This window comes from Sturnira hondurensis, unplaced genomic scaffold, assembly GCF_014824575.4.
Source record: "Sturnira hondurensis isolate 20B ecotype Veracruz unplaced genomic scaffold, ASM1482457v3 Scaffold0014430, whole genome shotgun sequence".
NCBI lineage: Eukaryota > Metazoa > Chordata > Mammalia > Chiroptera > Phyllostomidae > Sturnira > Sturnira hondurensis.
The window spans coordinates 1,771,648-1,909,595 of record NW_028087061.1 but is presented as its reverse complement, the minus strand read 5'-3'; the positions used below and the strand labels follow the sequence as shown (position 1 = coordinate 1,909,595).

Genomic DNA, 137,948 nt, shown 5'->3' with positions numbered 1-137,948 from the left:
CATGACATTTCCTTTCATGGAAGACACACCAGTTTATGTTCTTACCAACAACATATGAAAGTGTTTTCCTACATCCTTTACACAGCAAGTTATTTTTAAGTTCAGCAATTGAATAATTACATTGTAGTTTTATTTTTTATTTCTTTTATTGTAAGTCAAGATAAACATTTTTCACATTTTTAAAAAATATATTTTATTGATTATACCATTACAGTTGTTCTATTCCCCTCCTTCATTCCCCTCCACCCTGCACACCCCCTCCCCTACAATTCCCCCCATTAGTTTATGACGTATCTCAAGTTCTTTAGATTCTATATTTCCCCTACTATTCTTGCCTTCCCCCTATCTATTTTCTACCTACTGTCTATGCTATTTTCTGTACCTTCTCCCCCCTTCTCCTCCTCCCACTCCCCTGTTGCTAACCCTCCATGTGTTCTTCATTTCTATGGTTCTGCTCCTGATCTAGTTGTCCTCTTGGTTTGCTTTTGTTTTAGGTGTGGTTTTTAATAACTCTGAGTTTGCTGTCCTTTCACTGTTCATATTTTTTATGTTCTTTTTCTTAGATAAGTCCCTTTACCATTTCTTATAATAAGGGCTTGGTGATGATGAAATCTTTGAATTTGATCTTATCTGAGAAGCACTTTATCTGCCCTTCCATTCTAAATGAAAGCTTTGCTGGATAGCGCAGTCTTGGATGTAGGTCTTTGGATTTCATGACTCAGAACATTTCCTTCCAGCTCCTTCTTGCCTGTAAGTTCTCTTTTGAGAAATCAGCTGACAGTCTGATGGGAACTCCTTTGTAGATAACTGTCCCCTTATCTCTTGCTGCTTCTAGGATTCTCTCCTTCATTTTAATCTTGGCTAATGTAATTCTGATGTGCCTTAGTGTGTTCCTTCTTGGGTCCAACTTCTTTGGGACTCTCTGAGCTTCCTGGATTTCCTGGAAGTCTATTTCCTTTGCCAGACTGGGGAAGTTCTCCTTTATCATTTGTTCCAATAAGTTTTCCACTCGTGGCTGTTTCTTTCCCCCTTCTGGTACCCCTATAATCCAGATGGTGGAACGTTTCAAGATGTCCTGAAGGTTCCTAGGCCTCTCCTCATTTTTTTGAATTCTTGTAACTTCACTTTTTTCTGTTTGGTCATTTCTTTCTTCCTTCTGATCCACCCCTTTAATTTGAATTGATACTTTTTCTTTTTCTTTTTAAAATTGTGTTTATTTATTTTTAGAGAGAGGGGAAGAGAGGGAAAAAGAGAGAGAAACATCAATGAGTGATTGCCTCTTGCTCACCACCTACCAGTGACCTGGCTGGGAATTGAACCAGCCACCCTTTGGTTTGTAGGCCAGCACTCATTCCACTAAGCCACACTAGCCAGGGTCAATCGATATTCTTTCTCCATGAATTTTTTGTCTATTCATACATGATGCCAGTGTTTCATGATGCATTACTAGCTTCTCACTGATCTGTAGGAATTTGTGGTATGAATTCCTATTTTTTGTGACATGAATTTCCTTTCAGTTTCTTTGCCTTTTGATTTGTTAACAGTGACTTTTTTGTTATTCAGTTGTTTTATATTGTTCATTTAAAATTTCCATATAGTTAAGTGTCCTAATCTTTTCTTTTATGGCTTCTAATGCTTTATGATATGCCAAGAAAGGATGTACCTGCTCCAGGATTATTTAGAAATTACCCCATGAGTCCTTATGGCATTTGTTCAAACACAGCAAATAGAGAGAGAATACAATGAGCCAGTGGTTCCCCACCAACTGCAACAGTAATCAGAACGGGGCCAGGCCAGTATTATTTCATCTATGCCCCACTCATTCTTCCATCCCTCAATTATTTTGAAGTAAATCCCAAACAATGTAATTGTATAATTTAAAAAATTATTTATTTATTTTTAGAGAGAGGGAAAAGAGAAAGAGAAGGAGAGAAACATCAATGTGTGGTTGCCTCTCCCACGCCCCCAACTGGGGACCTGGCCTGCAACCCAGGCATGTGCCCTGATTGGGAATCGAACCGACAACACTTTGGTTTGCAGGCCAGTACTCCATCCACTGAGCCACACTAGCCAGGGCTAATTGTATAACGTTTTAATGCTTACATTTTTGACCCACATGAAATTATTTTGGAGTTAAAGCTCCAAAATTTTTTGCAAATACATAATCCATTCTCCCAATGGTTTATTGAGTAGACCATCTTTTCCACTGATTTGAAATGCTACCTTTATTATACGCTAAATTATCATGTACATATTTAAGTTTATTCCTGTCTGTTCTTTATTCTGTCCCATTGACGCATCTATTTATATTCATGCTTCAATACCACACTGTTCTGATAGTTGTGGCTCTACAATGTATTTTGGCATTAGGTTAGACTATTCTCTAAAAGATGATTTAGATGTAAGCCTTCCTTGATGTTTCAGGACACTGCCTAAGAATGAGCACCTGAGGTAAGGCATGGCGTGCAGTTTTACAGCCAGCGATAGCTATAACTGTGCCTATCAACACCTTGGCTGGCATAAGGCATTGCATCACCATAGCAACCAGAGAGTAGGGTCCAATTTCTGGCTTTGCCATTGAGGGCTGGATGACCTTGGGCAGTCCACCTCACCCTTTGGAGCCTCTGCTTAGAAGGACTTTCCTCCCAGCTGCAGCATTCTCCAGTTCCAGGATTCTAGGGCGAGGGGGCCTCGGGAAAACCATACAAAATTGTGAAAGGATAAGCAGTGGCCACTTCTACAGGAAGTCTCAGAAATTAACACAGGAGATTGGCTCGCTGGGGAACGGAAGAATGATTAAGCAAGAGACAAGACTGTTAACAGTTCCAGAGCTAGTGGGCTTCTGAACGGGCAGGTCCAGGAGAGCGGGCTGCACGCACGGCTGGAGTCTTTGAGAGGTGGGAGCTCCCCTGGGTTGCAATGCTTATTTTCTTTGGAGAGATGGGGATGGGGAAGGCAGCAGTGGCCCTCATGCAGCTCCTATGACGAGGGTGCAAAGGGCCAAGTTCTCTTTTCTTGTGAATTTGGGGCTCTCTGCATGATGTAATGGAGGGCAATGGGGGCAGGAGATTTGGGTACATTACCTGCCCTTAAATGGTCATGTGACCTTGGGCAAGTCACCTGGCTTCTCAGAGCCTCTGTTTGCCTATCAGGTTAGTGAGGGTAGAGAAGTGAGTAAACTGAAACAAGGCGGGAGGTGGGCCCTCAGACCCCTCAACTTGGACAATTTGGGTTGTGTGACTATCGCTATTATGGGCAGTTATTGGAGTAAGTGGGTTGAGAGCCCACCCAGTGCCTCACCCCTTTGGTGAGAAAAGGATGGGAGTGGGGGAGGCTCTATGGCACCTGCAGTCCCTGTGATGTCCCCTGCTGCCGTCCCCACCCTGTCCTCACACAGCTCTCCACTTCCTGACTGAAAGCCCAAGGTGCTCGTTCCCCTGAGGAATCGCAGCAGGGAGCTGATTCCTATGGACGCTTGGGAGTGGGATTCGTTTGCTCTCATCTGGCTTCAAACTTTGTACGACTTCTGGGGCAAGGACTGTGAGAAGGGGTTGTGCTCCGTGTGTGTGTGTGTACGTGTTTTGAGGGGGTTGTGACCAGTGAAGGTGTGCGGTAGCGGTGATCTAGGAAGGGGGATGCGGCGGGGGTGGGGGTGCTGACGGAGGGCGCCCCTGCTGTCTGACTCTAAGGCATGCTGTTCCCAGTGAACGGGTGGCAGGGACATTTGTACACGGGCTGTGAGGGTGCTCGTTATGACTGAATGGAAGCTGGCTGAGGGGGGACAGTGTGTGTGTGTGTGCACATGCATGTACACCCATGTAAGGACTGACGGAAGGCTGTCCCCACTGTGTCTGAATGGCCATGCCTGTAAGTGGGTCACAGATGCCTGCTGGAGCCGGCATGGGTGGGACAGGGGGCGGTAGGGCTGTGAGGGGCAAACACTGGCTCTGACTGATGGTGACAGGCACTCTGAGGCAGTGCTGGCTGCTGGGTACCTGTGGCCTCTCTGTCCCAGGCCTCCTGACAGGCAAGTGGAGGCCACTGAGTGGACTCCAGGGAAAAAAGATGGACTGGCTCAGAGGGCTAATGCTGGGGACTGTGGCAGAGCGGAGGCTGGGGGCTTCTTTTCTATAAATGCCTCCTGAAAAGGGGTTGTGGAGGTGCAGCTGAGCTCCTTCCCGAAAGAGACACTAAGAATGTCCTATGACCTGGAATGTGGCCACAAGGAATGTATTTCAGGATTCTAATCTCTTTAGGGATCCTGACAGACGTGGCACTGTGGCACCCACATCACAGTAGACTCTTCCCCCACTTACCAGTTCGAGAAGCTTCCGTCATGGGAATCTTATCTTGCTGCCTCAAGTGTGTGTTATCTCCATCAACGGAAGTGCGTGTGAAACTTAATTTTCCAAGTCTCACAACCCCGAGTAAAGCCTGACCTCCTTCCCTGCTCCGCGAACCCTGTCCCACTTATGCCTGCTGTGGTGGGCGCCTGTGACCCACAGACAGGCCTTCTGCCACCAAAAAGTGGCCTTGGGTGAAATCCATCCCATGACCAACACGTTCTGCTGCTGATGTCTCTGAGGCTGAGAGCTTCCCTCCCTCAGTTTCCTCATCTGTCAAATAGGGACAAATCATATCTGTCCAGTACCTGGCTTTTATGAAGCTCGAATGTCACCCTCACCCATGTTGTCACCACCATTGTCATTGCCACCTTTGCCAGCCGTCACTGTGTGCTGGGCACAGCTGTGAGTGCTTTACGTGGAGTATAGACTCAGCCAATGGTTGCGGAGTGCAGATTGTACGTGAGGCGCTGTTCTAGGGATCCGGGTTGGAGCAGTGAGCAAGAGTCAGCTCCCGACTCACGGGAGGCTTGTATTTCAGTGAGAGGAGATGGAAACTTTACAAAATAATTGAGTGAAAGAGTATTCTGGTCAGGTGACAAGTGCTAAGAGGAAGTAAAGCCAGAATTGGGGGGTGGCAATTCAACTTTAATTTTGTCGCCCCTGTGTGGTAAATATTTCTCCTTTCATGTCCAGTGAGGAAACTGAGGTACAAGGAAGTTAAGTGACTTGCCCAAGGTCAGACAGTTAGCAAGCGGCAGGACTGGGAGAGGCAGAGTCTGACTTCAAAGCACTGTGCATAGAAGTCACCTCCTTTCTTGGGCCTCCTTTTCCATGTCTATGGGTTCAAGGTCGGGGTAAACTGCCACGGGGCAAGGGCTTCTATTCCTAAGGGAAGCGCCTGCACGCATGCTTGCCACTCTGCCGACCTTCGGCTGGTACTCAGCGAATGCTGGTCACGCAAATGCGCGCCAGATCTTGGGAGGCACTGGGCAGAAAGGAGTCTTCTCAGAAGAGGCGGACTTGTAACTGCTCTGTGGGAGGAAAAAGCCCTGGTTTGTCCCCTTTGCTAAGCTGCATGGAGTGAATACTCCCACAGTGTCTGAGTAGAGCCACTGGGTGAGGAAGGGAGGAGCATGACTGGCTCTAGCGCTCACTCCCTCCGGAGCCTGGCTTGGCTCCAGCGCACCGCTGCTGGTTGACGTCTGTGATCGGGAAGCAGCACCGGAAACAGACTTTGAAGGTCCCAAGAGTGACAGGCAAAGAGACAGATGGATGGGATGGAGAGACAGAAGAGGAAAAGCAGAGACTACTTTAGTTTCAAGTTTGGGGGCCTCGTCAAGGGGGAACTGCTTCTTTCAAGATCTATGCTTTCTGTGGGAGGGAATTTGCCCAAGGCGAGGCTGGGCCAGTGGCTCTAGGCCCCTGGAGTGAGCTCATCATCCCTGAGGCAGAGCCCCCTGATCCTTCCACTCAGCCTGTCTGTTACCTTTGGCCCCAACAGAGAAAGGCCAGAGGTAGTGTGTTGTTCTGTTGCCTCGGTTCCTTTGCACATGCTGTCCACTGCTTCTAAACCCTACCCGCCTCCTTGAGAGCTTGACTCAAGTACCACGGCCCACAGGAAGCTGCCTGACCCTGTGCACATGAAGCCCCTCCCAGCCCATACAGTTCTGTGTACCCCAGACTTAGTCCCCCCAGGGCAGGTCCCCGAATGCCCCTTCCAAACTCCAGCCTCCCTTTCTCCTACCCTGGGGCCTCATCTGGACAAAGCCTTATCCATCAAAATCCTTGTTAATTGACTGGCTGACCTAAGACCTTCAGTGACAGATGAAAGGACCTCAGTTCATGAATTGGACAGCCCTTACTTGAGTACCTACTATGTGCCAAGGAGCTGGAAACAATGTGAACCAAGGTGCACAGTGACATCCATAGGGGAGCCCAGGGCATCATGGAGCCACAGACAAGGGGGTCCTGAACCTTACTTGAAGTTGAGGGTAGAAGGCTTCTTGGAGGAGGCAGACCCTCAGCTGAGGGAGGAAGAGGCACCAGCTAGGTACGGGGGCAAGAAAGTAGGGAGGTTTGGGCAGAGGGAGCAAGGGAGGGAGGAATCTGGCCTCCTAAATGTGGGAAGTGGTTGAGAAGTCTGCTGTGGACTGCCAGGGGTGGGACGGGGGAGGGAAGGATGGGCACATCCCGCAAGGCCACCACGGGGCAGCTCCTGACCCTTGTTGGTGTGTGGAAAGAGCAGAGAAATGGTGTTGAGGAGGAAAAAAAGCTGGAGGTGAAGAGAAACTGAGAGAGGGAGGAGGTAACTCTGGAGGGATCCTCCCCAGAAGGTGAGGTGTGAGGAAATGGGCTGGAGGAGCAGCAGGAGAGACGGCTTGCAAGGTGCTCCCAGGCTCCAGACAGCGAGACTCTGGGTGGCCCTGTATAACCAGCCCGAAGCCCTGAACAGAACCTACCCTGCACTAGGGGCTCTTTTACAGAACAGCCAGAGGAGGCCGGACAGTTGACGTGAGATGTGAAGAAGATGAAGGCACGTGGATAGCTCGGGGAAGGGTATTCCAGGCAGAGGGAAGAGAAAGGCCAAAGGTTCTGGGCAGGGTGTGCTTGAGGCCATGAGGTCAGAGAGGCCAGCAGGGGTCCAGTCAGGCAGGGCTGCATCACCCAAGGTGGGTTTTCTCCAGGGGTCATGGGGAGCCATGGGAGGGATTTCAGCAGGCAGTGACTGTGCTGCAGCCCAGTGCCCCTCACTATTCTTGGTCTCCAGGCCAGAGCAGCATGGAGCCTGGACAGAGAGTGATCCGAAAAGGCCGGAAACTGGGCTCTAGCCGCCGGCGGCAGATTCGAGAGCCCACTGATGGCCAGGATGCCCCTGTGGCTCCAGGGCCAGAGTCCTGGTCCTCCCAGGCAGCTGCAGAACTGCAGACCTTCTTCCAGGCCTGTGGTGCCAAGGAAAGGGGCTTTGTCACCCGTGAGGACCTGGAGGTGAGTTGAAGACCTCGTCCCATCCCCTGAATCCCTTTTCAAGACTTGCCCTCCTGGGAACACAAGGCTTTCCTGCTCTGTCCTCATTCTCTCATCTAAATTTGATCTCAAAAAAGCCTAGAAATTTGTTTATGCTAATGTGTGAATGACTGATAAGGCTTCATGTGTAACCCTCTTTCAGAAACGTTTACATTAAAACATAAACACAAACATAAATATACCTGTCTGGTGTGGCTCAGTGGATTGAGTGCCAGCCTGTGAACCAAAGAGTCACCAGTTCGATTCCCAGTCAGGGCACATGCCTGGGTAGCGAGACAAGTCCCCAGTTGATGGTGTGTGAGTAGCAACCACACATTGAAGTTTCTCTCCCTTTCTTCCTCCCTTCCCCTCTCTTTACAAATAAATAAATAAATAAAATCTTTAAAACTAGATAGATAGATAGATAGATAGATAGATTTGAGAGAGAGAGAGGAAGGGAGAGAGAGAAATAGCAATGTGAGAGTGCAACATCAATCGGTTGCCACCCACACGTGCTCTGACTGGGGATTGAACCCCCAACCTAGGTATGTGCCCTGACGAGGTATCGAATCCATGACCTTTCAGTGTATAGGATGCTGCTCCAACCAAGTGAGTCACGCTGACCAAGGAAGAAACATTTACATTTTAACAACAAAAAGGACTTTAAGCCAAAGAGGTAACTTGTAGATGATATCATTTTAGGCCCACTGAATAGGGAAGTCTACCTTGGGAAGCGGTCAGAGGTCTGGAAATCAAACCATGTCGATGACTGTAAGCTTGAATGAACATAAATCAGCCATGCTGTGTGTCCCAGTAAGGAGTCTTTGGCTGTGGCCTACATCAGACTGACTGATTTTTCTTGGTTTTTCCTTGTTCTCTGCAAAGGGCCTTATGTGGGTTGCTAGAGTCTCACTGGCCTGCCGTCTCCTTCTGATACTGCTCCATGCTCCAGATTTTGTCCTTCTCCCCACAAAACTGACCTTTCCTATAATGCAGCTTCAGGGCCACAACAAGGTATGGATGGTTGATATTAAAATATCATTTTCAAAAGGGTTAAAAAAAGAGTTTCAAGTAAATATAAAATCAGCACTTATCAAAGGTCTTACCTAACTGTTATTAATTAATGAGGGAACCAGTAAGATATTATGATGGGTTTAAAGAACATTTTAGCCCTGGCTGCTGTGGCTCAGTTGGTTGGAGCATCATCCTGTACACCAAAAGGTTGTGAGTTCGATTCCCAGTCAGGGTACATACAGAGTTGGAGGTTTGACCCCAGCTAGGGAACGTATAAGAAGGCAGCCATTCAATGTTCTTTCACACCAATGTTTCTCGATCTCTCTTTCTCCCCTCTCTCCTCCTTCCTCTCTCTATAAAAACAATGAAAAAATGTCACTGGGTGAAGATTAAATAGAAAGAAAGAAAGAAAGAAAGAAAGAAAGAAAGAAAGAAAGAAAGAAAGATAGATTTGAGAAACTAGGATTTTTATAGGCAATTTGACAGAGTGTTATGATAAGGTGGCTTAGTTCAATTTTAAAAATGACTCATGTCCAACATCCCATAAATCTTTGGGGTTATCTGTTCTGCTAGGAAGAAACTGTTTTCTTCTCTCTGGGACAAAAATCTGCAAGTTAACAAGTAACTTCAGTAAGTCTGGGACTTTTAATTTAAGGCAAACAATGAGATGAACTAAGTGCATTTTTCTAGTCTATACATTGCTTGAAAGGACATGCTATCCACCCTATTTCCAAGTTTCAGACTTGAAAACTCTCTCATCTGCTCTGCTGTCTCGAGTAACTGTCTGTCTGTCTCATCTGCCTGGGACTTGAAGGGCATCTGGGATGGGGCACTTTCAGTGCTGAAGCCGACCCCCTATCTATCCCAAGGCTGGGAAACCAACCGGACTCTCTTCCCACCAGCTTTTACCTGCAGCCCCTAGAAATGTGAGGGACTGCCTGCCTTCTTCAGGTTCCCATGTTCTAAGGTGGCTCTCTGTCCAGAAGTGGCCTTCCTTGTCATCTGGCTCCTGGGAGGGTTTGGCAGGCGTTGTCTCCACGTTCCTTACAGAGGACTTGTCACACCTGATTGAAAGAGAATCATTCTCCAATATGACACTACAGTTGCACAACCGATTTACTAGCTGTATCTCAGCAAAAAGGAGGACGGATTCTCACTGAACCTGTGTCAGTGACTACTCTGCCATGGAAAGTAAGGAGATTTGGTAAAAGCATTGGTTTCTGAATCAGGATGGGGTCGGTGAGATGCAGATACCATTTAATATGTTTAATTTCAGTTTACCCAAGCTGTAATCTACTAAACTGAAGGTTAGAGACAACTCAAGAAGACAGAGAAAGAACTTTCTCATAGATCTATAAAAACAAATTAACAAAAATAATACCAATTATATTTCCAACACAGAACCACAACTAGGTTTCCTTGAGCCATTCATTCAGTTCCATGGAAGTAATCAATTCTTGTTCTGCTGGATCTTGGGCAAGCTGGCTGCTTGTGGAATCAAAAGAGCCCTAGAAATTGTCAGCCCACAAGCTCAGTCTGAGGGGTGATTAATGTCAGGGCAGCCTCCTGTCCCCGAGAGAAGCACCAGTAGTTCTGAGAACCTGGTGCGGTGCTTCTCCACCGCTTGTGAGTCTGTCCTTGGTGGAAGACACAACCCATGGCCTGCAGCTTTTAACAGAGCCTCCAGGCAAAGCAGGAACTTATTTAGTGATGAGTTTAAAGGGCTGTGGTTATTAGTGACAGTAACTAATCAGGTCAGAGTGGAGAGAGTCACGTTCTCCCCCGGGGTACCACATGTAACTATTTCACAAGGGTTTGGCCAGGGTTTCCCCCGAAGGTAAGGACACATGGTAAACAGCAAAGGCATTGGGAAACCTCCATGGCCATCCCACAAAGCATGCAACCTCTGAAATGGTCCTATTAATAGCATTTCACCTGTGTAAACTTAGCCTGGGAAAGGCTGAGCATCTCTTCTGAGTTGACAGTTCTTCCTATGATGCCCCTCTTTTCTGCGTCCAAGCCATATTAAACATCAGATCTTGTTACACGTTAAAGCCTCAGTTTTTATTTTCTTCTACGTATGACAAATATTACACTATTTTTCTTTTAAAAAAATATATTTTATTGATTATGCCATTACAGTTGTCCCATTCCCCCTCTTCACTCCCATCCACCTTGCACACCCCTCCCCCACCATTCCCCTCTTTTGTTCATGTCCACGTGTCACAAGTTCTTTAGATTCTGTATTTCCCATAGTATTTCTGCCCTCCCCGCTGTCTATTTTCCACCTACCATCTATGCTACTTATTCTCTGTACCTTCTTCCCCCTTCTCTTCCTCCCACTCTCCTGTTGCTAACCCTCCATGTGTTCTTCATTTCTATGGTTCCGCTCCTGATCTAGCTGTCCTCTTGGTTTGCTTTTGTTTTAGGTGTGGTTGTTAATAACTCTGAGTTTGCTGTCCTTTCACTGTTCATATTTTTTATCTTCTTTTTCTCAGATAAGTCCCTTTACCATTTCATATAATAAGGGCTTGGTGATGATGAAATCTTTGAATTTGATCTTATCTGAGAAGCACTTTATCTGCCCTTCCATTCTAAATGAAAGCTTTGCTGGATAGAGCAATCTTGGATGTAGGTCTTTGGATTTCATGACTTGGAATACTTCCTTCCAGCTCCTTCTTGCCTGTAAGTTCTCTTTTGAGAAATCAGCTGACAGTCTGATGGGCACTCCTTTGTAGATAACTGTCCCCTTATCTCTTGATGCTTCTAGGATTCTCTCCTTCATTTTAGTCTTGGCTAATGTAATTATGCCTTGGTGTGTTCCTTCTTGGGTCCAACTTCTTTGGGACTCTCTGAGCTTCCTGGATTTCTTGGAAGTCTATTTCCTTTGCCAGACTGGGGAGTTCTCCTTTATTACTTGTTCAGGTTTTTCACTTGTTGCTGTTCCTCTTCCCCTTCTGGTACCCCTATAATTCGGCTGTTGGAACGTATAAAGATGTCCTGGAGGTTCCTAAGCCTGTCCTAATTTTTTTGAATTCTTGTTTCTTCCTTCTTTTCTGTTTGGTTGTTTCTTTCTCCCTTCTGGTCCAGTCCCTTGATTTGAGTCTGAGTTTCCTTTCCATCCCTATTGGTTTCCTGTGCATTTCCCTTCATTTCAATCAGTTTAGCCTTCATATGTTCCTCTAATTTGTGACTAAAATCAACCAGTTCTGTGAGCATCCTGATCACCAGTATTTTGAACTGTGCATCTGAAAGGTTGGCTATTTCTTGGTCACTTAGAATTATAGGCTCTGGTGCTTTGAGCTGTTCTTGAGTCATAATGTTTTGCTCTGTTTGTTCCTGTTATGTACGAGGGGCGGAGCCTTAGGTGTTCACCAGGGTGGGGCGACCCAGTCGCTGGGTTGTGACGCTGTCTGGCTGGGTAGTTTGTTGTCAGACTTCCATGCAGTTCAATTTTCGCTGCTGTGGCTGCATTTTTGTTACTAAAACTTCGCTGTCTTTAAATTTAGTTGTGGGAAGGAGCAGTGTTTCCACCTATGCCTCCATCTTGGCCAGAAGTCACTCCTATTTTTCTTTATTGATGATGATCAACTTATTGAAGGAGGTGTTAAACACAACTGTATTAACTAATGTCAGTGAACTTAAAAATGTATTTTTAAAATTATTTATTTATTTATCTTTAGAGGGGAAGGGAAGGAGAGAGGGAGAGAAATATCAATGTATGGTTGCCTCTCATGCTTCCACTGCTGGACGCATGAGAGGCAACTGAGGCATGTGCCCTGACTGGGAATTGAACCGTGATCATCTAGCTCGCAGGCCCACACTCAATCCACTGAGCTACACCAGCCAGGGACAAAAATGTATTTTTTAAATATATGTATACATCACATCTTTATCCATTCATCCATCAGTGGATATTTAGGTTATTTCTGTGTCTTGGCTGTTGTACATAATGCTGCGATGGACATGGGGGAGGATATATCTTTTCACATTAGTGTTTTCATTTTTTTTCAGATAAATACCCAGATGTGAAATTGCTGGATCATACAGTAGTTTTGTTTTTAATTGTTTTGAAGAACCTCTATACCATTTTCCATAGTGGCTGCACCAACCACATTCCCACCACAAGTGCACAGGGCTCCCTTCTCTGCAGGTCTGCGCCAACACTCGGTATTTCTTGCCCGTGGTGCTCTTACAATAGTGGTGAAGTATTTAATGAATATAGAGAAAGATATCCCGAAGGGCTTTTTCACCTAAATTTACTATCTGATATTGGAAAGGCAATATCAAAAGAGCTATTAGAGAAATTTGGCCTCTAGATTAAGATAGGATCATGGGAGCCTGAGAAATAGTACTTGGTCACCTATTTAATCAAAATGGCAACAAAATACAATATTTTGAAGTGAACATAGGAGGAGTAACACAACTGCAAGGGTATTTAACTCTTTCACAAGAGAGGTAGCTTGGAGTTTTTTCTTTTAGAAAAAGTTAGAAAACAAGAAAGTCAAAATATAGATTTATTCTGTTGAGAAATGGGATCGGTTTTCTGGGCAACTTACAAAAAAGATAACTAGAACCTCTTTTTGACCCTTGTTAAGAACTCTAACACCAATTTATCACTTTAATAAAGATGGAACTCAACTCTCATTCTGCATTAATATAACACAGGGCAGTCAAAATTTCACAAATTTTGTTTTCAATTTGGTTTTAAACCCATCAAAATGGAGGCAAATTTGGCAAAATGTCAACATATTTCATAGCTTATTTTCAGACTCAGGTATTATAAATCAAGGCAAATAAGATTTCCTTTCAGAAAACCCTTTACAACTCTCTATACCTATTCAGGTTTTGCCTTTTATATTTTTTCATGTTTTGGAACAACCAAATGCTTCAAGACAAAACCACTTCCTTTGTCCCTTGGGAAGCAAAAACACAGCCCATTTTCCCTGCAGACACACCGGATTCCTCTGTCACCATTTCTAGTATCTCAGACACCTATAGTGACTATAACTGTTAACCAAAGTAATTAACCTCCATTTTACAGAATGAACTTGGGGTAAATAACAGAACAATCTGTCTTATATAAGCATTTCTTTTTTTAAATATATTTTATTGATTATACCATTACAGTTGTTCTATTCCCCCCTTCATTCCCCTCCATCCCCACACTCCCTCCCCCACCATCTCCCCTTTTAGCTTATAACCACGTGTCTCAAGTTCTTTAGATTCTATATTTCCCCTACTATTCTTGCCCTCCCCCCTATCTATTTTCTACCTACTGTCTATGTTATTTTCTGTACCTTCTCCCCCCTTCTCCTCCTCCCACTCCCCTGCTGCTAACCCTCCATGTTTTCTTCATTTCTATGGTTCCACTCCTGATCTAGCTGTCCTCTTGGTTTGCTTTTGTTTTAGGTGTGGTTTTTAATAACTGTGAGTTTGCTGTCCTTTCACTGTTCATATTTTTCATCTTCTTTTTCTTATATAAGTCCCTTCAGCATTTCATATAATAAGGGCTTGGTGATGATGAACTCCTTGAACTTGGCCTTATCTGAGAAGCACTTTATCTGCCCTTCCATTCTAAATGAAAGTTTTGCTGGATAAAGCAATCTTGGCTGTAGGTCTTTGGATTTCATGACTTGGAATACTTCTTTCCAGCCCTTTCTTGCCTGTAAGGTCTCTTTTGAGAAATCAGCTGACAGTCTGATAGGTACTCCTTTGTAGATGACTGTCCCCTTATCTCTTGCTGCTTCTAGGATTCTCTCCTTCATTTTAATCTTGGCTAATGTAATTATGAGGTGCCTTGGTGTGTTCCTTCTTGGGTCCAACTTCTTTGGCACTCTCTGAGCTTCCTGGATTTCCTGGAAGTCTATGTCCTTTGCCAGACTGGGGAAGTTCTCCTTTATTTGTTCAAATACGTTTTCCACTCGTGGCTGTTTCTTTCCCCCTTCTGGTACCCCTATAATCCGGATGTTGGAACGTTTAAAGATGTCCTGGAGGTTCCTAAGCCTTTCCTTATTTTTTTGAATTCTCATTTCTTTATTCTTTTCTGGTTGGATGTTTTGTTCTTCCTTCTGGTCCATTCCATTGATTTGAGTCCGAGTTTCCTTTCCATCACTATTAGTTTCCTGTGCATCTCCCTTCATTTCAATTAGTTTAGCCTTCATATGTTCCTCTAATTTGTGACTATAATCAACCAGTTCCGTGAGCATCCTGATAAACAGTGTCTTGAACTGTGCTTCTGAGAGGCTGGCAATCTCTCAGTCGCTTAGAGTTATCGCTCTGGGACTTTGAGTTCTTCTTGCGCCATCTTTTGGGCTGTTCATGCCTGTTACGTAGCAGGATCGGAGCCCTAGGTGTTCACCAGAGCAGGGCAACTCAGTCGCTGGGTTGTGACTCTGTATGTGGGGGCGGGGTCAACGAGGAGCAATGGCGTCCCGTCTGCCGCCTCCCACCGAGGCCCCCACAGGTGCGGCAGCTGCCACCGTCACCGGGGCCTGCGCGTTTCGTCCCACTGCACGTGAGTGTGCCACCACCGTCAGCCCTCGCCCCCTGGGGCCTGTGTGGTCCGTCTCACTGTGCGCAAATGTGCCACCGAGGTCAGTCTGCCCCACACCCTGACTGGGTCCAGGCCACTTGCAAGCCTAGGTCTGGGGATCCTTCCTGCCCGACCCTGCTCCGCTGCTGGTTCCGCCTCTTTTACCATCCTGGTTCAACGGTTCGTTGTTGTCAGACTTTCGTATAATTCAATTTTCGGTTCTTTGGCTGTGTCTTTGTTCTCCAAAACTTTGTTGTATTCAAACTTGGTTGTGGGAGAAGGCACAGTGTTCCCACCTATGCCTCCATCTTGGCAGAAGTCCTGTCTTATATAAGCATTTCAGTAGACAAGCAAAGCTCTTAAGTACACCGTAACATGACTTTCTATAGTCATACATACCCCTTGTACGACTTTTTAAAAATTGTGTTGAAAAATACCTAGCATAAAACTTACCACTTTAACCACTTTTATGTGTGGTGATATTAAATAATTCACATTGTTGTGCAATCATCACCAGCATCCCATCCAGAACCTCTTCATCTTCCCCAGCTAAAGCTCTACACCCATTAAACAATGACTCCCGTCCTCCTACCTCCCCGATGCTACCTTCTCTGTCTATGATTTGACTCCTGTGGGTCCCTCAGGTAGTCAGCATAATGTCCTCAAGGTTCATCTATGATGAAACACATATCAGAATTTCCTTCTTTTTTAAAAACTGAATGATATTTCGTTGTGTGTATCTACCACATTTCATCTATTTGAGTTGCTTCCGTATTTTAGCTATTGTGACTACTGTTGCTGTGACCACAAGTGTACAAACACCTACTTGGGTTCTGCTTTCCTGTGCATGATTATTGAAAATGCCCGGATGGATTTACTCATTAACATGACCCAAAGATATAGCTGCTCTCCAGCACCTAAACGCAAGAAGCAAAAAGATATGAACTTAAAATTATGCTTAGCATTTAAAGTTTTAGTGGTATATTTTTCTTAATTAACTTGATATTAATTTGGGTTTTTCAAGTTACTAAAGATCTTCAAAACTGTATTTAAAGTGACATACTACAAAATATAAGAACTGTTAGTATAACATTTGTTAGAATAATGAACCAATTTAGTTGAGTACAAATTTAAATTTTTATAATATTAAACATTATATACAGATAATGTTGGCATATTTGACCAATGAGACAAAATAAGAAGTGTAGGACATTCAGGTTAACTAGTTTCTTTACAAAAAATAAACCCAGATGTTATAAAAAATAAAATGTAAGCTTGTATTATATTTTAAAAAATTATATTTTGTTGATCATGCTGTTAAAGTTGTCCTGATTTTTCTCCCCTTTCCCCCCTCCATCCGACACCTCCCACTCCCTGAGGCAGTCCCATGCCATTGTTCATGCTCATGGGTCATGCATGTAAATTCTTTAGCTACTCCATTTCCTACTCTGTAACTACCTATTTGTACTCCTTAATCCCCTCACCTTTCACCCATACCCCCACAAGCCCCTCCCATCTGGCCACCATCCAAATGCTCTCTGTATCCATGATTCTGTCTCTGTTCTTCTTTGCTTAGTTTGTTTTTTAGATTCAATTGTTGAAAGACATGTATTTATTGACATTTTATAGTTCATAGTTTCGAACTTCTTCTTTTTCTTAGATAAGTCCCTTTAACATTTCATATAATATTGGTTTGGTGATGATAAACTCATTTAGCTTTTTCTTGTCTGAGAAGTTCTATACCTGCCCTTTGATTCTAAATGATAGCTTTGCTGAATAGAGCAATCTTGGCTGTAGGTCCCTGCTTTTCATGACTTGGAATATTTCTTGCCAATTCCTTTTAGCCTGCAAAGTTTCTTTTGAGAAATCAAATAGTCTTATGGGAACTCCCCTGTAAGTAACTAACTGCTTTTCTCTAGCTGCTTTTAAGAGTCTCTCTTTATGTTTAATCTTTGGTCTTTTAATTATGGTGTGTCTTGGAGTGGGATGCTTTGAGTACATCTTGTTTTGTACTATCTGTGCTTCCTGGATTTGTATGTCTATTTCCTTCACCAAATTAGGGAAGTTTTCTTTCATTATTTTTCAAATAGATTTCCATTTTCTCACTCTTTCTCTTCTCCTTCTGGCACCCCCATGATGCAAATGTTGAACCTCTTGAAGTTGTCCCAGAGGCTGCTTACAGTATCCTTGTTTTTTATTTATTTATTTATTTATTTATTTATTTTTGGAGAGAGGGAAAGGGAAGGAGAAAGAGAAGGAGAGAAATATCAGTGTGTGGTTGCCTCTTGCACTGCTCCTACTGGGGACCTGGCCTGCAACCCAGGCAGGTGCCCTGATTGGGAATTGAACCAGTGATCCTTTGGTTCACAGCTCATGCTCAATCCACTGAGCTACACCAGTCAGGGCCCTTCAGGTTTTTTACGGATTCTTTTTCCTTCTTCTCGTTTTATGTGGTTGTTTTTTGCTTCCTTATGTTCCAAATCATTGATTTGACTCTTGGCTCCATCCACTCTACTGTTGTTTTCCCGTAAATTGTTCTTTATTTCAATTAGTGTATCCTTTATTTCTGACTGGAACTTGTTTATGCTGTTGAGGTCCTCAATAAGTTCCTGGAGCATCCTTATAAACAGTGTTTTGAACTCTGCATCTGATAGATTGCTTATCTCCCTCTGTTTAGCTCTTTTTTTTGGAGTTCTGATCTGTCCTTTCATTTGGGCCACGTTTCTTTGTCTCCTCATTTTGGCAGTCTCCCTGCACTTGTTTCTATGTATTAGGTAGAGTGGCTATAACTCCCTGTCTTGGTAGTGTGGTCTAATGTAGTAGGTGTCCCGTAGGGTCCAGTGGCCCAGCCTCCCTTATCACCCCAGTTAGGTACTTGAGGTGTGCCTTTTGAGTGGGCTGAGTACATTTTCCTCTTATAGTTGAGCTTTGATTGTTGTTGTCAGGTCAATGGGAGGGATTTATCCAGGCCAGTCAGCTGCAAGGACTGGCTGTGACCACTGGCCACCAACCTCTTCCCTCTGTGGAGGATCAGCTGTGCGGGGCCAGGATGGTGGTGCTCCAACATGGTCTGTAATTGTCCACTGGGTGCATAGGCTCTGGGGTTTCTTGTGTGGTTCAGGACAATGTCAGCCCCCCACCCCTCAAGTGTTTTAACCTGCTCAGGGCCACTCTGCCTGAGCTATAAAGCAATCCGAGATGGCTGCTACTTGTGTTGGGCTTGGAGATTACCAGGCAAGCCAAGCTGTGAACCTAAACTGGCTTCTGTTAATGCCAGGCCTGAGGCCACTTAGCAAGAGTTATGGGGCTGGAGGCTCACTAAGATTGGCTGTTGCTTGTTTGAGAGGATTTAGGAAGCAATGAAGCATGAGCCAAGACCAGCCATTCATATGGAAAAGCAGTTTGTGTGGGCCTGCTGGTTGGGTGAGACTGAGTTTCTGGGGATCTCCACGGTGGGGCAAACAGTGTTAGACAGATTGATAGAGTCTCATATATAGCACCAGCTTCCTGACTCTGTGGTTCTTGGGGACAGAGGCAGGTTAAGAAAAAGGACAAGGGCCCCTGCCTGCATTTCTGTCTGGGAGAAAGCTGTCCCCTAGCTCTCGCCTTGATGTTAGATACTTCAGTCCCTCTCTATATGCCACTGGTGCCTTTCAAGCTGCTACCCTAGTGCTGGAGCTCAGAGGGAGTGAGTCTAAGTAGGTGAGACCATGTGAAGGTTCTTTAAGAGAATGGGACTCCAGAGATTTCTTTCACCGACTCAATCGCTGCTGGTTTTTGCAGCCAGAAGTTGTGGGGACTTATCTTCCTGTGCTGGGGGGCCTGGTGTGTGTCTGGGACTCCTCGATCCCAAGATCTCCCTCCCGAATTTTTATCACCCACATGTGGATGTGGGATCAGCCTGATCTACATCTCCACGCCTCCTATCAGTCTGGATGGATGTGGTTTCTTTAATTCCATAGTTGTCAGACTTCCATTCAACTCGATTTCTGACAGTTCTGAGTGATGGTCGTTCTATATTTCAGTTGTAATTTTAATGTAGTTTTGTGAGGAGGTGAGCAGTGTTTAACTGTGCCACCATCTTGACTCTTGTATTATATTTAATATAAAGCAAACAGATAACTACTGTTTGTGTCTTGTAAACCAAAATTCTTAAACTAATCTAATTTGTCCAAAAATTCACCTTAATTATGTGAACCCTGCTCCTTAAAAGTTTTCTGAGAAAAAAAATATTCCGAGCTAATAATTTCTTCTAAGAGGGACTTAAACAATTAGCGCATTTAAAGCATTCTTTATTTTCTGTGACTTTGGGAAACACTGGACTTACGTAAGCACTTGCTTGTCTCTACAAACCCATCAAGGCAGAGCCCCCAGAAGAGGCACAGGACTGGTAAATTACTGATGCCCTCCAGATGTAGAGAACTGTTCCACATGCACAGTGAGTTAAAGCCCTTTCTGAATTACAGACATGTAGACACACAGACAAAGCGGGAGTCTGGCTTTGTTTCTGTAACTCCAGACATAGCAGGTCAAAAGTCAACACCGAGACGAAACAACTCACCAGTCCAGATCTCAAAGAGCTGTTCTCCTTCCCAGGGGGTACAAAATTCTTAACTAATTGGAGGTCACATGTAGAAAAACAAACAGTACCACACCAACAAAAGATTAGCGAATCAGATTTTCTGTTGTTTTTCAACCAACAGACACTAGGTTTCCAGCACGTAGGCCAAGGAGATCACAGAATAATCAGTCCATAAAATCACTGCTGCCAGCAAAACCCAAAACACAAATTCAACAAAAAGAAAAAGAAAAAAAAGAAACTAGAGAAACAGAGTCAGCAAACTTGAAGTCCTATCACACTTAGGATTCCCTCCAAGGCCGAGAAGGGCTTGGGTTCACTTCTCCCCAGTGTAGTTTATTCAGTCCTGACAGCTGAGTTCACTGGGTCATCTCCATGGAGCCTTCAAAACTATTAAAATATAATTTCCAAAAAGGTAAAAATCATGACCCTTAGGCAAAAATAAAACAAATTAATATCAAAGATTTCATTTAACTCATTAATTAATGAGAGATGTTATGAATGGTTGAAACGGTACTTTAAAGGCCAGGTAAGTTAACAAAGAAATGTCAGAACTAGAGTAGGGAGATTTTTAAAAGCTGGTTAAGGCCCAGCAGGCCATAAATCTTTGGGGTTATCTGTTCCATCAGACAAAAATTGTTTACATCTCGCCTGGACAAAACCTACAAGTTCACCTGTGACTTTATTTAGTCTGAGGCCTTTCATCAGCCCCATGGATGAATTACGAGCATTCCTAGAGTCTAGAAGACCCTCAGGTGGTTTTTGCCCCTGCAGAATACTGCAAGGATGTGCTGCCCACCTTTTGGGATTACTTTCAAGTTCCAGATAGTTTTTGGACACTGATACACACAACCTGGGGAGGATTTGTTACTGCTGTCCTTTATTAGGGTCCTAAGGGGATGAGACTCAGAACAGGTCATTGTTGGTGATGGATGGAAGAAGGGAAAAGGTGTGGAGGAAGTTCAAGGCTCTTCTGAGAGCACTGTCTCAGATGGAGTCCAGGAGTCTCAAGGGCAGACTGTGGCTCAGGTAGGCTATGGGACTCCAAGATTGTGGCAAGGAGAAGTGAGGGGGACTGAAAACAAACACCTTCCATTTTTTGAGGGTGGCCCAGAGCCTTCTCTAGTGAAAATAGTACCCAACCCACTCCTTCCTTGCAGGTGGCCAAGTTCAGCTTCCTGAGTAGGGAGGAGCAGCCGGAGATGATCTTTGACTGGGTGGATGTGGAGCAGAAGGGACACCTCTCCCTCGAAGAATTCAGTTCCGGGTTCAGTATGTCTGCCCTGGGAGGGACTCTGGGGGCATGCAACACAGCCAGGCACCCCCCGTGTGGGGCGTCCAGCATGGGGCAAGGCTGGGCTGACAGGAGGGCAGCAGTGACATCTTACCAACCAGGGGACACTCACAACACCCAAGAGAGAGTTCAGGGTGTGGATGATGGTCCTGATTACTGCGGAGGCAACGATGCTAAGCCTGGGTGGGAAGGCAGATGGTTTGAACCTTATGACTCTAGCCCAGGAGATCTGATCACTTCCCCTCCCACCAGCCAGAGCAGTTCATTGGCTGGGGGCTCCCCTGAGCATTTCCTTCCTCTAAAGAGGTCTCCAGGCTTGCTTGCTGATGCCTCCCTTGTCTTCTCCCCAACAAAAGTCTTCCCTTGAGCAAGACATTACGCACCTCCCATTCTTGAGACCAGGGGCCTTGTTCCTGTCTGTGGAAGCTCACATTCTGGTGTTGGTTAAGGGAATTCTAGGTCCCACGGAGCAGCAAAGGGTGATATTTTTAGTGGGTGGGGGCTTCCCAGGTCCTTAATCCTCACTGGGCAGGGCTACTTCAACACCTGCTCCTTGAGACAGGCCCAAAGAACCTCAAGAACAAGACCAGTGGAAACAATATTCCTGCTGATCTTCTCAGTGGGAAAGACCTTGTGACTCAGGGAATGGAAGGTGTGGTGTCTTTGCAGGGACCCTGCAAAGCCCAGCCCAGCCCAGCCTTACATTAATGAAAACCCATCTAAAGATCTCAGGTCTGCCGAATTCCCAAAAGTTTGGGGGACAACAGGGAGGGAGGCCAGGAATCTGCATTTATGGGGTGGGGCTGCCCAGGAGGTGGTTACTCTGGTTCTGGTGATTGAGAAACTGGGAGAAGGGAGGAAGAATTGGGGCCTGGAATTGGGGGTGGGGGCAGAGGGAACATGGTTGTCCATGCACCCCCTGCAGGGGCCATCTTCGTATCTGTGTCCGATCACGCCCCCTGCACCAGGGACTTCCCAATGCCTGTGGAACAAAATGCAAACCCCTTCCTGGGGCCCACAGGGCAGCACCACCAGATTCTGCTAGCCTCTTGGGCTCGCTCAAGTGCCGCTTGCCTCCTCCAGTGTGCCAGTCTGTTTCCTACCTCAGGGCCTTTGTACCTGCTGCTCTCTCTGCCTAGAATATGCTTCCTTAGGAACCCACATGGCTTGATCCTTCTAGTTATTCTCATCTCTGTTTCAACGTCACTTCCTCGGGGTATTCCTGGCCACTCACTCTAAAGTACTCCCTGTCCGGTTTCTCAATAGAAATACCCTGTTTATTCCTTTAGCCCACTTAGCAAATTTACTTTTAAAAATGTATTCTTTTCAGCACTCACAGTAATAGCTGTTCTACTAGGGCAGGGATTTTGGCCCATTTTATCCCCAGCACACAGTAGGTGCTCAGTAAATATTCTGGGTGAATGAAAAAATGTGTTCACCACTCCAGAGCTGCTGTGTGACTTCCAGGAGGTCTTCTGGCTTCTCTGGGCCTCACACGGCTATCTGTACAATGGATGCAGTGCCTGCCTTCAGTAGACTCCCAGGGTTGACATGAGGCATGTGTGAACATGGCCCTGTGTAAATGTGACCGAAACAGATGTAATTATCTCCCCAAGGGCTGGAGGAGGGCGAGGTGGGAGGTCAGGGACTGAGCCTACCCCCACTCTGCTCCTTTCTGTCCCCTTCTCTCCCACAGAGAGCATCTTTGGCTCCAGCCCAAGCACCCACAGGCTCCACAGAAGGAAGCCACTGTCCTCCAAGCGAGGATCTGCAGTCAGCAGCTTCCCAGTGCTGGAGGAGGCTGAGGCAGAAGAGAAGGAGGCGTTCTTCGCCTTCATGGAGCAGCTGGGGGCTGGCCACTCACTTTCTGAGTAAGGCCTGCTCAGCGTGTGTGTGGAGAGAAGCAGAACAGGCCCTGTGGGTCAGTGTAGGCAAGGACTGAGGACTCGCCTGGAAGAGGTGTCAAGGCTGGAGGTTCGAGGCAGAGCCGCGTGGGAATTCTGGTTTGGCCACTCGTTAACTCTGTGACCTGGGGCAAGTGGCCTAACCTCTGACCTCTGGTTTCCTGGCTGCAGAGTAAACAGAACAGTTGTGGGCTGGATGAAGCAGTGCATGGGATGCCTGCTCAGGAGGCCTGTACCGGCAGCCACCCCCCCGAAGTCCTGCCCTGTATGATCCCTCCTCAGGAGGATCATCAAGTGGGGTGTCAGCCTCCTGAGGGTACTCCCATTCTGAGGGTGCCTTTCTTAACCCCCCAAAAGGTTGATGTCAGGATGTTGATGTCCTGGATTGGGTACCTTTGGAGACAGGAAGGCATTTTCCCCAAACGGTCTCAGGCTCTGGGTTTGTGGGGTTCATTTGTGCTCAGAGAAGAGGGGCCCTGCCTAAAAATGCCCTTCCCCCACACCCCATCTTCCACTGGGACTGTGGGAGCCAGCAAGATGAATCGCACACCCACAGGACTCTGTGAGGCAAGCTCTCAGAGGGCAGGGCCCAGTGTTGTGGGACAGGCAGGGTGGGACGTAGGGGACAGGCTGGCGGGGCGGGTGTGGTGGGGCCATTTACCTACTTGGCAGCTTGGCTTGGGCTCAGCCCTCTGGCATCTACCTTCACGACTTAATTAAACCCGTGTGAAAGCCATCCATGTGCCAGGCCCCAAGAGGGTGCTTTCACTGGGTGTGTCTCATTCTCTGGAGAACTTGCTTGGCAGGTTATCAGCCTCCCTATTTTACAAATAAGCCCAGAGAGGGCATGGTACTTTCCAAAGGTCACACAGCTACAGAGTGGGAGAAGAGAGAAGGCAGATGAAAGCCCTGGGCCGGCAGGCTCCCAAGTGCCCCTCTCCACAGTTAATTACCCACTCACAGGGACACAGAGTCTTGGTGGGAGTTCAGGAAGGGAGTGGGCACATCTGGGAAAGATTCCTGGAGGAGGTGGCATTTGATTGTACCTGCAGGGGTCAATATATTTTTGTAGCTCAGGTGCCCAAGTTTCTTGGAGTGTTGCCATTCATACAGAGAACTGGGGTCCCCTCTGCTTCCTGGTCCCCCTCCTATCTAATCTCTGGCTCTCCTCCCCTCCCCAGGCAGACAGAGCTCTGGCAGTTGTGGGGGAAGCTGAGGCAGGAGGAGCCCCAGTTGGCAGGCAACCTGGAGGGCTTCCTGGCCAAGATGACCAGCCGCCTGCAGGAGGCACGGGCCGACAAGGAGGTTCTGGAGCTGACCCTGCAGAAGTGAGTGGGGGCTGCTGGTTCTCGCCCACTCGAAGCCTGGCATGTAGCGGGAGCTCTTCACATTTTAGTTGATTCTTAATTGAGTTCTGGAAGAAGGAGTGACTTAGGGGACTCCAGGGAGGACAGAGATGGGCCTTTATCGAGAGTCGGAATGCCCAATGCGTCTTGGAGCAGGGCCACTGTTGCGCCCCGCTCTGGGAGCACGGCTCATGTAGATGACAACGCAGGTGGTGACCTGGGGCTGGCATGGGCGCAGCCCTGCAGGAGGTCTGAGCTATGGAGGGAGGGGCATGGTGACAGTAGAAAGTGGGGACAGAGGGTGAAATGATGGGGACCAGGCGACAGGGCCAGGGGAACTAATATCTTGGCGATGGTTACGGGAGTCAGCATGACAGGATTGGGGTGACCAGCATCAGGGGCTCATGGGTCAGGGTGACTGTGACAGGGGTCAGTGGTCTCTGACCGAGTGAGATGAGCCATAGAATGGACTCCAAACCAGGTCCAGACCACCTCTCCAAACCAGGTGGGCCAGGCGCTGATGGGCCGCCTGGCCCACCTCCCACCCCTTCCAGGCGAGACTCAGACCACCGTCGTGAGGTCCAGCAGCTGTACGAGGAGATGGAGCAGCAGATCCGCCAGGAGAAGCAGCAGCTGCAGGCCGAGGTGGGCTCCCTGGCGGCCTGCCCTTCCCCTGCTGGCCTGGCCGTGGGGCTGGTGACCGGCCAGTGTGGGGTAGCAGAAGGTTGCTGGGAGTGGATCCTCTCACTCCCCTGACCAGGGAGGCAGGGGAGGAGTGCCGAGCTCCCTGTCTCTTTCTGCCAGAGCTGGCTGTATCCCCTGGAACTAGTCCCTCTGCTCTCTGGGCCTCAGTTTCCTTGTGGCCACAACCCAGGCCTGAGCCAGGGAAGTTGTGCTGAGGGCCCTCCTTCCTGAGACCCTGCACCCAGGCCCAGGTGGAGGTGAAGTGTGGGGAGGGCTGGCCCTGCTTGGCTGTGTCTTAGATTCTGCATCGCAGGGTCTGAGACCTCTCTGCTCCTCAGAGCGACTCCCGGGATGTGGCCCTCAGCTCCCAGATGCAGGAGGTCCTGGAGGCCAAGGAGCGTGAGGTGCAGCAGCTGACTGAGGGCCAGAGGGAGGTGAGTGACAGGGCCTCCCGAGAGCCGAGTTTCTGAGGATTCAGAGTCTGACAGCCCTCCTCTGAGGATGCCCTGGGTTGGTTGGGCTTCCACATGAGAGGAAGCCCCTGGGAAAGAGGTGTCTTGGGCCCTTTTCTGAGATGAGGCCCGGTAGGGCAGTGGGAGCGCTGAGACAAGAGCCAGACAGCCCAGGTTCAAATCCCTATGGTTCCAATGAAGAGTCTTGCAAACTTGAGGAAATAACTTTGCTTGTCTTGGCCTTAGTTTCTCCATCTGTAAAATAGGACTAGCCTTACCCAGTGCACCTGCCAGGCCGGTGTGCACAATGAGGCAATAAAGGGGAAGTGCTGAGCAACAGGAAAGTGCCGGACAACCCGAGGTCTCCATGCTGGAGAGGTGTGGTGCTATGGTGGTGCTCAGCTCTCATTTGCATTGTCAGCTGAGGGACCTTGGCAGGTTCTCAGCCCCCCTGAGCCTTAGTTCCCTCATCAGAGAAGTGGCGCTCAGAATTCTTGCCTTAGAAAACTGCTGTGACGGTTAGAGGTACTAAGCGGCACCCGGAGGGCCTGCGATGGGGGCGGGTGCCTTGCACAGCACGGTTGTTACTGTCTCTGAATCTGACCTGGCTTTCTGGTCAGAATACCTGCTGCTGTGACCTCCCAGGTCTGGTAGCCTGTGGTCCTTTCCAGCTGGCACTGTGGCTAAAAGTCTGGGTCTGAGACCCCACCCTACGGCTTCTTCCCTCTCAACTTCCAAAGCACTGACCTCGGTAAAACTGCCATCTGTGGTAACCAGGACACCAGCATCCCTTCCACACGGGGTAGGTTCCCAGAGGCTTCGCTGCCGTTGCCTGGGCTGTCCTGTCACCTGGTCTCACCCTCCCGACCTGGGTTGGCATCCCAGGTGCCTCTGAAGCAGCTGCTCTTTGGAAACCAAGGCAGGCCCCTTCTGCTGAGAGAGGAGGCTGGACTTCCCACACGGGGCCATTTTGTCCTGTCCCCTGGGGACCTGAAGCTTTTCCCCCCAGGCCCTTCATTCCTTCAGCCGACCACTCTTTAGGATGCACCTACTACACACCAGGCTCAGTCTGGGTTCTGAGGAACATGACAGACACAAGCCTCTGCCCGTGGAGTCACTGTCTAGTCAGGGAGACAGTGAGACATAAAGCAAGTAAAATCCACAGCATATTAGATAACAAAAGCACTAAGGAGAATAAAGCGAAGCAGGGCTGGGGGACAGAAGGGTGTTGATCGGGCATCAAGGAAGGCCTCACTGAGATGATGACATTACAGTAAAGACCGGAAGGAGGTGAGGGGTGGGCCCTGTGCTGTGTGAGGGAAGAGCTGTGTAGCCGAGGGAACTGTGAGTGCAAAGGCCCCAAGGCAGCACATGCTGCGAGTGTTCCAGGAACGGCAAGGAGCTCTGTGGGCTGGCGTGGAGGAAAGAGAGAGTAGTGATGAGAGGAGGCCAGAGGTGTAACAGGGGTGGCTGGGGGAGTTTGTGCAGGGCCCTGGAGGCACAGTGAGGGCTTTGCCTCCCACTCCGAGTGGTCAGGCAGCCCCCCATCTTGAAGTCGTGGGACTGACTGCTGGCTCAAGAGCTCCCTGCAGACCAGACGGGGCTCAGAGGCAAGCAGCCCTGGGGGAGCTTTCAGCAGAGGAGGCTGTGACTCCGTTTGTTTGTGTGTCCGGCCCCGTGGTGCTGGCAGTTTGTGTTTCTCACACACTCCCCTCTCTCCTCCCCAACCCAACAATTCAAACGTCTCTCTCCGGGCACGGGGGGGGGCGGGGGCGGCACAGAGCTAATTAGGCCAGTGATGAAACCCTTCCAGTCGTGTGTTAAGCTGGCTCTCCAGAGGCCTGGAGTCTGTGCCCCACGATGGCCTTGGGAGGCTGTTTGTTGCCCTGGAGGGCAGCTGGGCTTCTTTCCTCCTCACCGTCCACCTCTGGCAGCTGGAGGCCCAGCTGCACCACCTTAGCAGCACACACCAGGAGGCCAACCTGGAGAACTGGCAGCTTCGGGAGGCCCAGCATGACCTGGCTGGGCAGCTGGAGGAAGTGCGGGAACAGCTGCAGGTGACCAGGGGGCATCTGAACGTCACCAAGAGCTATGTGTCCTGGCAGATGGAGGAGAAACTGAGGCAAGTGGTGCTGCCTTGGGCTGAGGTGGAGACCAGGGGCTTCCTGAAAGAGAGGAGGGAGACCCCGAGTTCTCTGAGGCTCTAGTCCACCCCCAGAACACGTAGTCCCCCTCTGTACACCTCACAACAACATCGCCAGGCTGAGATTATCATGCCCATTTCTCAGATAAGGAAACTGAGGAACAGAGAGGGAAAAGTCACATGCCCAAGATCACACAGCTGGGGTTCAAACACACACGTGCTCATATACGGGACTTGTGCAGTACTAGGTCCCACGTAGGCACTCATGCTGGCTGTTACAGCTCAGGGGAGTGGGATGGGCCAGAGGGGTCAGGGAAGGCTTCCTAGAGGGGGCAAGCCTTCACACAGGCCTCAAAGGATGCACAGAAGGGCTCCCTGAGCAAATACTGGGAGGGAGGGCCAGCTGTGAGGTGTTCACCTGACGTGAGGGAGGGAGGCAGGACTAGTGTGACATCGACCTGCCCCTCCCCTGACCTGAGCTCCCCACACCTTTCCAGTGACCCCAGAGCAGGTGTGGAGAAGGCTCCCAACCCTCAACCAGCTGCCCCTGAGGAGACACCCCTGCCTGGACTGTTTGGGGACAACGATGACTGGGACCAGCTCCTGAGCAGCTTCAGCAGCTCCCCGCACAGAACCCTGCAGCTGTGCTGGAGCCCACCCCCAACCCCAACAGCCTCCTCAGCCCCCCAGACACCCCGCGTGGTCAGGCAGATCTCCATCTCAGAGCCGCACGGTTTGCTGTTTGGTCAGGGGCCGACTTCAGATGCGGATGGGGCTCCAAGGACGCCCCCTGAGGTGTCTTCTGGGGCCAAGGAAGGAAAAGCAGTGGACCCAGATGGGCAGGACCTCAGTCCCGTGCAGCCTAAGGAGGAGCCAGGGGCTGGCCCTGAGGCCCACTTCCTCTGGGACCTCCCGAGGGCCCCAAGTGGGGAGTCAGGGAGCCTCGTGGCAGCCGCACTCAAGGTGCTCATTCCTTTGGAGGATGGACACCCTCTCCAGGTGGCCTCGCCCCCTTCTGAGGCCCTCACAGGGACCAGCAAACAGTTCCGGGCCTCATACCCAGATGATAAGGACTCCTGGACTGGGCCTGTCCCAGCCAAGCCAGCCAGGCAGGGAGAAGCCCTTTATCAGGAATCCCCTGCTACTGGGTCTGAGCCAAGACCAGGGTCACCAGGAGCCAGAGCCCTCACAGCAGGGCTGGCTGAGCCCTCCCAGGGCCTGGAATGTGTGGTTCAGGCTTCCACAGAAGGATCGGAGCAGGGCAGGCTGGGCCCAGACGTGCAGGAGGGCTATCCTGGGGTGCTGAGGGAAGCTCATGTCCACGTCCAGCCAGGTGGGCTGCCTGCCCTCCCCCAGCAGAGCCTGGAAGAGGAGCCTAGGGCCGAGGAGGGGAAGCAGGTGGGCCAAGGAGGGCAAGACCTCAGTTCAGAGCAGCCAGCTGAGGTGCAGGGCCTGAGAACTGGGCATTGGGAGCAGCCCCAGAGAGATTCCCTGCCCTCTCCTCTCCCATGTGACACGCTGCAGGCTCAGGCTGAGACGGAAGCCCCTGCTCCTGGAACACCGTCACCCCCAAGGGGCTCTCCCACTCGGGGGGCTCAGCCTGGGGTTGAAGCAGGGCCCCAGCTGCCCACGAAAACCCAGCCCTCCGTGGCTTCGCTGGAAGCCCAACCCCGACTTCCACACACAACTGCTCAAGCAGAGGGAGGACAAGAGCCCCTACAATCTGGGGAGCCAAGGGCAGAGGATGGGCCTGAAGACCTGGGAACAGACTCCAGGGAGGCTGGGCTACACCCACCCCGAGGGCACCCGGCAGACAGCGAGCCTCCAGCCGACCCTGATCACATCTTCCACGTCATTGTCCTGGGAGACTCGAATGTGGGCAAAACGTCCTTCCTGCACCTTCTGCACCAGAACTCCTTCGCCACGGGGCTGACGGCAACTGTGGGTAAGGGCCTGTCTGGCGAGGGGGGAGAGAACCCGGGGCCTGGCCAACGAGCTGGGGCAGGCCCCCAGCGTGCCATCCTGGGGAAGCTGCAGGCTCTGTTCTGGCCACAGGCCCAGCAGTAGGAGGTATTTTATATGGGAAAAGTCTTAATATTTTACTAATCATCTCTAATTACCAGCAATTTGCTTTCTGGGCATTGATCTGATTAGTTTATAATGTGTCACATCAACAAAGCACCCTGCAATTTAGGTGCCTGTCCAGTTGATAGTGAAAACCAACGACCAACAAGTCTCCACCCACATGGCCTGGGGGCAGGCCACTGGGGGGAAGGGGGCCCTACTGGTTGGATGTGGCCATTACAAGTCACCCAAGCCGCTGGTTTCTGACCACCTACAATGCACCAGGCATCTTAGAACAGTCCCCGGAAACCAAGTCTCCCCCATTATTATGTAGTAAAAAATTTCCAGGAAATTCAATTAAAAAAACCCAAACAGATTGCATTACCGTAAAAAGACGGGGCCAGCCTGCACCCGCTCTTAGATAGCAGTGAGCACCCAAGATTCAGCCATGTGACCCAGACCTGTCCCAGTCCCAGCTGCGGTTTCATGCCTCCTGTGGCTGTTACCCATCTGTCTTAACTGTTGCCGGGGCCGATCGTGGCTGGCCCAGTCGTGAGCATTTGCCGACTCAGGGTCACTCTGCTCCACTCCACCCCCCTCTCCCAGAGGGTAAGAGTTGCAGCCTGCCTGCATCTGAGAACAGCACTGGGCGGCAGGCCAGAGCCCACTGAGTTACATCTGAATGTCTGTCCCCATTTTCCGGTGAGAGAAACGGAGGATTGAAGACCTGCTCCAGTTTCTTGCCTTAGCCAGGCCCCAGAGTTCATTCTCGGGGTTGCTTCCTTCTCATCAAAGGCCCCAGTCCAGCAGTTTTACCCTCTTTTGGGTTCAGCATTTCCCTCTCCTTGAGGCTGCTCATATAAAAGAGCAGATTCCTTGGGAAGGAGAAAACACTGTGTTCTTAACAGTTTACATGGTTATGTTGCAATAACATGTTTTGGGGAGAGTGTGAAGACACATGGGTGGACTGAGGAGGGGCACAGCCAGGCCGGTGAGAAAGTGGGAGTAATGGGGAGGCTATTCAACACAAAGGATAATCGTGAATTGTTAGGGGTTGCTTATAGAGTACACGTGAGAATAAGCACCGGCTGGACGTTATCCTGGGAGTTGGATAGATACCCTCAGAGGTTGCTGCAGACCCTGAGTTTCCTCAGACCTTCAGAAAAGAGGGCAGTAAAGAGAGTGGATGTTACAGACGAACTTCTTCACTCTCTTGCTGCGGTCAGGTGTTCTGGGCTGCCACTTCTCCTGGCTTCCCCTGGAGAGCAAACAGTGTGGGAACGGGCGTTGGTTTCAGCCAGCGGCCAGCAAGCAGGTGCTTACGGGGGCCACCATAAGAGGCCTTGACCAAGGTCTCTATCAGCTGAAGGCTAATAGGAGAAGACACCCTATACCCGAACTGGCCTGGGGTCTGCAGCTTCAGGGTTCCATCAGGAAAGGGGGTGGGATAGGGACAAAGAAGCCCCCCTCCACCATCCCCTACCTGGTTTCCTTGGGAAGTAGGGGCTGGCTGGAAAGTACACCCCAAAGATTCCCTGGGATTTCACTGTTCCCTCCATATTTCCAGAAAGAGACTGGAACCATAACCACAGGCAGGGGTGGGGCTGTGAAATTCAAGGGATGGGGGTTCAGAGAGATAAGAATGAATAATGATAATAAAAATGACCACCTCCCAAGAACCTCCCCTCTCCCAGAAACTGGGCTAAACCTTGCTCCTAAGTCATTTAATCTTCTCAATCATCCTGCAATGTGGATCTTTTTAAATTGTCGCCTTGCAGACGAGGAAGGAAGGCTCAGAGTGGTGAAGTCATTTGCCCAAGGTCGCACAGCCAGCACAGCACCAGAGGGTGGACAACTCACAGCCCAGTCAGTCACCTCTGAAGCCCGTGCTCCTTCCATCTCCTAGGCTGCCTGTCCACCCTGCTGTCCGGCTAAAGTGGGAGGTGCATGCCATAAGTAGGTTATGAAACAAGAATTATAAAAATAAAGTAATGAAACAGATTCTCCTGGCTGGACTAAGGGATAAACTTTGCTGTGAGGTTGGGGAGACACATGCTCACAGAGGTCAGAACGGTGTGAGGTTCCCCGCATTGGTACAGATGTGGCGGGTGCAGCGAACCCTGTGGGCTGCTCAGGGAAGGCTTCTTGGAAGACATGGGGCCTCCGGTATGGATGGGATTTGGGGAGCAGGAGGGAAGCCCAGCAATGGAAGGTTTCCTTCTCCTGGGGCCAGCGTTGAAGACTGGTGTGTATCCAGGCCAGCCTTGGCTACAAGTACCGGATGGTAACTTGAAAGCAGGCCTAACCCCCTCTGTGTGTCCTAGGAGTGGATTTCCGGGTCAAAAAACTGCTGGTGGACAACAAGTGCTACGCGCTGCAGCTCTGGGACACGGCTGGCCAGGAGAGGTAATGGGCACTGTCTGCATCAGTGGCATCAGCGACCGGAGCTAAGCCTGGGTGCCAGGGGTGGGGGCAGCCCCACCCTGATGAGCCCAATGTGGGCAAGGGGCCACCAACTGCAAAAAGGACATCTGCCCCTGGAGGGGTCGGGAGGCAGGGGGAGGAGAGGCGAGTCGAGGCCCAGTGGGGAGGGTGGGGCAGCAGACCCAGACACCCCCTCAGCCTGGCGGGGCATCTGTGAGGACCACCCCTACACGGCCCTCAGGGACAGACACCCCATCTCCCGTGCTCCCAAAGAAAACACGGGCCTCCCCCTTCTAGTTAGGCAGCAGCGATCAAAACGTTACAGGCACTTCCTGTTCCACCCGGCAGTCCCACTTCTGCAGATTCCTTCTTCCGATAAACTCATACTCGGCGATCCTTTCAAGGGGACTGAGGCCGTTCCCAGGGGCCTTTATATTATAGAACTCGGGGAACAGCCTCAGTGCCCTGGACAGCGGACCAGTGAACAGTCGGGTCTGTCCACACAGCAGGGCATTACAAAGCCATGAGACACTGAGGACCCTCTTTATGTCCCAACAGGGAAACGCCCCCAAGACATTCTGACTAGAAAAGCACAGTGTAGGTAACTGAGGATGAATGAGTACAGCGAGTGCTTATACTGTACTGTGTTAATAGGGGCAAAGGGTAGCGGTGTGTGTGTGTGTATAGATGTGTGTGTATGCACACACGGTTATGCACACTCATAAAATGCCTCTGGAAGAATATTTCAGAAACTGGTGGCCCTGGTTGCCTCTCGGGGTGGGGGCCTGAGGGGCTGCAGAATGTGGGGAGACTTCACTGGGTGCCCTTTGGTACCTTTTGAAATTTGAGCCGTGAGAACTGTTACCTACTCAACAGTAACTGCACTGTAAGAAGGAACGCACGTGCACCTTCCCTTTGGGAATCAGACGCAGGAAAGGTTAATTCTTCCACTGTGCCAGTGGGGTGGCTGAGGCCTGAGAGCCCGGGGCCGGGGCCGGGGCCGGGGTCACCCCCCGCCTGGCCTCACACGGGCTCCCTGGGCAGGTACCACAGCATGACGCGGCAGCTGCTCCGCAAGGCTGACGGAGTGCTGCTCATGTATGATGTCACATCCCAGGACAGCTTTGCCCACGTGCGCTACTGGCTGGACTGTATCCAGGTGAGCAGATGGTCACTGAGGTTGGCCCCAGTTTTTGGAGTCGAGAGGGAACGTATATCCTGCTCACTCTGCCTTTCCTCCCAGGACTATAAATAATACAGCAGACATCACTCAGGTAACACGATTCACTGAGCACATGGGGCCGGGTGGGCTGGCAGCCGTGCAAAGGCACCGCAGCCACACAGGCACAGCCGCCAGAAGGAACTGCTGCTTCCTTCATCCTGTGAACATTTCTCTCCTGCAGCCAGCAGCTCTGTGGTGTCTTCTTAGCACCCGGGGCAACGCGGTCCTAGTACCGCTCCGGGTGCTGATTCCTCTGTCCACACATCTCCAGCTCCTCCCCCCACATACTTAATTGATGCATACATGCTGACATTCTGCAGTGTGTACTAGCACAGCGGAGGAATGTGAAGTGAGACATGTCTTCTTTCTAGGACTCTCTAGTTGAACTGATCAAAAGAAGTAGGATGAGGTAATAATACACAAGGGCAGCTGAGTTCTGGGGTCAGACAGGACCCATCTACGTCACCCCAACCCTGTGACCCTGGACAAGTGACTGCGCCTCTCTGAACGTCAATTTCTCAGCTTCTCTCACAGAGTTGTGAGGGTTAACTGGTAGCATTGCTTTCAGCACAGCACCTAGTGGATAGTAGGCACTCAGTAAACAAAAGTTATTATTATTATTATTATTATTATTATTCATGAAACAATTGGGAATGAGTCAAGGCATCCTGTGTAATTAAGCACTGGGCTGTCCAGCACAGATGGGAAGAGAGGGGCATGGGCAGGATCAATCCGTGAAGGCTTCCTGGGGGAGATACCTTTGAGGTTGGCAGGCAGAGGGGAGGGGCAACCTCACTGCAGATGGAGAAAGAAGTGTTGAGATGGGAAGGGTGTGGAGTGGATGTGGCGTGGAAAGGAGGGCACATGGTGGGGAGGCACACTGCCAGCTCCCCGGAGGCCAGGGCCGAACCCACCCAGGGCCTGGCACCCGGCAGGCCCTCAGCATGGGTGGCTGAGGGGTGTGTGCTGTGTGCAGGACTCAGCATCTGGTGAAGTGGCTGTCCTTCTCCTGGGAAACAAGATGGACTGTGACAAGGAGCGGCGGGTGTCCACGGAGGCTGGGCAGCAACTGGCCCAGGTGAGCACCTGGGTGTTGGCCTCTCCCCCAGCCTGGACTGGGCAGACCCCTCCCTGGAGGGTAGTGGACACATCACCCCAGCCAAAGTCAGGGTCAGAGTAGACACCAGCCTGGCCACCTCTGCCTCCACCCACCCCACCCTTAGACCCAAGTGTGGGCATGACCGAACCTCACTGCTAAGTTAGCAGATCCCCACCCAGTGTCCTGACCTACATAAAAAATATCTTCAGAGTAAAAAGATTTTTAAAAGCTTCACTTAAATTCCCAATCAAATCTTAATTTTATCTCTGGTCTCTAATTAACATAACATTCCTTCTAATTTAATCTATTTTAAGACTCAAATTCTTCCCCAGGAAGATTAACATCAAAAGCCTGACCACCAGACAGTGGATACTATTTATTTATGAATAGAATTTGACCACATTCCAGAAAATCTGGAGAGTGATAAAGGAAAAGAGAAAAAGAACGCACTGCCCGCCCCACCTCTGAGCACCCCTCCTTGGTGTTCACCTGCACCGCCTTCCCGGGCTCCTTTCTCACCCTCCTGAGGTCACCACTGTGGCGCCTGCTTGGCGGGGACTTTCTCCTCTTAAAAATAGTAGCTCATCTCTTTGACATAGTAATTCCTCCTCTAGCAGTTTATCCTAAAGACACAGAAATAATAATCCCCAGAGAACAGCGTCGTGGATACTCGAGTGCAATGTACAATCAGACCGTTTCTATGAAGATGTTCTTTACCGTGGGATGTGTAAGGACCGGCATTTGACAGCAGGTGGTGGTTAAACTGTGGAGGTTCGTGGGACAGGCTAGCATTTGCCATTAAGAATCCGGTCCCAGGAAAATACTGAAGAGCGAGGCTCTATAAAGCGTAAGCCCTTTAAGTCAGTGTGAGCTCTGACTCACATTGTGCCGTGCAGTCAGAGAAGCGGTTGCACACCTGGCGCGGGGGGCCGACCCGAGAGCCTGCCGGTGGTTGGCCGGGACGGCAGTCTCCCTGGCGTGACCTAACAGCATGACAACACTCAGCCTGCCCCGCCCCCTAATGAAAGGGTTATTATAAAAAACAGAATGGAAATATATATGCTAACAAGGGGCGGTTTGTATTTTGTACTTTTGTATGCTGTATTTTCTAATATTTCCCCCAATTAAATATTTCTGAAATCAAAACAGCATAACTAATGGTTTAAAAATGTCAAGGACATTCCTCCAAGTTGGGTCACAGGCTTCCTGTCGCTGCTTCAAAGGCTGCAGAATGTTTGCCGATGTCATCTTTGACACCTTGGCCAGCCCGGGCACACAGGTCTTGGGCAGGGGGGGCAAGGCCGGGGTCCATGGGCTACAGGAGACGGGGCTGCCTTACCCTTTGGGGTTGGCATAGGAACCTACTGGGTTGGACTCTGCCTGGTGGCCAGGTTTTTGAGGGGGGTTGCTGCCTCTACTCTAGTGGTCTCCCCCAGGGCCCCCATACCCCATCTGTCTGGCCCGCAGGAGCTGGGGATCTCCTTCGCAGAGTGCAGCGCTGCCCTGGGTCACAACATCCTGGAGCCCATGGCGGACCTGGCCAGGTGAGTGCCACCTGCCCCTTTCCACCCAGAACCCTCTGGGCAGCCTCGGCCTCTTGTGCGGGAAGCACCTGTGCACCGCAGGGCTCACCAGTGTGGGGAAGGAGGGAGCGCTGTGTGGAGAGTCTCCTGACTCAGTGCACCAGACCCATTAGCTGCATCACCTCCCCAAAAGCCACGTTCCCTTTCTGAGCCTTAGTTTTTCTCACCTATAACGTGTTCCCAGCTTTCTAGTGACTTCCACTGGTTTAGAGTAAAATCCAAATGCCTCACAATGTGCTGTGATGTCTCCAGAGCTATGCATCTCCCCAGTCCCTTGCGTGAGTGCACACACAAACATACACACACACATGCACATACAACACAGACAGGCACACACACATGAGCACACACAAACACATGCATACCACACATATCACATGCACACACACTCACTAAGCTTCAGTCACTCAGAGGGGCCCTCCCTGGCCACTCCCCTCCCGCCACTGTCACCGTCTGTGTCCTTCAGAGCCCTTTAGAACATATTGTAATCACCATACCTTTGTCTGTTTTCTTGTTGCTGTCTGCTTTCACCTGCCCTTGACTGTAGATCCATCCTGGGTGGGTGTGTTTTCTTTAACCCTCCCACACCTGGACCTGGCAAATACTGTGTGCTCAGTAAATGAACGAATTGAGTAAGGGGGAAGGGTATCAGACCAGATGATCTCTAAACTCCTTCTCTGACAAAGTGACTACAGTGACTCCTTACCCTGTAAGCCTGCTTAATCATGATGCCCTCTGGCAAACACTGCTCCATGACTTCCCTCTGCTTTAGGACAAAAGCTCAAGTCTCTTCCAGGCCCACAGAACCCTGAACCCCTGCTGCCCCCAAGGCTTCTTTCGGGCCATTCAGTCTTTAGGCTCTGATTTACAAAGTGCCTAGCGCACAGTAAATATATTGTGAGTGAATGAATGAGAGAATGAATGAATGAGTGAATGAATGAATGGGCTTCTCTCACTTTCCCCACCCCCAAGCTCTCTCTTGACACTGAGCCTTTGCCCTCTGCCCAGAACGCACACTCCTTTTCTGCTAGTGATCCCCAGTCTTCTCCTAGTCTCAGCCTGGACACATCTCTTCCTCTCTAATCCCCTCCCAGGACCTGGTGCAAAGTCCCACTGGGCGCTGCCCCATTCCTGGGTCCCTATCAGCCTCTGCCCCCCTCACTACTCAAGCTGATTCACTGTCATAATCGGAGTCCCTTGCACAGTACCTGGTGCATAGCAGGCTGGAGAGGATGCCAGAAAAGAGCCAGAAGCCAAGTCTCTGTGGCCCCATTTCTCTGGGGCCCTGTGGACATAGCGGGCGGGGCAGAGCAGGTAGGGGAGAGGAAGCCCCTCAACCACACCCAGGAGCCCCTCCCTTCTGCCCCTGGGAGGTGAGAGGGAGGCCTGACGCCTGGGTGTGGTCATGCAGGTCCCTCAAGGCGCAAGAAGACCACCTGAAGGGCTCACTGGTGGAGGTGGCCCCTGAGAGGCCGCCAAAGAAAGCTGGCTGCTGCTCCTGACCCGCCGGCCTGACCAGGACAGGACGGCCACCGCTCTGGGCTTCCTGTTCCTCAGCTCCTGTCTCCTCTGCCTGGACACAGCAACATCCTAGGGGGCCAGCGCGGAAGTTCAGGAGAATCCTCCTCCAGTTGGGACGTGGACCCCAGGGCAGGGGCTGTACAAACACTGGCCTTTGCTCTCGGAAGAAGGACTTTGCTAAGTAAATAATCCTTGGGGTGGGCGTGGGGGACTCTTTGAAGAAAGAAAAAGTCTAGAAAACAATGAAAATACAGCACAATATTGGCCACACATTTCTGGGTGGCCCTGGCCACGTGGCTCAGTTGGTTGGAGCGCCATCCTGTACACCAAACGATTGCAGGTTCGATATCCGGTCAGAGCACATACAGGAGGCGGCCAACTGATGTTTCTCTCTCTCACTGTCTCTCTCTCTCCTTCTCTCTGTCTCTAAAATCAATAAAAATACCCTCAGGTGAGGATTAAAAAAGTATAGGGTGAATGTGGGAGGGGGTATTATTTTCCTTTTTGTCTGTATTTGTATTTTCAGATCTACAATGATTGGGTATTCTTATATAATCAGAAATAAAAATAAATCTGAGAGGAGGAAAGAAACTTTTCAAGGATCCTACTTTGGTGCTGCTTACCAGTTGCTATCACCTGCTAATGACAAAGTCCTCTGGTCATTAAACAGTCTCTCTGTTCAGGGACCGGCAGAGCCGGAGAACTTGGGAGAAGAATCCCATTGAGCAGAATCCAATTCTTAGGCAAGAGCAATGTTCTGATGGCCTCTGACGGGCCCCATCTCCCTGTCTCCTGGGCCCCAGAGGTCTGCCTCTAAGGGGTCACATTTGAAGATCCCACCCCTGCCCCAATGCCAGGTGTCCCCTGGGGCAGCAGCCTTCTGCCCCGAGGCGTCAATCTCTGGTTGCCCTTGAGGTGCAGCTGGAGTGTGACAGCTGGGCGCCTGAGGAGCAGCTGGGGAAACCGGAGTCAATCACTCACTGGCTCCTCTTTGGAGCTTTTGTGGGAGTTCCCACAATTACACAACATTCGCCTCCTGAAAGGTGGCTGCACATTGTGACTTGGGGCTGAGGTTCTCAGTGCCCTTGCGGAGCTTGCTTTGAGGGACTCAGAGAGCCGGCCTGGCCTCTCGGTGTTAAGCTATCTCCTGTCATCGGTGTTTGCTGCAAATTCTGTCTCCTCTGACTGGTAACGGTAGTAATGCTCACCGCGTCCTGCCATCCAGCGCGCAGAGCACCGAGTCTGGTTCCTTGTGATCATTTGAGTGAATGCCTCAGCTGAATCAGAGGAAACCCCAGTTTCATGAAGAGACAAGTAGTAAAGATACTTCAAGAGGCAGTGATGCAGAGAGAGACCAAGGAGAACGTGGGAGGGCAGGAGACAGAGGACGGGGCCTTCCTGCCTTTGTAATCATTCTCCACACTGGGCCCCATGCCTCTGCTCAATTCTGAAAGGGATGCCTCAGCATCAGTGAGCTCTCTGTCACTACAGGCACATAAGCAGAAGCCAGGTGACATTTGGCAAGAGGTGAGGTGGAAGATCCAGGCATCAGAAGCCACCAAAACTTGGATCAGATGCCCTTCATAAATCCCTTTCAGCCTCTGGGCTACAGGTGGGATAGTTCCTGGCACCCAGCTTATCCCGTTCCTGGCCCCTCACTGACTCCTTTACCCCGTCGCCTCCTCTCTTCTGGGCCCTCCCCAGGGGCACACGAGCCTCCCTGCCCTGAGCAGTTTCTCAGCTGTGGACACTGAGACGGAGGTGGGCTGCGGTGGGCGACGCCTGGGCCTGGGCCTGGGCAAGGGTGGTGCAAGTCCGGCTGTTGCTAATGGCTCTTCTCTGGGGCCTGGGGACCTGGGAGGCACCGACATCTCCATGGGTCAGTGAGTCAACGAGGCAGGCAAGGTGTGATTTCTGGGGGAGCCAGTGGAGCAGATGAGCCCTGTCCCTGGAGGACCCAGCACACCGGTGCATCCCCAGCTGCCTCTCCCCTCTCAGCTCTGCCACAGCCTCAAGCAGCTATCTGAGGTTCCGTAGAGGCAGGGTGCTAGAGGGGCCACACACGTGCCCAGAACCCTCCCTTGGCCGTCTCTGACCAGCTCCAGCTTCTGTGAGGAGCACAGCTGTGGAGGGACTGCCACCTTTCCCAGGGTCACAGGGTTCCAAGTCAGCAAGTGGACCCNGGGAGCCAGTGGAGCAGATGAGCCCTGTCCCTGGAGGACCCAGCACACCGGTGGATCCCCAGCTGCCTCTCCCCTCTCAGCTCTGCCACAGCCTCAAGCAGCTATCTGAGGTTCCATAGAGGTAGGGTGCTAGAGGGGCCACACACGTGCCCAGAACCCTCCCTTGGCCGTCTCTGACCAGCTCCAGCTTCTGTGAGGAGCACAGCTGTGGAGGGACTGCCACCTTTCCCAGGGTCACAGGGTTCCAAGTCAGCAAGTGGACCCCAGGAACCATGGAGGAACAGGAGGGAAGCAGCAGGAGGGACTCAAGGTAGACTTCAGAGTGAACTTCCAGGCAAGTGGTGCGTTTTCAGGGCATGCCAGCCAAGGAGGCTGAGGCCACAACTTAGCTTGCGGCTAACTAAGAAGAGGAGGGCAGGCCTGGACTGTTGGACTCATGAGGGGTATGCAGTGAGAAGGGGTGGGTAGAGGGATAATGGCGCCTGTGCAGGGTGTTAGGGAACAGAGCTTTTTGAAACTGAGGAGGGACAGCAGCAGAGCAACAGCCATCATTAACCAAGTACCAAGTACCAAGTACTATGTGCCAGGCACTGTCCTGAGCACTTTACTGTATTACTTCATTTAATCCTCACCTCAAACCTATGAGATTGGTCCTGTCCTTATCTCCATTTTATAGATGAGGAAAGTGAGGCATAGAGGATTAAGGACCTTGTCCTCAGTCATGCAGTTAGCCAGGGCAGAGCAGGGTTTTGAACCCAGGCTCTAGTGCCCAGAAGCTTAACCTAGTGGGAAGGTATGGATGGATGCGTAGGGGGAGCAGGTCCACTGAGCCTTCCTTTCCCTCCCCTCCTCTCTAGTCATGCCCCTGGCAGGTGGGCCTGGGCAAGGTGCAAGGAATGCAAAACCAGTGACACGCTGAGAGAGGGATAGAGAGGGAGAGGGAGAGAGAGAGGGAGAAGGACAGGGAGAGAGAGAGAGGATGGGAATGAGAGGGAGTGAACGGGGGCTGGTGTCTCACTTACTGCTTCCCTGGAGGGAGTCTGAGGCCCCATAAAGTGTGGGTGGCAGAGCTCACTGAGGCCCCTCTCAGGCTCAGCTGTCCTCAGGGAAGTTGTTGCCACAGGGCCCCAGAGACCAAGCAGGTTCCCCAGGAGAGCGCTACAGAGGGGCTTGGGGGATCCCCCAGGCCCCCCTCTGAGCCAGCTAGAGAGGGGACTCCAGCCCTGTCCCCAGTATAGGAGAAAAGGGGAAGGCAACTGGAATCAGGACCCCACTGGGCAGCCTTGTTTGTTGCTGGTTCCCTGGGACCTGGCTCAGGGTAAAAGCCTAGGGAATACTTATTCATCAAGTTAATGAGCAAGCCTCTCCCAGTAACGGTGGGAGGGCGACCGTGCCTGGTCTCCGGAGCTGACTCTGGGATGTCTAGATTCCATCTCCCAGCTGAGTCCTCCCAATCAGGAGCACCTCATGTCCTCAGCATGGGGGATAAAGTGGGGGTGAGGAGGAAGATCTGACAGCTTGGGTGCAGCGTCCCCCCACCCCACAACCTTAGAAAGCAGTGATTCCCATCTTTAGGGCCACCTGCCAAAGCCCAGGCCAATTAAATCCCGTCTCCGGGGTGGGACCCATGCATCAGTATTTTTGAAACTCCTCCGGTGACTTCAATGTTCAAATTTGGGAATCAGTGGTGGGGGCGCTACATCTCCCAGCCCTCACGGATGCACTTTCTTACCTGGACCTCAAGTTAAAATCTGCCTGTTTCATGGTCAGGGCGAGGTTTTACTTAAAAAAAAAAAAAAAAGCATACACCTGCATCTATATCTGTGGCATTTATCTATCAGGACCCATTCATACTCAATGGAGACGTTTTAGAAGTAAAGAAATAAGGGCCTGACCGGCATGGCTCGATTGACTGGGTGTCATTCCACAAAGCAAAAGGCCACCAGTTTGATCCTCGGTCAGGGCACGTGCCTGGGTGCACGTACAAGAGACATGCAACTGATGGGTGTCTCTGGCACACTGGCATTTCTCTCTTTCTTCTTCCCTTCCTCTCTATAAAAATAAATAAATAAAATCTTTAAGAAAAGAAATAAAGATAATTAAAAAGGAAAAAATGAAAATACTGGAACCTCACCCTTTATGAAAATACTGGCTAGTTACTGTTGACATCAGCTTATTTTCTTTATTTCTTCACTTCTTTGCAGTTGAAGAAACTGAGGTAGAGAAACACTCGGTAACTTTCCCAGCCTAGTGGAGCTACCAAGTTGCAGAGTCGGGATTTGAACCCAGGGTGTTGATGGAGCCCACCCCATCAGGTTGTGGCTGCTCTGAAGGGGCTGATGCAGGTCAAGGGCACCTCTTATACCAGGGGTTTGTGAAAAGAGTGGGGCTGGACATGGGGAAGAGGGAGGCAGCCCGCAGGCTGCTTTGTGTGTGGGGAACAGCAGAATAGAGCCCAATGCCACAGTCGCCGGCAGGCTCACAGCCCCACCCCAGCGACTGCTCTGACTCATCTTTGCCGGGCTCTTCAGCCTCACCCTGCTGGTGGGGCCACTGGCCAGTGGCCATTGACCAGCTCATGCTGTTGGTGGTGGGCCTGGGCCCAGGCACCCAGTTCCCCCCCTCTCCTCCCCTAACCAGTAGTCTCTACCTTCTCTGCCTGCCCTCCCCTGCTGTCATACACGCTTCTCAGCCCAATGAGAAACACAAAAAAAGTCAGCCATGGAGCCACCAGTCTGGGGCTGTGAATTTCTGAACACCCTCCTTTCTTCTCTGTGGTTTCCCTTTCTGGTGTGGCTGGGGTAAGGGGTCTTCTGAGGTCCTTTGTTCTGTCCAGATCAACTGTTTCTCCTACCCCATCTCCATGCCCCACCTCTGGCCTCCTGGAAGCAGGCCTCAGGCATGTTTGTCGGCCTGGGAACCAGGGAGATTATCTCCACTTAAATTCCCAAGACAATGCAGTTTACTTGGGAATAGTGTTACAGCTAAACATACACACACACACACACACACACACACACACCCTGACTCCACAGTCAAAAACACTGGGTTGAGCCTTGGTTGGTGTGGCTCAGTGGATTGAGTGCCAGCCTGCAAACCAAAGGGTCACTGGTTCGATTCCCAGTCAGGGCACATAGCTGGGTTGCAGGCCAGGTGCCTGGTGGGGGGCACGCAAGAGGCAACCACGCACTGAAGTTTCTCTCCCTCTCTTTCTCCCTCTCTCCCTGTCTCTAAAAATAAATAAATAAATATTTAAAAACAACAACACTGGGTTGAACCAAGTCAAACTGGTTCCTCTGTTGCAGGACTTACCAGAGCCTTCACTACCCTAAAGGCCCTATGGCCTTTCTGAGAGGCGCTCAGAGCAGACAGTTTCCCCAGATCCATGCCAGGGGCCAGTTCTCCAAAGAACACACCTTGGGGAAGATCCCAGGAGAAGAGCTACCATGGTGGGCACAGTAAAGACGCTCTCGGCACCCTGAGGCAAGTGTCTCTGAGCCTCCATTCCCCTGTCAGGTGGCATCTCCTGACACATTGCCCGCAGGCACCCAAGGAGAGGTAAAACAGGCCGCTGGCTATGGGACCTGCCCTCTTTCTGAGCTGTGACCCCACCCAGCTCCCACTCAAAGCATACTGGAATGCAAGTCAGAGGGGCGCTAATTACAGGGACAGCCATGAATCAGCTCACTTACAGTAAGATGCTAAGAAGTACACAACCCCCAAACTTTGGTAGAATTAGTACCAAATTTCTTGGGATGAGCAGATGGGGAACGGCTCCCTAGAGGCTTAATCTGAGAGCAGACTGGCCCAGAGGAGCGAGTCCCTGGGGTTGGCGGGCCCCAGGTGGCCACAGGGATTTATGTGGGAAGAGGGCCCAGGTGGACGCAGAATTTGTTGGGTACCCAAGGCGCAGCAGGCCCCGAGCATGACACACACCTCACGTGTGTGCACATATCTTCCCGTCCCTTGTGCGGCCACACGATAGCCCTGTCTGGGAGGAGTGTTGGTGCCATTGCACAGAGGAGCAGTAACTAATCCTGGGCACGTGGCTTGTGAGTCATTCTCTGGTGCCCACAGACCCTGGCCCTCCCCCGGCTAGGCCTCGGGCCCCCAGGGTTGTAGGATTTCCTTGCTCACTGCTCCGGATCCAGGGTAGCAGCCTGGAGATGCAGCTGTGTGAGTCAGCGTCTCCGACCCTGAGTGGGGTTCCGGCACTAATGCTCAGTAAACACTTACTGAAAGGTGAGTGAGTGACCAAGTGTGACAGCGGCCCCCTTGTTTTAGAGAATACTCTGCTCACGTTACCTCTTTCACCTCCTCAAAGGCTGCTCGCTCCACTCCCAGTCATGCCGAAGACCTCACCACAGCCTACAAGGCCCTCTGCATTCCAGAATCTTCAGCTCTCTCACCCGATCTCCACACTGCGCCGTCTAATGCAGCTCCTTAACCACACCAGCCTCCGCGCTGTGTTTCAAACACACTAAGCAGGCTCCCACCTCAGGGAGCCTCTACACTTGCTGTTCCCTCTACTCGGAGCTCTTGCCTCCCTCTCTCATTTCCTTATCTCACTGCCATCTCCTCAGAGGCTCTCCCTGACCACCTCTTCTAGAATGTCACCCTATTACTTCTGTCCTCTTACTACAAGTTTTCTTCGTAACTTACCCCCTGAAATTGTCATTTACCTATTTGTGTAGGCGCTTACTACATCGTCCTGTCTTATCTGTGTTTGTTGTAAGCTCCACGTGGAGATAGGGCCTGTGTCTGGTTCCCCGTGCATCCCAGGGCCTATCGCAGAGCCTGCCCCCATAGTAGTTGCTCAGTTAATCCTTGTCGAACAAGAGAATGGGGGAGAGAGGAGAACCTGGACTCTGTCAAACAGCAACCTCTGTGCTAATTTTCCCATGAGAAAGGAAAACAAGGAACTTTAATAAAAGAATCAGATTTACTTCAATTTAAGGCAGATTCCACACAGAGACCATCTCAGACACAGGCACAAGACCAGACAGCGCAGACACACCACTGTCATGCATGACAGGGAGGGAGAGGTGCCGGGCAGCAGACACGGTGGGCCTGGCCTCTGCCAGGCGGCACAGGACGTTCAGCGGGCTGAGGGGCCCCATGCAGCAGAGGGACTGGCATGCATGGCCTGCTCCCATGTGGGCAAAGGCTGGGCAGCTGGGCTGGCCCAGGGGTGAGATAGCCTCTCTTGCCTTTCCCACGGCAGGGGCAGGGGCTGGGCCTCAGACGCCTGAGCCCAAGGCTGAAGGACTGGGGTAGTGACAAGATGGAACGAGTGACCCTAGAGCCAAGACGGCCCGGGGTGAGAGGTTGCACCGGCGAGGAGGAGATGGGGGTGCTGGGGATGGGGTGGATGGACTCTCAGGGCATCAGAGCAGAAGGTAACCCCGGCACCATCCGGTCAACCCTCTTGCCACACGGATGTGGAAACCAAGACCCAGGAGGTCCTTGCCTGGGTTCCCACAGCAGGCTGCAGGCAGGGCTTGAACCCAGGCAGGGCTTGAACCCAGGCAGGGCTTAAACCCAGCTCCTACCCCTGCGGGACAAAGGGGCAATGTGGGAGTGCTGGGGCTGGGCTGTCCGTGCCCAGGCCCCTAGGTGGGCAGAGAGGAGTGGACACCAAGGATCCAGGGCAGCGTCTGGGGGAGGTGGGGTGCCTGGAACCAGGAGCTAGCTGCGGTGCTTCTGGGCCCATATGCCAGGGAGAGGCTTGTGGATCTGTGTGTCTAGAACCCATGTCATACTGGGCCGCAGAGGCACCAGAGAAGACTGCGCCTGAGAAGCCTCTACTCCTGGCCCATCACGTGGCCTATGATCCACCGTCACAGCCTTCCCCTCAGGAGGCTGCGGGTTCCCACTGCAAGCATGCGTCCCTCGGAGGGGTCACAGGTTCAGGCTCTCCTGCCAACCCATCAGTTTCACGGGGTTCACGGGAACCAGGGACAGGATAGATACTGGGGTGTGGGTCAGGGGCCAGGCAGAGGAGCAGACAGCACAGGAGCAGGGGAAGGAGGCCCAGCCCAGGCTGCAGGGCCATATAGAGCAGACGGGATTGTCCAGATGGGCTGAGGGCGGCCCAGTCACCCTGATTGTTAACACCGCCCCAGCTGGGCTAGAACCAAGTGTCAGGGGAAGAAGAGAAGAACAGGGCTCAGGACCCTACCTCTACCACCTGTACCCCACAACTCCCTGGGTTTGGGCCACAAGTGAGGCCAGGGAATTGGGAAGGAGTCTCCAGAGGCCGCACCCTCTGTCAGCCTCCCAGGCACGCCGGGTTCCAAAGGCTGGGCTGGGTGGACTGTAGCGGGGTCTAGGGACCCTGCACACCCCCTGGCCTCCCCCAGCCTCAGCCGCTTGCCATGGGCCAGGCTCAGATGTGGGTATGCAAGGGGGAGGCAGGGGGCGTGTGGGCTGGGGACTGAGAAGGCGAGCTCTCCGGGGCCTCTGGTGGGGGGCGTGGGCGGATGCCTTTCGCCTTCATGTAGGACACCAGCTGGTCGGGGATCTCAGCCAGCACGTCACGGGCTAGGCGTGCCATGCTCAGCACATGGTTGCCCGTGCGGTCCACGTAGTCTCTGAAGGGCACAAACTGGCCGGCAGGAAAGGCGGGATAAGGCAAGGTTCCCTGTTGGACGCCAGCCCCCATATCCCCAGGCCCGGGGTCCTGTCGCATTCCTCCCCAGCCCCTGCCCACTCCACACACCCCCCCCCCCCGCCCCCGAGCTGCCCCGTGAACTCTCGGAGGCACTGTCATCATGCCGCTATTCTTCCATTCACTCAAATACTTATTAAGTGCCTACTGCATGCCAGATACGTCACAGACCAAGATGCCTCAGTCTCTGAGGTCTTGGCACCAAGCACTTAGCAGGCACTTGGGAAATGCTGAACGAATTCCCTGGCTCCTGGAGACCAGGCCCTCTGGAAGCCTTTCGCCCCTCGGGCAGAGCCTCATCTCTCTCTTTGGCCCTGCTTCTCCTCTTCACTCAAGTCAGTCCCCACAGGCTTCCTTCCAGGGGTGTCCCCCCAAACCAGGCCTAAAACTCACTCCTACTTCCAGGCCTTTGCATCTGGGGTCCTACCTCCCAGACTGCCCTTGCTCTGGTTTCTAGCCCCCTGGCTGGTCTCCACACCTGGAATGACCCCTTCTCTATTCCCATTGTTTTAAAACCCAGGGGGCATGGAGAGTGAGTTTTTAATTCCATAACTCCTAAACAGCAAGACTCTGTCTGCAGCAGATGCCGGGAGGGGTTGCTTGCTGACACGCCTCTGAGGCTTGACTGCACAGCAACGCTCCGAGGGCCAGGACCTGTCTGCATTCTACCCGGAAGTGTTAAGACATTGATTCAATTAACCAAGCAGCGCCATTTTTGGAGAGGGACGACAGTGACACTGAAGACCTCCACCATCTAGAGGCTGGCCATCTCACTGGGAAGGTGTCTGTGCTCTGCAGGAGGCCACAGAGGCCTGGGGGCTCAGGGAGGCCTGGGCGGGGCAACAGTGCCGTTGGGGTGAGGCTCAGACCTGGCTGAGAGTGAGTGGTCCAGCCCAGAGAGAGCTGTGACCAGGGGACAGACTCTTGTTCCCTTCTGTGGTGGCCAGGCCACTCTGGGACTCCCAGTGCCTCTCTCCAGGGCCCTTCCCAGAAAAGCCCCTGCAGGGGTGTGAAGGCAGCTTGGCTGGACAGGCAGGCAGGGGCTGAGCTTCACCTGGACGATATCCCGCTCGGCCAGCTTCCCCCGAGAGGAGATCCGTACGTCGTCGCCGTCCAGCTCCACCATGGCTGTGTGGGGAGGGCAGGTGTGGGAGTGGGGGAGCTGATGGCCCTGGCAGGACAGGGCACTTGTCCCCCAACCCCAGGCAGAGACTGTCAGACCAGACCCCAGTGCTGGAGATGGGGAAACTGAGGCTAGGAGATAGGAGGAGCCCCCCCCCCAGCTGAGTCTCTGACTTCTGGCCCAGCCAAAACCAGCTGTGCCCCCCAAAACTCACAGGGTTGGAGGAGGGAGCAGTGACTCAGGCCTCCTCTCCACTGCTGTGGGCTTGGGTGTGGGGCACACACACACCCCCGTGCAAACAAACACACTGTGACCCCTGCCTGAAGACCCAGACAATCACACACTCCAGGTGCCAGTGCTCACACCGCAGGGCAGGGCCATCCCCAGGATCTGAGCCTCTGGGGGGGGCACCGGGCAAGGGGGGGGGACTCACCATCGAACTCGGCCTGGCCCACGCCGATGATGATGATGGACATGGGCAGTTTGGCGGCCTGTGAGACAGCGGGGGGGGGGGGGGGGGGGGGGGTGGGGGCCAGTTAAGGGGCGGGGAGGGGNCGGGGGGGGCGGAGTTTGGGAGCCAGTTAAGGGGCCAGGTAGAGGAATTTCACGGATGGGGACAGAGGGAAGAACATAGAAGAAAGTCAGGAAGACAGGGAAGCAAGGAAAGGGAGAAGGATGGAAGGAAACACACAGAGAAACACAGAGGAAGCAGGGGAGAGGGAGAGATGGCCACAGATACAGACCCCGGGGCGCAGAGGTCGGGCACCAGAGAGGAAGAGCAGGAAGAAGGAGGGAAGCAGAGGGCAATGGGGCACAGGTCCGATTCTTCCAGACACCCCCGCATCCCTTCCTCCACTCTGGGGCCCCCGTCATGTGGGACACCTTTTGTGTGGGCCTGGAGGGAAGGCCATCTGTAGCTGGGGCTGCCCCACAAGAGGAGTCATGTTCCGGGACCTCCCACCTTCTCTACCTGGCCAGGCCAGCTGCGGTCTGAGCTGGTTAATGGGGGAGCCAGAGGCGGCTGGAGGGAGTGGACCACCCAGTGTGATGAAGAGGTGGGTAGGGAGCTCACTGGTGGGCCCTCCGGATGCTGCAGCAGGAAGCCAGGAGTGGTCTCGCAGAGGGCAGGGAGAGGAGAAGCCAGGCCCAAGGGCTTCCCTAAAGGAGTGGGAGGCACCCCCGCCCGCAAGCTCCAGGTGCCCCACACAGCTCACGTTGACGATAGCCTCCTTGGTCTGCGCCATGTCCGAGATGACCCCGTCGGTGATGATGAGCAGCACCGAGTACTGGGAGCCATCCTGCACCTCGGCTGCACTCCTGGGGTGGGGCCGGGGCAAGGTCTGTCCAGCAGGCTCCCAGCATGTCATTCCCCGCCACCCCACCCACCTCCGCCAAGGTCCCCTAACACTTTGGTGGGGACAGCTCTTTGGTGGGAAGGGGTCTCTTCAGAGTTCACAGAAAGCCAAGTCAACGGGAAGAGACATTCCCACCCGCCTTCCTGAGGGGACAGGTGTGGAGACAAAGGTCTTACGAGATGTTGGGATGGGGTGCTGGTGACCCGGCACTCACCTGGCCACGTGGGTGACCACAGGTGCAAAGTTGGTGGGGCCATAGAGCTGCACCGTGCGCAGGCTCTGGTGGTACGCCTCCAGGATGCCCTCGATGCCGCAGCACGAGGGGTTCTCCTGGTTGCCGTTCTGGGGGCAGAGGACGGGGAGGCTGAGCCCGGGAAGGAAGGAGGGGTAGAAAGGTGGGTGGCTGGCGGGGGGGGGGGGGGGGAGTAGGAGCACGACCAGGTGGCAGAGGCCAGCAGACCAGGGCTCTCCTACACTCTTCTCTGGTGGGGGGCAGGGAGGGGCCCACCCTGAAGGGCAGCGCCTACTCCGGTGAGCAGGGTCCAGACTTGCTCCTCGCCCCACTCCCCACCTGCTCAGATCAGCCCCTCCCCCAACCCAGCCCTGGCGGGAAATGACTGCGGCCTAGCAGCTCGGGAGGGCCAGGGCTGGTCCATGCTGCTGCGCGCTGTACCAGCACAGGGCCTGGCCCTCCCGGGCCTGTAAGGGATGTTTGCTGTGGGTGATCCAGTGACTGAGTCAGTGTCCCCAGCTCACGGCAGGGAGGGAGGGGCGTGGTCTGAGGAGGCATCCCCACAGGGCCCCATCTCAGCATCCACTCAGGAGTCCTGGAGTTACCTGCAGATGCCCAAACCCAACCCACACCCCCATCCTCATTTCTGGAGCTCTGGGGGGCAGTGCAGCCACGTATCCGCTCCTGCTCCTCATGGGTCTGGTCAGGGAGAGGAGGCTAGCGCCCACTGCGGGCGGGCGGCTCCAGGCGCAGATGGGAATCCGTGGTGAGCAAGGTGGGGAGTGGATTTCTGGAGGCCCTGACACAAGACCCCTCACACACAGCAGGCAGCCCCCTTGCCCAGAGGCTACTCTTTAAGTCCCTGGGTGGGAAAGATGGGAAGAGCCCCCCCACCCCAGGCTCATCACCACTCCCCCAGCTTGGCCAGCCCCCAGCTCTTCCTCTGGGGATCTCCTACCAGCGGGAACTCATGGGACACCCTGCCGTCAGGGGGCAGCTTGGCCCCGAAGCCGAGGGCGGGAAACATCTTGTCGCTGTCGTAGTGCTGGATGATCTCGCCCACGGCGGTCAGGGCCAGCGCGTAGGCGTTCAGCTGGTACGGGCTCATGTAGTGCAGCGAGGTGGACTGCGAGGGGTTCCCTGCGACACAGACACAGAGCTTCTGCCGGCCTGCACACGCCCAGCCATCTCAGCCTCCAGTCAGAAGGGGGCGTCCAAAGGCTCCCCTGACTTTTGCTTATTTACCCATGATGCCACCTGTCTGACCACACATCCGATCCCCTAGCAAAACCTGGCTGCTAACCCTTCAACACACACCCAGGGTCCCACCTACCCCGCCTCCTCTGCGATGTCATCTTTATGCCCGCAGGAGAGCAGGAGCCTCCAGCAGACCTCCCTGACTCCGACGCCCACTCTTGAGTCTGCAGTCGGCACTGAGCTGGGCGACACCTCTCTTCTGCTCTAGCGCTCCAAGGCTGTCATCTTCCCAGAACTAACCCAAAGTCCTCACAAGGCCCCACATGATCCAGCCTCCAGTCACCTCTGTCCTCGTGTCCTACCACCCTCCCTGTCCCTCAGTCCCGCGCAGGGCCTTGGCAATGGCTGTTCCTCTGCTCTGGGACACTCTCCCACAGATGTGCACGTGGCTTGCTCCCTCGCCTCCAGGCTTCTACTCTAGTGTCGCCTTCCCAGGGCGGGCTCCCCTGAGCAGCCCACCGAAAGTTACAGCCTCCCCCAGCCCTCCCTACCCCTCTCCTTCGCTTGACTTTTCTCTATAGCCCTTGTCACCACCAATATTGTCCATATTTTACTTATTTATTTAAAAGATTTTTTTAATTTACTTTTAGAGAGGGGGAGTAAGAAGAAAGAGAGGGAGAGAAACATCAGTGTGTGGTTGCCTCTCAAGCACCCCACACTGGGGACCTGGCCCGCAACCCAGGGATGTGCACCCAGGCCGGGAATTGAACCGGTGACCCTTTGATTCATAGGCCAGCACTCAATCCACTGAGCCACCCCAGTCAGGGCTATTTTACCTATTTATTAATGAGAGGAAGTACAGCCTAGGCTGCAAGGTACCAATCCTTCTCTACTTTCTACTAGCTGGGTGATCTTGGGTAAATTTCTTAACCTCTCATCCTCCACCTCCTCATCTGCAGAATGGAGATAATAACAGACCCCACCTCACAGGACTGTTCTGTGCATTAAACAGGTGTGGTTATTGTAACTCTCTTCTTTGTTATTATCACGAAGGCCCTTCCCAACTCTGACGTCCTGCCACGCTATCTGTGATGCTAGGGCTTTCTGACACGCCTGTGGAGTAGGAGACCTGAGTGTCTTCTGACAGGCACAGAAATGAGCCCTGGGCACCGCTAACGGTGGTCCAGACTCCGAAGGAGGTTGCGATATTTCTGACAATGTAAAGTTTGGCACTGATTGCCCCTGGAGGCTTGGTCATAGTCTGATACTGGAGGGGGTCAGAGGAGGATGGAAGCTGGGGCAGCCCCAGGAAGGGAGAGGACTGGGGTTCCTGGGCTATGCGCCCCCTCACCGAAGACCAAGGCGCTCAGTCCTGAGTCCCCTCTCCCGTCCGCCTGTGGGCGGCACCGCAGAGGGTGTGGGACGGGACCAGTGAGGAAGCGCCTCTGCTCCAGGGCTCTCCGCAGCCCCAGTAGCACTGCTGTATCGCCCCACCCCCCACTTGCCCAGGGAGGCTGTGTGTCCTCAGGGTAGGGCTGCAGCTCAAGGCCCCGGTCTGTCAGTGACTATGGTTCTGTCTTTAGTTCTCCAGGCCTAAGCACCTCTTCTTCAGTGAGGATGAGGCCAGAGAGTACAGTAGACCCGGCTGCCAGCCAGGGCCAACTACCTCAGCCCTGGAAAGCCCTCTCCTCCCTCCCCCATCAGCGCCTCTGCCCATCCCCCACTCACCATTGGAGGCTGTGAAATCGATGGCCACAGTGAAGTTGATCTGGGTCCTAGAAGAGGGAGAAGAGCAGGGAAGTTACCTGTACAAGGGCAGAGGAAGGTGAGCAGGGCTGGACAGGGAGTGGGAGGCCTGGCTTGCACCCAACCCCGCTGCTTGCCCGAGTCTGGCCTTTCCATCTGGGATAGTGACGCCGACCACGCCCTCCCCCCAGGGCTGTTGTGAGCATCGCTAGAGTCAGGCAGCATGAAGCTCTTTGAAGATGACGATGTTCTGTGCGGGAAGTGATCATGGTTACTCATTTGCTCCCCAAACCCTGCCCTGGGCCCACCTGAGGCCAGTGAAGCAGACTTTTGCTGTATTTCTGGCTCAAATACAGAGTCAGATTCAGTGTTAAAACTTATTTGACAAAAAAAAGAGAGAGAAATAGGCGTTGTACATCCCCTCAGGGAAGAAGAGAACACCATGCATGAAGCTGTCTTGCCCCAAAATTGAACCTGAATCTGACTGAGCCTACAGAGCTATCTACCAGTTGCCTACAGGAAATACTGCAGACAGAGGAATATGGTAAATCACACCACAGGGAATGCGGCCAGGAAAAGCCAGTCTGTGGGGAGTTCTGAGGCACCACCGGAAGCGACCCATGGACCCACAGTATAGGGATCACCCGGGGACTCAGAGGACCCTAAATCTCCTGCAGACCCACTGCATCAGAAGCCCTCTGAGGGTGCAGGAAGCTGTCTTAGCAAACCTTCCAAGTGTGAACAGGGGACCCAATAGATGAAAAGAGAATTAAGAGACAAATCAACCAACTGCAATACAGGGGTGGGCAAAAATAGGTTTATAGTTGTGAGTATGCAAAACATGGTTTATTGTTATATTATTTTTATTGTATTATTTAATTGCATTACAACCATACACCTACTTTCGCCACCTGTGGACCTTGCCTGATTTCTACTTCAAATATGCTGCTTAAGAAACTGTAAGTCAATTGGGTAAATCTGAACACTGACTAGATTTGTTATTAAGGAACCTTCAGTTTTTAGGTGTGATTATGGTGCTTCATTAAATTTGATAAAGAGAGTCCTTTTATTTTCAAGACACATCCTGAAGTATTTGGGGGATGACATGTCCAGGATTTGCTTCAAAATAATTGCATGGAAGGGAAAGGGCATGGAGAAGATGGGCCATGAGCTGGTAATTGTTGAACCTGGGTGAAGGGTACCTGGGGTTTCACCATATCTTCTCTCCAGTTTTGCATAGGTTTGGGATTTTTCCATAGGAAAAAGTTAGCTTTGAGGCTTCAGATTCAGAGTTGAAATTGCTGAGGGTTTGGCTGTTCCAGGTTCTGTGCTAGGTGCTGACAGGGACAAAGATGGCAAGACATGAGCCCCTGAGAAAGTCCAGTCCGATGGTTTCACACCGAGTGAGCCCAGCCACCAGGGAGCTTGTTTAAAAAGAAGATCCCCTCTTCGGGTCGAGATGGAGGCATAGGTGCACACACTCCATTTCCTCCCACAACCACGAAAAGAATTACAGCTAAATCTCAAAACAAATAACACCCAGAACTGCCAGAAATGAAACTGTAGGGAAGTCTGACAACCAAGAACCAAGGATTTAAAGAAGCCACATTCATCCAGACGGGTAGGAGGGGTGGAGTCACGGAGAGCGGCAGGGAAGGCGAGGAGATGGAGAGGCGGTGGCTGTGGTGGTAGGACAGGCATGGGCGGTGCCACAATCACTTGTGGTGAATAAAAATCAGGAGGGACACCTTGGGAGTGAGCAATCTCAGGTCAGCCCACATGGCCCGGGGTTCCAGCACTGAGAAGATAAATCCCCATAACTTCTGCCGTAAAGACCAGTGGGGTTGTAGGAGTAGAAGAAACTGCCAGATTTTCAGGAAACTCTGCCTGCACAGTCTTAGAACGTACACAAACCCACCCGCTCCGGGAACCAACACCAGGGCAACAGCTGGAAGGGCACCAGTTGCATATGGGGGTGGGGTGAAGTGTCTGGAAACAGGGTGAGTGCCAGGCAAACCTGTAGAAGCCAGGCAGCAGCACAGTCCCCTCTCTGAGCCCTCTCCCCACACAGAGCCACAAAGCAGTGAGGTGGGTTGCCCCACCCTGACAATTACCAGAGGCTCTCCCCTCACAATTTACAGATGCCTTTTCTACATTAGGCCACGCTACCAAGACAGGGAGTCAAAGCAGCTCTACCTAATACACAGAAACAAACACAGGGAGGCTGCCAAAATGAGGAGACAAAGAAATATGACCCAAATGAAGGAACAGAAGAAAACCTCAAAAAAAGAGAACTAAACAAAATGGAGATAAACAATCTATCAGACGCAGAGTTGAAAACACTTGCAATCAAGATGCTCAGAGAACTTACTGAGTAGGGCAACCACACCAAGAAAGAAATTAAGGTTACAACAAGTAAAATAAAGAGAAATCTACACGGAACCAAAAGTGAAGGGAAGGAAACTGGGATTCAAATCAATTACTTGGAACATAAGGAAGAAATAAACATTCAACCAGAACAGAAAGAAGAAACAGGAAATTTTTTAAAAAATGGTAGTATAAAAAGACTCTGGGACATCTCCAAATGGGCCAACATCCAAATCACAGGGGGGCAGAAGGAGAAGAGGAAGAGCAAGAAATTAAAAACTTATTTGAAAAAATAGTGAAGAAAACTTTCCTAATTTGGCAAAGGAAATAGACATTCAAGTCCAGGAAACACAGAGAGTCCCAAATAAGTTGGACCCAAAGAGGAACACACCAAGACTCATCATAATTAAAATATGGCCAAAGGTTAAACATAAAGAGAGAATCTTAAAAGCAGCAAGAGAAAAGGAGACAGTTACCTACAAAGGAGTTCCCCCATAACACTGCCAGCTGATATCTCAAAAGAAACTTTGCAGGCAAGAAGGGACTGGCAAGAAGTATTCAAGTGTTGAAATGCAAGGACCTACGACCTAGATTGCTCTATCCAGCAAAGCTATCATTTAGAATGGAAGGGCAGATAAAGTGCTTCCCAGATAAGGTCAAGTTAAAGGAGTTCATCATCACCAAGCCCTTATTACATAAAATGTTAAAGGGACTTATTTAAGAAAAAGAAGAAGATCAAAACTATAAACAGTAAAAAGGCAACAAATTCACAACTATCAACAACTGAATCTAAAACAAAAAACAAAACAAAAAACCTAAGCAAACAACTAGAACAGGAACAGAATCACAGAAATGCAGATCACATGGAAGGTTACCAGCTGGGAGGGGGAGGGGTGAGCATAGAGGAAAGGTACAGGGAATAAGAAGCATAAACAGTAGGAAGAAAATAGACAGGGGGAGGTTAAGAACAGTATAGGAAATGGAGAAGCCAAAGAACTTATATGTATGACCCATGGACATGAACTAAGGGAGGAAATGATGGAGGGAAGGAAGGTACCAGGTAGAGGGGGACAAAGGGTGAAAAATTGGGACAACTGTAATAGCATAATCAATAAAATATATGTAAAAAAATAGAAAGAATAAAAGCTCCCAGGGCACCACTCCCAAGAATGCTGGTTCCGTTGGTCTGAGATGGGTCCAGAATCTGCTTCTCTAAGCACATGCTCTGCCCTCACGTGGGATTCTGAGGAGGGGGTTCTGGGATCACACGTGGGCAGTGCTACTCTGGGGGTTCTGAGTTGGGGCCAGGGATGACATAAACTGCGGCAGGGCTCACCTCACCTGCATTTAGCAGATGGTCCCTATCAGAAACCACAGCCCTCTCTCCACCTGGTCACAGCTGAACTGTGGTTCATGGACCGTTCACCCCCAGGAGGGGTGAAGGACATGGGTAGCAGGAAACCCAAGCCACGATCTGCTCTCCCCACAACCCCGACCCTCATCTGCCGCCCGAGGGCAGAGGGTCCAGTGGACCCCAAGCTCTGAAGGAGGAGACACAGATGGCGAGAGCCTGGGTTCCTGAGTGACTGTGTGAAGCATCTTCCCACCCTTCCCTGCCTCCCCAAGAATGAAAAATAAGCCTTTATTTGTACTACGCCTTGAGGTTGGGGGGTTGTTACAGCAGTTGACCCACTCTATTCAGGGGCTTTTCCTTGTCACCTTCCAGGGTGGAATATAGACACTGAGACTTCATTAGAGGAAGGGAGACATTTGGAGGGTGAGAGCCTGGCTCCCTGGGCCATCCTGAGAGGGTGGTTTTGATCTTGAGGACTACAGCTTAGGGGACAGAAAGGCTTTATTCCTTAAGCAGTCTTCCCCTGCTCTGGGTTCTGAAGTGACTTAGGGAAGGGACTGGAAAGTAGGTGCTTTTGTGGGGAAGTTCCTCCCTGCAGGCTCACCTCTCTTAAGGGCACGGCAGGGCAGAACGCAGACTGCTGAGAAACTAGCTCCATCTCTGACAGGGTGTGGAGGTGCCCATAGCCTCCCCACCCCGCCCCACCCCTCCAGGTGGGCCGGGGAGTGAGGCCAGGGAGGAGAGGATCCCTAGACTGATGTCTCTGTCAGCTGCCTGCCCAGACATGCACACCGGCTCTCCGGCCTGGAGTCAGCCTCTCCCTCAGGCTCCCCAGTGAGTGTAGAGAGGCGTGGGGCGGGTGGAGGCGGGGAGGGCCAGGGCGGTTCCAGTGTTCTAACTTGCCCAGTACACCAGGCGCCAGCTTTGCACAGCAGCCCACCCGCCTCCGAGGCTCCTTCTCCAGGAGACGCCACAGCCCTTTAACTCAGCAGTCTCCATCCGTATCCCAGCCCGCCGGGTCACTGCCAGGCGGGCAGGGATACTCACTACTGTGGAAGAAATGTGGCCTGTGGTGACAGAAGGCTCTCCGCCACTGGCTAGGCATGTGGCCTCCGGAAAGTTATGTAAAACGAAGATCCTCCTCGCCTTGCCCACTGTGTTCTGTAAACTGGTGGTATTATGAGAATGAGAAGAATGAATAGGATGAGGATTGATTGGAAATTAGCAGCTACTACGGATGTAAGGGGTGGTTTGCTTAATGGATCAAGAACAGAGCAGTATCGATGGGGGAAGGGAGCAAGGGCAGGGTCGAGAGTGGGCTCAGGGTGGGCATGGAATAGAGGCAGGAGGCTTCTGGGTGACCGTAGGGAGGGCGTGTGCCCAGTGGGTGAAGGAGAGCTCCCATCTTGGAGACTGTGGGTTCAAGGCCTCGGGGAGCCGTGTCACGGGTGAGCAAGTGTGGCTTCCCAGGCCCTGACTTTCCTTCTGCCCTGGCGGTCAGGCAGCCGAGTGCCCACGCGGCTGGGATGAGCCTCTGGCAGCTGCTCTGCCTGTCTCCTTTCCAGACAGGTGTATCATTCACCTGCCTGCACCTGTGGGCACTTGGCTACCCACACCCTGACCTGGCACCTGTCCTTGGCAGAGTTAGGCTGTTTTTCCATGAGCTCTTGGCTGGAGCCTCCAAGGCTTCCCCAGCTGCCTTGGCCTGGATGCCAGAACCTCGGGTCTTTTCTGCTCCTTAAACTTGTGTTTGACCAACTGCTGGTCCCGGGACCGCCCTCGGCTCATCCCCCATTCCCTCCTGTCCCTTGTATGTCCCTGATGATGGCAAGCAGTTAATTGCTGCTCCCCAGACAGACCAGAGGTATCAGCTCAGAGCAGAAAGGAATCTTAGAATTCACCAGACTTCAACCTCTGGAGTTCAGAGGAAACGGACTCCCGGGGAGGGAGAGGGACCCACCCCGAGCAATCCAGCAAATTCAGGGTAAAGAAGGGTCTAGAGCCTGTACCTCGTGCCTTCTAGTTCTGGGGCTCACTCTGCCTCCCTAAGCCCTTGGTTCTCTTTGTCATGGAGGCCCTACCACATCCAGGTGTCATCTCTGCCTGGGGACCTGATGTAACCCACTGGCCTATGTGGCTGAGGAATGCCCTCTACAGCCGCTTAGGATCCAGGGGCAGGTAGGGCTCTGGAGAGTGGTCTGGACCCAGACAAGGGAGTTGCTGCTCAGAGCCCAGAGTTCCAGGCTTCGCTCAGGGCCTCCCGCAGGCCAGGGTGGGGCCAGAGCTGCCCAAGCCCACCTGTGAGGCCCCTCCCCTCTCCCCGAGGCCACGGAAACCGGCAGCATCTCTTCTCACCCTCCTTTGATGTAGTCGAGAAATGTGCACTCTGACTCCACAGCAAAGGAAAGCAGCGTGACCTTGAAAACAAAAGGAGCTTGGTCAGTGGGGAGCACAGGTGGAGGGCGGGGGGCGGGACGGCTTGCTGACCCTGTTGGAACACTCCACATGCGCCGGTTTGCACACAACATTGTATGCAGGGGTCATGGCGACTCTACGACAGACTGGTATCATCCCCATTTTATCACCAAGGAAACTGAGACTCAAAAAGGCCATGCAACGCACCCATGGACACTGTCAGCACATGGCCACGTGAGACGGGAGCCAGGCCCTCCTGAGTCCAGAGCTGGCACATTGCACTCAGTGCCAAACTGTCCCCAGAAGGACCCTGTCTCTCTCACGGGAGCAGGGAGGCTCCAGCCAAGGGCATGGTTTCCCGTGAGTGTGGAGCGTGGAGGGCAAGGGAGTCTTCCAGACACAGCCCTACAGCTGGTCGTGCTGACAGCGCCACACTTCCACATCCCGTCACCGTCAGTCCTGCGGTGTGCCGCTCTGCTCTGCACTTACCTCAAACCCTACTTGTCCCCCTCACCCTTCTGGTGTCTCTCAGTCTCTACCCCCAGACCCAAGAGCCTCTTAAGCAGCCTGTTCTTTTCCCAGAGGTGATGCCACCCAGGACCCCCTCCCCCAAGCAGAGGCCTCTCGACATATGCCTGCTGGCAGCTTTGGCACCAGCTTCACCAAGACTGGCAGCTTCCTGGCAGCTAATTGCAATGGTGATTTAGAATTGCAGAGACAAGTGAAAGCCTGGCAGCCGAAACCAATTAAATGAGGCAAAGCTGGGGCAGGGGACCTTATACCTGCATCACAGAGCTCCACTGGAGGATTTGGCTGCTCCCTGCTGCTGCAGCCTCAGCCATCGGCACCAGCTCGCTAGGTGGGCTGCGTGGGCCCCTGCTTGACCAAGCCGATGAGCCGTTAGCCCCCAAATGGGAGAGTCTGTGAGAGCTGAGGGGGCCTCAGAGACCCCACCCATTACGGTTCCAGTGTTAGGCACTGGACAAGGCCTGCTTTCACTAGCAAGGGACTATGGCAGTGGCCCTTCCTGTGACAGTCACCAGGCTCCTTGAGGAGGTTTTAGATCAGCTAGCAGCCCCAGTGAGGCCCTCAAACCAGTTACAACAGAGCTTCTGGGGCAGGGCTGTGGCCCTGGATCTTTTTGCAGCTCCTCCCCTGAATCTAACCTGCAGCCAGAGTTGAACCCCCCTCAGGCCCTGGGATGGTCTGAGACCCTAAGTCACCTGACCACACGGATTCCCCCACGGACTTGCTGCTCAAAGTGTGGTCCCCGAACCAGCATGATCAGAATCAGCACGATGCTGGTAAAAAATGCAGAAATGCAGATTCTTGGCATTTAAACAAGATCCCCAGGAGATTCTGCACACAGTAAATAAGATGCGAGAAGCACTATGCACAGATGGCTGAATCCCAGTCTAGAATCCTAGGGAACTGGCTTGGGCATCTGTATTTTAATAAACATACTGGACCTTGAGTGATCTTAAGATTTTTTTATCAATTTCAGAGAGAATGGAAGGGAGGAGAAGAGAGGGAGAGAAACATCAACATGTTGATGTGAAAGAGAAACATGGATCGGTTGCCTTCCACACACGCCCTGACTGGGGCCACACCCAAGATCCGGTCACATGCCCCGACTGGGAATCAAACCTGTGACCTTTCAGTCTGCAGGATGATGCCCAACCAGCTGTGCCACACCGGCCAGGGCCCTGAGTGGTTCTTTTAAAGTGAAGTTTGGGAAATGCTGCAGCAAAGGAAAGTCAAGAAGAGACCAGGGCCTGGGCCTGCTCTGTCCCTACCTCACCGTGAGACCCAAAACAAATCACTTCCCTTTTCTGGGCCTCAGGCCCTTTATTATTAAAGTAAGAAAGCTGGACAAGATCTGTAGTTTTCAAACCTTTTTTCGAAAAACTGTGCATCCAGTATTTCTCAGCTAGGGGAGTTGCTGCCTCCCCTAGGGGCATTTGGGAAAGTGTAGGAGAATTCTGGGGTCTCACAATAACTGGGGATCTACTGGTAGCCGAGGCCAGGGGTGCTAAGCACCCTGCAATGTAGAGGGGAGGCCTGCGAGGTGCAGAATGACCCTGCCTAAGTCTCCAACTGCATCCCCACTGAGAGACATGCAGCTTTGGACAAAAGAAATACAGGGTGGGGTGAAAGGAGGTTTGCAGTTGTGAGTAGGTGACACAGAGTTTACAGTATCCTTGTATCATTACTTATTGATTATTGTAGTATCTTCTGGATGGACAACTGTAAACCTGCTTTCCCCACCCCGTACCGCTCTGAGCCTGTCTGTGAGACAGCTCCAACTCTAGCGGCTGGGGCTGGCCCTCAGATTACTTTGCAGCTTACAGGCCTGTGTCTCCGCATCTCCCAAATGTCTGTCATAGCCATCCTGTGCAATAAGGAGGGTGGGGATGCCTCATGAGCCCCCGTGTTACAGAGGGAGAAAATTAACTTCCTCAGAGGAACCTCAGAGCCCCTTGATGACGGCCTCTTCTGGGTCTGGAGTTGCAGTCTCCTGACTCACGTGACTAAGCTTGGCTGCATTGGCTGATGGTCATATGGACCTCTGGGGTGGTGAGGGACACAAAGAGTACAAGAGTGGACACGTTTGCCCTGCAAAGACATTGGCTTAGTCTATGAATGCACTGTGGGCGTATCTACCTCAGGACCTTTGCACATGCTGGTCCATATTAGAATTCTCTTTCCCAAGTATCTTAAATTCCTGCTCCCTCATCTTCTTTGAATCTCTGCTCAAATGTCCCCTTCTCAGAGAAGGTTTCCTTGACTCCTTTATATAAAATAGTTGTTTCATCCCTGGCATTCCCTGTCCCTTTATCTTATTTTACTTTTTCCCCACAGCACTCATAACCACCTGACACACCTGCATGTATATGTACGTATTTATATTCGTTTCCTGCTTCCTCCCACTAGAATAGAAAGGCCAGTAAGACAAAGATTTCCATTTGTTGAATAAATGCATGAAGATGAGCCCCCAAGAGCTGCTGGGCCAGTGTGGTCCCCGGAGGGTCGCAGTGAAGCAGGGGCAGTGCCCACGGCCGCTGCCAGCTCCGAATTAACTACAGCGCTGGCTGCCGTTTCTACCACTCTCCAGCCTTGGGACTTTCATTGAGTCACTTTCCTGCCTGCAGCCTTGGCTTCCTCTTTCATGACAAGGGGATGATAACAGCTGCCTCTCAAGGAAACAACCTGTGAAAAGCACCTAAACTGGGAATTTCCCAGAGTAAAGGCCCCATAAACGCTACTCCTTTTCCGCTTTCTTCCTGCAGGAAGTCTCATGGGAGTTTCTCTCTGGGATTTCTCATTCTGTATCACAGAGCCTGATACAAAGCTGAAACCCTGCCTACCCCTGGGGGCCGCTGCTCCCAGGGCCCCACCCCTCCCCACCCCTCCGCACCCCAACTCTCAGGTCTGGTTCCCCAAACTGCACCAGCACACAGACATCCAGGCCTCCTGACACCAGACCCACTTCGGGGCTCAGAGTGTCTACACTGGGCTGCAAATGTGGGGGGTGGGGGAGTGGCTACTCACTGTGCCAGAATTCACATATTTCTTTTTCTTCATTTTCTTTTTTGGATTTATCACCTGCAGGAAAAACCAGTTACCAAATAAGAAGGCGGTTCCCAAACAGGCACAACTGGCCCCTCGGGCTTCCATTGGCCCTCAGGTGTGGCCCAGACCCCAGTAAGCAGAGTGGGCTGAAAAATTGGGGGTCCCAGGGAGGATTCAGGGAGGTGTTGTGAGAGACTAACATTTAGATTTAAGCAACTGGGCTCTCTAATTGGACCCATACGCAAACACACCAAGAATAACATTTATTTAATCTCTCCCACTACTCCTAAGTAGTTCCAAACACATCCTCCACCCTACACAGCCAGAGAGTCTCGGTGTCGCAAAGGGACCTGTCCATGCCTGCCCCGCTTTCTGGCTCAGGCTGCTCCCTCACCTGGAACACGCCCCCTCCGCCCCGACCAATCCTCCCTGCTCCTGGCTGCACCACCTCTGCCCTCACACTGCAGTCAGAAGCCCCGTCACCGCTCTTCACGTGCAAGCTCTCCAGACCACACCTGTCATCAGAGAATGTATCAGGGCACTAGCTAGGCATGTAGTAGGTGCTGAAAAAAACAAAACCCACTTCTTGGTGGGTTAACTCAGTGGGTCACCTGGGGACATCCCCACTGAGACATTTGGCAATATCCGGAAATCTTTTTGGTTGTCACAGTGGGGGAGTGGGTAGGGACAAGGGACACTGCTAACCGTCCTAAGAACCCACAGGACAGCTCCCTGCAACAGAGACATGGAGTCAGAAATGCCGGCAGAGCTGAGGCTGAGATCTCCGGATGGCGAGGGGGACACCCTGCCCTGGGAGCCTCCACGGGTCTATCGAATGCACTGCATTTGTACTCTAGTCTGAGCCTCCCCAGCGCCTTCGACTTTTACACGGGAAATCTAGGCCCAGCGCTCCCTAACCTCTGATCTCCACGGCGAAGCTGCCCTCTTCAGGTTTCCAGTGATCTCACCCCCTCTCCCGAATGGCCTGTTCTTCCTGCAGGGGCAGCCAGCAGGTCTCTAGCCGAGGTCCCTTCTGTCTGAGTAACTACTGATACCCACTTCGGCAGATATGGAAACTAAGGCACAGAGTCACCAAGTGCTTTGCTTAAGGACACACAGCTTGTCTAGGTAGTGAGAGAATTAGAAACCAGGACACCTGGATAACAAATACACTCACACTCCTTCACAAACACTTAAAGGGTGGGGGTACCAGTTCCTCTCCTCTAGAACCTTTATTCCCGTTGGGGAAAAGAAGACATGTCCTCGGAACAGGTAACAAGAGCCACCAAGAAAGGGGAGGCAGAAATGCAAAGGGAGCTGTCCGAAGAAGAACCACTCTGGGTGGGAGCATTAGTGGAAGCTCCCAGAGCAGGTGGTGCTGAAGGCAGGTGCGGAGGGACAGGAAGGATTTGGACACAAAGACGCGGAAGGAGGCATCCCGGTCAGAGGAGATGTTGGAGGGGAGGGAACACAGAACAGGGGTCCAGTTACACTGCAGGAGCACGGGGCAGGGGGCGAGTAAACTGGGCTGGCAGGCAGAGAACCTCAAATGCCAGTTGAAATGTCAGGGCATCGCCCAGTGGGTAGCAGGGAACCCGGTGGGATGAGCTCTAAGCTGACAGGGCAGGTCCCAGCAGGCTCTGGGATGCTGGGACCTCGCGGAGGTGAGTACGGGAGAGAAGGGGGGACATCCAGAGGAATGCGTGCCTGGATCTGCCACCTCATGGTTTTGACCTTAGGCAAGTTACTTAACCTCCCTGGGCCTCAGTTTCCTCATCTGTAAAATGTGAATAAAAAGTACCTACCTCACAGAAAGATACGGGGATTAAACGGGTCAATACAAGTCACGTGCTTTGGGACAGGGTCTGGGATGTAGTAAGCACCACGTACCTGTCGGCTGTTATTATTTTTTATTACTATGACTTACTACGACCACCACCAGTCCAGGTGACAGGCCATGAGGGCTTCTGGGTGTCGGAATGGGTACTGAGCTATGGCAAAACGGCATTGTCAAGACCTGACCACAAGGGTCAAGATCCTGGGCCCCAGGCATGGCTGTGAGGGTGGGAGAGAGGACGGGGCTGGGGCAACCAGGTAGACACGGAAGGAAGGAAGAGCTGGACTGGGGCGCAGGTGGGGAGCTCAGGTGAGAGGGCTGGCAAGCTGTGCAGATGGCAAGTGAGAGTCCTCGGAGAGAAGCCCAAGACAACCTCGAATCCTCCACGGGCAGGAAAGCCGCCCAGGTGACGCAGTTCACAGATGCATTCGTGGGAACACAGCCTACTAGGCAAGGTGTTGAGATGAGGGCTCAGTTGCACACTCCAGGGCTGCACCGTGCCCCAGCTTCCCAGTCTGTCCCAGGAGGGCTCAGAAATTTTAGAACTGAGTGCATCTTAAGCTTTACTCCAAACTAGTCCTCCCAGCTGAGGAGAATAAACACGGACTCCTGGGGATCTGGGCGTCGCCCAAAGACCTGGCCACAAGCACATTTCTTTGAAGTCTACTGTGTTGTCTTTAAATTAGCCAGTATTCCACATTTCCACTCTCTAATTATAACTTTTAATATTAAAGCAATGTTTTGTTCTCAGATCTTCATGTGAAGTGGCACTGAAGAGACGCCCTGTTTATCCTGAGGTTTCAGGCACTCCCCAGCGCACACCCCACCCCCACCCCCGCCCCATGCACCCACCTCTGCCACCCTAAGCAGACGCACCACAAGGTTCCACGCTCGGGACCAGCACCCCCTAGGGGTCAGGTCGGGAACCTCCCATACCCCTGGGCTGGTGTTCTAAGCCTATTCCTCTCCCTCTCTTCACAACTCAAACCTTCCCAGGGTGGGTTTGGGATCTACTCTCCTGTGCAAGAGGGGCACAGAGTGGCTCCCAGGGACCAGGAGCTGCTCTGGCTCTGGGGATACGAGAGCAAGTGAGACGCCACCCAGACCCAGGGGCAGCGCCTGTGAGAATGAGGCTACAGAAGGGGAAGCAGCATGCAGGTTCAGAGAGCCTCAGATGGCGGGACTGGCCTGGGAGGGGAGTGGGCCGAGGGAGGGGCTGGGGTCAGACCCTAGGGGCTAGTAGGGGTGTGACACATGCACCTGCTGACACAGGCCCTCCTCTGCCCACAGACTGCGGGTCACTGAGGCACGGCACCCACGTGAAGGAGCTGGGACTTCACCCCATGGGTAAAAGGCCCTGTAGCTCTCAGCTTGGGTGAGGCATCTTTCCAAATCTCCTTCACCCTCCCCTGCGTGAACCAGGCCAAGGTGGGGTGGAATGTGCTGCCGGGTTTGAAGTTGGGCGGGGACGTGGTCAAGTGACCATTTTGGAGGAGCACTCAGGTTACTGAGCGGAGGACAACGGGCAGTGGGAAGGCTGTCAGGGGCTGTTGCAGAGCCCCCACTCAGGGGAGATGATGGTGGGGGCAGACGGAATGAAGGGAACAGATGTCAGAATATTTCCTTGGTAGTAGAAGTAGGGTGCAGACACGAATGGTAAGGGGTCACTGCTGCCAAGATGGCTCCCCAGGTGCCGTGGCCCCCATGAGGGCGGCACGGGGTGGCCAGGGGGCGGGGAGGGCTGCGGGGAGACTTTAGCCAGTGCATTCAGTTTGGGAAGGCCAAGTGTAAGGAGTGGTCAGCAGACAGCCGAACACACAAGTCAGACAGCGCCAGGGCCTGCCCGAGGTGAGGGTCTCTCGGGGCGGAGGCCGGTTCCGCCTTCAGGAGGTCTGTTAGACAGCCCCACAGGGACACCCCACAGTGTGAGGCCTGCCAGGGGCTGTCAGAGTTCAACCCGTTTTCTGCCCGTGGCATTTCTACGAGAAGATAATGCTTCTGCTTCCCACGGCTGCAGTTTCTCTTGTCCAGTCTGACAAGGGGGCAGGGGTCCATGACCAAGGCAACAAGTTAACCCAACCTTTCTGCTTTTAGCCTGAGAGGCCACGGCCTCTTCTGGTCTGTCAAGCACCCTTAGAAGCCAAACTCCAAGAGAGCTAACCCCTTCCTCTCACCTCACTAAAAGTCTCCTTGATGGAGGCCAGAGAAAGACGGAGGCTACTTCTGTCTGCCTGGGTGGGGTGGGCGCAGGCAAAGACAGCCCTTCCTTTGTCCGTGCAGAAACCAAAGCAATTAACTGTGAGGAATTCAAAGACATTCACCCATGCTCTACCTTCACAATGGCCTCGTTCAGCTGAATTCAGTCCGTGGATGTCTAATGAGCACGTCCGTGTGCCCAGCAGGGCCCAGGCCAACGTGAGGAGAGGCAGCCGAGAGGGCTGCCGCCTGCCCTGGGGGAGCTTCAGCCTAGCTGGAACACAAGACCCGAGCACTCAGAACTGAGACACAGGGTGAGGGAGAGGAAGGACGGAGGGGTTCAGATTCAGCAACTCAAGTCAAAGCCAGCTCCTCAGTGTCACCGGCTGAGTGGCTGCTAATGGGAGGCCAGAGACATTTGTAGGATGGTTGTGAAAGGTAAATCTCCTGGCACACGTGACGGAGCCCAACACAGGGCCCTAGAAGACGGCACTGACATCATGCCCACGTGGGGCCAGATGTTGTTCTAGTAACTCATTCCGTTCGCTGTGACACGGCAGAGTGGTTCAAGGTAGAGTCAGGCTATGAACCCAAGTGGCAACTGGGGTGGGAAGCCAGCGCTGGAGCAGGAGCTGAGCTAGACGCGGGAGGCGCGAGGGCACTCCCGAGGGAGAGCACAGGCCAGCCAGGTTCAGCCGCAGGGACCGTCCTTTGGGGCCAAACGCTGTTCTGTCCAGAGAGAGAGTGGGGGCCCTGTTTTAGGTTCTCCAGGTCTAGACAGAGGTATCCTGACGCCTCACCTCTGAGCCTCTCCTTCCAGAAAAGGCCCCGACACTGTTCTCATGGAAGACAGAGGGCCATCTTGAGCTCAGGACCTCGGGTCTCAGGTCTGGAACCTTCTGATACTGTCTCCCACCTCCTGCCCCACCCCTACTTCTATCCTCACACCTCGTTGGAAGTATTCTTTTGGGGGGCACTGTACCTCTGTTATTTGGAGTCAGATCATTCTAGGTTGCTTGCCTCTTGGTTCTGCCACTTGCTGAAACGTGTCTTCGAACAACTCCCCTAACTTCTCTGAGACTCAGTCTCCTTCACGATAGAATGGGACAATGACACCCACCTCAAAGGAGACCCTGCGGAAACCTGAGCCCTGCACGTGGCTCCCTCGGGGGCCAGGAGCCGTGTGCCATCAGAGCAAACCCCAGACTCGGAGCGTCCGCCTCACCTCGTAGATGTTGAACTGGCTCTGCCCGCGGGCCAGCTCCCGGTAGCTGGTGGTGAACTCCCCAATGAAGTCGTGGCTGCAAAGGAAGGCAGCCGCTGAGACCGCGGGGTCCCTGCTACATTTTGCCTCCGCCCCCCACCCCCACCTCTCACACCCCTTCCCCTGGCTCCCAGTTCTTCCCAGGCCTCTTCTCCAGGGGCCCACGCCAGCAGAGAGTCTGGGTCCCTGGGAGGAGTCCAGTGTCATCTGGGGAGCAAGAAACCCAATGGTCAAGTAACAAAAATCAGGGCTCTGGAGAAGGGGATCCATTTCTGCTTGGATTCTTGTTTGAACAAACTAGCAACAAAAGGTATTTTGGAGACAACTAGAAATTTTTGAATATTAAATGAATATTAGTGGGCATTCAAGAATTACTGTTCAAAGTATCAGGTGTGATAATGGCATTTGTAATTATGTTGGAAATACCTTAATTTTTTTAGACATTCCCAATGAGATATTTAGAGATAAAAACCATGATGCCTAAAATTTAAACTACATAACAAAAACAGATAAAGCAAATGTGGCAACATGTAACCCTTGTTAAATTCAGGTGAAAGGCTTAAAAGTGTTTATTAAGCACTTCTCTTTATGTTTCTTTATAGTTGACGTTTTTCCTATAGCATTTTAAAAAAGACAATTAGCGCTGTGTGCATCCAGGCCACTGGAGGTGTTTTCTGCACCTTCTGGGGCCCTGCACAAGCTTACAGTAAGTGCAGCAAAACCTCATACAAAGCGGAGCACCCCTCCGTCGCGGTCGGCTGCCTCTGCCCTGCCTGTGCGGGCAAGGGGTGCCTATTGGAGATGAGGGGGTTGTCCCCGGGGCCTTCCCGCCTTGAGTGCACACCATATTTTTTCTACAGCTTACAGCTCTCTGCATGCAGACTGTGAACTCCTTGACGGGGGAGCCAATTGCATCTGGTGGCTATCCCCAGCTTTCTCCAGTGAAGAAATATGGAGGACTCCAGGGTAAGATGAAGCAAATCATGGGTGGACACAGGAAGCTGACTTGCCTGTGACGCAGTTAAAGAGGAGAGGAGTGGGGGACGAGGCGGGGGGCACGGTACTAGAGGCAGTGCAGGTGCCGGCCAGTCTCCACGGGAAGCTCTAAGGGGCAGGTAAGCTCCTTGGAAGGGGCTTGGCCTCCCCATCCACATCTCAGACTTGAGAGGCACCAATGGAGACTGTGGGGTGTAAGGCCCTCTACGACCCCCCTTCTAGTGCCAGAGAACAGAGAGGTCACAAATGCCAGGACAGTACATTTGGATTTGGTTCAACAGACAAGTAGGAGCCTCTGAGGCTTCTGGACTAAAGCCGTGAGGCCTTCTTGTCCTCGTCTGTGAACTCCCAGAGACACTGGCTCCTTGGGGACACTAAGGAAAGCACTGGCTTCTCAAAGATCCTGAGTGGGCACTGCCCTCCCACTGGCCAGCTCGGCCCTAATCAGGCTCTGCTTTAGGGCTCCTGAGTCCACTCGTTTGTGGCAAAGCTTCCCCTTCCCACTGCCTGAGCCCACCTTCTGCACCTCCATCACCCGCACAAGGCTTAGCTCACGCAGAGAACATGACCATGAATGCTCAGGGCACCACTATTGTCTATATCTCACAACATGCACATTTCAAAAATCCTGAATCCTCCTAAACATGGGGAGAGTTGAGGTGCCGGCTGGCTGTTCTCTGAGGAAAAGAGGCCTCCTATGCCCTTTGCACCATGTCCTACAGGACAGAGTTCCTCTGGTGCCAGTGGATCTGGACATGGACGAGTCAAGGGGCAGGGGACGTCCCACAGGAACACCCAGGCCCCCTCAACCCCAGAACTGCCACAAGGCGGGGCGTGGGCACAGCTCTCCCCGTGTGAGGGCGGGGCCCAGCCTCCTCCAGTGGCTGCCCCGTCCCTGCCCCTCTTTGACGTGTCTGCCTGCTTACCTGCCATCACGATCCCAGTCGTACACCTCCACCTTGATGGTCCTGTGAGACAAAGGGCCCGTGGTGGGATGGGCTTGACCCAGCACCCACGTGGCCCGAGGATGGGGCCCTTCTCGTGCTCCTGGGCCAGAGAGAATGCAGCAACATCCACCAGAAGGACATTGGCCCCTTTCCTGCTCCCAGGCCCTCCGTGGACACAGCAGCCCGAGAGACAAAGGAACTGTCTCAGGGCCCATTAGCAAAGGTCTTAGGGAAAGGAGCAGCCCCAGAGGTGCGCGGGGACTTCCCCCGTTTTGGGGAGGATACTGGAAGTCAGCCACAGACTTCAGTTCACCCCCACCTTCTCCTAGGCCAGAGGGGCACGTGTCCCAGCACAAAGCCACACTGAATTTGTCAGGGGTGAGGCCATCGCAGTGGGGGTGTGCTGCTCCCCTGACCTCAGGCCTAAGCAGGGTGGGCTTTCCTGGGAGGGGTAACGAGACTGCGTGGCAGAACCCAGGGTGTGAGTGGTGGGAGCCAGCCCTGCATGTCAGGGATGGGCCCCGGGGCAGCCCAGGACAGCCTGCTGAGCAGTTCCATGCCACGACTGGCTCCTGAGTGAGGGTGTAATTATCTTCACATTTTCGCCTGGCCGCTTTAATTAGTTTGTTTTGACTCCTGTGCATGGGGCTGGGCTCTGGGAGCCCATTTTATTTTTAGCCTGTTTCCCTGGCAACAGGCTAGCAGACCAGAGGCAGAGGAGGGAGGTGGAAGACTGCAGGTTAACCCTTGGTGCCAGTGGTCCTCCAGGCATTCCTGGGGGTGGAGGAGCTGCCAGGGTCCCAGGGCAGGGGCAAGGCCTGGAGAGGTAGGATCCACGCGGAGGAGCCAGGCTCTCCAGCCTTCGGTTCTAAATGGGGCACGCAGAGGCAGCTGCCTGGACCCGTTTTCCATGAACATCTCATCATCTTGCCCATCCATAGCCACAGCCCATCTCCTCCGGTCTCTGAGGACTTGGCCTTGGGCTTCCGGAAGCCCAGAAGGAGGCGCTGTCTCCCTTCGGATGAGCCTTCGTGGGGACTGGGAGGGGGCAGATGGGGATTTGCCTGCATCAGGGCGGAAACTGCTCTGGAGGGAAGGAATGCCTCCTCGTAGGTTGAGCACTGACTGGATTTTTGTTACTAAAATGCAAAATGGGGCAGGTGTAGAAGCCCACCTTTTAAAGAAATTCTTTAAATTCTTCTGTAAAGCAAAAAGCAATGTTTCTCTGAGGTGAATTATTGTGGGAAATAAACAAAAACAAAAAACTGGGCCCCTGAAGGCAGGCTGGTGAGCTGGAAAGAGGCTGGAAGGTGGACTTGGGGCTGGTCCGCCAGCTGGGGATCCTGGAGGGGCCACTTAGCCTCCGCGAGCCACAAGCCAGGGCTTTAAAGTTGGGATAATAATGTTCGTACAGAATACCTGCAAAGACTAGTTGGTGAAACTCCCCTGGCATGTGGGTGGTCTCTATAGAAATGCCCCCTTCTCTCCGCTTTAGCATTTGGCCATACTCAAACTGATTTTCATATAAAACTTACTTAAATCTGGGACATCCGAGCCTGGGTCCCTGAGCTCTGCAATTTCTGATTCCTAAGATGACGAGGCTGGAATGACCTTAGTGGCATCCAAGTCTGGCCATCTGACATGTCACCGGGGAGCTTTTCAGACACACAGTCCCCAGGCCCAGTGCTCAGCAGCTCAGGGCCCACCGGTTCTGTCACGCATGTTCTGGAGCGTGACCTGCGGCTCCCTCATTCCCACATAGGGAAATTGCACCCTGAGGGAGCCCAATGACTTGCCCAGAGTCACACAGCTGGTGAGGGTCTGAGAGAAGACCCTGCCCCGCAGAGTCTCCCAGTCACTCCAGGAACCTTCAGCACTGCAGGGGACCTTCAGGGGCCCCAGGAAGGGGTGCCTCTCCTCGGACCACTAAACCAGCCCCTTAGGTGACCTCATCAGTGACAGCCACAAGCTCAGATGCAATAGGAGGAGGACCCCAGTTACAGCCATAGCTTTGGATACCCCCAAAAATCAGTGGGGAGGTTTTTTAAAAAAAATAATCCATGATTAAAAAAATAATCAGGCCAGCTGACCTGATTTAATTAGTCTAGATTGGACTCCAGTACGGGTAGTTTGAGAAGTCCCTGGCTGATTCTAATGTTCAGCCAGAGCCGCTGACCTCTCTGGTTTTCATCCTCAATTGCACCTTGGATCCCTGGCGAGCTCTAGCAATCCTGATGCCAACGCCTAGCCCCAGAGATTTGGCATCAATGGGTATGGGGTGCACCTGGCAGGGGAATTGTTTAATGCTCTGTGGGGGATTTGAACTTGCAGCTGAGGTGAAGACTGCCAAGTGTGAGATTCCTGTGCAATGGAGACTCGAGGAATGGTACACTCAGCGGCTGGAGGCTCCAGACCCCAGCCTTGGGGCGGAAGGAGGTGAGAGCAACGCTGCCCAGAGACAGGCGCAGGCAGACAGAGGCCAGGCCCGGCTCTGACTACTCTGTTGACAGTTCTGTCGCCGCCCCGGCCTGGCTGGGCTGCCCGAGATGAGGGCTCAGCCCTCTGTGAACGGCAGGCCTTGGCTCCAAACCCCTTAGCGTAGGTCCAACAAAGGCTCATGTTGAATTAGCTGCGACTTCTGGGGCCAGCACCCAGGAGAAGGCGCTCCTGGGAGTGAGACAATGAAATGGGCTCTTCTGCCCACAAACCGCACATCTTATTTAGCTTTAAAAGGGTCAGGGCATGGAGCTCCTCCTCTAAGAGGCAGTGGGGTAGACAGGGAAGGCTGCAGGCTCTGGTGGCAATCCCAGCTCTCCGACCACTAGCCAAGTGGCCCTGTGCAACTGGCTTGGCCCTCGGAGACCCGGTTTACACCTCTGTAAAATGGAACCAGAACACCCGCATGGGAGTTTCGACATCACTCACTTGGCCAGCATCGGACACGTGTGGTTCTGTTCTGTCTAAAATATCAAGCCTTTCCTCCAAGCTCCTGTCTCCCAGACAATTCCCATTCACCACGAACACGTCAGCTCTACGGGGCCAGGGATTTTTGTTTGCTTTGTTTGCTGCTGTCTCTTCAGCTTTGAGAACAGTGCCTAGCGTATACCAGGTCATATAAGTAGTGTTAAGAAATACCTGCTGGCTGATTAAACTTCAATCAACTTTGAGAAGTGGGCCACAAGCAACAATACCCTCCCTCCCCAGAATTACAGAGGGAGGCCCAGAGCGTGCGGCTCTCCCCCAGTCACATACTGTGAGTAGCAACAGGCCTTGGGGTGGGAGCCAGTGTCCTGTAGGTCACTGGATGCCTGGGGCCAGAGTGACAGAGCGGGGTGTGTGTGAGCCTCAGCAGGACAGCAGGGATGAGGGACACAGGCAAAGACACCAGGCTTCCCTCCCAGCTCACCAAGCAGCTCTGTCTATCGTCTCCCACGACCCGGCTGCCAATCTGCCTCCTAATGAGCCTCCCCCGAGGCTGGAGGGCGCACATTTGCTGCTGCTGACAAGTCCCCAGCACTGACAGGCCCCGAGGGGTTCACTCAAAACTGACAATCAGTCCAACACTCAGAGAGCCTTCAGGGTGGCAATGGAGCGGGGCCTCACTGGGGCAGGCAGCGAGACTGGACGGCGGCAGCGCAGAGTGCAGCCCGCGCCGCCGCACTGCACAGGCGAGGTCAGCTTCTGCAGGGGTGAGCCAGGGATGATAAGGCAGTCCCAGCGGAGGTCACGCACACTGGCCTGGCCCCTTCCAGCACTCAGCGGGTGGTGGGGCTCAAAGGAGAAGCAAGTGGTTCTTCCAGGGGACAGACAGAGTGTGACATTTCAGAGATGTGACAGCCTCCCGCTCCAAGGAACCCTCTGTCCTTTCCAGGTGAGGACCCAGCACCCTTAACACCCTCTTAAAATCCACTCATTCAGCTGCAAGCTGAGTGAACGACTGCGGCCCAACCAGGGGAGTCTGGTTTCATGAGGACAAACCCTCTAGTCTCCGAATGCTCGAGAAGAGAGTTGGGGGGCTTTAGGGGAGGCAGGGGGAGGGCGTCTCGTTGTCAGCCCTCTCCACCCCACTGGAGGGCCGGGCTGGCTCTGACCCTGATGCCATTTCCTCTGAAGGCAGCTCTGCTCAGCTGGGTCACTTGAGTTGGCCGCATGTGGACTGGAGACACGGCAAATACAGGGGGGTCCCCAAAGCACGGGGCCAGCCCAGAGGTGGCTTCTGGGAAGGAGAAAAGTATTTCCCCTTGCCCTGGCAAGTAACATAACCTGCAGGCCTCCTCTTCCCCGCCAGTGAGGTGGGCATGTCACAAGCTCTCACCTTCTAGGGTCACTGGGAAATTTAATACACCCATAAGATAATGCATTGAAACCAATTAGGACACAATTTGCCCCGTATCCTAAAGACTCAGCAATGTTATTAATGTTAACTGGTTTCCACCCCCATCGTTCCAAAAAACCAGCCCCTTCTCAGCAGGTCCCTGGTTCTCACACTCCTGGCCTTCTCTCACAGGAGTGGCCAAACTTAGGTGTGAATTCCCCTCTCTCAGCTCCCTGACCACAGCCTCCTCCTCTTGCTCCCCTACTATCTCTGACCATCCCCTCTTCTTTCTCCTGCTCCTGACCGGGCGCACACCGCCCACCCCGAGGGCCTTGAGCACCTGACCTCTGCCAGCCCCTCCTGGGGACTCCCAGACCTCTGTCCTCTCTCACTGTCCCGGCACCACTGCCTGCCCCACAGCCACTAGCTCTGGCTCCCTGTCACCCTCCCGTCTCCGTCAGTGATGTCATCTTCTCCTGTCCCCAGTCTCCAAACCCTAATGACCTCTTCGTCCCTCTCAGCCCCTCTCCAGGCAGACAGCAAGTCCTGCTGAGTCTCCATTCCACTCCAGGCCCAGAGCAGACTTGCCCTGAGCCCTGAGCAAGGCTCTCAGAGAGCCGCTCCCAAACACCCACTCACACCCTGTCTTGGCCAGTTGGCAGCACGGCGTTGGGGTCGAGAAACAGGTTCTAGAGCCAGCCTCAGTTTCCTTACCTGTACAGTGAAGATAGTGTTACTGTCTTTTTCAGAGCTGCTAACTGGTAGGAGGACTAAATTAGTTCGTGTACACAAATTACCACATCAGTGCTACAGGAGCCTCTGCCATTATTATTATTATTCTTATTACTACCTGTCTGTCTCCCACTGTAGCCTGGAAGTAGCCGAAGAGGGCGGCTTGGGCCTGACAGTCAGTGTCCCCACCGCACCCAGCCTGGTGCTCTGTGCCTGGCTGGCCTGGGAGACATGGCTGCTGGATTCAACCAAGCTCTGTCAGGCTTTAAAGAGACGCCTCCCTCATTTTCCTGCACAAGCCTCCCCGCCCCCACACACTGCCCTGAGAGGGCCTCCCAGACGCCTGCACCTCCCGAATAGCTGTTGGGCGTGGGGGTTAGCCTAGGGCTCAGCATGCGGCAGGCCTGCCCACTGCCACCAAGCCAGTGTGACATTCCCAGCCCCTCCATTAGCACTGCTGTCTGTATGTCATGGTCAGTCTGTCTCTGCGTTGGAGAAGGCCCGAGCTGCCCAGCGGTCCTGGAGGGAGAGCAGTCTGGGCTCAGCCTGGTTGGGGGAGACGGCAGCCTGCCAGGTTCCCCTGGGACCTGCACCACCCCCCGCCCCACACCCTCTCTTCCTCCAACGGCTGCACAGTGAGCCCTGGCCTCCGAGCCCAGCTGCCCTTCTCACCATCCCTGACAAGCTGGGTTCTGAGACCCTGGGAGCCCCTCCCTAGGGAAGCAGAGTGGTGGGGGTTCAGCTGGACCCCTCAAAACCTCTGGGCAGTGGGGCTGAAGATCCCAATTCCTTCCACTCTTGAGACTTGAATTGCCATGCTCTCCCATTCTCCAAGCTTGAATTTCCCCTCCCTCCTCCTCCATCTGTCTCCATCCCAACCATTCTTCCCACGTCCTTGTCCCCAGGAACTGACCCCCTCCGCCCACGACCTTGCATTGCAGCCTTCCCTGGGCCTCCTGTAGCCTCAGTGCNGCAGGCCTGCCCACTGCCACCAAGCCAGTGTGACATTCTCGGCCCCTCCATTAGTACTGCTGTCCGTATGTCATGGTCAGTCTGTCTCTGCGTTGGAGAAGGCCGGAGCTGCCCAGCGGTCCTGGAGGGAGAGCAGTCTGGGCTCAGCCTGGTCGGGGGAGACGGCAGCCTGCCAGGTTCCCCTGGGACCTGCACCACCCCCCGCCCCACACCCTCTCTTCCTCCAAAGGCTGCACAGTGAGCCCTGGCCTCCGAGCCCAGCTGCCCTTCTCACCATCCCTGACAAGCTGGGTTCTGAGACCCTGGGAGCCCCTCCCTAGGGAAGCAGAGTGGTGGGGGTTCAGCTGGACCCCTCAAAACCTCTGGGCAGTGGGGCTGAAGATCCCAATTCCTTCCACTCTTGAGACTTGAATTGCCATGCTCTCCCATTCTCCAAGCTTGAATTTCCCCTCCCTCCTCCTCCATCTGTCTCCATCCCAACCATTCTTCCCACGTCCTTGTCCCCAGGAACTGACCCCCTCCGCCCACGACCTTGCATTGCAGCCTTCCCTGGGCCTCCTGTAGCCTCAGTGCTCCAACCACTCTGTCCTCCCATGCCCTCCACTCCGGAAGCTCCAGGACCCATACTGGGGTGTGTTTGCAAGAATGCTACTTTTGTCCCTAGTCCCATTTTGCACAATTACTTCGCTGTCTGAAATACTGCGTGCACGTCTGAGCTCCCTACGATCAGACATAAGCTCCCTGAAGATGGAAATGAGGCTACATTCCCTTGAAAGCTGCGCAGAAGGAGGCATGATGAGCATGTAGAAGGTGCTTGGTGACCACCTGTGGAACAGACTGTGGCTTTTCTGTCCCAGCCAAGAGGCAGGAAAAGGAGCCACCTCATCTTCTGGACCACGAGGCGATGGGGTTCCTGGAAGCCCCTGTCACCCCACCACATACAGCCTGTCAGTAGCCACAGTGAGCAGGGTCCCAGCGAGCCCGTTCCGATGCCTGCACCCAGGACACCCCAGTGTCCCTGCTCAGGTCCAGCAGAGGCTCCACTTCCTGCAGGCTGCTGGGCAGCCCTGGCCCTGAGCCCCTGCCAGCCGCCCACCGGCTACAGCCATCACCGGGAAACCAGGCTGGGTTCTCATGACTTAGTACAGACCAGGACCACCTTACAGCCCCCCACCCACCCCGCCACTTAGCCCAATTTGTAATTACATGTTCCTTTGTGTGATTATTGGATTAATGTCTGCCTCCCCCACTAGAAGTAAACTCCACGGGGTTGGGTGAAGGGCGAAGACTGTGTCCGGTTCCTTGCTGACTTCCCACAGCCTCTGGCGCAGGGCACGCGCATGGTGGGAGTCGATGAACATTTGTGGACCAAATGTGAACTTGGTGCTTTATGCGCACCTGAGCCTCTCTGTGTGGGTCGTGTCATGGGAGCTTCGAAGCAGCCCTATAAGGCAGGGAGATGTTTAAATACACATTTTACAGACAAGGAAACTGAGGCCCAGACAGGTCAAAGTTTGCCCAACTCAACAGTACTTTTCAGTCACAGAACCAATCAGAAACCAGGTGTACCCACACTCAACAACCTGCACCCATGCAGTGACAACGACGATGACGATGATGATGGTAGCTAACATGTCATAGCAGCAGGCTGTGCAGCACCAAAAAGTTCCATGGGCTCTGCGTCCCACCCTCACCCCCATTTATGGCAACTTGGCTGGCAGCGAGGGTCTCAGAATCCTGACTCCCCAGAATCCACCTGCCAAGAGCCAGGGCTGCGGGGACCAGGCCACCCCTGCGTATCTAGAGCCAATCGGGCCTCCCCCTGCACCTCCAGTGGGAACAATGAAAAGACAGGCTGCTAAGCCAGGACACCCCAACACCCCAGCCCGGGGAGGTTCCCACCAATGGGGACGCCTTACTGGGGGAGTGAGGGGGGAGGGCTGAAGGGGATGAAGGCAGACACTGCCCATGGAGGAGAGAACAGGGTGGGGAGGCTCACAGGTGCCACCCTGTGTGGGGCCACCCGGGCACAGCTCCAGGGGTCTCTGCTCTTATTGAGGGGACTGCCTGCACCAACGAGAACCAGGTCCCCCGCACCTGTGCACACTGAGGGGCATTTTCTCAGCTCACCGATCATAGTCCCCATTGCAGAGGGCTCTCACAGGAATGGAGAAAGTTTGCCAGACTGGATTTAGGGTGTTCTTCATGACCTCGGTCTTGTGGCAGATGGTGAACCTGGCAAAGAAGAGAGGAGAGGTGTCAGTCCCCAACCCAAGGAAGGCATAATAGAATCCAGGTCAACAGAGGGACTAGCTGGTCAGTCTCTACAGTTTCCAGGCAGAGCTCTGTGAGGTAAGGAGCTGCCTGTCTCTAGCAGCATCCAGACAGAAACCAGATGGCCATTTCCTGGTGATGCTGTGGAGGATTCTTGTGGGGGCAGGGAGGGGTGTCGTCAGGAGGTGCAGGTTCTGGACCCTGCTCTCTTGCGACCTTGAGCATGCCTGTCCCATCTGGGGCTGCTGTCTCCTCACCTGTAAACCCAGGGAAGCAGCCACTACCAAACGTTCTCCGTCCATGGAAAGACCTGTGGATGGGTTTTAGGGGTCTGCGAACCCCTGAAGTTGTCGGTGAAGTTAGGTGTCTGGGCTTCACTTGCCTGCCCTTTTCCTGACCATCCCCTGAGATTTCCACGTTCATGGCTCACCTCACTTCCTCCAGGTCTTTACTACAATGTCGCCTCTCAGATATGAGTACCAGCTGTGAGCATCACACCTAAAATGTGCAATCCCCCGGCTCCTGACTCTGACACCCGTGGTCCCCTTCCACACCGTTTTCCATTTCACCTGTCACCATTTGACACGTAACACAGTCTAATTTTCTCCTTATTTATTTTATGGTCTGTCACTGAAAGGCCAGCTCGGTAAGGGCAGGAAAGGCTGTGTCTCCTTTGACCATTGTATATCTCTATTGGCCAAAGCAGAGCCTGACACGTAGTAAACTAAGTACTTTTTGTATGTGCATTAAGTATTTTTTGGAATGAATTAATGAGTAAATGTATTTCTCAGAGGAGACTTTCTATAGCTTTCTCTGGCATTTCAAGCCAGAGAAGAAAAGCCCCTGAGATGATCTCCAAGACCCTTTCAGCTCTGAATCCTTGAACTTGCCTTGCAAACTGAAAGTGCAGAATTGGCTAATCCCCAGCATGGCACCCCCTGCCCACTCCCCACACCATGTCTGGCTGGCCCCTCCTGGAAGCCTATACCCTGCCACATGGGGGCAGCAGAAGCCAGAGTAGAGCTGGGGCCAGGAGCCGCCCCCCTGAGATTTCCCAGCATCCATCACAGCCACCTCCCAGCTTGGAAAGGTCACCCAGGAAGGTGCCTGGGCTCCGCCCGTGCCCACACAGGCTCTGCCATTTCTTCTCTGGCAATTTTCAAGTCAAAATGTCATTTCTGTCACTGAGGCTCAGCGTTTCTCTTCTCTGCTCCTTCTCGCCCACCCACTGCAGTGTAGAGATACACGTGGGAGACCTCCCCACACACCCAGAGTTGCTGATGATGTCAGGAACGGGATGGAGGAAGGAGGGGCCACAGCTGCCCGTGGCTGGGGCAGGTGGGGAGCAGGAAGAGGAGGCAGGGTGGTAGGACGGAGGATCAGGAGCAAAACGGCCCGGAGGGAGGGTCACCCTCTGTGCAGAAGCCCTAACTGCACCAAACCACCCCCCACAGTCACACAGACCTGGGGGTCCCTCCAGCCTCCCACCCCTTTGGGACTACTGCCTCCCCTGTCTCCTCTCCTGCCAGCCACACTTCCTGACCAGGTCTTCTCTCTATCGGCCTAATTTCCTCCCTACTTGTTTCTCCTGCACCCTGTGTGGTCTGGTTCCTGCTTCAGAGACTTGCCTGAAACGCTTTCTTTAAGCTACCCCTCCCCCACCAAATCCACAGGCCCCTCAATCTCTGCTGTCCCTGCAGTCCTCTCACCACTCAACTCGACTCACGATTCACGGTGACACACACTCAGGGGACACACAGGGAGCGATAACCCCCGAGTCAGACAGACTCTGGGCTCCCGGCCCAGGGCTGCTACCACCAGCTGTGCGCCCCGGGGAAACGACGCACTCTGAGCTCCCCTCTCAGTGTAAAATGAGGGGTAAGCACAGGAGCTGCCAGGCTCTGTTCTAATGACACGTGTTAAGTCATTAATCCTCACAGCAGCCCTGCGAGCGCGGTGTTAGGGCTGCCCCGTGCACACACATGCACACACCAACACACACAGAGTTGCGAGGTGATAGCTGCACTGTTCGAATGGTAGCCACCAGCTATCTGTGACTACTTCCATTCGAATTAACTAAAATGAAATGAAGTTTAAAACTCGGTTCCTCAGTCACACTAGATCCATTTCAAGTGTTCAACAGCTACATGTGCCTAATGGCAACTGTCCTGGACAGTGAAATAGAGACCACTGCCTTCATCCCAGACAGTTCCACTGAGTTAGAGACTTACCTGAAGTTACACAGTTGGTAATTGGCAGCGCCAGGCCGGGCCCTCAGTCAGCCCTGGGAGCCCGCTCTCCTCCGCCACAGACAGAGACTGGATTGAATAAGACACCGTGGGTACAGTGCCGGCAGCACAGAGGGTGCCCTGGGGACGCCACCTTCCCTGTCCCTCCTGGTGCGGCAGGCGTGGTGGTCCACTCCCCTGGCTCCCTCATGGCCCTTCCTCCTGTCCTCCTAACTGGCCCTGTCTCCCAAACCTCCCACTCTCCTCTCCTGGAACCCTGGGTGACCTCCCTGCTCTCACCANTTACACAGTTGGTAATTGGCAGCGCCAGGCCGGGCCCTCAGGCAGCCCTGGGAGCCCGCTCTCCTCCGCCACAGACAGAGACTGGATTGAATAAGACACCGTGGGTACAGTGCCGGCAGCACGGAGGGTGCCCTGGGGACGCCACCTTCCCTGTCCCTCCTGGTGCGGCAGGCGTGGTGGTCCACTCCCCTGGCTCCCTCATGGCCCTTCCTCCTGTCCTCCTAACTGGCCGTGTCTCCCAAACCTCCCACTCTCCTCTCCTGGAACCCTGGGTGACCTCCCTGCTCTCACCAATCCAGCCTCTGACCCAGGCACCTGCCTCTTCCCAAAGGCCTGCAGACAGGCCAGCCCCTCAGGGGGCCTGTGCGTGGGTTTCTCCAGCTGTCCTGTGTGTCGCCAGGGAGACTTTCAGCCCATGCTTCAGGTGCAACTTACCCCTCAGTGAACTCTCATGGCCGCCCACACCTGGCCAGCTCCTTTGCCATCTTTGACTCTCCCTCCATGAGGTACGGGCTGTGACTTCAGACGCCCCCAAGGGTCTCCGCACGGTCCTTTTGCCCCCCCCCACCGCCCCATCCCCCCCTGCACTTCCACTGCACCTCCCACCTGCTCCGTGTCAGTCGAGCCTCTCCCTCTTCCCCGCCCCCTCCCCCTCCATCCTACACATCACTCTTCTAGATCAATCATTGGCAAACACTTTTTGCAACACATACCTTTCCTGCCCCCAAACCAAACCCCTCTCCTCTCCTGGTCAGCCAGCCCCCACTTCTGAGACAGCTCAATGTGGCCTGGCTCTGCGTCTCTAGGGGTATCCAAGGGGACCTTGGTGGACACTGCCGCCAGCACCTAGAACACCACTCAGGCCTTCTCCTCCCTCCCTTGAGTCAAGTCAACAAGAATTATTTAAAGAAATTCTGCCAGGAGTCCTCCGGTGAGACAAAGAACCCTTTTGTCATGCAAATTATCATACCTAATTTCCCTTGTTTTGTACCTTCAGACTTAAAAATCTGTTTTTCCTGGAACTGAAACACGCCTCCTCCCTGCAGTTCCCCAGCCCCCCAACACATCCATGCGCTCACACGCATGCACACCCAGAATTTCAGAACCAAAGGGAACTCTGCCTCGGCCCGGGCACACTCGCTTTGCATACGTCTTTCCTCTAGCCTGTTATTCTTCCCCGTGCTTCCCCCGTGGACCCATTTTCTTCGTCTTTAAACCTGCTTCCCCGCTCCCCTCCTCCAGCAGTGGGTTTTCTAATTAACCTCCCTAGTCCCATCGCTCCCTGGTTCTGCAGAATACCAGCCATACGTGGCTTCCGCCTCCCAGAGGCTGAAGCTGCGGAGCTTAAAGAGACTGTGGAGGCCACCTAATCCAACTGGTTCATCTTACTGATGAGAAAACAGGCCCAAGGAGGAGCATGCTTTGCTTGGGGGCACCACACAGCAGGCTGGCGGGAGAGACCCAGGCCTAACCCTAACCCTCACACTAGAGTCTGCCTTTCTGTGTACACAGCTGACCTACATTTGTGGTGCTTGTGTGTTTCTGTCATCCTGTGGGCGGCTTCTAGATTAGAGAGGGGAGGAAACGGGGCTTCAAAGGCAGGTAGAGTTTTGAATGAAGCCTATGGTGAGGTGTGGGGCTGGGCGGGGAAAGGGTGCAGATTTGCTGTGCTGGGGGTGCAGTAGTGGGGGACATGCAGCAGTGGGGTGTCCGGGGTGGGGGCTGTGGGTGGAGGAGGACGGGGCTTGGATATATGGACTGACTCGTGCGGAAGAGGGAGGAAGGGGCTCCTATTCCCGCCTTAGCCCTGTTTTCACCCATTCCCCTCACCTCTAACAGACCCGACGCCCACCTTTGCTGAGACCCTCAGGGTGGCAGCGCTGGCTTAGAGGCTGCCGCCAGCCCCCAGAGGCCCACCCACATGGGCAGGACACCACGCTGGAGCTCTGACTTCCGTCCCGATCCCCTGCCCTCTCTAGAGCAGCAGCCCCAAGGCAGCACAGGGAAGAGGGGGACACAAGCCACCCTGCTGGCAGGTTGCCACACCCCGTCCATCCCAAACCCCGGGAAGGGGGTGATGCGTTGCCAGGGAACTCACGTTCCATCCTCGTTGCTTCTGTAGAACACCAGAAATGGGTCGGATTTCCCAAAGAAATCTTTCTTGTCCAGCTTGTTGGCACAGAACTGCATCGTGGCAACATCCTGATGAGAGGGAGAGAGCAGAGGTGTGAGGCCAGGGGAGGCAGGGGGTTGCCCTGATCCCCGCGGAAACGCAGTTTCAGGGCCCCAGAAACATGAGAATTCCAGGCACCAGCTGGTTAGAAAAGGCAGCATCTCGTGTGTGTCCTGCACGGACCCAGGGCCAGGCCCGGGGCTGACACATCCAAAGGTCTCCATCTTCAACGACCCCGCCAGCAGGTCTAACGGAGCGGTCTGTGGTGAAGCAGGTGGATTCTGGAGCCGGCTGCCTCGGTTTGAATCCTGGTTCTGCCAGTTTCTAGCTGTGTGACCTTGGGCCAGGGAGGTAACATCTTGGAGCCTCAGTTTCCCCCCTGTCACATGGGGCCACAACACACCTCAAAGGGATGTTGTGAAGACTAATGAGATCACACGTGTAAAGTGCTTAGCAGAGGGCAGGCAGTCGCCACCACGCGATCGGTGTAACACGTGTGATTTCATTACTATTTTACTGAACAGCTTCAAGACTGAATGACTAATCCCAGACCTCTCTGAGCTTGGCCTGCCAACACTGAAGCCCGCACTTTGTCCAGTCACCTCACTCCTCACCCATTTGTGTGGCTCCTGAAGGACACATAAATTCAGGTGTCATTTCACACCCACTAACTTGCAAGAGGCCCAGCCCACTAACTCTCTCAGGTGACACAGGCCCGGCTACAGCTGAGGCTCAGAGCAGGAAGGGACTCCCCCGAGTCCCCCAGGCAGAGCCCTGGGTGTCTGACTCCCCTGACCAGGTTACGGCCCCGTCTGACCCAACACTCAGACCAAAAGCACGGAAGGTGCTCAGGCCCTGGTGAGGACCACTGGACCCCTGCCCCTCACACTATACCCAGCCCCTTACTCACTGCTGCCGACAGGACACTGGGCAGAGATGCCCCGACATCCTCCTCTCCACCCATCCCCACGTGGCCTCTTCAACCTGACAGCTTTGCATCCTGACAAATCACTTGTCAACTAGCCAGAGCTTGGGGCTCTGTCCTATAGTCCGTGGGGCCTGGCCTGCCCTCAAGGGCCAAGGCCTGTGGGGAAGCCACCCAGCTTTCTCATGCTGCCCCCTCCACTCAGTAAAAAAGAGGGTGTCTTGCCCTGGCTGGCGTAGCTCAGTGGATTGGAGTGCAGGCCTCTGAACCAAAGGATTGCAGTTCGATTCCCAGTCAGGGCACATGCCTGATTTGCAGGCCAGTTCCCGGCAGGGGACCCATGAGAGGCAACCATACATTGATATTTCTCTCTTCTCTCCTTCCCTTCCCCTCTAAAGATAAATAAATAAAAATCTTAAAAAAAAGAGGGTGTCTTGAAAGCAGTGTCCTACAGCCCAGTGAGGACAAAACTGGTGGCAGAGATGAAGATGCAGTCTCCCACAAGCTTGGAGATTACGGTCAAAGGTTGGCGTGTGGGTGCAGTATAAAGGGTAAGAATATGGCTGCTGAAGCTAGGCCGCCTGCTTCAACTCCTTCCCTTACTGGCTGTGTGACCTAAGGCAAGTTACTCACCCTCTCTGTGCCCCGTTTCCTCATCTGTAAAATAAGGGTACTGGCAGTGCCTACCTTATGCGCTTGTTGTGGGGATGAAGTGAGTTAATACGAGAACAGTGTATGGCACACACTAAGTGCTACATGCCTGCAAGTGACTATGATTATTTGAACACTTTACCCCTCCCCCAAGACAATGTGTATAGCCTCTGTCCCTGCCCCACCTCCACTTGCACCCCCTCACACACCTTCCTGCAAGGACACCTGACAACAGCAAATATGGAGCATCCCTCCATTCACTCACTCACTCATTCATTCGACAAACATTTATCAGATACCATCTATGTGGGCCAGTCACTGAGCTCAGTGACTTACAGCCTTTTCATATTTAGGCCTCAAAATCATTTTTGTCACTTTATACAAATGAAGAAGCCGGAGGTCCAAGAAGCTAAGTAACCCGCCCAAGATCACCAGCCGGCAATAGGTAGAGCAGATATTCAACACGCACAATGTCAGAGTCCTGCCCACTCAAGCACGCCCGCTGCCTCCCTGAGAGAGAGCACAGTCCAGTTCCTGAGGCCACTTCCCTGCTTTCCTTGGTCTCTCAGTGTGTCTGGGCAGGGAGGGGCTGGGTTCCTGGTGACCTGGGACAAAAGTGCCCCCTGAAGGGAGGCTCTGGGGAGGGGCAGTGCTGAGGCCCAGGAGCCAGCACATGCCTGACCCTCATCGTCACCCACCTGAGAGGGAGGAGGAGGCTTGATTGGGGCTTCCAACACCCAAGAAATCTAGGACCTCAGACCTGGAATAAGAGAACGGCTGACTCATTGAGCACTTACTAGTGCAGAGCACTGCAGGTGTGCTATTCTTGGCAATTATTTGCATACATCATTCATCGAGCCCTCATAACAACTGTATGAAGTAATTCCTCTACTCTCCTTTTACAGACGAGGAAATGGAGGCTTTTAGAGGCTGCCAAATGCCCAAGGCCACAGTGGGTAACCCTGGCAGGCAGACTTCGGGACTCTCCCTCCACCCTCCCACGGAGATCCCCAGCTTCCAAGGTCCATCCCTGGCAGCCAATGTCTCTCCCCAGGGGAAAGCGCCAATCCCACCCCATGCTGGCTGGAGCAAGCATATTAAACTCCTCCTGGGGAGCTCCACCCCATGGCCTAGAGCAAGGAGGATGCCTAGGATCTAGTGGGCTCCTCCCAACACTGGCTATATAAATTGTGGGGTCCATTGTTCAAGAAGTATTAAGACATTTCAGGACAGTGACAGCAGAGCATCAAACCAAGCACAGGCCCTGTGTGACTGCACAGGTCACCTGCCTCTGCGGCTGGTCCTGGCTCCTCCCACGGAAGCCCCCAGCAGGGGCATCGGAAGACACTGGGAGAAGACTGGACTCTGCTGAGGAGAGTCGGGGAGGGGGCAGTCCCAGCAGGGAACCAGGGGGCTGAGTTCCGGGAAGTCCCAGCATTTCCTCCAGCTCTCTGAGCCTCAGTTTCCTCATCTGTACAGTGACATGTTGAACAGGTTGTCTGCCACTATCCTTTTAAGCCTGGAAGTTTAGGCTTCAGTGCCAACGCCATGGGGAGCATGCTGGGCCAGGGGGCCATCAGGGGAAGGCCAGCTCTCAGGGGACAGGCTGGGGATCTCAGGCTCTTTCAGCCTCCCCAGGACACAGCTGTGTTGTGTCTCCAGACATGACCCCACACATCTGGAGGTCACCTGTGCGACACCTGCACTTGAACGAACGTAGGTGAACCACACGCTACAACCTGCCCTATAAAATAAACACATATCTTAGAAACAACGGAGACAGGTAACACAAAATCCAGGGGCAAAAGCTTTTATTTTTGCTTCCTAGGAGAACCCTCAGGGCCCTGAAAGGTCAGGAAGGGGAGGAGGAATATTAAAAAAAACTGAAGGCAGAATTCAGTAGACCATGCTTCCGGGGCTGTTCGGCGCTCCCCTGGGAGGGCCCCTGCCCCAGCACAGCACCTGACAGGGAGAATAGCACAAAGGAACCAAGGCCACCTGCATGGAACCCCAGCTCTGCTGCCTACCAGCTGGGCAGCCCCGGGGAAGCAACTTAGCCTAGGTCTTCGCGTTCTCCTCTGATCAACGGAGTAAAGGTGTCGCTGTGCGCCTATGCCAAGTTCCAGTCCACAGGCCCCAGCGCAGAGCATCTCTAAGAGCAGGAGCTGCACCTGCAGAGCGCCATCTTCCACTGGCCGACCCACGCGAACTTGCCCATGGTCAGTAGTACTCACCTGTGACCGTGGCAGTGTGGCACGGTTCTACCTCTTATGTGACAGGCACTGTTTTTCACCCATTAGTTCACTTCATCCTCCCGACAACCCCATGAGTATAATTATTATTCTCATTTCAAAGGTGAGGAAACTGAGGCACAGAGAGGTTAACACCCTTTCCTGAAGGCGCAAAGCTAGGAAGAGAAGCTGGGTTGGACAAGGCAGTCTGGCTCCAGAGATTAATAACACTCTCAGTCACAGACCCGAATCATCAAGATGAGTTTATGTTCTGTAGCCTCAGTTGGAGAAGTCAGAGGAGTGTGAAACCCATTTTAGAAAGGCCTCCTCCGTGCGAACTAGTTAAAATTTAAAAGAAAAGAAAAAAAGACTGGCTCTGAAACTCAGCTCACTGGAAAATCCACCAGTGAGCTCTGCACCATTTCTCCCGAGAGGGCACATCCCAGAGGCGTTGCCAGGGCCTTGCTTTGTTCCCCAACCTGACGTGCCCTCCGTCACGCAACTGAGACCCGGAACACTGGCCCAAAGCCCATTATAACAATCTGTACTGTTGTGCTCTCGTGGAATCCATGGGGATAAAACAGACATTAGAGAGATTTCTAGGCTGTAACCAAGGCAAGCTTCCCCCATAACGGGTGTGCAGCCCATAGGGAGTCCTTGAGTCTAGGACCAGGTTAGTTGTCTGGGGACTGTGCTTTTGAAGGTGGCTCTGAATTATGCCAACAGCCATAAGAAAAAGGCTTCAACTGCTCCCCTTAAATGAAGACTGGTGAATGAACCAACCCCCGATATGTGAGTGAGCCTGAGAAGAGACTGAGGAAGGGCGGTAAGATGGCAGATGGCCTGGGCCAGGAGGGTTAGGAGACGAGATTCCGGCAGCCCCGCCCTGAGGGAGGAGGGGCTCTCTGTGCAGATGAAATGCCTTTCCCAAACCAGAAGCCTCTCTGGAATCAACTGCAGAGAAGATAAAGCAGCTCCTGCAATATATAATTTCCTGCAATTTCTGCCTTTCACCCTATCTTTTTAAAAAACATATTAAGTTCTTCTAAAACAGCAGGATTGCCTCAATTTGCATCTTTCCACATGTTAATCAGGCTGCTTGAGAGACCTCAGCAAACAGCCTTCCTCTCCAGGGTGGCCTGGCCCACTCTAGCAAGTTAGCCCGCCCTGACCCAGAAGAGGGCTGTGGAGGTCAGAGGTCAGGCCCAGGGGTCAGCACATGGGGTGGAGGCTGGAGAGGGGAGCAACACCCAGGAGGAAAGAACAGAAGGCTGCTGTGGCCTGGGTCTGGCTGGCGGACCCTACGGCCAGAACATGAATAAGGCAAGTGCAAAATTTAACTTAGAGAGTCAAAAATCTCAGTAATCAAAAAAGATTTTGATGTGATATTTTTAAAGATAAAAATTGATGCAAAAATCCATGATAAATGAAATATCAAAAATTTAAATAAAGTCATTTTACAAATGAAGAAATTGAGGCACAGAAGGCTCAAGCAACTTGTCCGTGGTCACACAGCTGGTGACACGTGACATTTGGTCTTGGTCCAGAGCCCAAGTTCTTTTTTTTTAATTTTGTTTTTTGGGAGGGAGAGAGTGGAAGGGAGGGAGAGAAGCATCCATTAATCAGTTTCTGTGTCCAGGGACCAAATCCACAGCCCAGGCACGTGCTCTGACAGAGAATCGAACCAGCGACCATCTTTGTGGGCTGACTCCCAAGCACTTGAGCCATGCCAGTGAGGGCCCGAGCCCACGTTCGTAACCACCCTGCCCTGCTGCTCGCATGCTGCACCCTAAGGAGCGCTTTTAAGTAGATGATGGAACTATGGTGACATTTACTGTCTTCTCTTTAAAGTTTGCTGGGTTTTCCTAAAATTAGTACATTGTCTTTTTTAGTCAGAAGAAAAGAAGACATCAATTTTTTAAAAAAGGAATCATTAGCCACAATGGCGAAACTCAGCACTCCAGCAGGAGGGAACACAGCCCGGAGCAGGGGGTGCCTCTGTGAACAGTGACCCCCGGGAGGCCTTCTGCACCTCCACGGGGGCACAGAGCCCTGCCTGGCTGGGATAAGGCTGCAGAAGCTGCAGACCAGGGGTGCCGGCGCCCAGGGACACAAGTGAAGACCCCAGAGACTAGAGTTTATGGTACAGGGATGACAGGGGAGTGGTCTAGGAGACTGGGCCTGTCTTTACCCCTCCACTGTAATAACCATGACGAGGTCAAGCTGGCTTTTCTCTGCCATCTTAATGACCAGCTTTGCAAACAAGTCAGCCAGTTGTGCGTCTGTTGATTTGGTCATTCAGAGGCTGAAAACCCTTGACTGACCATTTTCCTTCTTACTCATTGAGGCTGTATGTCTGGGATACGAACGAAAACCCATCATTTGAAGTTAAAAGAAAAGTGGAACAATTCAGCTATGAGGATGTTCACTGCAGTATTAATTATATTGTTGCCTATAAGAGAATAGACTCAATGAATTATGACCTGTCCATATAATAGAAGAATAATATGCAACGATTAAACACACGTTTTCCAAGATTATCTTATGACATGGGAAAACAAATCTGGATAACATACTCTACTGACAAATAAAGGAAAACTAGATAAATGTTCTACTAATTATAGGGGGAAAAGCACATACGTGCTCACCGCAAAGAAAGCCTTGGAGGCAACTCATCAAATGTCAACAATGATCATCTCTAAGTGATTCTTCTATTCTTTGCATTTTCCAACTTGTCTGTTACGAACATGTTATTTTTTCAGCAGCAGGAAAATGTGTTTTGTCTTGTTTCTTTTTTTTCCAGTAGGGAAATGATTTCTAAGACCAAAAAATCACAAACGAACTTTTAAAAGGGTGATGGTTGCACGCACGTCCACGCTAGCCACAGCACACACCTTCCCTAAACATCACCCTGCAGGCGCCCGCGCGTCTCAGGAACCTTCGCCACCTCCCTGGCTTCACCTCACCTCTTTCTTCTTACCTTTCCCCCTTCCTCCCAGGCCTCTCCTGAGGTTTGTTTTTAGAAAGATGAGAATGCTAACTTCCCCGGATTCAAGATGGCTAAGTTCCCCTGCTACAGGGCCCACACAGTCTGGCCCCCACTCCCTCCCACACCCNACCCTGCAGGCGCCCGCGCGCGTCTCAGGAACCTTCGCCACCTCCCTGGCTTCACCTCACCTCTTTCTTCTTACCTTTCCCCCTTCCTCCCAGGCCTCTCCTGAGGTTTGTTTTTAGAAAGATGAGAATGCTAACTTCCCCGGATTCAAGATGGCTAAGTTCCCCTGCTACAGGGCCCACACAGTCTGGCCCCCACTCCCTCCCACACCCTCACCTCTCTGACATCAGTCTGCCCCAGCCCAGGGTCTTAGCAGAGCTGTTATTTTTGCCTGGACCCGTCCATCTTCTCCCAGGTAGCTGCAAGGGTACACGCCCTCACCTGTATGCATTTTGGCATTATATAGTACTGTTCACGAATTTTTCTTTAGGACAGTAAAGAATGCTGTAGATTATTTGTTATAAAAATAGAAGCCATGGGTCTAACAAGGCTGAGAATCACTGCTGTACTGTGATGGCTGGTTGGCATTTCTGTCTCTCACACTCAAATGGAAACTCTGGGATGGCCAGGACTGGGCCCAAGTGTATTTGCTGAAACAAAATGAATGAATACATAAGCAGGCTGATGACACCTAAGCAGTGAGGACCCCCGGGCAGCTGCAGTGTGAGGCTTGTGAGAGTCACACCCATGGCAATGTGTCTCCTGATGGGAGGCAGCCACTAGGGAACTCCTGACCCCAGAGTGCAGCAGGTTTGGGTGACCCACAGGCCTAGGGGGAGCTAAGGGCCCTAAAAGGCGAGAGCAAGGAGCTGCTTGCTCCCTGCACAGCAGCACCCCTGCCTGTCTCCAGAAGCCCACCACTCACCAGGCTTGCAAAGGGCTATTGGTCCCATAAAGCCCATAGCTGTTCATGGACCATGGAGGCTCATGGCTTCCCTATAGGTGGAGAAAAGACTCCCCGAGGATTTGGATACAAGGCAAGTGCTAGAATCCTGCAGTCTCAGGCAGGCCACTTCAACCTCTCTGCGTCTGTAGCCTGGGGTCACTCATACCTACCCAGCCCCAGCCTGTGGTAGGAATCAAAGAGAGACTGTAAACATGAGTGTCCTTGTCAGCTGAGAGGACTGTGCAAATCATGGTGGCTGTTGCATGGGATGATAATAAACAATAATAGTTTTACTGCTGAGCATAATTAAATGGTGATTCAGAGCCCTTCAGGAAGCTCATCGTTGTCAACATCAGCTATCACTGACCAGTGTTTTGGATCAAACCGGAATGTTGGAATTTTCTTGACATTTCAGTCCCAGATGAGAAAGGCTCTTCTGAAACCTACCAAAGTGTGCTGGCGAGCACGCTGGTCACCTACTGGAGTCCACTCTCATCCTTTGCTGGTCCCCACCCACCCACACCATCCCGTGGACAAAGGGGGGGGGTGTCTACTTGGGCAGAATGTATTCACTGGAGCAGGAAGCTCTGCTCTGGTGCACACTGTCTCTCCACTCCACCCTCTTCCTTTGATCCTCCCACTGAATTCGGAGCTGGAACGACAGAGGAAAAGCCGCTCAGATGTAATTATTTTAATTCAGCCAGATGCTGGGAATTAGTCTCTTTTCCTTGCAAGTATTCTTGGGAAACTCAGCCAAAGATGGCCCAAAGAAAAGGAGCTGACAATCTCAGGGAAGGAGGGGACCCCCACCCCCCACCTTGTGCCAGAGCGGCTGAAATCCAGCAAGCTGCGGCCATCCGAGGATGCAGGAGGGAGGGGGGTAGGCCAGTAGGTATTAAATACAAACTTCACAGTCCCATTTTCTGGGTCTAGTTTTCTAGTCCCAGAAAACTAGACCAATAACAGCACCCAGCATCTTCTAGAGCATTAGAATTTCCAAAGCATTTTCACTTTTATGACCTTATTTAATTATAAACTAGAGAGGAAGTCACTGGCTGAGCTAGAAGCTTGGGGGCAGACTGGATTCAGGCTTCAAGGAATCCAGTCTTGCCCAGGCACCCGCTGGGCACAGTCCCTCCCCGTTAACCCTCACAGCAACCCTCTGCGCCCGAGCGCACAGGCAGAGAACCTGACTGAAACAAGCTCTAGCCTCCCGTCAGCGGGGTTCTCTCCCTTGTTTGACCTCCAGTAGTGTCCGGATCAGGAACATACAGAAGTGCGGTTTTCATCATCACCGCTGCTGTGCTTCCTGTTCATTCAATCACAAGTTATGATAGGACCGTGGGAGCACCTCTGCGCGCCCAGCCCTCTGCTGGGGCAGACCCAGGGACGGGTTTAGGCCTGCTGTCAAGTTCCCCCAGAGCCCCTGAGGTGAGTGGACTGGTGGAGAAACCAGAAGCAGCGGTTGCGTGTGAGTTGCCTTAGTCCCTGCTGTGCTGCCCTGTCCTATCCACCGCGTCTCATTCTCCAGCTGGAAGCCCCTGAAAGCAGTCCGGGACACCATAGGCTAGTGTCCTGGCCCTAGAACCAGGCTGCCTTGGTCTGATCTCTTCTACTCAGAGGCCGTGTGACCTTGGCAGTCACTTAACCTCTCCGTAAAATGAGGACCATAATATACCAGACATTGTAATAGAGCATAGTACATATTACATTACATAATACAATACATCAGATAAGCAAGTTGATACACGTAGCCATTTAGCACAGTATGTGGCTCATAATAATTGTTCAATTAATGTTGGCTAATGATTTATACCTCCATACCAGTTGTTCTCAAAGTATGGACCAGGAACCCCTGCCCCCAGCAGGGGAGCTGGGGGGAGTCTATGAGGCCAAAACTAATTTCAAATAACGCTAATAAGATGCGAGATCTTCCAGAAGTTACCCGACGGTGACTCACAGCAGACTGACTGCAGACGCAGACATGAGAATGCAGTTCTCCTGCGTCGAGCCAGACAGTAAAGAGATTGACAAACACTTAAAACAAACCACTCTTCTCACAATAAGACCTTTGTTTTGGAAAATATAGTTATTTTTCAAAAAAGGCATTATTTATGTTAACCAGGAATAGGGTAAACTATTGTTATTTTAAAATACATTAATACATAATTTAAAAATTCTTCTCAATTTTAAATAAATATTGATAGCTAACAGATACAATAGTTGTGATGACTTCCCAGGCAGGTCAGAACATCTTGTTTCTCCTCATCCCTCCCAGGCCCCTAACCTGAGCTGGACCCAGCCCCACTGGAGGCTGGTCCCAGGTAGCCCCAGGCTCGGTCTTAGGCTCCTGCTCTGTTGCCGCCTCCACCTTTTCTCCCCAGGACCCATCAGTTAGCCTCCTGGTCGTCCTGGGGAAAGGAGCCAGGGTTTTAGCGCTAGGCTGACCTGCACTTGCTCCCGGACTCTGCCACTTCCCACCCTGTGTCAGGTGACTCAGCCTCCCGGCCTCCATCTCCTCACCCATAACACGGGGACAGCAATGATATCTAACTCCCAGGGCTGTTTGCGGGAGTAGTGACAACTCATGTACAGTGTCCATGGCTTGACAAGTAGAAACTATACTTGATCATTGTTATTAACCACTGGGCCCTTTCAGCTGTCCCCATTGGCTGCTTCTCCACAGTCCCCCGGCAGAAGCAAAACCAAAAGCTTCCCGGGACTGAGACTCGCTTCCCAATGTGCACACATATTCACACACACACACACACACACACACACACGCTCTGACATGCGACCAGCCACATGCCCTCATTCCCTCGGCCCCATGCAGGGCGGCACCCTACTCTAGAGCAAAGAGTGAAAAATGACAACTAAATGCCAAATGCCCAGGCTCTACGACTGAAAAGACCCTCTGCAGCCAGTGTCGGTGCCAAGGCGGTCCTGGCCCAAGGACACAGAAGTGGCGGCATGACAGGAGTGGAGGGAGCCCTGGCTCGGGAGCCAGGGGACCAGCAGCTCTGCTGCTGACTGCGGGCGACCTTCCTCCCCTCTCGGCCTCAGTCAGCTCAGCTGTAGCAAGGACTTTCGCCTCCCAGCTTCGATGTTACGCAATTCTGTGACAGGCCAGACTGGGGAGCCAAGGACACACGTGGTCCCCGGGTCAAGGCCAGCCTCCCTCCATGCCCCCCTGCCCCACACACCCCAGGGCCTGTCTCAGAGTCCCTCTGACACTCACCCTACAGTTGCTGAGCTCCTCAGCGGACAGGATGATGGTGCCACATTTCTTCCCTGGGACACCGCTGGGAGAGAAAAGATGAAAGGGTGGAGAGCCAGACAGAGACAGAGACAGACAGACGCCTGGACCCTCCCTGAGCGAGCCCTCCTCACCTGCCCCTGCCCCCCACCCCACCCACCCACCTGGCAGATCTGCCTGAGCCCTCGAGGAGACAGAGTTCCCTGAGACACTGGCAGTGTGGCCCAGTGCCCTGCTCCCTGGGCCTGGCCCCAGGCCTGGAGCCTCCCCACCCCGGCTCCCCGAGAGCCCACCAGGAAAGGTGGCATTGGCAGTGACAGTCCTAGAATCGGAAAAGCATCCAGACTCACCCGGAGGCTTCCAGACCAGTGTTTCTCAAACCTTCCATCCAAAGACCACTTCTGTGGGCAAAAGACCTTGTGGGCTAGCCACCCCACCCTGCACCCAGCTGACCCCAGAACCCCAGAACATTTCAGCTCTGAGCCACTCTGACTCACCTCAGGAGAGCAACAACAGGGAGAGAAGCAGAAGGGCTGGTGTACTCGTGGGGGCAGCCTGCCAGCCTCTCTCCCATGACTACTGCTCCTGGGACAGCTTGGCTGGAGTCTCTCCCCCAGAGAAATTCCAGACAACCATGTAGATCCTCGAGCAGATGGGCGACGAGGACCTGAGGTCAGCCCACCCAGGGAATCCCTCCAGGAGGGTGAGTTCCCCAGGTGGGGCTCTACCCAGGGCACCTGCCCCTCTCTTCCTTTGTTCAGAAGAGACCACTGCCCAGGCACCAGCCCATTCCACCCTGATATTTAGGGCTAAGTGAGGGCCCCAGTGCAGCCTGGGGCCACTGGGAAGTAGAAGGAAATGTCAGGTTGTCCTGCAGCTGCAGGACTTTGAGCTCCTTACTGTGCCTCTCTGAGCTTCAGTTCCCTCACACATGAAATGGGTATGACTGTAGCATCCATTTTACTAATATGCACACACAGCGCCTGGCACAGAGAGGGCCCCCAAGGAGCATCATTGTCCCCCTGCCCCCGTGCTGTCCAACTGTGCAAAGCTGATAAAATCCAGTCCCACACTTCAGGCCCGCCCAGGGCCACCCGAGTGCTGTCTGAGGAGCACATTTTGAGAACCACTGATGGAGCTCTTCTCAGCACCGATTCTCGGAGGGAGGGGCTCTCAAGCAGAGGAGGCAGGGGAGGCAGGAAAGCCGGTCCTAGGGGCTGATGAGACAGCCAGATCTTCCCTATCAGATGAGCAGGGGCCGCATCTGGAGGTTCCCCTGCCACAGGCAGGTAGCAGCACCTGCTAGCTTGTTCCCTTAGACAGGGTGGCTGAATCGAGTGGCCCGAAGACCCTCCCCACCACCTGTCTGGCCCTTCCTGGTAGTAGAGATATGATTTGTTTGACCAGGCAATAAAATCCTCACACCAGCCTCCTCGCCCAAGGCTTCTCCATCTGTTCCCTCTTTGCCTCTGAGTCCCTGTTCTATTTCCAATCTTTCCATCCCCTCTCCAGCCCTGCTCCCACCTGCTCAGCCTTCCTTTCTGTCTCCCTCCCTCTGGCCATTCTCACGCTGTCTGTTTGTCTCTCTGACTCTGGCTCTCTTCCTAATCGCTGCTCCTCTACTCCCTTGTAAATCAACATCCACGTTCCCCCTGGGCTGCGAGCCTCCCTAGGTCCCCTGGAGACCCCTTTCCCACATCCAGCTGGTCTGGTGGCCAGTGGAGCTTTCCTTACTCAGCCCAAACGCTCATATTCAGGAGGCACCTCCAGGCTGGCTCCCCAAGCCTACACCCCTCCCCTGTGCCCTGCTGAGGTAAGAACCCTCCCTCCAACCAGGACAGGAGGGGAGGGAAGGAGGGGGGAGGGTCTGCATTGCCCACTTTTGCCCGAGGCCAGGCAAAAGCAGATGGTCAGAGTGGAGGCTGGCCCACCACAGCTTGTGAGCAAATGCAGAAAGTAAGGACTTAGCTGAAGCCACTCTCTGGATGAGACTGACATCCCTCAGTGGGAGCCATGGACGGAAAGGGAGAGAAAAACGTGCAAGAGGCAGAAGAAACCAGGCCAGAGGCAGGAAGGGAAGGGAAAGTGCCCAGCCCCTCTGACTCCTGTTAACAGCCCCTACCTAGACCCTGCCCTGCTCACAGAAGTCCCATGAGCCACTGGGGCTGCAGAAGCTCGAGCTCCAGCCTGGATGGGGGCAGGGACCAGCTGCAGAATGACCCAAAGTCCCTGAGCCCTTGAGAAGGGACCCAGGGTCCTCTCTGTCCTCTGGACCAGGGTGGAATGCACAGTGGTGGGAGTGGGGACCGGGCCAGAACTCTGAGGCCCCTCTGCAGAGCTGGCTGAGTGTCTGAGGACCCGAGGGCCAAAGAGGTCTGGTGACCTACCCATTGGACACAGCTGGCATGGGTTTGCCCGTCCTGGAGTTCAGGCTGAATGCTCCTATCCTGTGCAGAGAGGAAGAGAGAGAGTGTGTCATGAGCCACCTGTTTCCAGAGACCAGAGTGCTTGCCATCTGGATTCTTGGAGACAGGTTTTTGGTATGGATCAAACATCAAAACAGGACTGAAAGCCACAGGTCAGGGGAAGGAGAAGTCTTCTTCCCAAACCCTGTTGTAAAGTCCTGAGCATCTCTAGCTCAGCGGCTCTCAGAGTGGGGTCCCGGGCAGCGGCAGCAGCATCCCCTGGGAACGCGTTAGAAATATAAATTCTCAGGCCTCACCCAGGACCTGGACCTGAACCCCTGGGGGCAGAGCCCAGCAGTCCGTGTCTAACAAACCTCCAGCAGATGCCAACGCCTGCTGCCACCTGAGAACCACGGCTCTCCCTCGCTGAGCCTTGGTGAGCAGGCTGTGAAGTGGGGCAAGGCTCAGGGCAGCACATGAGATCAGGCCTGGGACAGGGCCTGGTGAAAGAGGGCTGCTCACGGGCCTGGCCGAGAAGACAACCGCCCTCACACACATACACCTTCAGTGGGCAGAGCAGGTCCCCCTCGGTCAGCCACACCAGGCATCTCCACCGACCTGCACCCTTGAGGTCCTGCTTGCCTTTGAAGGCTCAGCTCCCTTGCCATCTCCTACCCCAAGTCTTCCTCAGTCCCCCAGGGGCACCCTCCACCAAGGGTGCGTCAGGAGACAATGGGCAGAAACCAGCCCCGACCGGACTGGTAGCTCATGAGCTTTTGACCAGGCAATCGGGAGCTGAGAGGGGTCAACACACAATTACTCATAGGATCCCATGTTTTAGAAGTTTCAGAGCCCCCTAAACCTAGGCTTGCTCCCTGTTCTCAATGAATACTAGCTATTATCATTTTCTGTTAACCCAGAGGAAGTGACCTTTTGGGGGACAGGGAGCTCTTTGTGGGTGTCCTGAGGTTATCACACAGTTACTGGGGGGTCAGAGACAAGGGCCTGGGAGAGAGACCACCCGCCTCCATACACATAGTAACAGGTTCTGCAGTTATTGATCATGGCGAGGGGATGGCATCCAGCGTGAACTTGGCAGAAACAAGCTGGGGGTTGATGCCCAGCCCAGCCTGATCCCCCTTTCCTGCCCATCCTGCCCATGACCTGCATGCTCATCCCAGTCATCAGGTCTCTATTGCCCGGGCCCTGCTCCTGGGGTTTCCTGAGACACAGGGACAAGAGAGGTCGCTCCCACCACCTGGTCAGCTCCGGCTGGTTCCTGAAGCCACCCTCAGACCCCACTGCGAAAAGTCTTGGGACTCTTCACCCCAAAGCCTGCTCGGAATAACAGCTTTCCCCTGAAAGCACGCCAGGCCCTTGAGTGCAGGCGGCCAGGGGCAGGGTGAGATGGGGAAGACTTCACCAGACCCGTGTGGGCCCACAGCGAGGGTGAACACTCTGAGGAATGCTCTATGTGAGTAGAACCCTCCATTCGAACAAACCCCAGCTCTCCCGCTTCCCAGCTGTGTGGCCTTGGGCAAGTTACTTCCCTCTCTGGGCTTTGGTTTCTTCCCTCCTCCAAGGATAGGATCTCAGAGCCTTCCTAGGAATATGGGGCTCTAATAACCAAGATGGGATCCCTCCAAGGTAACTGGATTAAAGCCCCTGCAAGGGGAGGGCCCATGGGGTCTCCTTATTCCTAACCATCCCTCATGACTGGCTGACAGCTTTGCCCCCCTCTGAGCCAGCCCTCAGCAGGGCAGACAGGAAGTTGGTCCATCACTGAAGAAGGAACCCAGACAGGCCCCAGTCTCCTCTACACTTACGTGAGGGGCTTTTCCAGGCGGCTCCCGGGGGACCCCACAATCTCTCCAAGGGTGCAGAAGGCCTGGCCCAGGAAATCCTGCAGATCCAGGGTACAGAAAACACCAGTGTCACCCACACTGCTCACAGCCATCCCAGCTCCCCTGTCACTCCTCCCCTGGAAGTGTGAAGGCTCTGAAATGACAGGATACAGCATCGACACACACTCGGTGTCACGGTGAAGCCAGAGGCTGACTCAGAGCTTGCCATTTAAGAGACTTCAGAATCACTGGGCAGTTGCAGGTGGAACTCACGTGTTTGGATAAGTCAGGGCTCTTCGAGTCAACGTCGTATCTGCAGGGAACACAGAGAAGTGGTGATGGCAGCCGGGCATCCTGCCCCACCCAGTCTGGTCAGGACCCCTGCACCACAGAAAACAGGCTCTGGCCCCAGAAAAGCTTCAACAGAGGGAGAGGTCAGTGGGAACCTCCCGGGCCCCTGGGGAGAGAAGGGCTCCCAGAGGTGGAGCTAGAGTCCTCCACGCCCAACTGAGAACAACGCAGGTGGCTCTTTTTCCCTGCCCCACCTTCCTCCCATCTCCTGAGGAGGGTGAGGCTAGACTTCAGCTAATAGCCACTTTTATTCCAGCCCAACCCTGAGCTTCCTCTAACATCACTGCCCCCACCTTCCCAAGTCCTGCAGCCCCGCCTCCCATCACTGCTGCCTCCCCAGCTTCAGATTCAGAACCATCTTCCACTCACAGGTCGAAACGGAGGTTCTGCTTCTCCTCGAAGAAGTAATCCACAATGAATTTGCGCACAAAGTCGGGGTTGAGTGTGTTGTCGATGACCTCGGTTCGTCCGAACTGTAAGAGGAAATAGAACATGGACCTCGGGACCGGGCTGATAGGGCAGGGGAGCAAAAGCCAAGCCTCTCCTGGCTGCCCCATCCCCAGTCCCGGCGAGAGCGCCTCCCTCTAACGATGGAAACTGCCCACGCTGTGGCTCCAGTTTTACTCTCCCTATCTCTCCCTAGGCTATGCCCAGGTTGAATGGTTTTGATACCGGGATACCTGAGCAGGTGCTTGTGTCACTTTCCCACCTCACTGCCTTTGCCTATGCTGTCCTCCACCTGGCCTCCCCTTCTTGGCCAGTGACATGTCCTCAAGGACATGCATAGGTGGGACATTCTTTCAAGGTCCCTGACTGATGTCACCTCCTCCAGGCAACATTCCTGATTCCTTCACCCAGAGAACTTCACTTTTCCTGAACTGTCATTGGACTTGCACCTGCCCCGACGGCCACCATTCTTCCCTGACTGGTTGCCACTGGGTGTATGCCCACTGGATGCCCCTGCTGTGAATGCAAGGGCAGAGACTGGGACGGTGGGATCAGACCCCACCTCTTGGCAACCACAGCCCTGTGTGAGCCCTCCCCTTGATTGTGGGCTGGACCTAGCGACTCACTTCTAGTGAGCAGACCAGAGCACAAGTCACTCCCAAGATTACGTCATCAGGACTATGACGCCCGTCTCGGGCACCCTCTCTCGCTGTCTCCGGCTGGCCTGCTTTGATGAAGGCAGCCGCCATGCTGTGTGCTGCCCTGTGGAGAGGCCCAGGTGGCAAGGAACTACAAGCAGCCAANCTGTCATTGGACTTGCACCTGACCCGACGGCCACCATTCTTCCCTGACTGGTTGCCACTGGGTGTATGCCCACTGGATGCCCCTGCTGTGAATGCAAGGGCAGAGACCGGGACGGTGGGATCAGACCCCACCTCTTGGCAACCGCAGCCCTGTGTGAGCCCTCCCCTTGATTGTGGGCTGGACCTAGCGACTCACTTCTAGTGAGCAGACCAGAGCACAAGTCACTCCCAAGATTACGTCATCAGGACTATGACGCCCGTCTCGGGCACCCTCTCTCGCTGTCTCCGGCTGGCCTGCTTTGATGAAGGCAGCCGCCATGCTGTGTGCTGCCCTGTGGAGAGGCCCAGGTGGCAAGGAACTACGAGCAGCCAACCCATCCCTAAAAATCAGAACCCTTCCAACAGCCACTGAGAGCTCAGAAGTGGACCCTGCCCCCAGCTGAACCTGGTGAGGACTGAGGCTCTGCCGACACCCTGACCTCGGCCTTGTGAGGCAGAGGATCCCACAGAGCTGCGCCCCGGCTCATGACCGCGTTGTTCCGTGGCTACCCTCCGGGTTAGTTTGCTACTCAGCAGTGGATAACTGACACACAGACGTGACTTTCCTGGTATCCCCCGCAGCACATACTCCAAAACTGTTCACGCATCAGACACTCAATAACTGAATACATTAAACGTTCCCAAAAGACTTAAGGAAGTGTCTCCCCATTTCTGGGCATCAGAATCCCTTGCAGGATTTGTTAAAACACGGATGCAGGCCTTACTCCCAGAGGTTCCAGTTCAGTAGGTTTAGGGCGGGGCCTGAGAACCTGGGTTTCTAAAGCTGGAGGTGACGCTGCCACTGCCCGTGCAGGGACCTCCCTTCGAGGACCCTGGGCTCCCGGGAGCCTTCCACGTCTGGCAGGAGGGCAGTGTGGGTGAGACTCCGGGCCGTCACTTCCGTCCAAGTAGCTCTCTTTCACACATCTGTTCAATACACTGGACTTTTCTGGTGAGATTTTGTTTCAAAGAAGGGACATGGGACTCACAGACAAAGCGCAAAAGCCCTGCTCTTGGCGCTCTAGGAAGGGCGGGCAGAGTATTCCCCAAAGTAAACAACAGGCATATACACAATACATGTTTTAAATAGGTTGTTCATCTTTCTCAATACATAAATATGTTTCTTTGACTTGCATAGTAATTGCCAAAACCAAAAATCAGTCCTGAGTACTAGTCCTTGGTGGGGCTCTGCAGCCCAGGAAAATGCCAGCACCGGGCCCCTCTCACACGTGGTGGGCAAGGTCCCCGTCACTGGGATGTACCCGAGGGACCCCTCTACCCTGAGTTAAGTTAGAAACCTGCAGAGAGAACCTCCCCCTCCTCCCAAGGCAGGGTGGGGCCATCTGAGGAACACCAGTTTGGCCCCTCTGTGCCTTCGCCCCCTTGTTCAATCAACCTCTCTCCTGTCAGTTCCACCTGCGAACTCTCCTGTGCCCACCTCCTGTGCTATTTATTGCCTTGGACGGGTGTATCGTTTTCTCAGCTCAGCCACAGCGGCAACCTCCCAGTGGGTCACCCATGTGGGCCCATTGCTTATGCTTGACAACTCAGCCCCCAGAAGTCCTGCTCTCCAACTCCCACTCCCGCCCCCTGGGCTCCCATACGCTTCCTCACGTCCCCTGGCGATATTCTACTGGGGCTCTTTCCACCCGACTAGACCAAGCTGCTCGAGCAGCAGGAGGATCCACGCTCTCCTCACCTGTGCAGCCAGGACCTGACGCTACTCAACAGTCACAAGCTCACAGACATGGACAATCATAGCCCCAGGAACTACGTTAAACATTATTTAATCATTTCGTGGCAGACTTTCTCCACTTTATTGATGAGAAAGCAAAAGCCCAGAAGAGTTTAGTAATTTGTCCAGGGTCACATGGCTAATAGTTGCTGACGTCCAGGCACAAACCCAGGCACTCTGGCCCGTGCTGTCTAAGCCATGTTGCGCTACATGTAAGGTCCCAGGGGCAAGGACAGCAGAAGCTCACTGCCCCCAGGGGCTGCTACGCAGCAGGCACCCAGGAATTGATGAATGGAGGGAGGTTTTGAATGAGGAGATGAATGAGTAGGTTGGAGTCCTAACTGCTCCACAAGCTAATTATGTGTCTTGATCAGAGCCTTTGAAAGCCTCAGTTTCCTCAACGGAAAATGGAAAATACTCCTTGCCCTGCTCACTTCTTACAGTTGTTATCCCATCAAGTCAATTATTAATCCGATGAACAGTTTTTAAGCACTTGTTATAACCCGGGCCACGTGCTGGGTGCTGAGCTACAAACATAAATGAAACACGAACCCCATACTTAGGGGCTTCTCTACCATGGGTGGGACGACTCATGAACAAACGACTACTGTGCGGTGTGCTGACAGTGCCAACAGAGCTGTCTGCGAAGGCCTAGGGCGAGGCCCTCCCGGACCCCGAGCACTGGAATCATGGGGAAGCCTGAGGTTGTGAAAGGTACCAGAAAGCAGATCACTAGGTGCTGCTCCGTTTCTCCTGTTAGTCCAGATGTCCGACTCCATAGAGGTCTGCACTTTTCATTACCTTTAAGCTACTTTACAACTCTGCAAATCATAGAAGGAATAGAGTAATGCAAATGATTCCTGTCTGTAGAAATGCAAATAAATTTAGTTCAGGGGTATGCAACTGATTATTTGAGTATTACCTTCTGGCTATTGACTAATTTTGCATCTATTTATGAATTAACTTCAGCATTCCTTATTTCCCCTTTGTGTGTGTTACTTGAATTTCAGTAAGTCCTTACTTAACCTCGTTGATAGGTTCTGTGACTTTAGGAGAAACGATGTACAGGGAGACCAATTTTACGATGAGTTAATGATATAAATAAGAGTTAAGTCCCTTTGGTATCTCAGCAATATTACAGTAAATCGACATTGAACAAAAGACCTTATTTGAAGACCTGCTGTATTATAACATCTTACTGGTTCCTTCATTCATTAATGAGTTAAAGAAACATTTGCTATGTGTTCATTTTATATTTGTACAGAATTAATCATTTTACTTTTTAAAAAGTCCTCACCCAAAGGTGTATTTACTGATTTTAGAGAGAGAGGAAGGAAGGGAGGAAGGGAAAGAGGGAGAGAGAAATGGCGATGGGCTGCCTTCGTCAAACCCCTTTAAAAACTCCTCTGGTGAGATTTCGAATAAAGCCCAGACGAGAAGGAGCGAGCGTTCCGTGGCACACTTCCGTCCCCACCCCACGGCTGGCAGAGGCCCCAAGGAGAACACCCATTAGGGGAGATGACAGGGCTGCTTTGCAAATGGCACTCAAAGCTTCAATAGATGGGAATTCCCCAGGGATTGATTTCTGCTGGAGAAGAAAATGGAGTTCCCCTGGAAACAGGACTCAGGGGTGGGGGCTCTCCAAGGGCCCCAGTACCTCCTGGAGCGGGAAAGGGGACAGGCCAGCGGGGCTGGGCAGTGATGAATTATCAGGATGCAGGGGTAATTAACGCATGCACATCACTAAGGACCGGGAAATCTACAGTCCGGAGACTTACTAAAGATGTTTTATAGCCTTCATTACTTGGGCTAATAACAAAGAGAAAACATGTGAAAACTTGAATTTTAAAATCCAAGAAGCCTCCAGGTCCCTGTCAGGGCCAATTTATACCCCTATGAATGATGGTGTAAACACAACTAAGCTGATGTTCAAAAAAATCAATGGAGCTGTATTTCATTTTACCTAGAATTGTGAAGTTTTCAAGTGGAAAAGGACTTGGCGACGAGGTGTGAGCAGCAGGAAGCACACGGCCACCTTCCAGTCCTTCTGAACCCCTCTGTCCATACTCTGGGGTCTGAAGATGGGAGGGGGGCCTCGAGTTGCTCACAATCTGGGGCACAGGCATTTTCTGATCAACAAAGCTGAAAAGAAGCCCCCAAATCTTTGTTTTACCAGGTGATTCTGATGTAGAGAGCCCCAGGGTAGGCGGGCGAGTGTGGATGGGGTAGACTGTGGTGTGTGATGGAAGGAGAGACAGAGCCATCAAGGCGAGGAGGGCCTCCCTGATCCCCGGGGCTGGGCAGTCTCCCAGGGGGAGAAAGAAGCCTGGAAATTAGGGCATTCATTCACCCTCTGAAAGCTCCCCTGGCAACACGACCCAGAGGGAAAAGCTCCTGTCACTCCGCAAATTTTCTCCCAAGAGCTCCTAACGTCTCACGACTAAGCCTTGAGAATATCAGCGAAGCAGCATTAACTTCATGTCATCAGCTACAGTGAGACCCTCAAAGGGGAGGCAACCGGAAACCTCTTTGAGGACTAAAGCATCATTCAAGTGTTGGGCCTTAGGGGAGTAGGAGGGCAACCGTCCCTCCGAACCGCCCTGGGGCAAGGGCCAAGGTGAGGGCCGGGAGCAAGAACCCAGGTAAGACGGGTAAGGCGAGCGGCTGCAAGCAACTCAGCAAAGTCTCCCAACATCTGGGTCACCTCCTCACCATTGCCCAGAGGCAGGGTGGTGGAGAGGGGAAGACGGGCCAAGAGCCCAGGAGCCCCACTGGCACAGTCTGCTGCTCCTTATCCACGTGAGACAATATGGAAACCCCTCAGAGCCTGCATGTGCTCATTGCTAAATCAGAACAAACCATTCCTTCTCCAGAGGAAGATAGAAAGGAATGTGTGAGAAGTACCGCGGTGTCTGCATAGTTGCCCTTCAGCACCTGTGAGAGCCCTCACGTAGCCCTCCTGCAGCCCCGCTCTGTGCCAGACGTCAAGTGTTTCCCATATAGTAACTTGTTTAATCTTCACAACAATCTTATGAGGCAATACTAATGCTATTCCCATTTTACAGATAAATTAACTAAGACGAAACTCAGAGACATTGATTGACTAGCCCAAGGTCACACAGCAAGTGGGTCGTAGGGAGAAGATTTGAACCCAGGCAGATTTGGCTCCATATCAATAAGGATTTGAGGTAGTCACTAACCAAGAAGAGGTTAAGACAAAGAATGAGGCTGGAACTATGTTGTATCCAGTCTTTACCACTATTTTTTTCTCACCACTAGCCCAGCCTCTGAATTCTTCGGTGCCTACTGTCCCTTCTACCTTGTTGACTCTTCTTGTGGGGTCTGGAGGGTTGTACTGGTCAGGTGGCACTGGTGAGTGTCCCTGACCTATACCTCTGCTCACCCCCATCCCTTCTACAGCCCCTGTACTCACACATACACACACACAGTCTGATCCCTCCCATGATTCCCATGAACATTCATTGATTAACAAGTTGACCTAGAACCTAAAGATCTCAGAGCTGGAAGGAACCAAATCCTCTCAGCCAATGAGAAAAGAGAAGCAGGGAAGGGGGTTGGAGTTCTCTGACAGAGGTCACACTGCTGATTAAGAAAAGGGCTGTGAGGGGCTTCTGGTCAAGATAGTGATGTAGGGAGACAGGGCCCACCTCTTCGTACAACCACATCAAAATTACGACTAAAATATATAGAACAACCACTACTCAGGAATGTTAGAAATCTACTTGAATGGAAGTCGGACAACTACAGAATTGAAGAAACCACATCCATCCAGACTGGTAGGAGGTACGAGGTACATGGATGAAGAATGGGCTGGCCCCACACCCACATGGGTAAAAATTCGGGAGGGATATCATGGGAGTGAGGAGTCCCAGATTCACACCGGGCCCCCCAGCCCGGGATTCCACTGCCAGGAAGAAAAGTTCCCACAACTTCTAGTTGTGAAAACCAGCAGGGATTGAGTCAGTGGAGGAGGCTGTTGAAGCCCCAAACATTTCCTCTTGGGGAACACACACACGGACTCATCTACTCTGACTTGCTCCCTCTGAGCTCCAGCACCAGAACGGCAACTTGAAGGGCACCAGTGGTATACAGGGAGAGACTGAAGTATCTAGCACCAGGGTGAGTGGAGGCCATTGTCCCTCTGCTGAGCCCTCCCCACACAGAGCCGGCAAACTGGTGCCATATATGAGACTCCATCAACCTGACACTGTGTGCCCCACTTTGGAGATCCATAGAGCCTCCACCCCACCCAAGCTGCTTTTCCATAAGAACAGCTGGTTTTGCCTTCTAAGTCCTATCAAACAAGCAACAGCTGGCTCCAGTGAGCTCTAGCAGCAGTCAGTTTAGAGTTAGGGCCTGGCTTCACCTGGGACTCTCCCAGCCCAGCACAGTAGCAGCCATTCCGGATTGTTTTGTGGCTCAGGCAGGGTGCCCTGGGCAAAACACTGGTGGCGGTGGACCTTGTCCTGCACCACCCAGGAAACCACATGGCCAACCCACCCAGTAGACGGCTACAGACCACATTGGAGCACCACCACCCTGCCCCTGCATAGCTGATCCTCCATAGATGGCAGAGATTGGTCACAGCCTGTCCGCAACGGGCTAGATGGGTAAATCCCACCCATTGATCTGCTAACAGCAACCAAGGCTCAGCTACAAGAGGAGAGTGTACTCAGCCCACATAAAGGGCACACCTCAAGTACCCAGCTTTGGTGACAAAGGAGACTGTGCCACTGGACCCTAGAGGACACCTACTACACCTACGCACCACAAAGCTGCGCACCCTTCCCCAGCAGAAGCGCCCCTATAATTTTAGGCCACACTAATAAGACACACTAATTAGGCCACACTAATAAGACACAGAGTCAAAAACAGCTCCAGCTAATACATAGAAACAAACACAGGGAGGCTGCCAAAATGAGGAGACAAAGACACATGGCCTAAATGAAAGGACATATCAAAACTCCAGAAAAAGAGCTAAATGAAATAGAGATAAGCAATCTTTCAGATGCAGAGTTCTAAACACTATTTATAAGGGTGCTTAAGGAACTTAGTGAGGACTTCAGCAGCGTAAAAAAGACCCAGTCATAAATGAAGGATATACTAATTGAAATACAGAACAATTTACAGGGAAGCAACAGTAGAGTGGATGAAGCTGAGAATCAAATCAATTATTTGGAACATAAGGAAGCAAATAACAAGCACAAGGAGCAATAAGAAAAAAGAATCCAAAGGATGAGGATAGTATACACAGCCTCTGGGACAACTTCGAGAGCTCTAACATTTGCCTCAAAGGGGTACCAGAAGGAGAAGAGAAAGAACAAGAAATTAGAAATCTATCTGCAAAAATAGTGAAAGAAAACTTCCCTAATTTGGTGAAGGAAATAGACATGCAAGCCCAGGGAGTGCAGAGAGTCCCAATTATGAGGGATGCAAAGAGGCCCACTTCAAGACACATCATTATTAAAAAGCCAAAGGTTAAAGATAAAGAGAGACTCTTAAAAGCAGCAAGAGAAAAGAAATTAGTTACCAGATGGGGGAGGGGCGGAGAATGGATGAAGAGGTAAGGTGATTAAGAAGTTCAAATAGGTAGTTACAGAATAGCCATGGGGATGTAAAGTACAGCATAGAAAATGGAGTAGCCAAAGAACTTATATGCATGACCCGTGGCCATGAACAGTGGTGGGGGGATTGCCTGAGGGAGTCGGGGTGGGTGGAGGAGGGCAAAGGGAAAAATCAGGACAACTGTAATAGCATAATCAATAAAATATAATTAAAAAAATGAAAAAATAAAAATGAATACATACATTTCAAAAAGAAAGAAAGAAAAGGGCTATGACAAGAGCTGAGGTCACAGAGGTGCCCTGTTCTCCCAGAAGCCTTTCAGCATCCCTCTCAGTTTTCTTCCTTCCATCAAATCCTCCTCCTCCTTCCTCTTTGTGTCGTGACTTCTCATCTTCAAAACACGTCCCCACATCCAGGATCTCATTTAACCCCCACTGACCCAGTGGAGCCCATATTATTGTCGTCCCCATTTTATAGATGAAGGACCTCGCAATGGCCCCCAGCCACGGGGAAGGGCGTCCAGAGCTCCAAGGAGTGACAGCATCACCACGGTCCCCTGCCTCAGTAATGAGTGGGTGGCTCTGCAAGCATGAACAATCTTAGTGGCCCTGATTTAAGCAGCTCTTGCCTTTCTACAAATTAGTGAGGAACTTAGCTGGGTGAAGCTTGGAGACCTCCCCAAGCTGCAAAGCCCCCGGTGGCTGTGCTGGCCGGGATAGGAGGCCGGGGCTGATGGGCTGCTCCCCACCACAAAGCTGCGCACCCTTCCCCAGCAGAGGCGCTCCTATAATTTTCATACATTACTGAGGGCTCCTTCACTGGGGGACTCTAAAAGCCCTGCTGCAGAGCCTAGCCCTGGCCCCTCGTGAATCGTGTTCACCGTGATTACAGCTGGAGGCCAGAAAGCTATCCGACTTAAACAGAAACAGGAAAAGAGAATGTGTCTGGCTCTAGGAACAGCTCCAGGATGGACGCCGGGGCAGGGGAGGAGGAGGCCCGAGGTCAGGGCACCTGGAAGGAGGGCATGGCCTGTGGACAGGAGCATAGAGAACCTGCTTCCAGACCCACAACCATCTCGGATCTAGAAAGTTCTCTCAGGTTCTCACACTGGAGGGGTTCGGGATTCTGTAGCCACCCCTCCTTGTGGAGCGGGGAAAACCAGGCCCAGAGTGAGGAAGGAGCTTGCCTGAAGTCACACAGAACCATGACTTCTTGAGCTGCGGGACTCCCAGACCACTCCCTGTTTTGTTGGGGCCTCCAGGTGAGGAAGGGCAAAGATGAGTGAGGAGACCAAGGCTCCAGAGGCCTTCCGGTGCCCAGGGTTACACAGAGAAGGTTCCCCCTCTGGCCCCAGACACCAGCAGCGGCCTGTGAAAATTTACCAAGCTTATAATGAAAGACTTTCAGCCTAAAAGCTTAGTTCCTAATTAGCCATTGTTCCAGATGATCTATTAAATCATCCCAGCTCCTGGGGAAATAACCCTTTTACCAATAAGCCTGACTGCCAAGCTGCGGCAAAACACTCTCCACCAGCCTGTTCCCTGGAGGTTGAGCCTCGGGTCTGGCTGCAGCATATGGGGGAGGGGCCTGAGCAAGCCCTGCCCTAAAGGTGCTTGTCCCCCAGCACACACCTAACATCTACAGCTCCTAACAAATGGCACCGGGATGTCTGAAACGCCATCGGTAGTTCCTTCCTCCAGGTAAAGCGCTGGTCGCTCACTTGGGGCTGCTTGTAAGAAGAGCCATTATTGAACATTTTCTTCATGGTAGGCACTTCACATGAATATGTTCATCTAGTCCTCACAGCAGGCTCCTAAGCCTAAGCACTTGGCCAAAGAGCTTTGCTGGGAAGGTGGTCGCTGGGATTTGGACCCAGTCACCTTGACTTTGGAGCCCACACTCTCAACATCTCAGCCTCAGCTGTAAAGTGCAGCTGGACGCTAACATGGAAGAGTAAACAGATTGGTCAGCCACCAAGGGACCTGGCCTCGAACCTCAGGGTTTACTGGGACAGCAGACTCCTTTCTTCAAATGAAATCTTGGGCTCCCTGCTAATGTATTGCCCAGAACTAGCACACACCTCTGCCCAAACGGGGGAAGGGACAGAAGGAGTCACACACAGGTTCACAGTTGGCCCCTGAGGCACCATATCCAACTCCGGAGCTAGAAAGGCCACTCTGAAAGTCCACACTGAACAGATGGGGTGAGCAGGGAACCAGACCACGTCGGACCCCGGCTCTGCCACTTTCTAGGTGCGCCCCTGGACAAAGCAAGGGCCCCTCCGTGCCTCCGCTTCCTCACCCAGGGTGTGGTAAGGCTCGGGGGTGGGGGGGTACTGATGTGGAGACTGCACAGGGCAGTAGGACTGTCAGTTGTCCTCCCGTTAAAGAAGCGGCAGCACAGGGGGCAGAGCCTTCCCCCAGCTCTGTCTGATCATAGTATATAATTACAATATTTACAAGCATTGGGCATAGCCAAGCACCGTTCTGAGTGACTCTGTCATTTACTCCAATGAGCGGGTGTTGGGGCCCCATTTTACTGGGACACCCCCCTCCCAGACTTACACACGGCACCACTCAACTCCAGTGGCACCAGCCCCTCAGAAGGGTCTTCCTCAACCCCTCTAACTAAAGCAGCCCCATCTCCCTGGTCACTCTGCCTCATTACACTTTTTCTTAGCACTTATCAATCAGTCCCTAAAATTATCCAGTTTCTTGGCTGATTACACTAAGCTCCCCAGAGCAGGGACTCTGCCTATCTTGTACTCCACTACGTGCCTGGACCAGTATATAGCATATAGTAGGTGCTCAACAAATGCTTGCTCACTGACTCCAGAAACTGTGATTAAATCTAAGACCCATACTCCCAACAGTGGGGCGCGCCCTCCGCGCTGAGCTGGCCTCTCCCCTCTCTCCACCACTATGGGCCAGTCAGACTGAGTCACTGCCCTCTCACCGGCACACAGGGCGTTCTCCCCCGCAGGCTTCGCTCTTGTCAGGCCCCATTCCTGCAGTGCTCTTTCCTTCTCCCACCGTCCTTCAAGTGCCACCTCCCCCAGGAAGGCTCCCAGCCGTCCTGGGTCTCTCCCTGCTGTGAAGTGTTGAGAATTCACCTCTAAACTATTAAGAGGGCTCTTGATCTAGTTATAATCTGACACGTGGGGCTTTCTAGAGGATCCGATCTGATACACTTATCAAGATGAAGGAAAATGAGGCTTTTAAACGGTTCTATGTCTGTGTCTGGTCTCCCCAACTCCCCATGTGGTCTCTAAGGGCAGGGAACTCCCTGCTTTGCACACAAGAGGATACCGGAGTCCCATTCAAGTCATCTGTCTTCCTTTTGCCTCCACACTCCTCTCTATAGAATAGAGATACAGTGTGTAAACAGACAGGTACATGACCTGTTCCCCCCAGCCCATCAGTGACACTATCAACGAGAGCTGTCTATTGCCCGAGTGCCTACCTGGCTCCTCCAGCTTGTCCTGTGTTACCTCTAATCCTTAAGACAATCCAGCAGGTAAGTATTGCTAGTTGCCCACTTTACATATGACGAAACTGAGGCTCAGAGGGGATGAATGTCTAGTAGAAGGTCCCACAAGGCCAGGTCTGTCTGACTTCCAAGAACTGCCCACGAACCGCCCCTCCTCTGGTTCAACAGGGAGAGAACCCCAGTTTCCTAGCTGTGTCTCCTGGGGCCGGTTTCTTCACTTCTCTGTGTCTGGGGATAATCTGCACCTGGCCACAGGGTGGTCATTAGGATTGGGGACGATGACTCTGCGATGCCAGCTGCACACTCACGTCAGCTGCCCTGCCTGATCGTCACCAACACTGAGCAGGCGCTCGGTCAGTAAGGAGGCCAGCTGTTACACAGCCGATGTTCGGAACATTTTGGTCGACTCTGATTCTCTGACTCTTAAACAACTGGAGTCATCGAGAGTAATGTTGGCTGCTGGGAGAGGGTGTCTGGGAGGCTGAGAGCACGGAAGGTGGAGCACAGTCAGATAAAGGCACGGCCATGGCTAGAGGATTTCCTCTGGAAGGACAGAATGAGGGCGGGAAGTCCACCCAACTGTCTGGATGCAGGGGAGGGACAGAGCAAGGGAAGAAGGTGGGTAACAGACCATGAGGTACGGTGGGAAAAGCCTGGAGCCAGATAGCTGGGGTCTTTTTTTATTGTCTATAATCTATTATTTTAAGTTACTTTTGAATGAATTTCCTCCATCCTAGGCATGGGAGTTCCATTTGAAAGATGCTACTTAGGAGGTCTCGCCTCAAATCCCTTATCTCCTGGGCCCTGGAGAACCCCGTTAACAGGGGGAAGTTAACAGTGATGTTTTACAGCCAATAGGAAGGTGCAAGAGAGACACGGGAGGTTAGAAGCGTTGAACGAGCTCTTGAGCACTCGCAGGAGCTGGGCATGAGAACCTGTAGACACCAAGGCTCTCAGGCCTTGGGAGTGGGTCTGGATTCTGACACCCCTGGGCGCTCCCACAAACAGAGGCTGTGGTGGCCTGATCGTCACCAACACTGAGCATCGTCCCATGTCTGCCTGCAGGGAGCCTTTCAGGCAAGAGGCCCTGAGACATCACTGAGCTTGCAAGGACCAGAGTGTGACTGGGGCAACTTGCTCATATTAGACTAGAGTCTAACCTAACCATGAGACCATATGAAATTGCCAGCATTTTCAAATTGCAAATCCACATGGTTCAACCTAACCTGCTGGTGCCTGTGGCAGAAATCAGCCCGAGTGCAGCTTCTGTGGCCGTGTAGGCCCAGGTGTTGAGGTTGCGTGAAGTGGCGCTGGGCCTGTACCCACCTCTGACTGTGGGTGACTGCTGGTATCTGCCCAAAAGGCCCGAAAGCTGGGGACAGCCAATGGGGTTAGATGGCTTCATAACCGATGTGAATCCCAACTCTGCACCCATGAGCTGTGCGGCCTGGCACAAGCCACTTCCTCTTTCCCAGCCTTGGTTTCTGTCTGTGACATGGGCCAGGCACATCTCCTCACAGGTCACCGCAGCATCAGGGATGAGCCAGCAGAGCCGAATGAGCGGTAGCTCCTTTCTTATGGCCATTCTGAGGGTATCCGAGTGGGAAAAGTTCTGACACCAGGCTAAGAAGTTTCATCTCAGAGGCCTGGGGGCCAGGTGGAACCCTGAGCTGCAGTTGTAAGAGCCACTGGAACCAGAGAAAAGCTCTTTTCTGTTCAGGAGGAACTAGAGGGGAGAGAAGGAACAGGGACACTGCCTGCCAGGGGTGAGCGTGGGCGACCTTCGGAACCTGAGCAGGGAGCATGGAAGGGTCTGGAAGGGGGCAGGAGCCAGAAAAACCACCACTCAGACAGGCAAGTTCTCAGGGGCAGACTGAGAGGAGATGCCCCCGGACAACGCAGGAGGGGACAAACGCACCGAGAGCAGGGATCCCGCACTGTCAGCAGCCACCATCTGGCAGCCAGTGTGTCAAGGTGCAGCGCTCGGTGGGGCATGACTCAGTGATGATGATATCCCTGAGTCCAGCCTTTCCTGCAAGACCCCCCCCACCGCACCATGAGAGGCCCTTCCCGCACAGGCTTGGGACACTGCCCTTCAAGCCCCTCCCTTCCCGGAAGCCCTCACTCCTAGGACTTCAGGCACTGCAGCCCCAGGCTGAGCAGGGGAACCTGAGTCTTCAGAAATGCTGGCTGTCATTCTGCACTCCTTATAAGGGCAGACTTGGTTTAGGTCAGAGGACCTCCAAGTGCGGCCATTTCCATGGAGATGGAGCACCCGAATACCCAAACTGGGCAATGTCACATCGCAACTGATACTTCCAGGCATTTTGAAAACTTACTTAGTCTTCCCAAGAAGGTCTCCTAATTCCACTTTACATGAGAGTAAGCTGATAGTTGGAGAATGTAAATACAGGTCACATAGCAAATATCAGAACTGGGATGTATTGTACAGGGTTCTGGACATCAGGGCCTCACCTGACAAGTTCAGTGCCTCACCTGACAAGACATCTGACCATTATTCATGGTGTCCCTAGGGACCAGGTAGAGAAATATAGGGTAGGTTATAACAAGTTTTGTGGATCCTAGGTGGCTGAACAGCACACCCCAAAGGTCGCCTGGAGAACTGAGGCCTGTCTGGGGAAAGGTCTCTGTTGGAGGGCCCTCCCCCACCCCGCCCCCACCCCGCACTCCCGCCCACTCAGCCGCCAACCATTCACCTGGCCCAGGACCAGGAGACAGAACCAGGATGCTGAATGCAATTGTAATTCAACGTGATCTTCACAAACCACACAAAGGACTTATTCTACCAAATGACCCACAATAGAGATAAACGTAAAATCACATTTATACTCAAAAACTCAATTTCCAAATCTGAGCGAAGGGAATCCTTTGTGAACAACGGTTTGTGTGAGAAACACACAGGAGCCCCAAACTCGATGTGACGAAAGTTGAAGACAGCTGTCACAAAGGCCACTGGACACAGGATAGCACAGACGGGCGCATGACCCTGAGAAACAGACCCACAGAACGCAGAGACCTGGGGAGGGGCAGGCCTGGCTCGGCAAGGGACGAGAAACAGTGACACAAACAGAAACTGCTGATAGAGACGGTCACACTCTGAAGTCTGCCCCAAAGCAGGCTAACAGGGCCCTGTGAGCAGACTTCAAATAATGAGGAAAAGACCGTGGGAAAGAGAAAATCAACCTACTTTGTGCATCTACGGAAGGCAAAACTCAGAACAAGTGGAAGTTTGCTACAGTCTTAACGTCACACTCTAGAAACCACTTTCCCGTTAACCTCTCTGTGTTTCAGTTTCCTCCTCCGTGAAATGGGACACACAATAATAAAATTAATAATAAGAATACTTTCCTCATAGAGTTCTTATGAGGATTAAATGTCCAGAACAGACCTGGCACGTTGCTGTCATACAGGTGCATGCCATCAGCATCATATGGCTGTCACTGTCACCTCCCTGAACCGAAAGTGAGCTCTGCTGGTTGTACACAGTGCCGGGTCCCCCTTGTGTCCCCAGCATTCTCTCTGTCACAGCTCATTGAGTCAACATTATGCGAAGGCCCGCATCAAGGTGCTGTGATAATGTTGTTCCAAATACAAGGCGATGAACCGTCATCCCCAGATAGTTCTAAAATGTTCAATGGGCTGAGCCTGCTCGGGAATAGACTGAGTGGTCTGGTAGGGACATGTGGGCGTGCCCGTGGGGGCTGCATACCCTGCCGGTGGTATGGGTCTATCAGAGGGATACCCTAAGATTTGGGAAAACCCTCTCCTCCTCACTAAGGGGCCTTAGCCAGGAGCCACCTGGCAAGGGAAGGGCAAGGACCAGCCCCCCGCCTACACACACACCTTTAAATGGGAAACCAAGAGGCACTCCCTGTTATGTTTCTCCTCCTGCTGAGAGTGTTTCTGGGACCCTGCCAACCTGGTCGTCCTTCCTTCCCCTGGAACATGCAGAAGGCTCTGGCAAGACTTAATGCAAATAGTGCTCTATTTCCTGGGTTAAAATTCCATCTTAAGTCAATTTTCATAAAAGGCAATGACACATTTAGGTGCCGGGATGATGGAGCTTCCTCGGAGGCATTAAAATGACCTAAACAGTTAAAATCAGCTGAAACCCAGCAGACAGGGGCTGCAAGAACAGTTTTGATCCTCTGCCGCCTTGTGCAAGCCTGAGGTCTGGGCCCTGCCTGGAGGAACGTCGACCTAGAAGAACTAGAGGGCCTGAGCTTGACTGTGATCACAGGGAGGCAAGATTCCAGTAAGAGACGTTTGCAGAGCCAGCAGGTGGAGTGGTGGTAACTGGTCTCTGCTCACTCGCGAAGGCAGTCTTCCATCCCAGGCAGGGCCAGTCCCGTACAGAGGGATCTGGTTTTTCTTGAAATTCTCTATTCCTAATACTTTCCTCTGGGCGTCACACAGAATCAAGCATAGAAGGAGCACCTCAGCCTGTCTGAGTGCATCTTCTCCAAAATAGCTTGAAGCCCGTGTTCTGGGCTGCTGTCGGGGGCCGGGGCGGGTGGCCCCCACATGCCCCACAGTAACATGTGGGTCCCTTGTAATCAGTTACCTGACAGGCAGCCAGTGCAAGAGGGGCACATGGACCTGTCCTTGTGGCACTGAATAGGGGGACAAGTCTCTGCTGTGAAAGTGTCCTCCTGGCTGCAGGGGGCTACGAGCAACATCCTCTCTGCAGAGTTAAGGATGCAGGGCCAAACAAGCTTGCCCAAGCAAAGCTTGTCACTCCTTTCCTAATCTACTCCCCAAGCCCAAACTTGGTTTGCATTCCTCAGTAATGAGCGCCCGAACTTTAGTCTTTGTCCTGTTATTTCTTCCCAAATCTATTGTTCCTTTGCCTACAAGGTATAAAAAAGGTAGCTGGTTCATATTTTAGAGAGCATCATCATTTATGAGCTCCCACGCACACATATCAAGTCGGTGTTTCTCCTGCTGATCTGGTGTCAGTTGTATTATTGGTCTAAGAACTCAAGAAAGGTGGTGTGGGGGGGATTCTCCCCCTCCCCAACAACACCTGTGGCTGAGTCCTGCCACTGTCACCCCTGAAGGCTGGGCACAGTGCTCACTGCCTCTGGGAAGTGGAGTCAGCCTCCTTGATCTCTAGGGCCCCTCTTGCTCTGGATTCTGACCCCATGACCCCACCTGTCCTCAGCCGAACACCCACGAGCCCCTTTCAGCTGCCTCGTCCTCTGTTTTACCAGTCCACACTCTGAACACCAGCGCCACTCATCTGCTTGCTATCTATTCCGGTGTCCCCATTTGTCCCTCGGATTCTCTGCTCTGCTCTGTGCCCAGGAGGCTGACTTGCATAGACCACATCAAAGTTTCCCCCGACCCCTAGGTCTTCCAGTGGGTTCCACCAATGGGAAGTGCTGGCAGAAAGCAGAGAGTGAGGCTGCCCAGGCTAACAGGGTCCCTCCACTGAGGGTCCCCGCCCCTGTCTGGAAGCCCCTTTACCCCCTCAGGCTCCGCACCGTTGCCAGCCTTGTGATTCATCACCCCTCACTGGTTTCCCTAAAACCTGCCCACTCCTTTATAAACAGCCCTTTATTACATCCATCCTCCAGCTGCCTGGGACCTGGCCTGACCTGCTGATCCCAGCCTCCCCCATGCTTTGCTTATGCCACAGTTCCTGCTGTGTCCCCCGAGGTGGACGTTCCTACTGCACTGGGCTCCAGCATGCTGATTCAGCCTCCTGAAGCCTGTCCTGTGCCCTCTTCGTATGACCCATGAAGTTCCCTTGGACCCACAGCCTCTTTTTTCCACAGCACACGCCCCTTAGCCAGATGGCTTGTGTTCAGTCAAATGCCATTTTAAAAAATCCAATGAACTATGAACACAGCAGTAACTTTCTCTCCTCTGAACTGCCATTGTCTTCTCAAGGATACCTCTCACCATTTCCTGTGAGGGTTATTCATGCGTGCGAGTCTCCCCTTCCAGGCTGCACACTCCCAAGTTCCAGCTGGTGCTGTTCTTCCGACTGCCTCCCTCTGACCCCAGCACCTGCACCCAGCTTGTTGCCCAGCACCCCATACATGCTAAATGCTTCCTGTTGCAAATATTGACTGAAATGGGGTTGTGGCCAGCAAGGCCCCGAACACTCAGGATGATGCTGTGCAATGATATTGACCGAGCAACGACCACATGCCAGGCACGTTACACCCACCACAGGCCTGCAAGGTAGGTATTATTCCCATAGAGTGTGTGGAAACTGAGGCATAGAGAGGTTAAGCAACTTGCTCGGGTCCCTCCTCCAGAGAGAGCTGGAGCCAGAACTGAAGCACAGGTGTGTCTGACTGCCAGGCCTCCCCGCTTGCCTCTGTGCACACTGCAGGTGCGGGGGCAACAACCCGGACCCCGACCCCAGTGGAAACAAGTCTCAGCTACAGAATGCAGCCACCAGCGGAGCCCTGCCCTTCTGAGGAGGCCTCTCCACACTTTCCTTAATGAATCACTAAGGCATTAGCACATTCCTGCTTTCTATGAAGCTTGGCCAAAGGCCTCAGAAGTAATTAGTTCATTTAAGTAGGTTAAATGTTTCCCCTGCAATCTGGTTTACGCTTCAGTTGGTGTAGAGTCTTGGAGAGTGAAAAAGTAAACTGTAGCCCAGCCCCTGTGCAAGTATTTCCTATGTGTTTTTTTTTTGGATAAAATTCACTCCCTTTGGTCGCTTGCTCCAGGGCCACATCTTGAGGAAACAAGGAGCAGGCAGGAGAGGCTCTGGCCAGTCCCCACGTCACTGAAGCTTCCTCGGCTGTTCTCGTTCTGATCATTCTGAGCGGTCTGGAAGGGGCTCCCCAGGTTCTTGGCAGAGCTTGGAAGACAAGCTAAGGAGCTGGGACTGGTTCAAAGCAGAGGAGAGTCACTGAAGGTTTCTGGCAGGGGTTCACCTAACCGAAAGTTCACATTAGTCAGAACCCCGGGACGGCCACTGTGAGTGAGATAAAGTGCGACATGTGGTGCCCGTGTTTCTCAGGCCATGGACATCTGGCGGGCCGGTGCCTCTTCAGTCTCCCCCAGACTGGGGCTCCCCAAGGACAGGAAGTTTCCAGTCCACCACTGGTTTTGTCCTGCAACAGCAGGACAAGGCTCCACCCTCTGCACACCTTACCATCCTTCCCTTGGGTTCAGATGCTGTAGTTACAAACACCAGGTGGGATGTCTCCAGAGTCAGACAGAATAAGTGGACTACAGTCAGGGGCAGGCCGGTGTTTCTGGGGTGGGAAAGGGGCTGACCTACCTCCCTCCACTGCTTGTTCTCCATTCCTTGAGTATACATGACACACACTGTGAGGAGAGGAGGAAAAACATGTTAACACACCAGACAGGCCAAGAGGAAGGTGGTGCCTCAGAGTGGGGATCTCTGAAGGGTCAGGACCCTGAGGAGACTTGGGCCTGGGTAGCAGTGTTGAGTCTGGGGGGATTGGTCAGCTTGGAGAATGGGGCCCAGAACATTGGCATGCCTGGGAGGAGTATCCTTTGGGAAGGGGGTCAGGGGCCGTTTGCATCTAGGCCTGGGCAAGGGAGAAGTGTGAGGCAGGTGGACAGGTGGGCACCATGGATGACTTGAAAGCAGAGGCGGGACAGGAGAGTATCTGAAAATCAGCTCATGCCTTTAGGGCTCAAGGTGGCCTTACCCCCTTCACTGATGGGTCAACTGAGGCCCCGAGGAGGCCAATGACCTGTTTGTTAAAAATTTTATTTATTTATCTTTAGAGGGGAAGGGAAGGAGAGAGGGAGAGAAATATCAATGTATGGTTGCCTCTCGTGTGTCCCGTGCCGGGAACCGGGAACCGGCCTGCAACCCAGGCATGTACCCTTGACTGGGAATCGAACCAAGATCGTGTGGTTTGCAGGCCCGCGCTCAATCCACTGAGCTATAACAGCCAGGGCGCCAATGACCTGTTTGAGGTTATATACTTGAGTGGCATATCTCTGGGCTAGAACCCTGGATCCAAGATCAGTGCTCCTTCCCGCAGACCTCAGCCAACTGGGTCTTTCAAATGTACCAGTTTTCCTGGGCTGAGAACTTCAGACCCAGACCCCTGATCCCTCCCGACCCACTGGGTGGCACTGAGGCTTCACAGGTACGGGGGCTGGGAAGGGTCGGACGCCCCGGTTCTTTCTCCAGGCAGTGTTGATGAAACAGCCTAGGTGCACCTGGACCAGTGCCAGGCACGTACAGAACGCTCAGTAAGGGCTCCAGTGCTAGCTGCTGCGATCAGTCCCAATGTGGTTACTGTTATTATTATCAGGGCAGGACTTACATGGGTCAGACTTGGAGAACATGTCTTTGTCCAAAAGGTTCCTAGAAGAAGGGGAGAGAGGAAGAATTAGCAGAACCCAGGAGGGGAGGATCTTAGAGGAATCAGGCCATTACTGAGACCTGGAGGCTGCTGCCACCAGCCTGGCCTCGGACAGCACAGGAAGAGCAGGAGGCTCCTTCTGTGCTGTTGATTTCATTCATTAAAGCCGACAGGGTGGGTGCTGGAGGGTCTTCAGCTCTCCTTTCTAAGGAATGTGGCTCTCTACCTAGCACCCCACCATCGCCACACTCGCCATGGTACCCTGGATCCCCCAGCCCCTCACTCTTGGGCCAAATCTCAATCTGCCCCATGTCTTTTTTAAAAGATTTTATTTATTTATCTTTAGAGAGGAAGGGAAGGAGAGAAGGAGAGAAACATCAGTGTATGATTGCTTCTCATGGGTCCCCTGCTCAGAACTGGCCTGCAACCCAGGCATGTGCCCTGACTGGGAATCGAACCGTGATCGTGTGTTTCACAGGCCCGTGCTCAATCCACTGAGCTACACCAGCCAAGGCATCAATCTGCCCAATGTCTTAACCTGTTCTAGGAACTCTCCTTTTACTCTATGTCTGTCTCTCAAAAAATACAATCAAGCCCTCAAAATGTATTCATCCAGTGTCCCATTCTCTCAGGCACGGCTCTCCTTAAAGCCAGCTTATTCCGTGCCTCATCTGTGCTTCCGGATTCATGGATTACACCTCCCAGGGGATGCAGATTCATTTGAACGGGGTCCTCCTGTGGTCCAGGCCGCAGCTAACACATGGCCCTGGTAATCAGACTTGCAGGCATACAGCAAGATGACGGTCACAGCCTTTGGGGACTGCAGGTCTTTAACAGGTGTGAGCCCCGCCACCCTGCCTCTGTGCAGCCACAGCTCCTGCTCTTTGGACCTCAGCCTTAGACTGGGCACTGTGCCGGGGGTTCCGCAAAGACGAGCTCCCAGTTCCCACCCTGCCCTACAAGGTCGGCACTGCGTAGGCATCGCCCCATCTTACAGATGTGGAAGCAGAGGCACAGGGAGATCAGGCAAGGGTCTCTCCTGCACAACTGCTGTCCCTCACTCTCCAGTGTCCTGCCACTGGCAGGAAGCAACACAGGAAGTGACTCAAGCCCTCTGAGCCTCCCTTTCCTCATCTGTACAATACAGCAAGAGTGCCAGCCTTGAAGGCTGTCGAGGCTCTGTGATGTCTCCTCAGCCCTCCCCATTCCTGCATATGCCCATGGTTTCCTTCTGCTCCTCTTCCCAGGGCTTTCTCCGGCAGGCGGGCTGCAAATAGCAGGTAGTTTATGCAGTTTACACTCAGAGGGCAGCCCGCAGCCAATGATGGGCAGGAGTTGGGGAAAAATACCACTTCCTCATTCCCCTCCCTACTCTCACCCCTGAGTCATGCTCCACCAGTCTCGAAGGGGGGCCCAGTGGGACAGAACCCCAGGGAACCTGCTCATTAATGACCGGTGCTGACTGGGCAAAGCCTCACCGCACCCCCCCCCCCAAGGAGCTTCCTATGAGCCCCTCCTCCCTGCTCCGGCTTCACCCCCACCCCTTTCTTCACTGCCCTAAAGTGAAGCTCTGCCCTGGCCAGCCATCTCAGCCTTGCCATACCTCCCTCCCAGATGCCCCTGGGGATCATCTTACCTTTCGACTCCCACACTCCCCCCCAAGGGACTTTGTGCCCCTTGAACCTTTTCTCAGAGAGGAGAAATGGTCCACATGGGTCTGTGTGGCTTCCTGACAACCAACTCCAAATGTCAGAGCTGGATGGACCATCGAGGTCATGTGCCCCACCTTCTGAGAAGGGAATATGGCACACAGACAGTGGCCACTCTTCACAGCCAGCAGTGGTAGAGCGAGAAAGATCTAGAAAGAAGCCTTACCCTAAGTCACCATCACTAAAGCCATCAGGAGTGACAGACAGCTTGTCTGGGCAACTTGACCCCACACTCAACTCAGTCCCCCCATAACCCCTGTCCTGACTTGGAAGCCAAAGACCAGCTTACAGACAGACAGACAGATGCAGTAGCAACCTGGGGCCAGCATGTGCCCCCCCGCCCACTGCCTGGCGAGGCCCCAGATTGTGTTCATGAAGTACCCAGTGCCAGCCCTCAAGCAAATCCTCAGGGGTGTCTCTGAGAAAGAGATCCCCAGATCCCCACCCTCCACTCCGGTCTCTTCCTTTGGGGGCCTCTCCCAAAGGTGGCCACCCTCAGCTAGCTCCCCCTGACCCCACGGGTGCACAACTCCTCTGCTGGCTCCCACCACCCCTCCACCAGCCCTGCTCCCAGCCTGCTGCCACTTTGGAAACCATCTGATTAACCCCCAGCCCAGGGCAGAGAGCCCCAGGGGAAATGGTAAGTGAGGCAGCGCTCTGCAAAGTAGGCAGCGGGGGCTACAGGTAGGCAGCGGGGGCTACAGGTAAGATACCGCTTCACCCACACTCATTCACACCCAGGCGGGTGGGCTGGTACCTGGGTTGACTTTCCCCTCCTGCAGCATGCTGAGTTTGGAGGCAGGAGCATCTGTCTTGATTTAAACAAAGGACAAAATGCCTTTGCACCAGAGATGACTACAGTGGTGGAAACTGAGGCACGGTGAGGAGCTAGAAGGTAAGAAAAGGGTTGGGGCAGAATTTCTCTGCTACAGCAGGTGCTGCACTTTGCCCTTGAATGCTGTAGTGAAGAAACTCAGTAACTACCTAAAATCCTACAATGGTCACTTTTTCCAATTCCTTTATAAATCAGGATTGTAAGACTCAGAGAGAAGGGAAGCGACTTCTCCAAGGTCTGATTCCTTCCAAGTCTGGGTCTGGAACTCGGGTTTAGTCTGGTCTAAGCTAGTAAGAAAGAGGGTAAGATCCTGGATTTCAGCCATTGCAGCCTAGGGGTGTGTGTGTGTGTGTGTGTGTGTGTGTGTGTGTGTGAAGGAGGGAGGGAGGAAAGGGTGGAGGGGAGAGAGAGCTCAAGCGAATGACCGAGCCCATATGTTCAAAGAGAAGCAGTTAGGCTTCCCTCGGCTCTGTCTGCCTTTCGAGCTGGGCAAGAGGCGCACAGCTGGACTAAGAAATAGAACCCAGACACCTACTTTTGGTGGCTTCCTGCCCAGTGACCTCAGGACTCTCACTGCACCCTGGGGCACGCATCATCCTGGCCACACACCCAAAGGCAATGCCAACCCTCCTCCCTCCACACTGCTGAGATCATGCTTACATCCTTCCAGACCCACTCCTATTCTTCCTCCTCAATTTTGCCTTCCCTCGACAGACACTGACCAACAGCCCTTTCCTCTCCCCTCCCCTGAGGTCCCTCTGGTCTGTAGTGTACGACCCTCTGAGCCACACTCAGCATACCCTGGGCTGCAAAAGCAAGGGTGCATCTGTCTCTCACACTGGCTGTGTGCTCCTCCAACACAGGACCCCGCCTCTGCCTCCAGCCAGCCCAGCCCCTGACTCAGAGCAGGGGCCCAGCAAATTGGATGGACGAAGGCAGAGCAAAGCAATAGCCAAATGGGTGAATGAGGCCCTTGTCTCTCTACTGTCGCCTGGCCATGGTCAGGGCAAGCCCTGATACTTCCTCTTAGTCGGAGAGCCTGATGGTTAAATGCATGAGCTACAGTCAGGCATGCTGGCTCCATATCCCAGATCTGGACGAGTTACTTGCCTTCCTGTGCCTCAGTTTCCCCAGCTGTAAAGTGGGGCTAAAAGCAGTTGCTCCCTCAGGACTTCTGTGGAGTGCTTGGACACAATAAGGCGTGTCAGGTGGGTCAGCCATCGTGGTCCCAGTGCTGCGCAGAGCAGTCACTCCCGAGGTGGGTGCTCAGGCTCACTTGGTGACAAAGGAGAGACAGGATGGGTGACATGGCCACCTCTACCCTCACTGTTCCAAGGAAGCCCACCCCCTCCTTACACACTCCCAGCACCCTGTTGTAAAGTGTGTGTTGAATGCCCCCACTGGCTCAGGGCAGTCCCCTCACCCCAGCCTCAGGCCTCTCTTGGCCTCCCTTGGCCTCCCTTCCTTGAGGACCCTCTGCCTCTCTGCCTAGGTCCCTTCACCCTATACCCCTCTCTGATCCCTCACCTCGTCCACACTTGCCCCACCTGTGCATCACCCCACCTACCTGCCCCAACAGATACCTCAGGGCCCACTGAGCCTGCCCTCCTGGCCTTCAGAGGGCGGCTTCACCCCATGAGCAATGGGCCTCTTAACTTCTTGGGACTTGCCCCTTCTCCCACTTGTAAGAAGGCAGATTCTTGGGTAGCATTCCTGGATTCTGATTTTGTAGGTCTGGACAGGGCCCCAGGAGCCCTGTTTAAACAAGCCACACACACACACTCACACACATGCACTGTTTCCAACGACGGCAGCCCAGATCACACACATGGGGACACCGGGTCTCAGGGCCTCCGCTCCCCGGCTGCAACAACGTCACATGCGAGCCCCGGAAGGCTCTTACGTTATCCTCACCTGATCGGGTCCGCTGGGGACTCTGAGGCTCAGAGAGGGTAAGGGACTTGCCCACAGGCAGGTCAGTAAAAACCCAAGGAGCGGGAAACCGGGTCCTCAAGCAGGGCCCCAACCACAAGGGCACAGACAGACCAGACCCTGAAGGCTTTTTCTCTGCCTTCTATCTTTGGAGAGCTCAAAGAGAAATTTTTTCCGACAGACAAATGTATTTTTTCCACAGAAGAACATAAAACCCTTCAGCTGACCGCTCTGCAGCCTGGAAATTGGCTTCTTTTGTTCCTCAAATCAAGACCAGGCAAGCAGAGCTGAGGGCCCTGTGCCTCTCCACACTCCCAAGAACCATTCCCATTTCAGTGGCAGCAACAGAATGCCCATTACTCGGTGCTGAGGTCACAAGTCTCCAAGGTCCCAGCAAAGGGAGAAAGCACTGGGTGGGGATGGGGGTGGGGAGGCTAAAATGAGAGCTCCTGGCTGGTGACGAGGGAGAAAGCCCAAGGGCACCACCTCCCATCTGGAAGACTTAAAAATGTTTGGAGAGGAAGCTGTCAGAGAGAGGGAAAAATCCCGCCCTCATGGAGCCCCAGTCTGCAGGGAGACATGGCCCCGTCCTCAGGGAGCCCCAGTCTGAGGAGACACATTCGCTCTTGAGCTGAGTTGCGGGGTGGACTGACTGCGCATCCCTGTGTCTCTAAGAAAGCCCACGAGGGTGGCAGAGATGCACTGAGCGGGACTGTGGCTACGGCGTGGAGAGCGGCAGAGTGGGAGCACCCATCCTCGGCTGTCCTGGACCAGAGGCCCTTAATAGGCGCCACGGACCCCCTGAAACTGTAAGGAAAATGTGGCACATTGGTACATATAAATGCATTCTTGATCTTAGCCAAAAGGCTGAGAAGCGATATATAAATGCATTCTTTTTAGAGGGGTTTCATCATATTCCCAAAGGGTATATCAGGCTGAAAAGGTCAGGAAAACAGGGCTCACTTTATTTTCAACCACCCTCCCTAAGCATCCCTCCAACCTCTGACTAAAGGCAGGGATGTTGAGAGCACAGACTTGGAGCTTCGTGGCTGGGTCCCAAACCCAACTCTGCCTATTATTAGCTGTATGACTCACTAGCTTCTTTGTGCCTCAGTATCCCCATCTGTAACATGGTGGTAATAACAGTCTTCTCCTAGGGATTTTCTGAGAAGAGAATTCATATATGCAAAAGAGTTGCAACAATTATCATGCAGCACATGATAAGCTGCAATCCAGTGCCTGATACACCGCTCACTACAGGCCTATGGAGAGCGAAGAGGCTTCTAGCGATGCCCACGTCCCCACCCTGCTCCCCAGTGCTGGGCTGACATGCCCTTGCCCACACTGCCCTCCTACTCTGCTGTGTGGCCTTCCCTGAAGAGAGCAGACAGGATGCGGGAGCCGCTATCAGGGAGAAACAGGAACCCTGAGAAGTCCCACAGAGACCCCTGAGCTTCAGAGGCCCCACCAGCAACCCCCTATTTTCTAAGGAGCAATTCAGCACCAAACATCTAGCCAACGTCCCAGGCAGGCAGAGTGGACGAGCAAAGAATGCTATCACCTACAAATCCTTTGCTAGATACTTAATCTGTGACACGCTATCCACCCTACAAAGCAACGCCGGGAGGTAGACGTCACCCCATGCACCAGGCAAGGCAGCTGGGCCAAGAGTTGTGCCCGATGTCACCCAGCTGCCAGGCAGCACGTGGATTGAACTCTGAATCCCAAGCCCATTTGGACACGTCACATGAAGCGTCTGCATTACAAACACCCAGGGTCTCCTGAAGACCCCTCTCAACCAGAAGTGCCCCTCACACCCTCACTCTCTGTTTCTTGCCACCAGCTTCATCAGGGCTGCTCCCCAAGGAATGGCCTGAGGAGAACTGGGGGCTTTTCCATCTCCTCCTGCCCTGCTCCCATCCACACAGGCAGAAGGAAGCCGAGGCAAGGCTCTGGGCAAGCTGGGGAGGAGAGCAACCTTGGCGCCCAGCCCCTGCACTTGCCCGTTGTCTCCCCTTTCAGATCCCATCTGAAACTCTCCTCACCAAGGTCTAAAAGTAATTTTCACATTGCTTAGAGCATACTTCTTCCTGGGGCTACTTGCATTTTTATTATTGTTAATTATTGTAATAATTATCCCTCCCATGCTGCGTGGCCAAGGGGAGAGAGCATGAGCTCTGGCCGGCCTCAGATACATCCATGCTGCAGTCTCCAGGGCCACGTCGTAATTCTGTGACCCTGGATGAGCTACTGAACCTCCATTTCCTCATCTGTGCAGGGGGTCACATGCCTGCCTTGCGTAGTTGTTGTGAAGCCAAGCGTTGAAAATAGAAACATCGGAAGCGTGTTTGACCTCTTTCTCCCTGTGCCCCATTCTTGTCCCATTCGCCAAGTCTTTTTTTAAATCCTCACCCGAGAATGTCTTTTTATTGATTTTAGAGAGAGAGGAAGGGGGAGAGAAATATTGATGTGAGAGAGAAACATCAGTCAGATTGGTTGCCTCCTGTATGCACCCCAACCAGGATGCAACCCACAACTTAGGTATGTGCCCTGACCGGGAATCAAACCCACAACCTGTTGGTGTCCAGGGGTGACACTCCAGCCAGCTGAGCCACATGGTCCTGGCCCATTCATCAAATCTTAAAGGTTTCTACTTCAAAAACACACCCCAAGTCTGCCCACTCTGGCCCATACACTGTCGCCATCATCTCTCACTTGGATGCTGCAGTGGCCTCCTGCCCAGCAATGTGCTTCAGTCCCTGCCGCTCCCCTCCCCCCGCCAGTCCATTCTTTTGCAATACCCAGGGAAAATATTTAGAAGGTCAATCAGATCACATTACTCCTGTTTAACCCTGCCCTCAACTGCTCTTGGAATAATAAATCAAACTCCTTAGCATGGTCACAGGTCATAATCTGTAACCCCATTTCCTCTCTGAGGTCACCCTCTTCCACTCCTCCCTGGGGTTCCCGCTGCTCCAGCCACACTGGCCTCCCTGCAGCTCTGCAAGAACACCAAGGTCTCCTCCACCACTGGGCCTTTGCACTTGCCCTTCTATCTGAATCACCCTCTCTCTAGATTCCCCCCCCAACAGGTGGCTTTCTCACCCATTGGCTCTCAGCTGAATGTCACCTGCCCATCTTGTCCAAAACATCCTCGACAAACACAAATCTGTTTGAAGCGCACTTATCTGTATCAGACATTATTTAGTAAAAAATGTGTGTATTTGTTTATATTCCCCACCACTGATGCCAGTGGGAGTTCCGTGAGAGGAGAGAGCTTGTCTGTCTTGCTCACTACTATACCCACAGGTCTTTCAACCATGCTTGGCACCAAGAAGCCTCTTAATAGCAAATGAGGATCGATATCAATTGTTGAATGAACAGATGTGTCAGTAGTTATCAATTATTGGTACCTACATCATTATTGAGTTTATTTAGCACATTCTACTTTACACAGGACTACACAAACATAATCTTCTTTGTCTTCATAACAATCCTACAGGATATGGACAGGACCAGTATTTCCCCCATTTTACAGACAGAGACACTGTGGTTAGAGAACTTAAATGACAAGGGCAAGGTTTCAGAGCAGGTAAGTCAAGAGCTTCATTGCCTTTCAGTGTCTTGCCCAGAATTCTTTAGGACTGAAAGGCATCAAGCTATTCTATTGAGAACTTCAGGCACTGTGCCAGGCCAGCAGGGGTGAGTGATACTAGGAAACAGAGAAACCTTGCAATGTTTTGAAATCACACTCTTTTCTCTTTGCCCAGGAAACTGGCAGGAAGACAGGAAGTCAGGGGTCCAGCTAAGCTGTGCTTGGATGATCGGTCCCCAGTCATCTAACACAGGCTGTCCACTGACTGCAGGAAAATCCAAGGAGCTGGTTCTCAGAGAAGCCAAACCCTACGCCGCTGTGTCCCCAGGAGCTGAAGTAGCCTAGGGATCACTTGGAACTCCTCCTGTGGCAGAGTCTGTGGCTCGCCAACAGCAAGCATTCCTCACTCTTCCTGTTGGTAGAACCCGCGTGGGTTAGGTATTTGATGGAGACTCCCACAAGTCAGAGTTCTCGCTGTATTGACGACTGAATCGTATGCTCCCCAAAGTTTACACATTAAAACACTAACCCCCAGTGTGATAATATTTGGAGATGAGGCCTTTGGAAAGTAGTTAGGGTTGAGGTCATAGGGGTGGGATTCTGATAGGATCAGTGCCCTTAAAGACACACACCAGAGAGCTTGCTTTCTCTTCCTTTCTCTGTCATATGAAGCCAGGAAGAAAGTCCTAACCAGAACTCAACCGTGATGGTGATCAAGTCCACCCATCTTGGACTTCCATTTTCAAGAATTATGATAGCCTTGGCTGGTGTGGCTCAGTTGTTTAGAATGTCATTCCATAGACTGAAAGGTTGAGGGTTTAATTCCCAGTCAGAGAACATGCCTAGGTTTCAGGTTTGGTCCCTGGTTGAGGGTATATGAGGCAACCAATCAATGTTTCTCTCTCATGTTGATGTTTATCTCCCTCTCTCTGCCTTCCTTCCCCTCTCTCTAAAAATCAATAAGCATGTCATCAAGTAAGGATAAAAAATTGTGATAAATTTCTGTTTAAGCCACCCAGTCTATGGTATTTTGTTACGGCAACCTGAGCTGACTAATATACTACTAGTCTAGGGTTAGACATGAGACCCAGCTTTGTCTCTTGAAATAGAAGAGGAAGTCTACTGAGAGATTCAGGGAGAGATTGTGCTTTCCAGATAAAAAGAACTATTCAAAGAGAGGTCTTTGGCTCTATGCCTTGCTTCTTATCTTTAGATGTGGCTGTGATGCCTGGAACAGGCAGCCATTTTATAATACTGAGGCTCACCATTTGCATGGTAGCAGAGTACAAAGTCAGCTGGGCCCTTGATGGCCAAGTGAGTTGAGTAACCAGCATTGAGAAACCTACCTTCAGATTCACTGTGGTCTGAAAAAAATCTATTTTGGGTTTGAGTCACTACCAAACATTTTGTTACCTATAGCTGAAGTATTCCTAACTGAACCTGACTCCTCTGTACCTTACACCCCTCTCCTCCTCCCCACCCTTTCTTGCCAGTGGTAGGCCATCTTCAGCAATGGCCTTGGGTCTGAGCAGGAAGAACTGTGAACTAGGAAAGGAGAGATGGTAAGTTAGCACCATATGGTCTGCGTGCATGGAAGGCTGCCTGCCATCTCGTGACGTTCTGATGTCTGCTCCTTGGGGATACCTCCAGTTCTGAGTTTGCCTTCCAGAGTGAGAAGCATCCTTGAGCAAGAAAGACCTCTCCCATCTCTGAAGAGAAAGCATCTACTTCTTGGTCACATGGCTGGTAGCCAGGACCCTACCATGATCCTCATGGAGACCCCTATTCCCAGCCTCAAGAAGCCCTTGAAACTTTAAAGTTTGAGGAAACTAAATTTGAATTCCCCTTTCCAAAACATACTAAATGCCTAATTTTGGTAGGTCCTTTTAACCTCTCCGAGTCCTGGTTTCCTAATCGGCACAAAGGGAAGATACGACTATCTACCTCATGGGATTGTTGTAGGTTAGAAGGATCCAGTAATGTGGTAGGGAGAAATCTAAGATAGTGCCCTAGATTCCCACCCCCTGATGTACAAACCCACACAATCCCCTCCCCTTGAGTGTGGGTGGGACTTGCGAATATGATGAAATACTCACTCCTATGACTATTGTTATTTTTTTCAAGATTTTTTATTTATTTATCTTTAGAGGGGAAGGGAAGGAGAGAGGGAGAGAAACATCAATGTAGGGTTGCCTTTCATGCGCCCCCTGCTGGGAGTTGGCCTGCAGGGAACTGGCCTGCAACCCAGGCATGTGCCCTGACTGGGAATCAAACTGGGATCCTGGCCCACACTCAATCCACTGAGCTACACCAGCCAGGGCTCACTCCTATGACTATCATTATTTTATATAGACTGTCTGAGCGGACTGGGGAGAGACTCTCCTGCTGGCTTTGAAGAAGTAAGCTGTCATGTTATGAGAGGTCCATGTGGCTCGGACCTGAGGGTGGCCTCTGGGAGCCAAGAGACACCCCAGTCCAACAATCAGCAAGAAAACAGGACTTTAACCTTATAGCTGCAAGAAACTGAATTCTGCCAACAACCTAAAAGATCTTGGCTTGGACCCCAAGCCTCAGATGAGATCTAGTCCCTGCAGGTGCCTCGATTTCATCCTGAGGAGACCCCAGGCAGGAAAGCCAGTGGTGCTGTGCCCGGGCCTCTGACCCACAGAAACTGGGAGATAACAAACGCCCTTGTTTTAAGCTGCTAAATTTGGGTAATTTGTTACACAGGAATTGAAAACTAATATAATAATTTTAGTTTGAACCAAATTGCTATTTGAGTAGGTCAAAAACAGTCAAGTATAGGAAATTGCACACGGTTCAGCCTCATACAGATGCGAAATGCCTAGCACTGTAGTAAGCACTTAATAAATCCCACTGTTATTATTCCCCTGGCTCCACTAAAGAGTGCCTTGGCATATTCAATAGCTGACCAGACCTCTTTCTCTAGTACTGGCTTTGACAGCTGCCTCGCTGCCCCCAGGCCCTCCTTCCCCAAAGCCCGCCCTCATCAGAAGAAAGCCTTCAGAGCCCATTCCCATCCCTTCTGACAGGCTTGGGGCACACAGCTCCTGAGCTAGACTGCCCCTCCTGCCCCAAGGCAGCAAAACACCAACCTGAACCGACAGCAGAAAACAACATCTCTGGGGTAGAGGCAGCAACTGCCCACAAGCCCCCAGCCAGCTGGTCCAGCGGCTCAGTGAGGGCAGCCGCTTGAGAGATGCCAGCAGGGCTAAGCAAGTCTGCCTCTGGACTCCACCTCCCCCCCTTGCCTTCTCTAAAGGCCTCGGAAGCCCCACCAGGTGGAAGTGTGCCTTGCTTCTTCCAGCAGGACCCTGCGGAAGTGCAAAGGTTTCCTGTTACATAAAAAAATGCAAACTGCTCTTTCTAACCAGCAAGCTGGTCCTGATCCCTGCATCATATGATGCCTAGAAAGTAGAAAAATAGTGCGGCGCTTGGGGAATGGACAGTGGACAGGTGGGTTTTGACTGAGTCTACAGGGAGGTGAACCCAGTCAGCCAAGGTCTGGGGCAGACCACCAGAGGAAAGACCAGCTTTGTGGTTCATGCTTCCCACAGTGACTGCTGGTATCTGGTTCCATAAACCATCTATGCTTCTCACTCAACATCTCTAAATGGATCAGATCTCCAGGCTCTGAGACTCAGCTATAGAGACAGATTTGTATTTACTTTCAGGTGCCAAATAATAAGCAACATAAATGACTATTCATGGATTAGTCCTCTAAGATAAGTATTACTATACTTCCTCTCTAGAGGAGGAAAGCGAGCCTAAGTATTTTACCCAGTGTCTCAGGGACAGAACTGGGATTTGAACCGAGGTAGAGAGATCCCACATCCCAAGTTCTCAACCGCTGAGCCCAAAACACCGGGACTTTATGATCTTCGGTCCTAAGATCACCAAAGTCAGTAAAAACCAATTATTTGGGAGTAGACTACAGGTTAGCCCAGGAGACACATGGACTCACGTCCACCCCACAGTGTCATCCACCTTCGGCAATGGCTTGGTTGGCCTCTGCTGTGATCCTGTGCTAAGGCTCAGACGTGCCCCTGTACCAGGCAGCTTTGCCCAGCTAAGAGTGCCCAAGGATAGGCAATAGCAGGGGGGTTGGGCCCTCCCATAAGCAAGAGCAGAGAGCTCCTAGGGCCACAAGAGGTGGCAGGGGCCTGCCTAAGGAGCGGAGAAGGCGGGGAACTGGTCCACAGGACTCGAATTTCCAGTTCCCTGGAAAAATGGCCTCCCTCGACCCCACCCGGTCATTCTGAAGCCCCCTGGAGTTCTCACCCTGCTAACCCCTCTGCCTGTCCTACTGTTCCCTGTCCACCAGCAGGTGTCACCTACATGCTAAGCGCAGGGGCACCTCATAGCCTCCTCCTGGGGCCCAGTCAGTGCTGCCAATGGGATGCAGGGCGGAGGACCTGACTCACATTACCTGGTGACTATGGAGTACAGAATACAGTGGAGAAAACCACCCTGTTCAGCTCTCCCTCCTCCTCCTTTTCTCCCTGCTCTCCCTTCTCCCCCTCCCCATCTTCTAGAACCTGGATAGTTGGACTTGGTTGAGGCAAAGAGATGGATTTACGATTTCAAGCCCACCTAGATTGTTTTCTGGCCTCCCCTCTGTACCAGGTGACTCCCACTCCTCACTCTTTCCTACCAAAACCCATTTTCCACCCTCTGCCTTTCAGAGACCAGGAACAGCGCCTGGGGCGACGCTGCTCAGGCTGATGGACCATGGCCCACAAGAGGGAATGAACACCAGGGTCGATCTCAGAACCACATTCCCCAGATCCCAGATGCATCCCTTGGTACCTTTTAGGCAAAAGGTCTGACACATCTATATCCAAGGAGCAAACAGGAGAGGCCCAGTATTACTGCCTTATAATGACTGATGGTCGTTGTAGCTCCTTATTGAGCACCAAGTGCCAAGCAAGTGCAAAGTAGTGCGTTGGTTACTTCCTGATCCTCTATTCCTGTAAGTTAATTCCTCCAACAGTATTTGTCAAGCACCTGCTACTACGTGCCAGCCACTCTTCCAAGCATGTGAGTTACCTGGCAAATAAGGTTTCTCATTGTTTGCAAATGGGGGAAACCTAGGCTAAAGTCAGCCCCACGTGGTGGAGCAGATTCTATTTCAAGGGGTCCAATTCCAAAGCCACAATGCATGTGCTTCCTGCCTCCTCTGGAGAAGAGGGCTCTTGGGTGTGAGTCGGGGGATCTCTGCCCTCAAATGCTCAGATAGTTGCTTTGGGGGAGGAGGGATGAAGTCTACACACCTGAGATGTCTTCTGAGACTGAGTGTTCAGTATGTGAGTGAGCCCATGGCCCAGTCTGAGTTCTCAGGACCCAGAGGACACAGGAGGCAGTGATGCGGACTGGGTGTCTGGTGGGTGAGTAGGCGAGGATGGCTGGAAGTGGGGGCATGAGGCCAGGCTTTTTAGGATGCGGGACGTGAAGTGGCAGAGATGAAGGAGGGCTGAATCTGGATGAGGAATGGGTTGTTGTTTGTGGGCTTGGAGGTGGGAGGACCCTGAGACAGCTCTGACACAGGCGTGATTGAAGGCTGGGGTAGGGGGCGGGGAGTTGGTTACAGGAACGTGTGACCTGCTGGAGAAGGGAGGGCTGTGGCAGCTGCTGATGGCTGAGGAGGTGAGACTGGAGCCAATGGGCCATCAGGGTTCTCCCGGCAGAGCAATGGCAAGAGGCATATTGCGCTGGGAGACAATTCTGACAGCACTGTGTGTGGGACCTCGGGAGTGACACATGGGAGTCATCACGGGAGCCCGGCACAGGGGGCAGCTATGTTTGACATCAACCCTCACTCTCGTTCACCCTCATCCCCCAGCCCCTCCCTCTCTCACCCTCCAACCCAGGTCCTCTGGCTCTATCCACACCTCCCCACTGCCTAGAACACAGGGGTGGGGGCTGTGAGGGTGGGTGCAGGGTCTGACCAAAGGGGCCCTAGAAAAGAGGATGGCGTGGGCGAACCGGAACAAGGGCACAGCCAGTCACTTGGGACAGAGGGAATGGCATCTCAGGGGACCTCAAGGTGGGTTATGCCTAGGCTACAGTGCTCTCTGCACAGTCCCGGCAAGACAGTAACCCTAGACCAGCCACAGGGTGACTGCCCTAGGGAAAAGTCCCCCCATCTTCACCCACACCCCTTTTTGCCTGGGGTAGCCTTCCCCTCCGATAGGAGCACCGGGCAGATACCCAGCTCTGCGATGAAGTTACCCCCAAAGCCTGTGTGGCGTGACTGAGGAGTCTGGGGTGGGAGCTCACAAAACACACGCCCCCTCCCCTGCTGGTCTCTAAAATTACACACTCAGTGATCTAGTCCTCGGGCTATGATTTTGCACCCAAGTTATTGTCTTTTTTTTATGGTACCACTAAAATTGTTATCAGTTATCCACACCTCTATGAGTGAGTCAGTCTGATCCTTTTCCCGGAGTCAGTTTTGTTGTTGGAGGTGAGAAAGGCTTTTAGAATCGCGGGGTCTGGGACAGTGAGCTGGGGAGAAGGAGAGGATAAGGGTGCTGTGGGGAGAAGAGAAGAAAGGAGGGTCGGAAGGCAGGGGCTGGGCCCGCCTAGGAGGGATGGGGCAGATCACTCACTTCTCAATCTGTGGAGGATTTAATGAGAAATCACCTGTGTGAAGACCCCGGTATCGCCTTTCACTCCCTCGCTCTCCTGCCTCGGGAGCCTGGCCCCCATTCCTGTGTCTCCATCTCTCCTCGCGGCAACAGCCCTGAGTGCAAACTTTCGGTAAACGACCCCAAGCCTGGCTTCTAGTCCGTCGTCGCCACCCGCGGGGCTCTTGCTAGACAGGCAGGGACCTAGGGGGCGTGCGTCCTGGAGGCGAGGACGCGGCCCCGGGGCTTCGGGTCCATGGGCGGGACAGGGGGACCCCTCCAGCGGGCGGCTCACCTGCAGGACACGGTGATCTCCACCTTGGTGGCCGGGATGCTGCCCGCCAACGAGTCGAACTCGCTCAACGACGTCATGTCCTCGGGCTGCTCCATCTCCCACCGCGACCCGCACTCCAAATTAGTCAGCCCTTGGGCGATTCACGCCTTCTTCCGAGCGACTGAAACCCTGGGCTCTCCCCCTACTCGGGAGCTGAGGCTGGGCGTCGAAGGGAGGACAGAGGAGCTCGAAGAGGGGGCGTGGGAAGTGAGAGAGGGAAGGGGGCGGAAGGAGCGGGGGCCGCGGATCCAGGAGGGGGTGCGGGGACCGCGACGAGGAGGCTGGGGGCCCAGCGGAGCTGCGGCGCAGCTGGGCGATGTGGAGGGGCGCGGGGCTAGGGCGCCGGGAGGGACGCGGAGCCGTGGAGAGGGGCGTGCGGCTTCGGGCGGGGGCAGAAGGGGTGCAAGAGAGAAAGGGGGCGTGGGGAGCTGGCGGGGCGCGGGCGGCGGCGCCGGCGGGACGCGAGCAGCGTGGAGCCCACGGCGCCGGGGCTGATCGCCTCTTTCTGGGTCTCGGCGCGGGCAGCGGCGGGGCTGGGGACGCGGCTGCGAGCGCCACCTCCTCGGCTCGGGCTCCGGCTCCGGGTCACCGGAGCTGCGGGAAAATCAAATCTGCCTGAAGCCGCCTCCCGCCACCCCGGCCGGGCTGCTAACCGGGCGGTGAGCGCCGGAGGGGGCTCCCGCAGGGGCCGGGGCGGGGCCGCGGGCGGGGTCTGCGCGCAGAGGTGAGTGTGTGTGGGAGCGTGTCTGTGTGTGCGCGCGTGGCAGGCGTGGGGACGCGGCTCCAGATGCTGGGAGCCTGGAGGTTGGAGGGGGCAGCCTGAGGTGGTCCCGGCGGTGTGTGTCTCCATCTGCGCGATCCCCACTCCCCCACCTCCTTGTGGTGGGGGCTCCACCTGGGCGGGGGGAGGGAAAGGGTTTGTATGAACCCAGGGGCACCTGTTTGAGAAGGGTCTAAATGGGGGGGGAGGGGCGGGTACATGTACAGAAGAGACCCCACACACATTCCAAAAGTGTTGGGGAGTTCTCTACCGAGTATGCTCCCGTGCGAAGTGTGTGGAGGCGACCCTAGAGCCCCCGAGGGCCGCCTCAGTTTTCTAGTGAGCGCCGTTGGGCCTAGGAGGGGTTGCTGCCTGGGCTCGTCCCCATCGTCTCTGGCTCCTGCCTGGCCTGGCCACGCCATCGGCCACCTAAGCCACGCGCCGGCGGCCTCCCAATACCTGGCCCTTCATGACCACACGCCTGAGCCAGCCCCGGGTCTAGAAGCTTCCTCCACCAGATTGAGAGGGCGGCCTTAGAGCTCCATGGGCTTCTAAGCCATCAGCATGGAGTAGACTCCTGCTGTGCCCGGGACTCTGATCCCCGCCCTGGGAGCGAGAGGGACTTTGAGGCACCTCTCGGGCGACTTCGCTCCCCGGCCAGGCCCCACCCAGCCCCAGCTCGCCCTTCCGGGCCTGGGGCCACAGCGCTATGGCAAATTATCTGGGGTGCGCACGCAAACTCGTTTCCAGAAAACCTCCTGCAGCCCCTCCTCAGCCTGGGCCTAAGCTTTGCTGAGACCCAGCCTCCTCCGCCGCCCACCTGACGCGTCTCTGTGGCCGGGTGCGGGGTGCGGGGTGCGGGCGGGGCCCAGCCGAGGATCCCGGAGCCCCGAGGCTGGACCGGGGAATGCCACGCCCCCTGGGTCCTGGCTTTGGCAACTGGGCCTTAACTGGTTCATGGAGATTGTTTGAAGTCAATCTCCCAGCCCATCAGATACAGCGAGCGTCAAAGATAAACGGAAGGAAACACTCCTAGGCCTGGGTTAAGTGTTTTCCTTTTACCCGAGGCACCGTACTGGCTGGACTCGGTTCTGCCACCTGAGACCTACGGCAAGGGGCGGAGGCGCTGGCATTCCCCGGGCAGTGGCTGCATGGCTGGTGGGGGAGGCCCCACTGAGGGTCAGGCCGCTTGATCTCTCTACCAGGAGAATAATTGGGCCTCCTTTCCTGAGGGGTACAAAACTGGGCTTGGAATCTCTATGTCTTTCACACCCCTACCCCCACATATCTGTCCTAGACACTGCCCCAAACGCCCTCGAGGAATGCATTATTCATTCATTCCACTAGTGTTTACTGAGTGCCTGCTGTGTTCTCGGCCTGTGCTAGGGCCACGTGGGAAACCTCCCTGAGAACAATGATGACCATCATTATGTTTCCAAAGGGCCTACACTAGGCCAGACATGCACAGTTTTAAATCCTCGGAGTCAGTATAGGTGTGAGTTATTATTATCTCACTTAATAAATGAGGAAGCTGGTGCCCAGAGGGGCTAAGTAGCTTGCCCATGATCACCCCGCTGAGACCTTGGCAGTGTGAGAATGCTACCCCAGGCCATCTGAAACCAAAGCCTGACTCTCAACAAGAGACTTGAGTGCCTCTTTGGATAGGGCCAGATAGCTGAGCGACTTGAAAGCCCTTTCTGACACCAGGCCATGCTGGGGAGGGCTGTAACAGGGAGCCATTGGAGATTGTTCACATAAGTGGTCAAGTTGAAGCTCTTTTGTCACACCTTTTGATGTGACAGCATCTGTCATCGAAGCCCCTGGGTCTCTTTCTAGAAATATTCTCAATTTGTCTCTCTCCAGTCCTTCTTGGTCATGGCATTTCCACTGCTGGCTCTTTGACAAAAAAATTGTATTAGGTGCTTGCTCTATACCAGGCATCATCCTAAGCTCAGAGAATAAAGATGCAAAAAGAGCAGTATTTGTCCCCAAAGAGTCCCCAGGCTAGTGGGGGCCCTAGGACATGCATGTGAGTCAGCCCCAGTGCAATGTGAGCAGTGCCTTTGAGGTGTTACAGGCCCTGCGCATAGAGAAGCATGACCCATAATGGCTCTGCCCCAGGAGGGTCAAGGGAACTAGAAACAGGAGGTGTCATTGACAAGGACAATGAACATGATGTCTGGTTTCCCTAAGAAGTGGACCCTGGGAGGAAGATCTGAATGGGAGTAGTGTATTTCAGAGATTAAGAAAGCACTTTGTGGGGAGTGTGGAGGTGAGACAGGGACAGTAGCCAGTAAGGCAGTTGGTCAAGCCAGTTATCAGGGCGGACAACCAGGACCCATCCCCACTGAGAATGAGACCGTGCCTGAAGCTCAGCCCGCCTGAGGGGTAGGGGAGCAGGGCACGTAGACACCAAGTGAAGTCAGTCACTGGTTCAGTGGCTGAGGGCTGCCTCCAGAGGGCGTTCATTCCCTGGCCCTTCGGGCCTGACCAGCACAGAGTGGCAATACAGGTTCCAGAACCCAGAAAAAACTTCAGGCAGACACACGAGCACTGGCACTTGGCAATGGGGCTGGAGCACACAGAGAAGAGGTAAAGTTAGGGCATTAACAGGACAGCAGCTGCTACAGATGATGAACTTCTGCCTGGAGAACAAGGCTGAGCAGGCACTCCTGGCGGAGGACCAGATCGATTAAGGGCCAGAGGGCTGTGTTTGAGAACCCTAGTGTGGCTAGAGCACACGGTAGGTCACAGAGGGAGAATGTGAGACCAAGAAGTGAGGGACCACGATGCAAGGCCATAGGCCTCGACCTCCTCCAGGAACAGAGGCTTTTCAGAAGGGGGCACAAGGCAGGCTGATCTGAAAGACACTCCCCCAACTACACGGTCAAACAGTGAGCCCCAGAACACAACACTTGCTGATCAGGCCCAGGGCAAAATGTTCACAGTCCCTGCTCAAATGAATTGTTCATGGTTCAAAAGCGGCCCATGGGCATTGCCATCCGATAGGTCGTTTCTCCTTTGAGGGATGTAACTGAGATCCCCAGTGATGTCCACACAGGTCAGCAGGTGCTGCAGCCAGATTAGAGTTAACCACGGCCCCGGCCTGCCCCGCCCTGCCTTGTAACCAACACTCGTCCCTCTGATTAAGAACTGTGAGCACGGAATGGGCCATGCCCAGAAGATCTGGAATCGTCAGCATCAGCATTTTGCCTTTGCCATCTAAGACTGCAAACACACTCTCCTCTGACCTAATCCGTGGTGTTAATGACGGCCGAGCAATTTTGAGAGGCAGCTCTCAGCATTGATAAGGAGAGGAAAAGCACCACAGGGCTTCGGAGGCAGAGCTCCTCAGACGCAGCTGCTGCCCTCCCTGCCATGGCTCCACGCAAACACCGAGTTTACATCCTCCTGTGTGAAGCTGGAGGGGATGCTAGGAGAAAAGGGACAGACAGGATGAGAAGGAATGTGCATGGGACAGGGAAGTGGGGGCTGCCCACATCGCACCTTAGAGCAAACTAGAAAAGGTGGTCTTTACTCTGGGTAAATGCAACCCAAGCCAGCCAGGGCCCATGGCTTGTGGAGCGTGGCTCGTGGGTTGGTACTGAGCCTCCACTTACTCCCTGGGCAGGGTGTCCTTGTGCGGTGACTGCCCTGCCCCACCACCCATGGCAGCCCGGGAGAGAGAAGGAAATATGGAGGGCATGGCAGGAACCTGAAACCACTATGATAGTAAGGAAATGGGCGAGATGCGGTGTCTGATTCCATCCACTAATAGAAATGCTAGAAGGGGCTTGGTTGGAGACCATCTAAGTTAAGCCTGTTCTTTTACTAAAAAGCTTAGAGACGGGGAATGATGCACTCAAGATCACCTAACTCTTCCTTTGATAAGAAACTCCACTAATAACAGCAAGGGCAAGTACCCAAGAGCAGTGAGCACCTGACTGAGAAGGCATGGGGAGAAGCCACATTCTGTTGGGCAGAGGAAGAAGAGGTAAAAGCCCATCACAGGGGTCTCCACACCTTCAGCCCCCATTTCTCCTGGAGGGTGGCAGTCTCGCTTGCCAGATGCCCCGCCATCCCAACTCAAACCCCACACTGGCCCTCCCTTCTCCTAGATCATAGTGCTGGCTAGCTCTGTCCACGGTTCACTGGGACGAAGGGAAGCCCCAGGGCCCTCCTGCTGGCCCTGCAGCCTTTCCTTCCCTTAGGATCCACCCCTCCCACCCTGTCCTGCCCCACCCTAGCGTCTGTCTGCGGCCCAGTGGGCACTGACTTCCTCTCGCACTTCTCATGCTCTCCTTTTCCTTCCAGCCACTCATGCTTGTCCATGAGAGGCCTCCTTGCCCTTACAGTCCAGCTTCTGGAATATTCACACCACCCAGGGGATCCACTTGAACCAAAGTCAGGTTGTGCCTCTCCTCTG

The 137,948-nt window shown here is 53.0% G+C and overlaps 2 protein-coding genes across 3 annotated transcripts; one reads left to right on the top strand and one right to left on the bottom strand.

Annotated features, from left to right (window-relative positions):
* Positions 1 to 2,817: 2,817 nt before the first annotated feature.
* RAB44 (RAB44, member RAS oncogene family) lies at positions 2,818 to 37,568 on the top strand. The gene is made up of 14 exons (XM_037063297.1): positions 2,818 to 2,897; positions 7,114 to 7,331; positions 20,638 to 20,749; positions 22,468 to 22,642; positions 23,857 to 24,003; positions 24,576 to 24,666; positions 25,044 to 25,139; positions 27,092 to 27,279; positions 27,798 to 29,245; positions 31,689 to 31,770; positions 32,833 to 32,947; positions 33,987 to 34,088; positions 35,577 to 35,653; positions 37,104 to 37,568. The coding sequence occupies exons 2-14, from the start codon at positions 7,125 to 7,127 to the stop codon at positions 37,192 to 37,194; spliced, it is 2,931 nt and encodes a 976-aa protein (XP_036919192.1). The 5' UTR covers positions 2,818 to 2,897; positions 7,114 to 7,124; the 3' UTR covers positions 37,195 to 37,568.
* Positions 37,569 to 44,335: 6,767 nt separating this feature from the next.
* CPNE5 (copine 5) lies at positions 44,336 to 133,425 on the bottom strand. Of its 2 annotated transcripts, XM_037063295.1 has the most exons (22): positions 132,724 to 133,425; positions 117,669 to 117,709; positions 116,642 to 116,688; positions 97,639 to 97,742; positions 97,192 to 97,231; positions 96,901 to 96,977; positions 95,057 to 95,116; positions 93,020 to 93,070; positions 92,652 to 92,715; positions 81,591 to 81,694; positions 76,818 to 76,922; positions 68,648 to 68,689; positions 66,687 to 66,762; positions 61,408 to 61,461; positions 57,796 to 57,857; positions 51,702 to 51,748; positions 49,735 to 49,916; positions 48,759 to 48,886; positions 48,404 to 48,506; positions 47,623 to 47,680; positions 47,121 to 47,194; positions 44,336 to 46,003 (listed from the first exon to the last, which is right to left on the bottom strand). In XM_037063295.1, exons 1-22 carry the CDS (start codon positions 132,816 to 132,818, stop codon positions 45,785 to 45,787), a joined length of 1,833 nt encoding a protein of 610 aa, XP_036919190.1. In that variant the 5' UTR covers positions 132,819 to 133,425; the 3' UTR covers positions 44,336 to 45,784. The 2 variants fall into 2 exon arrangements, with proteins under 2 accessions (XP_036919190.1, XP_036919191.1); XM_037063296.1 differs by lacking the exon at positions 93,020 to 93,070.
* Positions 133,426 to 137,948: the final 4,523 nt, after the last annotated feature.

Excerpts from the sequence above, each read along its gene's own strand:
- RAB44 (XM_037063297.1), top strand. The coding sequence starts at position 7,125 with ATGGAGCCTGGACAGAGAGTGATCCGAAAAGGCCGGAAACTGGGCTCT. Across the intron at positions 7,332-20,637 it reads TCACCCGTGAGGACCTGGAG|GTGGCCAAGTTCAGCTTCCT; the intron begins GTGAGTTGAAGA and ends CCTTCCTTGCAG. Across the intron at positions 24,004-24,575 it reads CTGGAGCTGACCCTGCAGAA|GCGAGACTCAGACCACCGTC; the intron begins GTGAGTGGGGGC and ends CACCCCTTCCAG.
- CPNE5 (XM_037063295.1), bottom strand. The coding sequence starts at position 132,818 with ATGGAGCAGCCCGAGGACATGACGTCGTTGAGCGAGTTCGACTCGTTG. Across the intron at positions 97,743-116,641 it reads AGAACAAGCAGTGGAGGGAG|TTCGGACGAACCGAGGTCAT; the intron begins GTAGGTCAGCCC and ends TTCCTCTTACAG. Across the intron at positions 93,071-95,056 it reads ATGCCAGCTGTGTCCAATGG|AAGTGGTCTTTGGATGGAAG; the intron begins GTAGGTCACCAG and ends TTTTGCCCACAG.